The 144179-nt window shown below is 36.0% G+C and overlaps 5 protein-coding genes and 1 long non-coding RNA gene across 21 annotated transcripts in view; 4 read left to right on the top strand and 2 right to left on the bottom strand.

Moving 5' to 3' along the window:
* LOC110829370 (uncharacterized) overlaps nt 1–1535 on the top strand; it is a 10269-nt gene extending 8734 nt beyond the window's left edge. Inside the window, exon 3 of the long non-coding RNA XR_015535850.1 lies at nt 1–1535. This exon is cut by the window's left edge and continues 4477 nt beyond it. This is a non-coding gene — a long non-coding RNA (uncharacterized LOC110829370).
* A 5209-nt stretch (nt 1536–6744) lies between these two features.
* On the bottom strand, nt 6745–13831 carry LOC110829362 (uncharacterized). 2 transcript variants are annotated; one of them, XM_022063011.2, is made up of 2 exons: nt 13393–13831; nt 6745–13193 (listed from the first exon to the last, which is right to left on the bottom strand). In XM_022063011.2, exon 2 carries the CDS (start codon nt 13165–13167, stop codon nt 7156–7158), a length of 6012 nt encoding a protein of 2003 aa, XP_021918703.2. In that variant the 5' UTR covers nt 13168–13193; nt 13393–13831; the 3' UTR covers nt 6745–7155. The 2 variants fall into 2 exon arrangements, with proteins under 2 accessions (XP_021918703.2, XP_087207563.1); XM_087351437.1 differs by having other exon boundaries at nt 13585–13831.
* A 47-nt stretch (nt 13832–13878) lies between these two features.
* On the top strand, nt 13879–52932 carry LOC110829364 (uncharacterized). Of its 3 annotated transcripts, XM_022063014.2 has the most exons (19): nt 13879–13977; nt 14306–14429; nt 16564–16829; nt 16915–17125; nt 18365–18681; nt 19485–19694; nt 21140–21319; nt 24200–24314; nt 27701–27882; nt 29366–29678; nt 32302–32416; nt 37332–37422; nt 39098–39231; nt 39601–39831; nt 40836–40981; nt 41252–41358; nt 46226–46377; nt 46645–46738; nt 47298–52932. In XM_022063014.2, the coding sequence occupies exons 2-19, from the start codon at nt 14370–14372 to the stop codon at nt 47335–47337; spliced, it is 2964 nt and encodes a 987-aa protein (XP_021918706.1). In that variant the 5' UTR covers nt 13879–13977; nt 14306–14369; the 3' UTR covers nt 47338–52932. The 3 variants fall into 3 exon arrangements, 2 of the variants coding, with proteins under 2 accessions (XP_021918706.1, XP_021918707.1); XR_002542949.2 differs by lacking the exon at nt 13879–13977 and having other exon boundaries at nt 14062–14429; nt 46650–46738; XM_022063015.2 differs by lacking the exon at nt 13879–13977 and having other exon boundaries at nt 14067–14429; nt 39679–39831.
* Nucleotides 52933–55900: 2968 nt separating this feature from the next.
* Nucleotides 55901–79856, top strand: LOC110829382 (F-box only protein 21). Its single transcript, XM_022063042.2, has 9 exons — nt 55901–56105; nt 58874–59119; nt 60869–61304; nt 62947–63080; nt 67260–67413; nt 69426–69635; nt 72107–72208; nt 74201–74423; nt 76578–79856. Exons 1-9 carry the CDS (start codon nt 55936–55938, stop codon nt 76745–76747), a joined length of 1845 nt encoding a protein of 614 aa, XP_021918734.1. The 5' UTR covers nt 55901–55935; the 3' UTR covers nt 76748–79856.
* Nucleotides 79857–81973: 2117 nt separating this feature from the next.
* Nucleotides 81974–99709, bottom strand: Tektin-C (Tektin C). 6 transcript variants are annotated; one of them, XM_022063000.2, is made up of 8 exons: nt 93776–93882; nt 92239–92499; nt 90531–90921; nt 88550–88822; nt 86167–86389; nt 85881–86017; nt 84822–84903; nt 81974–82276 (listed from the first exon to the last, which is right to left on the bottom strand). In XM_022063000.2, the coding sequence occupies exons 3-8, from the start codon at nt 90914–90916 to the stop codon at nt 82139–82141; spliced, it is 1239 nt and encodes a 412-aa protein (XP_021918692.1). In that variant the 5' UTR covers nt 90917–90921; nt 92239–92499; nt 93776–93882; the 3' UTR covers nt 81974–82138. The 6 variants fall into 6 exon arrangements, with proteins under 6 accessions (XP_021918692.1, XP_021918696.1, XP_021918695.1 ...); XM_022063004.2 differs by having other exon boundaries at nt 92239–92456; XM_022063003.2 differs by lacking the exon at nt 92239–92499 and adding an exon at nt 91153–91366.
* On the top strand, nt 93976–142720 carry Bre1 (E3 ubiquitin-protein ligase Bre1). Of its 8 annotated transcripts, XM_022062993.2 has the most exons (18): nt 93978–94197; nt 96975–97152; nt 101019–101205; nt 101765–101986; nt 103618–103739; nt 104011–104238; nt 107602–107727; nt 109964–110137; nt 112120–112377; nt 113108–113293; nt 114085–114281; nt 115493–115676; nt 120481–120645; nt 131985–132176; nt 134601–134793; nt 138761–138855; nt 141475–141779; nt 142041–142720. In XM_022062993.2, exons 2-17 carry the CDS (start codon nt 97000–97002, stop codon nt 141754–141756), a joined length of 2964 nt encoding a protein of 987 aa, XP_021918685.1. In that variant the 5' UTR covers nt 93978–94197; nt 96975–96999; the 3' UTR covers nt 141757–141779; nt 142041–142720. The 8 variants fall into 8 exon arrangements, with proteins under 8 accessions (XP_087207559.1, XP_021918688.1, XP_021918690.1 ...); XM_087351433.1 differs by having other exon boundaries at nt 93976–94197; nt 101765–101953; nt 141475–142720; XM_022062996.2 differs by having other exon boundaries at nt 93976–94197; nt 120481–120594; nt 141475–142720.
* Nucleotides 142721–144179: the final 1459 nt, after the last annotated feature.

The raw sequence follows: 144179 nt of genomic DNA, 5'->3' as shown, positions 1-144179 counted from the left end.
ATTTTGAGGTCCTTACACTATCACATTAAAATTTGTTAATGAAATGTAATTTGTGCCAACTTATTAAGTAGGGTGACATAAATGGCCTCCACATGGTGTCCTCTGGGCAGAGACTAAATGATCTACTTGTCAACTCAACATGTGCCCAAAGAATTATTGGGATACAAAAAAGGCGAAAGGATTACATAAGAGCCTGGACATTAGCAATCAAACCACATATAATTAAAGTCTTGTTATTGTATTGTACACAAAATATTGTGTAAAGGCACATTTGTGCATGTGCTTAAACATCTCCATGCCATGAGGACTAACAGGCAGTGGTGATGTAGGTTCATGAATTCTTATCCTTAGATGGAGGTGAGTGCTCAGCTCCTTGCCCTGGTGGAATCTGGTACCCACTGGACAAGAGGCCATGTGTGTCACAGAGGGGTGTGGATGCACTAACAAGGAGAAAAATTCCTGCTCCTGCCAAGATTCAAACCCCACTCATATGGTGTAGTTTGCTTATTTTCTACCAAATGCTTTCATGGCCTGTTGGTTACGTAGAGATACTGCACCTTTTTGCCTTGTCTTTATTTCATTATAATGGCATTCCTTCTTCATATTACATAATAAATACAGATGCCTATGTTAAAGTCTTATATACAAAATTGCACTGTGTCAGCTGTTAAAACATAAGAGACCAGCATTGCACAGTAAGACATGGCTTCTCCATCACAATAATACTAGGCTATGCAATTCTCAAACTGTACAACTGAGTACAGTAACGTGTTACCCCATGTTTGATCTGGTACCATGCAAATTCAGCTCTCATAGCTGAAAGTTTGCCATGTTCATGTGTCACAGTGACGGTACTTCAGAAGCACCGGAAGAAATGTGTATATATGTGAGGAGAGTATTTCAAGGAAGAAAAAGTTCCACTTCGCAGAAGTGATGCCATAGACAGTGATGGCAGATACAGTACATGAATTAAATGAGTAACCCCTGTATTTCAATGACATGTTAAAGTTATCTACATTTGAACATGCATACATATAATACAACAGTAACACATTACACAAGATCACACTTTGATGTGATTCTCTCTTTCAGTAGTTTCACATCACAAATTATAGAACAAAGTTTCATGTTCTGAAATCTTGTAAAGTTGTTAATGTATGTTAGTGGTGTTACTGTTGTTAATATTGCGGACATTTTACACTGAACATGTGACTGTGGCACATGATACCTTCCTCAAGGCCAGTGTGCAGTGAGATGAAACAAGGGTGGAAAGATGTATTCCTCTGGAGTATATATTTCAAATGCATTCTTTTTAGTTGTGCATACCTCATCAGTCTTCTTGTTCACTGCAGATATTTATTATTGCAAAGATAATAAACAGCAGACATGATACAGCATAGAGATAAATAAAAGTTTCAAGTATTCATGAACCATATTCATGTACAAGTTTGTTGTATAAGCCACGTTTTGAGAACTTGATGAAATAGATTTGAGCTTGTAAATATGTTTCTATTAAAATGGATTGTCTTTTGGTATGTTACTCTGTTCTGTTCTGACTGATGTTTCTATGAAACTATAACAGTGAATTGTGACTGAGGGTAGTTTCAGATTGCACTGTTGTTAATTCACAGAAGGAACATAACTCTCTTCTGACAATGCACAGATTTAAACAATGTGCTCAGGCCAGTGGCTAAACCAATTCCACTTACTACCTTTACTACTGACTTAAATTCAGCCTTCTAACTTGCATCATTTCAAAGACTTTTGAATACAGCTACCATAATTCTGGTAACCAATTATTTGCTGGAAACACTGTCACCTACCATAACCAGCAGATTGATGAACAATGAAATGGAAGGCATTCTGTCGTACACTCAGTTTTCTCACCTCCTCCACACTTTTGAACATTTAAATTTATTGAGAACATTGACATAATTTTTAATTTCTTATAAACATTTATCACTACTTGAAAAAAATTATAATAGTAGTAAGAGGTGTAATTCTTAAACTGAAACACAACATAAATAGCTAGGTAGATAAAACAGAAATGAAACATGACCATCAGCAAGTTTCTTGCCCCATTAAAAACTGTGGCTTTACTAAACCAGCATTTACCTGATCAAGTGAAATGCTTGTTGCTGATTATTTAAGTGAAAAATTATCCCAAGAATAAGTGAAAGCACACAAAAAAAGCCCAAAGATAGTGGAGGAAGAAGATTAAAACAGTCTTTAAAATTGGAGTTCCTTCAAGAAATCCATTGCTAAAATACAAGATGTTTTATATCTTTGTGGTTCACCCATACCTCAGCAATGAAAAAGTGGTGGAAAAATTAAAAAAGCACTGTAGTGCAGGAAAAATATGCCCTGGAATCAGTTCCTTAAGCCACCGCTTGGTTCATTCAGAATTATGAAAATTGTTAGACTGGTCATCATGGCCCATCACCTTGGACACTGAGATCATAACACCTAAAGCCACTTGATTTTCATGGGGACAAATGAAAGAGATAACCTACAGAACCAAAGTACACACAAGAGAGGAACTGCATCAGATTATGAATGCTACTGCTTTCATATCAGAACACCGCAAAATGATTCAACAGACAGCAAAGTATGTCTCATAAAAATCTAACAGCACATGTATTCTATATGTAAAAAAAATGCCTTAAAATCAGAAGTTAATACAAACCTTTAAATAATATGACTGGATATACAAATAAATAAATTAGTAAATTCACTATCCCATACAAATAAATATTTCTGCCTTGAAAAATAATGTAGCCTTCCAGTCTCACTCTTTATTCACTACTGTAGGCCCATATTGGTAGCCTAATGGTACCAGCTGTCACTACTTAAAACAATCATAACTCCCAAGGAACATTCACTGAAACCACAGTTACTCACTGGACTGCTCATCTCTAGTCATCTAGGTGGAACATCTGCATATGCTTGAGTGTTAAAGTGTCGTACATTATGAGCTCATACAATAAAGGAGTTTAGCAGTACATTTAAAGTGACTAAGAAAGGAAGTTCAATGGGAATGAGAATTAGGATTGATGGCGTTACATCATAACAATGCATGATCACACATACAGTTACTTTGGCCAGTCTCAGCAATACATTGGTACCCTCCAACCACATTTATCACATTTAATAATTTAAATTGTGTTCCTAGATTGGAATGTGTCATGAAAGAATAAAGCATTTATGATGTGCCTCTCAGTTGAAAATGTAACCTGGGAACTCAATAAGAAATGAGTTTCAACAAGTAGCAAATCCACTGGAATCAATGTGTGAATTTGTTTTCCTTCCCACTGTGTTGTCCTTCAGTTCTGTTTGTTCTGTCTGTAAAGTGTATATAGTGAATGCATAATAGAAGTCATGTCTGTCCATCCACCTGTATGACTCATTTAAGAAATAACATAGCTTGATTAAATCTGGTACTCAGGTATACTAAAGTTAACAGACTAATTTGTCCTATGAACCCATGCTTTACCTGGCACTCAAGCTGATCATTATGGATTTCCTAAAAAGTTAATACATGAAATAATATGGCATGTCTCATTAAGACCCACACCTTTCATTTGCATCATACTCAGGTAATGCATATATTTAATGAAGTAGAAGGAAAAAATGTCTCCATGCAGTGTAATGTCTGCACTCTTCTTTATCTCTGCAGCAGTAGACCTGTAAAATGAATTCTTCTTGGGCTACCAGCTGTGCAAGGTGGTTTATTGAAGAAAACACCAATGTTTCGAGAACCATCTTTGTCCTTGTCCTTGACCCTGATGACAAAGACAGTTTTCAAAATGTTGATGTTTTCTTCAATAAACCACTTTACACAGTTGGTAGCCCAAGAAGAATTCAGTATACTTAGTTGCCATGAAAGCTTTAGATCATACAGACCTGTAGAATATTTAACTTAAATGGACATGACCAGTACTGTATACATAACTGTGAAGAACAAATGTGGACATTAGAAAGGTATACTCCACAACAAAATAGTTGGAGAAGCACAATTTTAAATTCTATTTGCATCAATCTAGAAAATTCTCAATGTTAATTTCAGTGTTGCAAAGACTTAAGAGTGACAATAAACCCCCTAGATGTTATTTAATGCATTTTTCAGAGCACTATACAGCAACATACCTGGGCGAGGTACTACCACTTCAGCTCGCATTAATATTTTGAAAGTAAACCATCAACAACAAATCATAAATATTCATACTGCAACCAAAGGGTACGTCCCGTAATACAGAGTTGATGCAAGCCTTATAATTTTATTCACTAATTGGGCCGAATGTGAACCACATGGGATATTAAGAACATATTAATATAACAATGATATCCATGCCATAGATAAAATTCCAGCCATGAGCAGAAGTAATGCGCCTCAGCCATTTCAGATTCTTGTATGTTCAACAACTTCCTGTGCAGTATGATAAGCTGATAAGATTTTATTATAAAAAATATCCCCCTAACCATATAAGGTCACACAGTGTAAACCTCACATTCACTTTCATTTATTGTGTTATGCAGTCATGTCCATAACTGTATGGGACAGCATTACTACTGCTTTCCACACTGGATTGCAAATGGTGAATCTACTTTAACAGAGCTTTTTAAATATAATTATTTAATATGACATGGCAATTAGTTAACCTATAATAATAAAGAGATGGCTTCAATTTTGAAATATGTTATACAAGTACAAATCCTTTTGCTTTTCTCCAAGTACAGTGAAATGTTACCGCAACGAACTCCGGAAAACCTTTAAAACAAACTGAGTGTAAATGTATCATGCAAGTTAACACAAGTCATCTTCAGGCAATGCATTTGCACAAATGTAATATTTATACTCAGTGAGAAGACTAACTCAGACACAATGCATCTGACTTGTATCCTGGCAGTTATTGGTTGAAATCTCAATAAGGAAACTCAGTCTTCATTCATTTCCTCTGCTTTTCTGTCAGTCCCAGTGAATGAATGCAGAATATAACGAAACCATGACTACTTTCTTTGAACTCCTTATATAATAACAATCAAGGCAATTTCACAAAAACTTCTTGGTTGAACTCTAAGAGAAAAGAATCAGTCACTTTAACCCATTTTTGTCTTTCTAAATACAGGAAATTATCTTACAGTCTAAACTTATCCTGTACCCACTGTGAAATTGTACTCGAAATTTAATAACTGTGTACGCTACAGTTTTGTCCAAATGTTAGTAACTGAACGTCTCACAAGGGCTTAAAATATGAACTAAAAAAAAAGATACTCAGTGCAAAGCAGAAGAAACTGATTACCAGTAGTATTTTAAAAATGTCTGCTCTGAACACAGCTTTTTACTTCCACAGGATGTGAATATGAACATTTTTTGGCATGGCCTTACTTTGCAAATTCACATTTTCTCACACTGTGTCAAAATTATTTACTGTAATGTTTGAATCTTTTTATACATTTGCAATTTTCTATAAACATCTGGTTGTGTCATAGGATGACCTAACTTTGGTCTATTTCATAACAACGGAAGTTACGCTTGACCCAGATTTGTTATGTAGGCTGAAGACCAATATGAATTGCATATCTATTTCATTCCATGACATTCAGAATTTTGTGATTAAATGTTCATAATTGTGAACAAATTAACTTATTTCTTACAGTTACTTCAACTTTTTGACAATTTAAAAACAGGAGAATATTTTTGTGTTTATTACAGGATTGCTAGCTTACACATAATGAGGTTTACTTCAATGGCTTACACAAAATTTTATTTTACTTCAGTTTGTTGTATTGACTATTCGCTGTAGAAAATGGAAAATGCTAATTTTATGAGCTGATAAGGTATCCATTTTGTCACAGCAGAATTTGCTCATTATCTCCCTATTCACATTCATATACTGAAACTACTGTGAATAAGATAAAAACTTCCATAATGCTCATCCACTGAGGCTGTTACTTAAATAGTAGCATAAATAAACCTAGCATTAATTCTTGACTTCCTTGTAACAATAACCACTGTTTTTACCCTCTGTGCTATTTATTTTCTTTCCAGGAATTCATGTACACTGACTTCATAGATAAATTTTTAAGAATAACCTTAAGTCACTCTACAGAAGAAAACTGTGAGTTTCCTAATGTCTATGAGAATTAGCCACAAATGTATTTACATCCCACATTAAATATAAGATCAGTTTCTGCGGAATTAAGATATACAATCCATGCAACTAATAAACATTAATAACTCTCAAAAATGGAAGATTAAGAAATTGTTCAGGACATGATGAGAAACAGATACTGAATTTTATAATGCACATGTATAAATGGCATCACATACTTTCAGCATTCATCAGCCCAATCAAGATTTCTGACTGTTGCATAAGTATGTCAAATCACTTGAAACAACAGAAATACTAGCAATTATTATTATTCGGTTGCACTATTTCCCACGTAGGCAACTTCATATAAAAAATAAATAGTCTAAAATGTTGGTATACTAAAAAACACATGGCATTTCATCAAATACAGGTAAAAGTGAAAGAACACATTATATACATAGTATTTGGTAAATACATATTTAATATCTCATTGCTGTGCTGTATCTGTTTCTTAGACACGAGGCCACTGTGAGACAACACTCAACATCAGATCCTGTTTCTAAACCTGTGATATTACTACATTCTCAAACTACTGTCTCCAATTTCAGTAGTAATGTGATATAATTCCACTGCACAGATAAATGCGAAACACTTCTGACATTGCATATGACAAATGTATAATAATTTTATTGTAATAATAATATAATGTACAAACAATGACTTGGAACTCGCTATCATCCACACAATTGCTTTGTGAAGAAATGTTTTGTTTACATTTACAAATTTCCAATTACCATCTGCTAGATTGATTTCAGTGTTCAACATTAGCTGCTGACAATTACTTTTAGACTCCACCAGGGATTCTTTTAAAAGTTGCGTGAATTCAAGTACAGTAAATTATTATCCTACCTATTTACACTATTTACACAGAATTCTTTTGAAGAGGAGAAAAGCAACAAAGAAACAACACACACATGAAGCAAAGCTTCCAGAACTTCACACATTAATACACACCAATGGTTAAATAGGGTGTTCAATACTGTGTACATAAACCCACCCCATGTCACACATGTAACAGGTACTCGCTTCTTGTTGCAGCCCTTTTTCTGCAGTCAGGACAAAACCACTTGCCCTTAGGTGGCACCATTATTCCTACACATTCAAAATGAAACCATTCAATTGTACAGTCTTTACCATCACATGCAATCATTTCTGAAACTTCATCATATGGACACTGGCAGTAACAATACAAATTTTCATTCTTTTGCTGCACAGCATCACCTTCTCTTGCAGCTGACACTGAATTTGTTTGTACTGCTGATGACGACTTAACTTCACTATCTGCATCAGACAGATCGTCATCATCATCGTCATCATCATCATCATCATCGTCTTCCTCATCTTCATCATCCTCCTGTTCTTTTTCAGCCTCACTTTCACTGTTTGACGACTCACTGTTGCTTTTCTTTGTGTCCTCTCGGTCACTGTCACTATCTTCCACAGCCTCTTCCTCCGACTTATCCTCATTAATGGTTGGAAACTGAATACGTTCAGGCGCGGAGACAGCGCTGCTACATCCTGCTGATGGCTGCACTACTGGTACCGGGCTGTTGCTTACAGCAGGCATCACCTTACGCCACTTAACCGGTGGGTGATCGGGTTCATCATCACTAGAATCCCCATAAAATTTCTTGGGAACTCGCTTTCTTTTGGAGAGGCGTTTGCTATCTGTTTCTGAGCCACTGCCTGTGCTATGATATGCTGTAGTGGGTGTCAATGGTTCAGGATGACTAACAAGGAAGGGATTTTGAATGGGTCGGGCATGTGTGGCCAGGGTTGTAGTATTCATAGAATTGCTTGCAGATGTTGGCAGGGTTGATTTGGAAAAGATGGGTGATTGAGTGCTGTAATAGTCTGTGGGAATGTTGAGTTTCAATTTGCTTTCAATTTTATTCTCTGAACTATGCTGATGCTGTGATTTTTTATGTTTCTTTATTTTTACTTTCTTCTTTGGTACAGGTTCTTCAATGGAACTAGCTGGTGGTGACTGACCAGACTGTGACATTGTGCCATTGTTAACAGGAGCCACTGCTGCCAATAAAAGAAGCTGGTTTCGTTTTTCTGCGAGTAATTTGTTAGCAAGTCTCTGAGGATGTTTATCATAAAAATCCTCATCTGTCTCTGTTTCATCTGTGTCTAAATCTGATTCTCTTACAGGCAATTCCATGTCCTCAGGTTCAACTAAAGTGGTCAGAGATGGAACCTCATCCTGTTCAGGGGGACCATTAGCTGCTATCTCTGTTGCACCTGCTTTAGCAGGCGTTGCATTCTCAACTTCCTCCAATTTTCTCTTCTTGGCCCTCTCGCTCCTGCATTCTCGTCTGGCTGCCTGGCGCTGTCTGCCTTCTGAACCTGAACTATCTGAATCTGAGCTCTGACTAGAGGAAGAGCCTGAACTGCTTGAACTAGAACTGCTACAACTGCAGTTTGTACCACAACTACATGTGCTTGAGTCACTATTACTGCTGGAATCACTAGATGATGAACTAGCACTACGTTTTCGTTTCTTCTTGGGCGACTTTTGTTTCTTCTTGGTTGGAGAAGTGGTAGCTTGAACAGGTACAGCTGCAGCATCTTTCTCTCTCCCATTTTCAATATTAAATGATGTTGCATTAGTATAACAGTAATTATGATCAGCATCACAAGCTTTCTTTTCTTCTCCTGATTTTTCATTTGGTTCTTCTGTTTTCCCAGCATCTTGTTGCAGACTCACATGCTGTACACCTGCTTCTGACACCAACATATCTTGTAACTGCTCTTCTATGTCTACTGAATGACTTGTCCCAGCAGGGGGACCACAGTAGTCATGATCCATATATATCACTGAAATTATTTCTGCAGCTGACCTCTCATGTAACTGAAACTGTAATTCTTTTTCAGTGTTTTGCATTGAACTTTCACCAATTTCAGTGTGCTGATTTTCTCGTCGTTCCAAGTTTGCTTTATAAGTCTTGAAGTTATCCCAAATTCCATCTACAACTTCAACTGGTTGCTGAACATCTTCATCTGTCTGAGACAAAGTTTCAGAAATTCTTTCTGCACCATTTAAGTTTGTGCTTTCATTAATAGCTACAGATTTTGTATCAATTTCAGATGTATTTGTTTTAACATTTAATTGTGTCTCTTTCCTTTCTCCATCGTCATCAGAATCATCACTTTCTGATGATAAATTCAAGGGGGGAAGGTCATAGACATCTACAACTTTAGATTTCTTCTCACCCACATCTTTTTCTTCATATTTGGCTCCTTCACCCAAGTTTTCTGCAACAGGTACTTCTATAGCAGCATTCGCTACATCTGCTTCTGACATTGTCGTCATTGTTTTAGTATCACACACCTGTGATTCTTCTCCTTTTATTGAATTACCCCTGTTGACTGCATCTTCATGGGCAAGTATCTCTCCTTGATGAGATTCACTCTCTGTCTTAGTTTTATCTTCTTGGTTTTCAGTTTCTCCTGTAGAGCCATTTTCTTGTAATTTTGTTTCGACTGTATTTTTTGGTGAGGAAGGCTCACGATGTTTCTCCTGGTGTTTGGTTAAAAGTTTCCTTGATATGAAACGTTCTTCACATTCACTGCATGGATAAGGCAAATCACCAGCATGGAGCCTCTTATGAACTTTCAACGCCACTGCTCGTGAAAAGCTGCTGTTGCATTCTTCACATACAAAAGAATTGGGTGGTATACAGAAATGGTAGACATGAGGCCATTTCTTCTGTAAACATTTCTTGCAAAGAACACTCTCAGTACCGTGCTTCCAGAACAGGTGTTTTGTAATGTCGGGTTTGTTTCGATATGCAATTCCACAGCGATAACAGAGATGATGTAGTTTGTGTTTCCATACATGGTTTGACAGCTTCTGTTGATCTTCAGTAGTTTCCAGACACACATCACACGCATGATGTCTCTTCCGCAAATGTACCATAAGTCTAAAAGCAGAAGGTAAACCATCAACTGTACACAGACAGCAGCGAAAGCTTATATTACTTTCTGGTACATAGATACCAGGGCATAAATGACACAGCAGCTCACTGTAGCTGTAGAAATTGGATTTACACATAATGCATAAAAGAATTGTCTTCTGGTGCATCTTTCTATTATGCACATACAATTCTTTATGTAGGTTTGTCAAGAAATGACAGTGGAAACATTCATATGTCCTATCATGGGGGCGCACACAAGTTTGGTCCATATTATCGTAGGAGTCTGTGTTAAAGAACATTTGCTGCAATTCAGATAATGAAGTTTTTAATCTATCTACAAAACCATCAGCTTCTGTAAGTTCCCCGCTATCAGAGCAAACCACCGGAGCAAAACGATGTTCCGCTAACAAATGCAATGCTAACTGTTTACCATTAACAGCTATTTTCTTAGCATGATTACAGTATACACAATTAAGGCAGGAAACTTTTACAGATTCCTTCAGTAACATTTGGATATTCATGGTATCCAGACTTTCCTCAAGTGTCAGTTCCAAAAGAGGTACTTCATCACCTGCTAACTGCACACTTTCTGCTGGTTCATCAGTTTTTTCATGTTCCAAAACTACACATTCTTGAGTTTCCTCTGCTGTATTTTGTACCTCTTCAGTGTCACTCTTTGGCTCATCTTGCTTACTATCTTCTACTTCACTCATTTTATCTTCTATAGCATGTTTCTCCACATCATTAATAACTTCTTTCTGTAATTCTGTTTTTTCTTCTTCTTCACTCCTGTTTTCATCAACAACAAGAGACATTTTATCACTATCTGCATTATCAGCATCTGACTCACTTTTCTCCTTATCCTTTGTCCCCTCATAATGATCACTTTCCTCAGACGATGCTTCTGAACTAGTAGAACTGTCCTCAGTATCATCGTCTGACTCAGATGATTCAGACTCTGAATCAACTTCTGTGGCACAAGGTGTCAGACTAATTTTTGTTTCTGTTTGTGATAATTTTTTTGGGTTGACATCATATTTTGGTGAAAATTTTGAATTTGTTTCCCTCTGCAGTTGAAGCTGTGACTTTGTATCACTTTCTACACTTGGCTGCAATTTTTCCATGGCAGGACTTTCAAGCTTATGACTGTTTTGAAAATCTGTCATGCTCTCAAAAGCTGACTTATCTGCTTCTATCTCTCCTTTGTGCACGCTTTCTTCAGATTCAGAAGAAATTTTGCTACTTTGGTTATCATAGCACTCATCACTTTCTTGAATTTCCTTTTCTTTGATATTTATACTGTTATCTTGAACATCTTCGTATCTCTTATCGTCACTAGTTTCTGTACAGTTCTGGTTTATGTTTGTAGTAGGTGATAAACTTGTAGGCTCCTGGTCAGATATTTTCTTTGTAACCACTTCCTGACTTTTACTTTTACAGGTTTTGACTTTTGATGCAGCTACTGGTTTCTGCTTTTCTGAGGGCTCGTGAATGTTTACATGACAGAAAGCAGCTGCATTACTGATATCATAGTCATCATCAATATCTGAGAGATCTCTAGATTTTTCCTGACTTTCTCCTGTATTATCAAGCATCGTGTTTGGTTTCTGGTTACTTTTCTTCCCCGGAACTTTTCCCAATGGAATTAAATATTTTGTGACTGAACGAGAATTTTCTTGAATTGTAGGTTGGGAATTCTGTGTTGATTCTGGAGGTCTTTCAAGTGTAGAAGGAACTGAAGAACTGGATGATGGTGGTGGTGGGGGCGGTGGAGATGAGCTACTGTTTGTAAAGGCTCGACGACATGTTGGAAAATGTGCACCTCGCAACCCGCATAAGAAACATGCCTTGTCAGTGTTAATCACCAATCCTTCACTACAAGAGTGATCAAAGAAGTTTTCTTGCTCTGTAAATATTCGTTCACAGGTGCAACACATAAGAAAACAGGAGCCTTTAAACTCACTTATGAAGTGCTCTGATGAAGCATAGAGTCCTTCAATTACGCCATGTTTTCCAGATAAATGTGTAGCAAGCTTATCAGCCTGGGAGAACATCCCCAAGCAGAATAAGCATGTATGCCTCTTATGAACTTCCCTCATGTGAAGAAACAGATTCCAATTTTCATAGTAAGTCCCACAAGCTGAACAGAGGTACACTTTGCGGGTTATTCTGAAATTTGTAGATGGAGTAGATTCTGATGTTGTGGGTGGTGGGGCAGATTTTATAAGAGTCTGGATCTTATTACAGTTCTTCAGGCAGGTGTTCTGATGTTCTTGTAACTTTAACATGGAGGGAAAACCACTCTCACCACATTTGTAACATTTGAATTTCACTGTTGGCTGCAAGCCCAAATACTGGGCATATTCTGTGAGCTGTGCACTGGATTGTGTCCCATCTGGTAATGTCTGATGAGAAACCAATACATGCTGAGATTCTGACACAGGCTTTGTGACAGATGATTTCTTGCACTTAAAAACTGATTTTGTAGAATTCATTGGTGAATCACTTGATGTGGCCATGTTATTGATTTCTACAGATGTTTGAGCTAGAATCCTCTTTTTAAACCCTTTATATTCAATGTTACCCTCAGAATTTTGGTTATCATCCTTCGTTGTGTCTTTTGTTTCTTCAGGCAATGAGATCACTTGCTTTTTATGTTTCTGGTGGATTCTCAGATTATCAGATTCTGAGTATATATCATCATCTTCAGCTGATCTGCTGTCCTTCACTACAGTATTATCACCACTGTTACCTACATCAGAACTCTGTTCCACTCTGTCACATTCTGATAAATCCATCTCACCATTTACTTTCTTTGGGCTTTTAGGAACATCACTATCACTTACTAATGTGCTACTGTTCTGACCATCCCTGTCACTTGTTACTAGAGTAGTCTCTAAACAGCTAGATGACTTCATATTTTCCTCACAATCAAGCTTTAATCTGTAATTTTCCTCTACGAATGGACTACTGGAGTTACTGTTATCAGTATCACTATGTAAAAATGTAGCACTGTCTTCATGGTTTGCTGTCATTTCATTGAATATAGATTCCTCCACTGCCATTGATGTGTCACCTTCATCATCCTCCATTGCTGCTGCCAATCCACCACAAAAGCCTGAAACCAAGAAATGGAAGTCAATGAAGAATCTCGTAATAACTGAAACAGTCTTCTCATCGCATGCATATGATTAATAAATTTCTTAAAATAACAAATTTTATCAAATGTAGGTCCACCCCATAACATGTTATGAATTCAAGGTATGACTAAGGGATTACGATCATCAAAGGCAGCTAAAAGATAGTGTTATTATTACCTGCCGTATAATGTTTCCAATGCAATCTTATGGTTCCAGTTGCCACTGAACAAAGTTCTTGTAGGCAAGTGGTTGAAATGATACAATTTCAAGACGTTCCAAGCCTTACCGAAAAGGTTAGATAACTAGCTGCACTTCTCGAATGGCGTTCAGTATTTGTTGTAACACAGCGATTTATAGTATTTCACTTACAGATTACTAAAATCTTCGCTTCCCCGCCTTAAAGGTTAGTAAAATGGCGTCACAATTAATAGCAACACATCGTCCAACCTTTACCGACCGTAGTGACATCTTTTATTTACGCACAATAGGAGGGTTGGCATGGGCCACACTGAAAACTTCGTGCATTTCATATTTCCTCAGTATATTTATATACAGATTTCAATAAACTGCATATAAACTAGTTTGAACATTTGTCACATTCATCAATTGCCTACAAATACTGATAGAGCTTAATTTGCACTCTTCAACTATTACGTTGTCGTCATTACAATACCATGATTCTGTTCGGCAAACGCGAACAATTTTGTAAAGTGTGCTGGTGAAAGATTGCAGAATGTTTTGCTACAAAAGCAAATAACTGCAGTGTGTATATTTATTTTTACATATGTAGAAATTCCAAGTAAAAGTATTCTTTCCATAATGTTGTAAAGAAGCAACATAATTTCCAAGCCTGTTACATATCCTATTTTAACATATAAAAATGAAGACAGTTTCATTTGTTTTGTATATATGAGTATAGTTTAAGCGATTTTCTGTTCCGAACATTTGCCGACAGGCATGTGTTGAGTTGTCAGGCGATTATTCTAATAGTTCCTATAGATACCACTGTAAAAAAGAGCAGGGATAAATTCCATTGCGAATACATTTAAGGTCAGAGGAAATTGTGTTAAAAATGTAAACGCTTTTACAGGGAGAAAACGACATGCTTTATTTGATGTGTGTTAAGTAATGTTGTGTTGATATTAACCGTGGTTATGAACATGGCTGGAAGATCTGATAAAGGAAGTAAAAATGTTGATGAACACAGCGTGGAGGTTAGTAAGCCGATTGTTTTGTGTAAGATACGAAATGTCTGTTTGTGTAGCAATGGTAGATTAAATGTGTATATGTTTATGTAGTAGTGGCTGATGATTCAGCTAAGTGGCATGCACACAGTATATTTTAATAGTGAATTACTCATGATGAGGATGAAATTTTATACTTATCTTGCCAAAAGGCACCGTTACAAACATTATCCTTTATCAATTAAATAGAAGCTCTCAACAATTAAAGGCTTACAGACAGGAGTTTCTGACTTTGATAGTATTCTCCACTGCAGTATGTATCTAAACAGACTTCACACTGTTGTTGTTTTTCCCATGCAGTATCCAATCCAAGTATTGATTGTGTATTAATATATGTTTAAAGCATAAATACAACGCAAAAGTTGTGTTTACGCTTCCCAGTATCACAGCCATTATGAATAGAATAAACGTTAGGGCCGGGGTAACTCTGTATAGTGACTCGGCTATGGACTTGATGACCGGGGTTTGATCTCCAACGGGGGCAGAGGATTTTTCCTCTAGCTTCTGCATCTTTGTTGCATCTTCTGTTGTTGCAGTTGTAGTGTCATTGTTCATTATTTCTGTAATTGTTAAGAAATAAGTATTGAAATAATATACTAAGAATTTAGGATTCTTATTGCATGATCATTTATCTTTCTTAATGGTGTCACTTCTTGTGTAGAATATTTCCCTATTTTCTTTTTCACTGTTTTCCAGACTGCTTTTATTTTATTATTTGTTTATTGTGATGTACATGTTTAGCCTCTTTAATGACTAGAGTAAGTATCTTGCAGTGTCTCCTGTAGTAAATTTTTATTACTTATTTGTTACTAGATTGACAGTTTGCACAATGTTTTGATTCCATAAGTAATGCACTCATTATTTTCAGATATCCTTTTCACTGTTTTGGTGGGGAAACTTGCTTAAAAATGTTAAGAAGATGTTTAAGAATGTGCTGAATTTTGAATCTACATCATGGCTATTTAATAATGAGCTCCAGATTTCATTACTTTGATGTTTTATAAATTCTTTAATAGTGTCTTCATTTATTCATCATTTGTGATAACTTTAAGTAAGATAATTAATATTAATGTTGCCACAAATAACATAGGTTTATAAAGTTAATTTATAATGATTTTTATAAAGAAAGGGTTCCAGTATTCTTTTATACTGCTGAACACTCCATAGTAGAATTAATTATTTTTCTCCAATATTTTCATGCACAATTGCCACTCATGAACATTTTTAAAGCAGAAGAATCCTCTGTATGAACAAAAATGTGGAAGGAGAAGAATGTGTTGGCTATATATTTTATGGCGACCATTTGCTTATAGTGCTTTAGCATTCAAATTTTTTTTATATAGTTTACATACATTATTTATTATATTCAGTATAGATGCTTATAGCAGAATTAGCAGATTTAAAGGAATATTCTCTTTTTTGAATATATATTTTTTATTTCTCCATCAAACCTGAATCCATTGAAAGGTTAGGTTATTTCAGTTTTATTTAATTTAGTTTGCATTATACTGTATTGTGTTGAAGAAATAAATTTGATTTGAAATAAAGCGGCCCATGTACATGTCACTGTTGTAAAGTTGTTCCAAATATTAAGATTGTGTGAAAGAGTGTACTGTTTAATTGCAAAATATTTATTTTAAAAAACTTTATATTAGCAGTGTATTTAATTTCAGATCCAGTTCCATGTTATAGTTTAAAATAATTTGGTATTATGATGTTCCACAGTTTTCTGAGTGAATTTATTATTTACATTTTTGGAAAATTAAGATCTTAAAGTTTCTACTACTTTTTAAAAATGTGATTAGTCTGAACCATTGACTTCTGTGGTAATTTATTGTAAAATAAAATTATGCAATAATACCTACTTTCTGGTTAAATTTCAGTATACTCTGTATATGAAACAGAAGAAACCTGACATGCAATTTTTGCTATCAAAATTTTATGCAAGCTCTGTTCAGGGCATGCTGAATCCACAATACTAGATTAACAATTTTGAGGTTGATATTATTGACTGACTTCGTTTCTGCAATCAAATTCTTCAATGAAAATGAAAATAAGCAATAATTTTTGTGTTATTTTTTTTAAAATATTCTTTCTACTTCAGACATTGGCAGAGGTTTTTCGTTGCTTCATTTGTATGGAGAAGCTGAGGGATGCCCATCTCTGCCCTCATTGTTCCAAATTGTGTTGTTATGTGTGCATTCGCCGATGGCTTACAGAACAACGTTCACAGTGCCCTCACTGTCGAGCATCACTTCATCTTCATGAATTGGTCAATTGTCGTTGGGTTGAAGAGGTGACACAGCAGTTGGATACTCTGCAAGCAGTTGGGCTAACAAGCATTCGTGTTGATGACTGTGATAGAGACAGGTAGGACATACATTGTAAAGTGCATTAGAATATTATTAGTATGCCATGTCATGTTTGTAATGAGTTTGGGTCTTTTTATCTGTAGATGTGAAAGCCATCAAGAAAAACTGTCTGTCTACTGCTGGACTTGTAGACGGTGCATCTGTCATCAGTGTGCTCTCTGGGGTGGTACGCATTCAGGGCATACCTTCAAACCTTTGGAAGAAGTTTATGAACAACATACTACTCAGATCAAAGATGAAGTGGCACAGTTGAGACGCAGGCTGATGGAATTAATCAGTTTAGTACAGGAAGTGGTCAGTATCAATGTGTTAACTGATTTTGCCTAAATCAGAGATATAAGAAGTGTTGTAAATGTCGTAAATTTTAGGGGAAGGCTAGACTCTGAATTGAGCACTGGTTTACAACTTAGGAGGGTGGGGCTGACCATCTTTTGTGACTTTGTACATTTGATATCCCTAACCTATGTGATATTGTTGAATATACAGGTAAGCAACAGCTGTTTATGTTGAAATATTGATCAGTTGTACATAATTCTACAAAACGAGATGGGAAATGATAACTTCTGCTGTTCGGAGTGGATAAGACGTTTTACATTTACAGTGCTGTGAAGGAAGTGATGGGTCTCAAACCTAAAATCCATTACCTTTTTTTGCATACAAAGGAATAGAATATGTAATCATGTGACCACATCCACATGTTATTAGCAGTGGATTTTTGCTTTAATTAATCTTTTGAGAAGATTAAAAAATACAGATTTATCTATTCTTTCTTCCACACTTCAAGAGTTACTCTCTTCCTAGGGACCAGCTATCCTGACTAAGGTTTTCATCCCTCCAAGAAAATGCCAGGATAGAACTTCCAATTCGGTGACAGTTGTTTCTTTCCATGTAGTTGCCAGTCTGTTATACATTAATCATCATTTATGTTGTGTAGTCTTAATGGTGGTTGTTGAAAAAAAAATACTTTTTAGAATTTAAAAAGGCAATCTCTTATTCTAAACTGAGTAGTTGTAGGTAATGAATGTTATCCTTCTCTTCTCTAGTCCCTCAGTTTGAGGGCTCTGTTATTGTCCAATCCTCTAAGAAAGTAGAGAGATAAACTGTTACAGCCATAAGAGGTAATTTTTAGGATAATCTAAGAAAGAACCTTGTTAAAAGGGGGAGGGTTGCTGTCATGCTTTCAAACCTTAGGTGTCTGTGTGTTCAGCCAAGTCTGTGTTTAAAATCAGTTTTCAGTACCTTGTAAGTTTGGCAACTTCTCTGACATGAGTAATGCATCTAGTCTAAAGTTTCTGCAAGATGGCAGTCATTTATAGGATTGCTTATTGGAAATCTATGAAGTTGCTGAAAAAATAAAAACTATTTTGATGTCTATTTTATTGGCAGATGTCATTAAGTACGTTATCATCCATGATTTTATGCAATAGAGCAATATCTGTATCTACTTATGTGTTACAGGTTAGCTTCTGGTTTGTAACTATTTTCTGTCTACTCTAGTGGATTCTTGTCTAATCATACTTTATGTATTATCAGGAACGTAATGTGGAATCTGTACGTGCTGCCAAAGATGAGCGTGTACGTGAAATACGTAATGCAGTGGAGCTGATGATTGCTCGCCTGGATTCTCAACTTAAGGCTAAGCTACTCACACTAATGGGTCAGAAAAATTCACTAACACAGGAAACAGAACAGTTAGAAGCTTTGCTCCAAGAAATTGAACACCAGCTGAATTCTTGTACACGCTCTGAACTTATCACAAAGAGTGGTGACCTTTTACGTATGATCTATCAAGTACGGAAGAAGCCTATGGCAAGCTTTGTAACTGCAGCTGTACCTGCGGATTTCCAGAGGTCAGTTCACTTGCCCTTACACGATGAACAAGGCATTCAAAAATGTGGCATTATGGTTCTCCGGTGTAGAGGGAAAAGAATTTTGAACTTCATCGTAACATACATATTGACCTTCTATTTTGCCTACTGTTGTTGTCACTTACAAAATATTTATTTTGTCTTTTGTAAATTTCAGCCTTATGTAGGCACCTAAAGTTGGGTAATTATAATTTGTATTGCACACCACTGATTGTCATTAAAACAGTTATGGAGTATTTTGTGATTGTCATTAAACCAATTATGGAGTGTTTCCACAACAGCTATAGGAGGATGGGGAGTGATGCATCTCATAGGTCTTATACTTCAACTTATAACATATGGCATTTACATTTGAGAGATGGGAAAACTATATTCTTTATATTAATTAACCTTTGTTGTATGAGAATGGGAGGGGGGTTATAAATACCATACTATGAGGCTACCATCTGTACTTTAACTTCAGGGTTTAATGGTATACCAGCATGCTACTGCATTGCACAGCCAGGTAGATTATGTCATGATGCATGGCAGATAAAGGTTGAAAGTTGACAGCATAACCATTGTCTAGTTTACAGGAAATGGCACTGCCTAATTTATCATGAACTGAATCATAGTGATATATTAATATGTATAATGTTTTGTGGAAAGTGCTACTGCTAGCTTATAGGTTGAAGTTTTTAAGTTTAGTTTACTATGTTGATACATAGGAAAAACCAGTGCAGTTGATATGACTTTAAAACCATTGACTGTCCAACAGCTGTAGGCAGTTGTGATTCATGTTCCAGTGAGATTGTCCCTGGCTACGACAGTAGTACTTTCATAATGCAGCAGTTTACGCAATTGCAACATAAGGCTGATCCTGTATATTCAACACCTCTACATGTGAATGGATTATGTTGGAGACTTAAAGTGTATCCTGATGGTAATGGGGTTGTTCGAGGGAATTATTTATCTGTTTTCTTGGAGCTCAGTGCTGGGCTACCTGAAACATCAAAGTGAGTATATGATGTGTTGATTTGTTACACAGCAGTTACTTATACTTCTCCTTCCAACTACATATGAAGAGTTTCTTTTAACCAATGTGAAACTTGGAGCAGTGTCAAACTAAGTAACTGACTTTAGTGGAAACCATTCTTTACACTTTTTTGGTGAGAGGATTAGGCAGTTGACATTCCAGTTTTCTTGTCATATTTTGAATATCGCTTGCATATATGTAAATGTATGTCAAAGTATTTTACTTTTTGTTAAAAGGATTTTATCAGAACTACCGTCGCCCTAGGTGGACTAGTGGTTAGTGTGCTCACCACTGGACCCAAGGTTCGCGGGTTCAAACCCGACCAAGGTCGATGGATCTTTAAGGGTGATAAAATCCATAGCAAAAATTCCTTCGGAGGGGAAGTAAAGCTGGCAGTCCCATGTCGTAGATTTACGGTATATAAAAGAACCTTAACGAGCATGATACAAGATGTTTCATCAGCAAAATTTCAATGGCCATTTCTCACCCAGGTCTCCTGATTCACTGCTAGATGGCAGTTGAATCTGGTTTGAGTATAAATTGTGTAGTGTTACTGCTCTCACTAATACTGGAATGTCCATTGGCATTGCCAGACACGGAAATAAATAAATAAATCAGAACTACCATATGATTTTTGTTAACTGGGTATTTAAAAAAGAATTTGATTTGGTGCACGAACAAGACATTTAATTTATAATTATTTTAAAATAAAATAGCTATAGAGTTTCACAAAAAGCTTGTTATGTTAGCTTTATGACTATCCTTATGAGACTAGAATTTAATACATCTTTCATAGAATACCAAGAAGGTAAACCTAGCATTTACACCAAAATCCAGGAAGTGCCAATTTTGAATTTTAGCCAGAGAAGTGACTTACTACATATTGTCATTGTTTTTATTTGCCCTTCCAAATGAATGTTGGAATAGTACAGTCATATTTGTATTGGTTCCCATGTTGTAAATTCGTATCCATCTTACTTGGTGCTGCATAGTCACTGTAGTTGAAATGTGATTATTCATTCAGAAGTACAGAATTTTATCTTGAAACTAATATTTCTTATGGAAACAGGGTAGCTCAGTCAGTATACTGACAAACTATGGACTGGACGACTGGGTTTTGATCTCCAACAAGGGCAGAGGATTTTTACTATAGTCTCTGTGTCCAGACTGGCTGTGGGGCCAACCCAGCCTCCTTTCCATTGGGTACCATGGTTCTTTCCCAGGGCTAAAGCGTGGCCAAGGTGTGACGCTGACCATTCATCCCTCTTTAATACTAAGGTTGAGAACAAATAGGAGCTATACCTCTATTCCCAAGTGCCTACATGATACATAGAGGGATAGCTTTACATTATTTTTGTAATATTTATTATATTTTGATGTTTTTACCAAATACATTCACTAACAGTTGATTGTTTTATTGACCAGATACGAATATCGTGTGGAAATGATTCATCAAGGCTCTCGAGATGCTAGTAAAAACATTGTCAGGGAATTTGCTTCTGATTTTGAAATTGGAGAGTGTTGGGGTTATAATCGTTTCTTTCGTTTGGATTTACTGGCTAGTGAAGGCTATCTCAACACTGAAATTGACACACTCATATTAAGGTAAGCATACATTCCTTAAGGAAAGAATAGAATATAAAATGTAGGGATGATATTGTTGCAGCAAATAAAGTGTGGCATGATAAAGAGAGTGAAAACAAGGATATAGTAATTCAATTCAGTGTTTCCAATAGTGATTTGAATTATTTTGTTTACATCATGACATATCAAACCAGGTTCTTCATCATTTTGCTGTTTCTGACATTGTTTAGAGGCAAACTTAAAACATATTATACCCAGGGTTGTGATAGCACTCGTGCTTCTTATTTGGGAGGTCTCGGGTTAAAATCTAGCTGGATATCTTGACTGAGAATTTTTGTTGTATTTCTTAAGCATTCCAGGGAAACACTTAGATAGTATCTTAAACTATTTCTGCAGGTGTCAGATAGAGCAAAGATCACTTAAAAAATGTTAAAGCATTGAACACAGGTTGTTCAAACACAATTATTTTTCAACACCTCAGCTGTTTTTGAATTTGTATATAATCAAAACAAATCATTGTAGTACACTTCTTCACAATAAAAACATATTTGAGTTAGAGGATACAAAAATGAAGAATAGGGGCTTTACATGTAGAGCATGGCAGCACAGGTGCTATTTGTTAGAAAGACAAGGTGAAACTGTGTGTTTATTAGGTGAATGTATCTGCTCAGTCCCGTGCATCGGATAACTATTATTATGAAGAAGGAATCACAACTTGTTGGGGGGGGGGGGGGGGGAAACTCACCATACATTTTTTAAATTGATTTGTTAGGATGTATTCATCCTATAAGGTAATGTAAAGACTTTTGATGTATCACTTTGTGTTTATCTGTCTTTTCTGAAACATTCTTAGGAAGTGTAGTAGTCTTCTATGAATGGTGAAAACACTCAACACATGTCAGAGCTGATATTCTGAAGACCAATTCATATACATGTTGTGTGACTCATAGATTATGTTGCACCATTAATTGGCTAGAGAAGGTCAAAACACATGACTGATTACAGCAATCTACTGTGTTATGCTTTTGTTAAATAAATTACAGTATTGCCAGCTTGAAGTGTCTAGATCTGAAACACATATCCTCTTGCTAAATACATTCATATTTAGCCATTTCTTTACTCATATTTTCTTTGAATGTTAAAAGTGTAGAATATCCATACCTAATAATGCACTTATGCAAATGATTATTATGTTCATACATCTTGAAAATACTTTTTGTTGCAATGTGATATCTCAGTAGATTATCAAAATATGGGCAGTTTAGAAAGCAGGCACTAGACATATATAAATATGTATATATAAAAATGTACTTTTAAATGCTTCAGAAACCTAATGTGATTACAACTATACCCAGAGTGTCTTGAATGGGTTAAATTCTTTAAGGATTCCATCCATGTACTAAGATATGTATTTTTTTTCTAGGCCAACTTTACATTTTTATCTATTATACCATTTAATTCAGTTTTTGATTTAATCTTACATTACTGCATATAATTCTTTATTTCCTTTGTGATTTTACTTTAAATCAATCAAATTTTTCCCATGTCTTTTTCCCTCTCTCTGAAATGTAATCATACATTTAGTTCTGTCATTGACTCACTCCCTCCAAACATTATTTTTCCTCATTATGGCTTCTTATGTTCTGTCTGTTCTAGTGTCTTTTGCTCCAATTTTTTTTCCACATGCCCAACTTTCCCATTCTTATTTTATTAATTGTACTTCATCTTTGGTAATTTGGTCTTTAGTAACTCCATGAATTTTCTTTATTGTCCTAATCTTTTAGCTTCCATATTTTGATTTTTTCCTCATGATATAGAATTGGCTTTGTATTCATTATCCTTCTATAAGTCTGCAGTTAGGATTCTGTGAGCTCAATAAAATTATGCTTGATATTACTTTGGTATTGTTTAGAATATTACAGCGATTTCTTATCATTACAAAATGTTCAGTTGTGGTCCCGTATTTTTCATCCTAATTGTAGCATGTTGTCTTGTGACTTCTCCTTTTTGGAACCAGCCATTATCCTGTCATTTCTGTTACACAGTTCTAATAAGGTATTATCTTCAGTATTTCTTCACCTTCGTATGTCTACTTTATGTCCTCATGTCCATTTCTATCTGAACATTAAAGTCACCCCTTATACAGATGAGCTCCCCATTTTCTTTGGTTTCTATAATTTATTTTTCTTTCTCCTCCATACTACATCGTGTTTGAAGTGTATATATCTGCAGGAAGTTCATTTTCTTTCATTTTGTATAAAGTTTTATGTGTGTGTGTGTGTGTGTGTGTGCATGCACGTTCAACTTAAAATGATTGCTATCCCATTTATTTTCTCAATGTTCATTATGGACCATAATCTTATGCTCTTCCCTCAGTTACTTTCTTGTTCTATACATTCTGTGTACTCAGCCCAAAAATTTTGCTGTATTTAATGTCCCTAATCTCAGTCCTGTAATATGTCTTGTCTCTTTTCTTTGGATCCAGGCATCTCACATAGTTATCCATTGTTGGTGTGTTGGGCCTAATGCAGCTTTACCATACCCCCTTTTTCCTTTCTTTCAGAGTTTCTATCAGGTAATCTCAGCTACCTATGAGGTGCCAGGGACAAGTCTATACTATATATCAACCTGACAATGCAGTCCTTGACATGTATATTGCCCCCTTCCCAAAGTGAGGACACAAGGTCTGACTTTGGGACAGTGTCTTCAACCCTGATGATGTAAATTTCTTTTAACATCCACAGGTTCAGCTGTATTTACAATCCTTTCAAATAGTGATATTAATGAATCATTATTGGTATATAACATGGAAGCTTTATGTTCCTTCAGTCCATGTAGGAACTTCAGGTAAATAAAGCAGAATACTCTATACTCAGTAACATACAATAACTTTTTATTTAGGTTTCAAGTGCGTCCTCCAACATTTTTCCAGCGCTGTCGAGACCAGCATTGGTACATTAGTCAGCTGTTAACAGTACAGAATCAGTATGTTACACAAATCAATGAATTAAAAGAGGTATGTATGTTCACTATCATATACAAGACTTGACCAAAAAGTTTGGTGAATTATTGAATACCTATTTAATTTTTCAACCCTCTTCACAGTAGTACTTCCCTTTAGCACATAAACACTTGATCCGTTGTTCCTACCACTGTTCAAAACATCTCTGAAAGTCTTCTTTTGGAATCACCTGCATACAGTGTGTCATGTTGGAAATAATGTGATGTCTTCAGTCATGGTATTATAACTTCCTGTTTTGTCATTTCTTTGAATCAGGTGAACAGCCAGAAATCACATGATGGCAGATCGGGAGTAGACTGGTTGTGGTAACATTGGAATATTTTTACCCATCAAAAACTGGCAGATGGAGAACAGTGTGTAGCAAGGCACATTGTTGTGATGCATCCAACTGTTCTGCCCCCCCCCCCTCCCCCGTCAGGCAGCCTCTCTCAGACTTTGCAAGACATTTTTGTAAAATGCTGAATTCATTGTTTGACCTTTGGAGAAAAAATTCAGAATGCATTTCTGTAAATGTTATGCCAGGTTCAGAACTATTGCATGCTTGCACATTGCAGAAATTTCACTATTTTGTACCAAATGAAACAAATGTGTTCATACAGCTTTACAGTGCATCTGAGGGTGTTTTCCAATAGGAACTTTGTGTGCTCATGCATAAGGGTTTCTGTCACATGTGCCACCTGCCACAGTTTCCCCATTCCGATGCATCCTGTCCTGGTGACTTCATTTACCAAACTTTTTGATCAAGCCTTTACCATATTACCAATGAAATACTGTTTTGTGTTGTGAAAAACAAAAAACAAAATAAGTTAAACACAAAAAAAATGAATTAACCAACAAATTAGGTTGCAGTTACATTGAATTCTGAAGATGATCTTGAGGATTACGAAAAAACAGGAAAACACATTTATGGGAAGACATAAAGTTGTTTGCGTATTACATTTGTGATCTAAAGTACTTTCTATAAAACATTAAGAATTTCATCATATTTCCATGATTCATGCAGAGATAAGGACAATTATACACTCAAGATATTTTACTTTAGTACTACGTATACATTTCAGTTGTGTACACAGTTTCATAACTGTCGTGGAAATATCATCTGCTGACATTTCAAGCAGGATGTATTATCTTATGACAAAAGCTTTTTCCTACTTCTGTGTATTTCCTAGATTTAAAAGCAGATACACTGCAAGAGAAAATAGTAAAATTAAGGATACAGTGTTACAGTTGTATGTTATTTGTTGACATTGGATTGTTTTTAAGAGTATCAGAAATGAAGGTGTCAAATGATCAACCATTCAGACAACGGCTGAGAAATCGAGTTATGGACAAATTAATGTGCCAATAAAGTGGACACAGATACAAGAGGACATGCTTACCCCATAAAATATATGGAAATATTTTCTCAAATATTTAAGATATTGAAGTATGTAGGTATATATGTTTTCAGAAAGGAATGAAGAGTTTCCAAAATTTGATATACATAAAATAAAGTGTATGTAATTCACTTTTGAAATATTTATCAAAGTTATTGTCACATTAATGGAAATAAGGTTCAAAATACAGGTAGCCCTCGATTTACGCCGGGGATGCGTTCCTGGACGAACCGGCGTAAATTGAAGCTCTTTTGTAATGTAAATCAATTGGAAGTCTATGACATGCGTTCCCAGCACCCAAATATTGACGAGTAATATAATGGCTTTACATTTAAAGCTCTGAAATAACGTAAATAAAATAAAGTGAATTTAAAAAATATATTTTATACACTTACAATTGGCAATTTGTTGGTCCCTGCGATTGACTGCGATTCTTTCATGTGATTGATGTGCTACAGTCACCTCTGCTGTTATGCAATAGTTGCATTCATGTAAGACGCCGACCTATAGAAAATCGCGTAGTAAAAATAACCCCGGTACCTCCGCAGAGATTAAATTGATCCTTTCAAAGTTTAAAGCGCCAGGAATGAAATTGCATAAGAGCAAACTTGCATATGCGAAAGTTTGCATTTCACAAACATATTTTACCTATTCATCGATCTCATTGGAGTAAATTCGCGTTAACGAAACATAGGTAATTGCAGAGATGACTGTATTTATAGTTTTTATTCAAAATCAGCAAAATTACAACAACTATACATGTCGGATAATTCATGAGGGGAAAGTCTCTGATCCGTTTGAAGTGAAATCTGGAGTGAGGCAAGGGTGCATTTTATCGCCGACAATCTTTCTCCTAGTACTGGACGAGGTGATGAAGAACGCCACAGAAAGGAAAAGAAGAGGCATACAGTGGGGTCTTACTGACAGACTCGAAGACTTAGATTTTGCTGACGATATCTGTCTCCTGTAGGAAAACCAGACATGGAGAGGAAGTTGCAAGACCTAGAAGAGAGTGCCAAAACAGTGGGACTCAAAGTAAATGCAGGGAAAGCCAAGTACATGAAGCTCAATGTCAGGGATGTAAACCGACTTCGAGTGAATGGTACAGGCATAGAAAAGGTAGAACAATTCACTTACCTCGGCAGCGTAATTACCAGAGACAGAGGAGCTGGATAAGATGTCAAGGCGAGAATCCGCAAAGCAAATACAGCCTTTATCCAACTGTATCCCGTTTGGAAAGCGCGAGAGGTCTCATTATCGACGAAGCTACGGATATTCAGGACAAATGTAAAAGCTGTGCTCCTTTACGGATGTAAAACTTGGAAAGTCACTGCTGAGATCACCAAGTGTCTCCAAGTATTCATCAACCGCTGCCTCCGAAGGATCCTTCGCGTGTTTTGGCCCAACATCATAACAAATGAAGACCTTTTGAAACAAACAAATGAGGAACCAATAGCCACACAAATTAAGAGCAGAAAATGGAGGTGGATTGGACATACCCTGCGGAAGGACCAAAACGCTGTCGTAAAGCAAGCACTCTCCTGGAATCCCCAGGGACGGAGGAAGAGGGGAAGGCTAAAAACAACCTGGAGGAGAACCATTGAAGAGGAGGCAAAGAAGGAAGGAAAGATCTGGAGGGAGCTGAAAGTTCTGGCTCGTAATAGAACTCGTTGGCACTGCTTTGTCGAGGCCCTATGCTCTGGCTAAGAGCGACAGGACATCAATCAATCAAATTCAAAAATCAGCGATGTAAGAATTATGATTTAGAATAAGAAGCAGTACGAGTAACATTGTAAAACGTTATAAATAACAGTAAAAAAAAATTCTCACTTTTTGACTTGCTGGTTTCAAAATCGGCGTTATTCTGAATTGGCTCAAATCGAGAGCTACCTGTACCCATTTTAATTAAATTTGATTTTAATTTTGGAATTAAAAGTGTTATTCTGATGGAATGTTACCTAAGTGAGTATGTCTATATATGTATATTTTCATTTCTCTTTTCAGAGACTTGCTATTGAAATCTCTCGGAGTAATGTGACTGCCACTCGTGCTAATGGCAGTAATGTTCCTGACAATGCTATCAACTCAGGAACTTCTGGAAGTGTCATTTCACCTGTTAGTGGTAACTCTGTATTGAACATACATCTGCTGGAGCCTTCTGCATTGTCTGGATCCTTGCCATTAAGGTTAGAGTATATTGGGTAACCCTTTTTGATTAAAGTTCACCCCATATCAGTTATGCTGTGGCTGTGACATCTTTCAGAAGGCTCGTATATTGTAAACTGGATAGTCTGAAGAATGAGAATAAGAAGAATATTCAGTTTTGGTATGTTTCTTATATTACAAAAAATTGCCTTGTTACTTAATCCAAGTTTTCTTGCCATTCTACTATCATTAAGTGTGGTAAGAATCATATAGTTGGATGACGGTGAATAAGAAGGAAAGTGATATTGCATTATGAAAAGTATAATATGACAAATTTATTGGAGTTTTTTAGTTTATCATAAATGTGCACCAAGTGTAATCGGTTTCTATTTATTACTCTTAAATTTTTAAAGAACAGAAATTTATAATAGTTTAATTAATTTCCATGTAATAATACATAACAGGGTGGAAAATGATAAGTATTTTGTACAGCTGAGATTTGTGGTGATTGTATATAGCGCATGAACAATTTATGGTGTTTTTCATTTTGGAAGCTTGTGTTGTTGACAACATGGAATGTACTTGCCAGCTTTAAGTACTTTAAAATATGATCTGCTCATGAGTATTTAGATTAATGGTGAATGGAATTGTGGTTGGTAGGATAAACATAATAGAACTCTTTCATGGACATTTGAAAGAATTTTTTTTCTCGTTGTTTCTGAAGATAGTTTGCTTTAAAAACTGAGTCAGCACCTTGAAATAAAAGCAGACCCCTTCTTTGCACTTTATGCTAACAATTTTGCTTATTTGTTTGCCTTGGAACTTGTGTTTAATTTTTGTTTATCAGCAGCTGCTTCAATAGTGATAATGAGATAAAACTCAAAACTTTTCAAGAGACAAAACTTACACCTTTAATTTTATCAAATTAACAGCATTTGGTAGTTTAATGAAGGTAGTTAAAATTGACTATAGATGATTTTGTGTAATACCTTTTGTACTGAATGTTTCACTGTATATGCTAATGCTCTGTATGTGTGTTTCATGGTACCACTTTTAATTTACAATGTAAGTAACTGGAGCCTTAGCACTGCAATTTAAAACTTTTTATAAGTTCTGCATTTACATTTACATAAATTTTTGCATACAAGTTGTTTGTTGAAAATACCCATAGGTCAGCATTGTACGTGTGTAGAGTCATTTAAATACATTTACTCTGCAAACTAATTTGATGGATTCATTGATTTTTTTGTGTGAAGAATTTACTAAACTACAGGATTTTCTGCAGCAGGTTGATGGTTTGGATAGTTTTCAGAGTGTAAAATTTGAGTCAGAGTAGATGTTAAAATTGTTAAAGCATTATATTCTTTTTGTCTTAATATGATGGTTTCTTATGTCTTTTGATCAGTCTCTTATGATGAGTCTGTGTGTATTTGTTCATTTTATTTAAGCATAAAATTGATTGTAGTTTGTGTAATTTTCAAATTTATTCATGTGTTTTATATCAATACTTTTCTTCTAATGCAGGACACCAGATGCTGTGAATGCAGCTGCTGTACCTAACACATCAACTAATCCCTCTTGCCACTTAATAAACATCCCAGTGCAACCAAATGATTCATCTGCTCATGCTCTGTCAAGCTCTTCTTGCCCTCGAGGTGGCAAGAATGTAAATTCTAATGTAGTAGCACCAAGAAGACAGCAGCACCATGGTAACGGTAGTAGTTCACCTGATAGCAAGGATAGTCATCACATGGTACCTCTCACCACATCTGTTTCATCTCTGAATCTGCTTAACACTGCTGTAGTTTTGTCCAGTTGCAGCAGTAGTGAAAGTGAGGTAAGGTTTTCTGCTTGTGCTCATAAGAGTCTCATGGTATGTTAACATAATAGAATAGGCGTTTGTAAATAGAACACTCATAATTTAGTGCCATGTAATTATTTTTAATTAGCAATTTATGATTCTTAGATCTGTAACATGAGTGTGTGTGAGACTGAGTATGGAAACTGAAATTCATGGATATACTGATACGAGATACGTTTTTTCTTCTTCTTTTTTTACTCTGCACTTCTGTAACTGAAATAAAGTCAAGTTATTACAAAGTATATTCTCATTCATTTAAAAAGTACTCTCTTTGTATATTGTGCATGTTCTCATAAGCATTTCTTTCATTTAATAATCATGACTGTATTAGTAGTCTGTTTTTGCACAAATTTGCAACATATTTATGCTGAAAAATTGGTTCATACAACATTGTTATTGCAGTGAAATCTTCTTGGGCTGTTAGTCATATCAGTATGGAACAAAAATTCAACATTTCTGAAACTGTTTTCAGCAAAATCTTCACAGATTAGCCAATGTTTGAAGGATGTTTATGTGAAACCCATTCATAGCTGTGCTAGCGAATATGGCCAGTCGTCGATGACATGGCTGTGTTCATTACACACCAACTGTCAACCACAAGCTGTGTGACAAATTAGATGTATTATAGAAAATGGGAATAGTGTGACACATAATTGCTGGCATTCCAGGTGCAAAATCCATCCAGACAGAACCAAGGTTGTTTGGTTTCTTGGTGCCAAGGATTGAAAACCAACTGAAATTCATGGGAGAAGGCATAGTGTGTATTGAACACTTTTAAGATCTTCATACCATCATCAAGAGAAAGAGGCCCATCATGCTCACAAGGGTTGTTGTCTCATTGCATGACACACCTGTCCCCATTGAATCACACTGTCCAGGACATGCTGCATGTGTTGGGGCATCCCTCATACAGCTGGTTCTGTTATGATGTGTTTAGCCAATTCAGGATGATGCTAAAGGACCATAAGATTTGACTCAGATGAAGATACTGTGTCTGCGGTGGTGCAGTTGCTGCAGCAGCAGCAGCCTATGAAATTATTTACAGAGGGGATCCATTACCTGGTCTGTTAATGGTATTCCAGTCCCTGCACTATTTTTAACCACATCTTTGTTTTCTGGAACAGTCCCCAAACAGATTTTATTTGAACAAGCCTTGTACATATGTCCATTGATTTAGTGGTGTCCAGTTGCTATTGACCAACAACTTGGCCAAGGGAGAGAGCAGTGGGCAAAGTTCAGACGTCAGTCTTACATCTTACCATTGTAGCTCAGTGTTTCTTAAATAGGATGTGACTAGTTTAAGAGTGTCTAAGGTGTTGAAGCATGGAAGTAACTAGATTCCATGATTGATTGATGCAATCACAGTGCCTGATGAATCACTAACTTAACATGTGAAATTTGTGTTATGAGATGTAAATGCCTGGTGTTAGTATGGTATTTAATCCTTTGTAATACATCATGGCAATAATAAATGTCATTAACACTAATCTTGTTTATATCAATGAAGTATGTTAACTTCTTTGATGTGCATTACTTTTTCACTGCTTTCCTAAAAGAGTCATTATAGGGTAAAAATCTAAACTATTATAAGGGCTAGGGTATTATGTACATATATAAATAGAACTCACAAAGTTACTAAAACACAAATTATAATTACAACTTTTTACATACTTATTACTACTTGAAAGTGGTAAATGTCATCGCAAGTCTCAAAATCACACTTAAAACATGAAATTTTCAAGAGTGTTGCATCTATAGTTGCATGCAACTTCAAATTCTACAAACTAGATGACAGGACTATGCAGACCAACAAGAATGTGAGATTTCAGGTTCTGAGGATGGTGCCCTGATGATGGTGGCATTAAGCACCTCTGAAATGTCGGTTTCTGCAGGACTACATGGTTCAAGATCCCAGAGGACAGTCTTCTTCAACAAAAATGTGTTTTTGTAACTCAGGGAATAAAATCTAGTGTTGCAGCAATTGAATAACATATTCTTTGATGTGGACTATGTCAGATTTGGAGTTCATGGTAGTGCACAGACATTCAGTTACAATCACATGCTGTAACACTAGAATTAAGATAATTCTGCATAGTGGTTTGGTGACAGATATTTTTGGCTCAACTTTACAAGATGGTTAAATAGAGAACTAGTTTTGCACTGCCTGAACTTAAAGTTCTGTGTTTCATTGAAGAAAATAAGACAATGTAGCAGTGTAAGATTTGTTCTGGTTAATGACTGATACATGGTTGGAGAAAACAGAACAATTAAAGAACATGGCTTACACATCACCTTGATGATGGAGGCAGCAAGTGCCTCTGAAATGTTGGTAAACTTCTACATGACTAAATGGTGTAACAACTCAAAAGATAAATTTTTCATACTATGAGAATCTCAAATCTCGCAGATTCTCCATAATGGCAAATTTGAATCTCTCCTTTCCCCCTTTCTGCCATATTGTCTTAATTCTTCAAAATTGTAGGCATCTGATGTCACATTTATCTTGGATGAAGACAACAGCAATATGCATACAAATGTACTCTTCCAGGGTTTTTTTTATGTGTTATTGTTTGCAGTAAGTTTTGATTTTGCTTCACAGTATATGAGTGAACCCGAAGGATATAATGATGATTCTGAGAACCATAATACAACTATTGGTACTGCGGAAGAAAATTCCAATGATGAGAATGATGTTGATGATGAAACTATGTCAGGTAAGTACACATACTTTAAAAGTTTTGAACTAACATTACTTTGCCAGTAATAAGATAGTATGCAGTAGAATAGGAAAGGAAAAGTGTTATTGTCACTGGCTTAATGTGGTTAAAGATGTGGATGAGTACAGAACACAAGGTTCAGTGCTTTATATGATTCATATAACTAATGAATCTTCATAGTAAATCTATAAATGTAATTAACAACATACCTTCAACAATTTTTGCAAACTGCTGTAAGACTTTGAAAATTGCATTGTAAGCCATTTCAGGTGTAAAATTATGTTATGTTTTGGACATTTTTAACAAGATTGGTATTAAGATTGCTGTCTTCTGGGTTGTAGCACCATGTAGTCTGGTAGAAGTTTACTAACTTATCAGAGATTCATGCTGCTTCCGTCATCAGGGTGATGAGTGTATTGATGTTGGAGGCAGCAAGGAGCTCTGAAATGTTGATGAACGTCTGCCAGGCTAAACAGCAGGTAAACATCTACCAGACTACATGGAAGTACAACCCCAAAGACAGCCATCTTTGTACTCACTGCCATGAAAACCTCAAATCCCACCAAGATTGGTATTATTAATGCATACACATCACCTCAATAAATATAGCTCTGAAGAAAAGGATGTTGATCTTGGAAAAAATTGCCACTGATTCTGAGCCAGAAAGATTGGGAAAGCATCTGTAGCAGTTGTTATGGGTATTTGGATATAAGAAAATGTTGTTCCATAAAATGATGTATTGTGTACATGACACTATACTTTGTTGAATACCCTGACACATTTTTTTAAACAAAATTTGATCAAAAATTGGGGTGTGCATCCTATTTGTGATGAGATTGGCTACACTAGTCATTCCATGTATCATCTCAACCTTTATAACTTCCTCTCTCTTTCATATATCTATGAGCAGCAGCAAGGTATGAGTGGATGTTAATCTGCAAGGTACTGTGCACATATTTTGCTAAACATAAATACTAGAAGCATTTATTTACATTCTTTACAGTTAGTGAAAACAAACTAATTCAAGGGGCAAGAGAAATTAGAAATTTCACTGCTAGTAGAAAATGCCAGTGAAAGGTATATAAGATACTGGATAAAGAAGAAGTTGATACAGCAAAGTAGTTTTAAGTGCTTAGTGCTTTATGTTTATTTTTATCTTCATCTCAAATGATTTTATATATGTGAAAAAGGACACATTTATGTAGACCGATGTTTATGTTAACTATTTTTATGTTACACGATGTCAGATCCTTTTATATTTAAATCTGTAATGGAAATAAGTGAAGGACATTACTTTAAGTTAACAATATACTTTGTTTTATATTTGATTTGATACTTCAACAAACATACCGTGAAACATTTTATTTTTTAATTAACAGAATGTGCTGGATAGTTTATTTGAGGATGTAGGGTATTCAAGAAATTACAGTATATGTTAAATATAATACAAATACTGAATCAGCATTGAAGGATGTTCTTTCACCTGAAAGTATTAAAGATTTAAAATATTTCATTGTTGAATCTTAGGATTAAAACAATCTTTTGTTAAACATAAAATCAGATTGAATGTTTGCAGGGAGGTGTGTACTTTTGTTTTGCATATCCCATTATGGAGATAGTTGTTTGTAAGGTTATATTTTTCTAGCAGCTGAGAGAGTGAATAATGTGGCCTGGATTATTGAGGCTGTGATTTAGAACTTGCACTACATTTTAAAAATGATTTGTTTTTTTTTAAAATGAACCTGGACAGCTTGTGTTTTGCTCTGGTGAGGAGTTCCAAATTTTTTCCAGTTTACTCTGTGTATGTAAAGTAATTGTTTATTTTGATATTTTATCAGTTTAATTTGTTGATAACGTGTAAATTATTTGTTGGTTATAAGTAGAAAATCTTTTGAATTTATCTGTAATATAACAAATTAACAGGAGAAGTTGATATTTTACCTTCAAATCTGCACACTGTTTTTCAAGGTAAATCTAACAAAAGTGAGGACAGTCATGTGGAAAACTCTTATTGGTCATGAACCAGAAACTGAAGTTCAGAGAGTGTACAAAGGAGAAACAAGGAATGCATGAGGGAAAAGATTAAATTTATCAGAAGCATTAGAATGGGATGAAAGTCCTTGATACATTAGTAAATGGCCTGTTTAAATTATTTACAGTTTTATTTTTTAATATGAATGGCTTTATTATAGTCATATATTCACAGCCCTCTCGATGTTCCTGTAATTACGCGCGTGCTGACTATTTATTACTTTATAGGTATTTATTCTCTTATGATTGGTCCTGCATTTATAATCTGTCCTCTGTGGACTCCGCCGTAGATCAGCTCAAGTCGGTGGTTACTGATGCAATAAATTTAGCTATTCCAAATAAGCATTCTAGTAAGTCTAAATTTCCTATCTGGTTTTCCGGTACCTTAAAACATTACATTAATAAAAAGAATCATTATTTACGTCGGTTCAAAAAGTCCAACTCATATGAACATTATACCTATTTTGCGCACTTTCGCAAATTAGTTAAGGCAACCATTAAGTTTGATAGGTGTTGATGACAGTCTTAAAACACACCCTAAGCATTTTTGGAAATACGTTTCAGATTTCAAAAGGAAAGATAATTCCTTTATTCAGCTAAAAATTGGTGATCAGTTTGTTACTGACCCCAAACACATTGCTGATGAATTTGCTACTCATTTTGAATCAATTTTTAACACTTCTTTCTGGTCTGTTAGTCTTACGGATATTGTTACTTCAGATTTTTTGCCCATCGCTCCTATTTCTCCTACTGAATTTAGCAAGGCGATCAAGCGCCTCAGACCTTCAAAGTGTGTGGGGTTAGATGGAATTCCTTCGTTAGTAATTAAGGGTTGTTCTGATATTTTTACTCCCTTATTAACCTATATTTTTAATTTAAGTCTAAATAGTGCCATCTTTCCGTCCCTGTGGAAACAAACAGCTGTTGTTCCTGTGTTTAAAAAAGGAAACAGTTCCACTGTTAGTAATTATAGACCCATCTCTATTCTTAATAACTTTTCTAAAATATTTGAATTTATTGTTTATGATCATTTGCAAAAAAAAATTAAGTACAGATTAAGTCCCACACAGCATGGTTTTTGTAAATTTAATTCCACAGCAACCAATTTGGTTACTTACCTTAATTCCGTTTTACCTACAGTGTCTACTCAAGGACAAACTGATTCTGTTTACTTTGATCTTACTAAAGCTTTTGACTTAGTTCCTCATTATATTCTTCTTGGTAAACTTAGAAACTTTGGACTATCACCCAGTTATGTTGATTGGTTCCATAGTTATCTTTCTGACAGACAATCCTTTGTTCGTGTATGTGGAACTCTTTCGTATCCTTATCGTGTTAAGTGTGGAGTGCCGCAGGGTTCCACCCTAGGCCCCTTACTTTTTAATATATTTATTAATGGTATTTGCGACTCCATACATAACTCACAGTGCCTTTTATTTGCTGATGACTTAAAGATATATCGGAGTATTAGCGATGTTGATGACTGTAAACTGTTACAGGACGATATTTGTTCAATGCAAAATTGGTGTCTCGTCAATGGGATGCAACTTAATTTAAGTAAAACGACTGTTATATCGTTCACCCGAAAGACAAACAGTATTTACTTTAATTACAAATTGTGTAACAATCTGGTGGCATGTTCTTATTGTGTTAAAGATCTCGGTGTTCTATTGGACTGTAAGCTTTATTTTCATCAGCACATTAGCTATATATATTCACATAGCTTAAAAATGCTTGGCTTGATTCGGTATATTACTTTTTCCTTCTCCACTGTTGATAGCCTATTGGTTTTGTACAGTACTTTCGTTCGTTCCAAAATTGAGTATGCATCCGTTTGGAACTCTATTACTAATACTGATTCCTTTAAATTGGAAAGGATTCAAAGGAAATTTGTAGCTCTATGTTACACTAGATTCTTTAATGGCGTTTGTGCATATAATTATGATGATATATTAGTTAGATTAAATTTCTTATCGTTACATTTAAGGAGGAGGTTTTTGGATGCGCTTTTCCTCATTAATGTTTTTAAAGGCAAAATTATTTGCTCATCTGTTTTTGATACAGTTAGTTTCTGTATACCCATTAGGTCTATCAGAGACTACTCTACCTTTACTGTACAATGTAATTTCAAGGCCAGTCCCTTTGCCAGATGTGTTTCTGCTGCCAATGCAGTCTGTAGGGGCATCAACATCTTTAACAAAGATCGTATTTTGCTTACGGATGTCAGTCAGCTTTTTAAATAATAATCATCGATTTTTTTTGTTTATTCATTTCCTGTGTTGACTGTATTTTATTTTGTGATATTAATTTTATAAGTTTTTTCTGTTTTGTTTTATTTGGTATTATTAATTGAATTATATTACTTGGGTATATTTAGTTCATTTACTTATTAATTATTTTGTAATAAATTAACACTGTACATTTATATATTTGTTTATTGTTTGTTTGTTTTTGTATTGTAATGTTTGTATTGTTAGTGCTTGGCTGTTATTGGCCTTTTTGGCTGTTGTTAGGCACTTTAATAAATGAATTAAATTGAATTGAATTTATATGTATGAATATTTTTTTCTGCCCTAACAATAAAATGTTTTATATAAGACAAATGGATATATTAAATTATTAGGTGAATGTTATAGAGTTATTAATTTATTATATAAATTACATCAGGATGTTAACTACTTGAAAGCAAAATGGAAGTTGTATTCATACAGTATTCTGAAACTTTAGTGTATCTTAAACTCACATGTTAGTAAAAAGGAAAGTGACGAAAATTATCGCTGTGCTTGTGATATAAAAACAGATCAACTTGTACTGTATTTCAAAATAATGTTTATATTTTTTATTCTAACACTTGGCATTATGTTTGTTTCTGTCATCATAGGAGAAAATGATGTGGAATATTCATTGGCTGCTCAGTCAGTTCTGTTCAGAGAACGAGAAGCAGTGACAGATCAAAGTACTGGGCATGCAGGGTAAGTGTCAGAATATCCATTCTAGGAAACTACTGGTAATATACTGCTGCAAGCAGTTGGGAAGTGGCAGCTTGCAACTAGTGGAGGCTGTGCATACAGAACAGAAAACCTGAGAACTGGGTAAATGATAACTAACTTTCCCTAGCCAAATTTTGTAAAAGAATAACTGTTTTAACCAATTGATTTTTCTTTATTTTCTTTCAACAGAGATGATCTCCAGTTACAGAAAGCTTAGACAGTGCAATGCATGCTCTATAAAAAACATTGTAAGATGTGAAAACACTCATTCTGTGAATTAATAACAATAGTTAAGCTGTGAAAGCTGGTCATTTATTATTACAAAAATCTAACACTCATTAGGTACTCAGCACAAGTGTTATGACATAAATAAATGTTCAGTAACTTTAAACGTTGAAGAAACGGTGGAGTTTAATCCCTTACAGGCACAGAGGATTTTCTTGTAGCCTGTGTGTCCAGACTGGCTCTGGGTCCTACCCAGCCTCATTTCCAGTGGGTACTAGGATTATTTCCTGGGGGTAAAGTGCTGCTGACCTCTCACACCCTTCTAATGCCAAGGTTAAGAATGAGTAGGAGCTATTCCTCCTCTCCCCTAAGTACCAACATTGACGCATGAAGTGGCTTACTTTAGTACATATGTGTGAATGACCTGTGCATAAAATGAACTCATGTAGGGCTTATCATGTCCTCATATATCAACTGAAGAACCACTAGACATATTTTGATGGGTTACCCCAAACTCTTACAGTCAGCAATTACATCATGGCAGACATGTGAACTTGTGATTTTAAAGATACTAGTGTCACTCAGACTCTGTCTAGGGTTGTCATATGGTATATGGCAATAGATAATTAAAAAATGTGCAACTTTTGTTAAGGTAATTTTTGTGTAGAATGTGATCATGTGAACATTTTCTTTGACTTTTATTTTGAATTTGATAACTCATTTACCATTGGTTTAGGTATATGAAATTTTGTATGGAGTTATATCATAAGCATACTTGACAAATTATGCATTAAATATTGTTTGTAAGTTAACAGTTACAAACAGTGTAGAACTTTGAGGTTGTATCTGACCAATTTAACATAGGTAATCTGAATACACATTTTCCAGACGACATAATGACTGTAACAGTTGTCATTCTGTGACAGGCAATGATAAAAAAATGTGACCTCAGTGTGATTTAATCATATGACCGTCTGTGTTATGAGCCCAAAAACCAACACATTAGCTACATTGTAGTGTAAGAGATAGTGCACATGGATATTGGTTGCAGCCATGTATAACTGATACTTGAAATGTTGTTGTATTGGATTTATTGTTCACTCTTCTTTGTGCAGTATGTTGAACACATAATAATTAACCATTTAAGGTTGCTGTCAGTGCATTCACTATAAGATTAAAGTGTTAACTCAGTCCAAATGTTCTCTTGACGTACATTTAGACACACACACAGCTAGGAGCATTCAGAATATCAAGGTGCAAGGGATGCATGTGGAAACTGTGTACTCCATAGCAAATTTTGCCTTTCCAGTCTTGTTTTTACTGGAACCAGAAGAGCTAGGTCTGGTAATTATACATACAAATATAAGTCTATTTGTGATATGCTTTCCAGAATTTTGTATTTTGTAAACATGTTTCTGTACTTTGTTACTAGAATGTCAAGAAACACACTGTCAGAGAGTCTTGAGGATGAAATAATGCTTCTTCACCTGTTTGAAATGCAAGATCGAAATAATTCTACCATTTCTGAATCGTCACCTTGGACAGCATCACCCTACAATAAAGCTAGTAAGAAAATTAAAAGTATGACTAATGTACATAGAATTCTTAGAGTAAAGATTTTTAACAAAATATTATTTAAAAATGAAAACATTAAAATGCTTTCTAGTATGATGCATGCTTAATCAAACTCCAATTCAGTCCCCATCTGTACATTGTCACTCTCGCATTATGTCCATGAAAGCATCAGAACATAAATTCCCTATGTAGTTCCAAAGGGAATTCCTGGTAAAATGCCATCACATCTGCCAAAATCTGTAGCATTAAAATGTTCTATTAGCCCTTATAATGAAGTCCAGTACAGTGCCCTAATATTTTATTTCCACTGGCTCTACAGACATTGTAGTGTAATTTTTGTTATTCATTTTTTATGCATAGGGTCTGGGTTTAAAAGTTCACAAGGCAGTCGCACTGTAAAACATACATTTGTGACTGATAGAGGTGTTCTGGATACAGTGGAGTTGGACGTGGCACAGTTGGTATCTGGTCGATCGAATTCAAATCATGAAGGAGCCCAGAGTTCAAGTGGACCAGAGGGTCTGGCCAGCAACTCCTCTAGTTCATCTCATACAAAATCAGGCTGTGGTGTCCATCTCACAGCACCAAAAGGTAATCATCATATTCATTAGTGTCCTCTCCTTATTAGTCTGTAATTTTTGCCATTAAGTGTGTTTTACATTTGGATACGTCACAGTTTTCTTATTCTTATTTCTCAGTTGTTCATGTTTTGTTGCTGGGAAGATTAATTTTTGAGGATGTCGAAGGCCTGTTTTAAGATTCTGTCCCAGAATTTGCCTCTAGTGACTGGATAACCACAAAAATCTGTTACTACAAGATCATGCCTTCAGGCTAGAGCTTAAACTTTGGACCTCCTGAATACAGGCAGGAATGTTGGCTGCTGAGCAATAACATTGAATACATATGCTTTTAAGTGTAATTTTAAAACAATCAGAAACAAGTAACCTTTCCTGAAGTGTTATTACTCTATTGTATCTGTGATGTGTGGCTGGTAAGATTGTTGTTTTTGCTTGTTGAGAAACTTGTGAAAAGTTTAATCTCTTTCTAGACTACTAAATCACAGTTTACTGAAGTAAGCAGAAACTCAGAGCTTGGTAGGTAATTTGATTCCATGTAAAAGTAATGCAGAGATGCTGAATTAAGCCTTGAACAGCTCTAATTTTATAACTTTTAAACTATAGATATTGCAGATGACTGTCTTCTGGGTTGTTGCACCACGTTGTCTGTTAGGAATTTGCCAGCATTTCAGGGGCGTTTGCTACCTCCATCATCAGGATGATGGAACGATAGTAAACTTTTACCAGACTATATGGTGCTATAACCTAGAAGAGAGCTGTCATTTTTTAAAATACAGATTGAATATTATGTCAGTTTAAAAATTTTACTGCAAAAATTAAATGGACTCGTAAAAATACTAATACACAACACAGAACACTGAGGGATTTAAATTTGCTTGCTGAAGGATTAATGTTCTTATTCCCATGTCATTTGACACTATACAACATCTTCACTTGAAACAGTGTCACAAAATAATCAATCTGAACTGATCAGTCTCTGTCTCTTTATTGGTAATATTGTTCTTTTATGCTGTCTAGTTTCATTAGGAGCTTCTCGGAATGTACTTGCTCCAAGGCAAGCAGTGGCCCTTAGTAGACAGGGTCAGGCCCCTGCTGCCACTTCAACACCAAGCCATTTAAAACATGCACAGTCTGAGTGGATTGAACTAAATTCGGGCCGAGAGGTGTGTAAACCTAATTTAACTTTTATTTATTGTTTCAGACTTCTTTAAAACATACAGTTTAGTTTTGGCAGAGTTGTAATTTCAAAGTTGCATAGTTGGGGTTGAATTCTTGGCTTATGTTTGAAAAAATACATACATTTTTATTCTGTATCTGAATACATTAAAAATTCTGTTTTGACCGAACAAAGTTTTATGAGACTTAATTCTAATGTAATTTTTGTTAATTATGTTTTAAATTGTAGAATGCAGTATTGAAAAATTTTATTTCAGGAACGTTTGTGGGCATTCAATAACTTGCTGCAGCAGTTACATTTGTCACCATTAAGCGATGATAGTGACAGTTCACCCAACACAGCCATTCTTGTCACCAGACTTGGGTATGTCTTTCCTGTGCAATTCACTCAAAAGCAGTAGAAATAAAAACAGTATTTATAAATGCATTTTAAACATAAATTACAAGTTTACAGTGAAACCTCGATGCATCGTTTTCGGCGGGGGTGGGAAATAAAAACGATAGATGCGGGAAAACGATAGATGCGGGAAAGCATTAAAAATTTAAAAAAAAACAATGTTTCTCTTTCAAAGTTACTTCTTTTTACCAAAAAAGTCTTTAATGGACAACTGGTTTGTCGAAACTTTACGTTTTAGACCAAACAGAGCACTTTCCACGTTCAAAATGTTTTCCTCGTCACGTTCGCTAATATTATGGGCATAAAAGAACGACTTCACTTTTGCCAATGCAGCGTGTGCTTCGGCAAAACTCGGCACAGCTTCGGGCTCGCATTCGTCGTCTTCCTCACCGCTCCCACCCCCTTCGCGATCGTCACACAACTCATCAATCGTGTCGACTCCGCATGTAGCAAGCTCGCTGTCTACTGCCGCGTAGTCACCAAATTTAACCACGTCTTTCACGGCGCCAAATCTATTCCAGTCTTCGTGAAAGCCATCATGCCCATCCACACTGACGTTAGAGTCTGCTTCTGCGCGAAGTTCACACCCGTAGCCACCTTTGTGAAAACAATTCAGAACAGTTGGTTGGGAGACATGCCGCCAAGCTGCCACTGTGAAATGAATTGCTTGTAGCACGTCAATTTTCATGTTGACATCCTTCCCAGCATCCATTGCACATACAGCTGTTTGCACAAGGCGCTTTCTATACAACTGCTTGAAAGATTTTATGATGCCCAAATCAAGGGGTTGCAAGACGCTCGTGCAATTTGCTGGATACTGCACGACTTTCACATTTCGTAGAAATGTCGTGTCCTTCGGATGAGCGGCACAATTATCAACAAACAGCAAAATCTTTCTGCCTTGTGCGCCCATGGAGGCATCCAGAGAACTTAAAAACGCCGTAAAGATGTCTGTTGTCATCCAAGCCTTTTTGTTGGCGTGATATTTCACCGGAAGTTTTTTCATGTTTTTGAAACAACGCGGTTTTCGTGATTTTCCAACTACAATCGGAACCCGTTTGTCACTACCGTCACTGTTAACACACAGAAGAACAGTAATTCGGTGTTTTGCACGTATTCCCCCGTGGCAAGATTCACCTTTCAATGCCAGAGTCCTATCCGGGAGGGCGTTGTAGAAAAGTCCGGTCTCATCCGCATTATAAATGTCCCGCGGCTCATATCCCTCCAGCATTGTTGGCAGTCTCTCGAGCCACAGCTCCGTTACTTCCACATCCACAGCAGCACTTTCGCCGGCTAACTTCTTGTAGACCATACCATGTCCTTCTTTAAACCTACTAATCCAGCCATTCGACGCTGCAAAATTTTCAATATTCAGTCTTGCGGCTATCGTCTTGGCTTTTTCCCGCAAGATGTTGCCATCAACAGGAATTCCTGAGGCCCGCGATTGCTGGTACCAAGTGAAGAGGACACTTTCTAGCTCACTGAAAGTTGATTTTCTTCCGGATTTCCTTTTTTTGCATGAATTACCGCACTTGTCAGTTTGTTTTCGGATTTCTTTCTTCTTTGCAACTATTGAATTTAAAGTAGATGGTGCTAATCCAAAGCGTTTAGCAATGTCGATTCTTTTTTCAAATGGATTCTTCTCCACTTCTTCTATGATTTTTAATCTTTCTTGAACAGTTCTGACTTGCTTTAGTGGGCGAGACATGGTACAGGAATAATAACAAAATAATTAACAGGAGTAAGAGGAATAACAAAATATTTACGGGAACAACAACAAAAGTATAGACTGGAACAATAACTGGAAGAATGGAAGTACTGTTACTGCCGAACTCAACGAAACGTAGCTGTAGAAGACACTGAACCACTGGAAACGAGATGAACCAGAAGAATGAAAAGTGCCGCCAGCCTTTCCTTTGTACTTGTAATAAAAGCATTTGTGAAGAAATTCACAGTGCACATGCCATCTGGCATCGCTGGAACGAAATATGAGTGCACCGTAATTAAAATCGTAAAATTTCTGACAATGAGCACCCCCATTCACTCCAACTATCACCCCTGCACCGCTGACCCCTCATTTCAAAAGGATCTGTGCTGGTTGGGCGACATAACAGGTTACCGCTACTGTGTATTCCAAAAACATTGTGCGTCTTTCGGTATTAATTTATCTCAAAACCCAGCATTTTAATTTCTCAGAAACGATCATTGCGGGAAAATTGTGGGCCGGGACTAAGATTTTTGAACGATCGATGCGATAAAACGATAGTTCGAGGAACGATAGAAGCGGGAAAATGTAACATTATTTTATATGGGATGTATTCGGGACCGAACAAAACGGACGATGCATCCGGGAAAACGATAGTTTGGGGAACGATGGATAGAGGTTTCACTGTAGTTAGTGTATGCAGCAAAGTATTGCTAAACCAAGAAACAGCATCTGTATCAGAAACTCTTTAGATGTTGCTTTGCATTGAACAGCAGTATCTCATTTTTATTTTATATAAAAGTAAGTTTGTGTACATTTAAAAAATCCATGAATATTCAGAACCTCAGGCACTTATGCTGCATTGTGTTATGCATGTTGATATCACAGTTTGAGTAATTGACATTTTAATTTTTTTGGTAACAGAGGTTTTAAAATCGTAGTATCAGCATGATCTCTAGTAGAATGATGTAAGCCAGCCGCAGTGGCCACGCAGTCTGAGGCATGGACCTCTTGCGCCTGGCCACTGGGACCATGGGTTCAGGTCCCGCTCAAGGCATGGATGTTTGTCCGCGTCCTTTCTCTTCCAGTCTGATGGATAAAGACTGGCCACGGAAGGCAAGGCGAAACCACCGTAGTATCTTTGCAAGAAACAACCCTGAAATGGGGTTGCAAACCAACCCTAGGATTGATGACTACAAAAAGAAAAAGAATGATGTACATACAGTAATCTCTTGACAACCATGGATTTCAAGTATTTGCTTTTCTCCAGTGCCAGTCACAGTATTTGGTTCTGTGTATCTGTGATTTTTAATTTATGTATGCATGGAAAGAGTTAGTGGCTACCACATCAAGTTCACCTTTACTGGGAACATGGCTGTAATGGCATCTGAAATCAAGTTTCTAACTTACAGATTACCATTGTGGAGCTTTGTGTGACACATTTTTCATTCATTAATTTATCGAGTAGGTCAATGTTTGTTTCATAATGGATAGGCCTTAAATTTTACAGTAAATTAAAATGAGTGCAATAAATTAAGGTGAGTCAGTTAAAAAAACATGGGTACATGGGTCCCCTCCCTTACTCCAGCCCCTGGCCTTCATTCTTTTATACAATTGTGGGTTTCCTTTGATTCTGTTGTGCAATATCACAGCCAAGTCTTTCAGTATAAAAACCTAAGGTTTGTTGATTCAGTATAGGGTGATGTCTTCAATGAAGAGAACACTAAACCTATTATTCAATTCAATTCATTTATTTAAGTGTTTGCCAACAGCAAGAAACCAATAACAGGCAAACACTGATAATTCAATTCAATTCTCATTTATTTAAGTATTTGCCAACAGCAAGAAGCCAATAACAGGCAAACACTGATAATACATACAATAATAATTAAATAATAATGAAAAATATCACACAAACAGATTAACTAAACTTGTACATGTACAGTATTAAATATAACAGCCAAATACAGGCAAGCCCAAAATAGAAACAATATTATACACAAGGAAAAATAAATGAAATAAAAGCAAATAATCGACCTGGGAAAACACTGATATAAATGTAAAACTCTAAAGAAATACAAAAAACAAATAACCAAGCTAGATCATCCATCAAGACAACCTATCTAGATCATTTCCCTTATTGAGAACATGCCCTCAAGGGAGACAATGTTTATGCTAAATATGTCCAAAGATTTACATACGTCATTTGCAGCGATGACACCTGGCTGAAGGACTATGTCTTAGTGCACTGCTCACACTAAAAGTAGAAATATTATGTATTTGCAAATAATGTATTTTGGCTTCAGATGTAATGTGACATCAACCTCTGCCTTTCTTCTTCAGTGCATTGCATCAACTACCATTTTTAACCAGAACATTTTATTAGATTTTAGCTTTATGCTCATATTTTCTCATAATGCAGTTTTTTTTTCTTTACCCCAGCAACTCCTGATTGCCTATTTTGCTTGCATCTAGCAGTGCCATTTTATCACTCACATTTCCATCATGAAATTTGAATCAAAACACCCATTTATTATCTGGAATATAATCCTTACTTATCACACTGTATTCATTGAAATAAAACTATTTACCGTAAAAAGCACGTAATATACCATTTGTTACGACTTCAGTACATTTTCCACCCTTATTAGCCACAAAAATTTTGTTTGTTACTCCTCATCACATGGTTACAACTGTGAACTGCTATACTTGATTGGTATATTTATGTCTGATATTATTAGACTTACATATTTTTTTATGTTTAGTGAAGGAACAGGTATCTTAGGCTTTGACGAGTGTTAACAACAGCTACAGTTCCTCTAACCCCCAGTTTGCCTTAAGGCCCCTTGGTCTTGCCAATTGAAATGTTTGTCAGAAATGTAACCTCTGCAGTTGGTGAAGAGTTGCTGTGTTGCATTCCTGGTTTCCTGTATAATCTATGAGCTAACTGGTTTCCTGTATATGTCAATATCCAGGAATGGGAGGTGGTCTTCTGGGCTGAAGATGGAGATCTTCAGCCCAGAAGGCTGTGAAACATTGGTACTCACCTTCAAGTCAACAGCCCATGGGACCACCATGGACATCTTCACTGCTGTGGGAACCTCAGATCTTGTGTTTTATGACTTGTAGGAAAATCTCTGAAACATCTACAAATGTGAACAGGGACCACTCCCCATCACCTCCTAAGCAACCACATTCCCAGGGTTCATACCCACAAATAAGCAGAGATACATCATCATTGTTTAGTTGGACTCCACCACTTTTATCTACTGTACAACATGGTGAGTTTTTATATTTACAATGCAGGTTTTCATATTAATGAAAGAGGTTTATATGTGATTTTCATATCACAGAATATGTTGGAATTTATAGCAGAGAAAGTTTGACTAGCTGGAGAAAACAGTATATTTTTTACATAATCTTGCCAATTTTTAAAATCTTCTTGTGATGAATTTGTAGTAGATTAATTTATAATTATTGTGACTTCTCATGTACACTTATTCAACAAAAATCAAGTGTTTAAAATTTGAGTGATTTTAATTGTTTAGCACAGAGAGAGATGGGTACACCCAGGAAAGAGAATGACAATGGAGGAAGGAACCAACCTGAAAAAGAGGAGGAGAAACAGAGAAAAGATAACAGGTAAATTTGCATGTATCACATTACTACAGATAGATAGTAACTGTTATTACCTAGCAATCCTATGGTCATTTATGAGAAGCTAGGCATTTTAGTTTCTAGTGATGTCCATAGTGTGCATTATTTTACCCTGTTTGGGAGTGCTTGTGGCCCACAGGCCAACATTTGTCTTTGGAGTAGATTTGTTTTCCTCACAATCTGATTTACTTAATCATTTGTTAGAAATATCTAATAGCCATTGCAGTCCTTGATTCTGAGATATAATTGACACTTAATGATGTCCTAAGTATTAATATCTAAGGTGTTCAGTAATATTGCAAACTGCAGATAACTAAAGAAAAAAATTGTCATGATGTTTTAAAAAATTGTATATTTTTAGGGTCACCATTCCATTTATTTTAACTGTTAAAACTTAAGTGTATTATTTTACATTGTATATATTAATATATTAAATTTCAAGCATTAAAATTAATGCCACTGGTTAAACAGTTTTATTTTACCTGTTTTAGATCCCATGGCATTGTATGAGGTTAAAATCTGTTTTTCCTTTTTTTCTTTGTAGCTCAGCAGATGACAGAAATAAGCCTTCAGGATCATCTTGATTTAACATTGCATGTTAAATTTCTGTATTATTAAGTTTCACATGTATTTAAAATCATAACAGAATCTCAAATATTTGTTGACATCGCATATTACAGGTAAACAGTATTGTATCAAAAGGCCTGTGTCATGTATTAATTTGGTGTATTGGAATTTGCTGGTTATCTTCTATATTGTAAGTTTTCCAGCACAAAGGTGAAGCTAATTTTTATTACTTCATTAAGTAATTTCAGTCTGAATTTACAGTGTTTTTGTATTAAAGAACAGATTATTTTTGAGTGTCCCACTGATCACTGAACCTCTCAGGTGGAAGAGCTGGATGCTCCTCCTGTAACACTGGCCCGCAGACATTCAGATTGCTAGCGAAACTAACAAACCCACAGACTAAACATAAAAAATGAAACTTACCCCAATTACAGAAGGTATTGGAAGTTCTCTCCATTCTGAACACATCCCTGACACCCCAGTAAAAGGTTAACATTTGCTCTATTAGCAAGCACAATTACAGTTCATGTACTGCTGTCAAAAGTGATTTCAGTTTTAGGAGTTTTGTGGTAGTTTGTGCTGATGATTTTGAAGCCTTGTTCTCTTATTTGAACATGTGAGGGATTTGCCTTTCAAGCTTAGCACTGTTTTTCCCGTTTCTCTTCAGTATTGATCATGTCTAAATTTATTTACAGTTCTGTAAATAATGGTACAACACAGAATTATAACCTCCTGATGTTTTTGCCACAACCTCTTCTCTAACTTTTTTTGGTAGTTACTTTTCACATAGGTATCATACATGAACATTCTTTGTTCCCATGTGTATCACACAGGCAAAGTACAATAGTGTGATTCAAAGCAACATGGGGCTTGGCTTCTAGGATTTTACTAGCCCATAGTACACAAACTCACTTCATGGTAGCTGTTCTGCGATTTGCTGGGAAACAGGTTAAACCTCACTGTACAAAGTGTGTACTTCATGTCTGTAAAGCAGCAGAAAAATCATGTATTTAACCATTGCTCAGGTCCAGAAATTATTGCATGTTAGTTAAATAACCACAAGACCATTAGTAACTAATTTGATTTGATACGATGACTGTAATATGCATAGCAAGTGAAACACTGCCACTTTATCTTGTCAAATAAATTTCAGTGTTTGTGCTGTAATAGCTAAATTTAAACAGCTATAAATTTATTTTGTGTGATGATACATTATTAGCTACAGCATGAGTAATCTAATTCTGTATGCCCTATGTTAAAAAAGACAATGCGTTGTTCATATTGCAATATATTTTCAACATAACTTTTACTTTTAGTTATTGAATGTAAGACTGATATCAGAAATGGTTAAATAAAATTGCCAACTATTCTAAAATGTTAACATTCATCTGAACAATAATTGATGGTACGTGCCCATTATAGGATATTATTTCTTTGTTGGAATGGACAAAATTGTGAAGGTTTCAGTGTATAAGGAAATATAAGCTGTGTAGGATTTGAGAAATATAAGCTTTAATGTTAGGAAGGCTGTTGTGTAATATGTTCTGTTCCATACAAAGCAGGTGAAACAGTCACAATTTATTAAAAGCACATAATATTTTAAAGTGACACTATTTATTAAACAAGTGTGTATAGTTTCTGTTACTGGTATTGTTGTTAGGTGGTGATAGAAGAACAAACTGGCTGTGTGTTTCAACTGAATAATCTTTCTTACATTAACAGAATCAGAATCCACCTTTGTGAGTGACTAGTGAAGTGGTCTCAGTCAAGGCCCACAAGATATAAAAGGCTTTTTTTTGCAAGGACTTTAATTTGGCATGAATAATTGTATTTTTATATTTTTTAACATTTTGGTCAGCATGCATGGAGCATTATGATCAGAAATAATCATTATTTGATACCAGAACTGACTTCTGTTATAGGTAGGACTAGTCCACATTACTGAACTTTGCATAGAATAAAATATATTAAGTTCGCTGATTGGCATGTTCTGATGTAGTGAATGGTTTCAAAGCTGCATTTAATCACCACACCAGCAAGGCTTAGGGGTCACCAGCCATCTTTAACTTTTAGAAGAAAACTGTTCTTCCATGTACCCATTGAGTGGACTACTGTTACAATTGTTTTACACCATGTAGTGTGATGTATGTGATTTTCAGTTACATATTCTAAAGTAGTAACTCTTGTGATCCTTAACTTAGTATCTGATGTATCAGATGCCATCTCTGTTTCCATCATAAGGGACTGATTTAAGTGCTTCCTAGAAGAATATAACTAGGTTGTGCACCCAGCAATATGCAGAATTTTCAGTTTATATGTGTTTTCCATGCTACATAGATGGGAGGATAATATCAGGATGGATCTGTGGGAGATAGGAGTTGAAGGTGACTGGATTTTGTTGGCCCAGGACAGGGCCTGGTGAAGGGCTTTGGTTAAGACATTGCTGAACCTTCGAGTTCTGTAAGCCATCTAGTTAGTTGTGTTTTCCATGTAAACAAGGTAGCTTATAGATTTGTATGCTTGCAAGAAGTTGGCAAGCAGCACATAACCTTGGATTAGGTTCCCCTACTGTGATCATAGACTTGTTGTCAGACCTTGGGAAACTCCTTCGAAATAGTCAGTCTTCTAAATTAACACTACTTGGTAAAACAGAAAAGATGGAATTGTGATGGTGGCAGTAATGAAACAAATTCTTTGTTTTAAAATTATTTTGCACTGATTTTAATTTTACCAGAATTATCAAAAGGATCTTTTGCATCTTTTCTGTATCAAAAGTAAACAGTAGGCAGCAGCCATATCATTAACATAAGTGCAGTGCAAACAATACTGTGCGAGTGTGTGATTGCATGTTTGACATGTATTCTAAAGTCCACCCCACCAGCCTTACTGGTCTGACACTTGATTTAGGTATGGTGATTAAAGATAATGTAACGTTCTTAGCAATTGGTTGCTCAGTTACATGAGAACTATTTCTCTCAAGGAATATGCATAGTGAGAAGGAATCAGACAGGATTCCCCACTGCAGGCTGCTGTCAGTGATGAGCTACAAAATGATAAGTGGAATGTGGTTAATTATGCACACAGTGAATACTTGGCACTGTCACATATGGAATATTCTTTTTATTCTGCCATTTGTGCATGTGAATGAGCATATAGGTGTATGAAACCAAGTAAATGTGACATTATGATTCCTCTTTGACTATATTATCCTGTAGGAATATTCTGATTTATGCAAAAATTTGTTTTGTTTATTTTCCTTGTATCTGGGATTTTAAAATTTTCCTACATCAATAAACTGTATATACGAGGTGCGATCGGAAAGTTTCAAGACTGTGTCAATAGAGGGCGAACCGGATGTAGTACGAGCTTCTGCCGCTAGGGGGTGCGGCCTACATTCATAGTGAATCAGTGTGCCAGCCGGCATCATCGAATTAGCATTTGTTTCTTAGTTACGGGCGTTTTGGTAGTGCATTACACCGACCCTCCTGCGATTTCGGAATGGCGTGTGCATCAAATTTTGCCAAAGACTCGCCAAAACGGCTACGGAAACCTATGAAATGCTAAAGCAAGCATTTGGGGAGTCCGCAATGGGTCGTGCACAAACTTTTGTGTGGCATTCACGTTTTAAAAATGGCCGAACCTCTGTCGATGATGACGAGCGTTCTGGATGACCATCTTCGAGCACAACGCCCGAAAATGTTACGAAGATTCGGCAGGCCATTCACGAAGATCGACGTCGTACCATCAACGACTTGTGCGACATTGTTGGGATAGGCTATGGGACCTGTCAGCTGATTCTAAAGGAAGAACTCCACATGCGACGCATCATGACAACGCGCCAGCGCACACCGCCCTCAAAGTTCGGCAGTTTTTGGCCTCAAACACCATGGCCGTCATCCCGCACCCTCCTTATTCGCCGGATTTAGCTCCGTGTGACTTCTTCCTCTTCCCAAAGATGAAAATTCAGCTAAAGGGAAGGAGATTTGAGACGATAGAAGAGATTCAGGCAGAATCGCAGATGGTGCTTGACAGGCTGACAAAGAAAGATTTCCAGGGATGCTTCCAGGCTTGGCAGCGGCGCTGGGGTCGTTGTGTTCACTCCCAGGGGAACTACTTCGAGGGTGATGGATGAATTTAATACCTGAGATAAGTGTACGGGTTTTTATAGGCGCAGTCTAGAAACTTTCCGATCGCACCTCGTATGCATGTATGGTGTGTGTATGTATGTGCGTGCGTGCATGCATGTTTCTTTTATTCCCCTTTCTTTCTTTCTTTCTTTCTAGAATTCAAGTAAATGGAGTAATCCATGTCAGATGTATAAAGAATTTGTTCAAGATCCATTGTTGTAGGTTAAATACTTTCTAACTTATTTACTTTATTCTTTACTTCTAATCAGGCTTCAGTTCATTGCTAATTAATCAGGTGCATAGAGAAATCTAATTGACTTGGCATATGGTAATTTGGGACACCCTTAATTAAAATTACATTTGGATGAGTGGTACCTGTTTACAGAAAATATTTGTAGTTGCTTTACATGGAAGATGCATATAAAATTAAAGTAAATCAGGTTAATGCTCCTTGTGGCTTTCTGTAGATTATGCAACATTAGAACATAATTACTGAATCACTGCTTATGAATAATTTTCAAATTTATAGTACTTCTACCAATATTATTGTTTATTCATTAGCCTCTATGAGCTGGGATAGCTCAGTCAGTATAGTGACTAGCTAGAGGCTGGGCGATTGGGGTTCAATCCCCGACGGGCAGAGGATTTTTCCTCTATCCTCTGCATCCAGACCGGCTCTGGGGCCCACCCAGCCTCCTGTCCAATGGGTACCGGGGTCCTTTCCCGGGGGTAAAGCACGGTCGGGGCGTTTTGCTGACCACTCGCCCCCATCTAGTGCCGAGGTCAAGAAAGAGTAAGAGCTATAACTCCGCCCCCCCCCCCCCCCCCCAAGTGCCTGCATAGGCATGTAGTGGGACGCTTTACTTTTTACTTTGCATTAGCCCCAATGAATTGAATGTCAAAATACATTGATCAAATAGCATTTTTTAATCTCATTCTGCTATTGTCGAGTGAAAATTTTGAATGTGGTAAAGTGAATTACTATGCAGTTGCACAGACTGTCATTAGCAGTAAGTAGTATGGTTGATATCAGTAACTTTAGAAGACACATATTGCTGCTCAGTAAGCTAATTATCAAAAGACTTGATTTTTCACTAGGAAACTTGTTATTTCAAAACCTGAATTACAAAATTAGGCATACACCTTATTTGTTCATAGAATGTGCTTTGTAATATGACTTGTCCAATCTGTGAAATTATTTCTCATGGTATTATAATGTGAATAATATGCAGTAGATGGCTTCTTAAATACTTTTAGTATAATTTTCATATGTTGCTGTCTTATTTTTTCTCCCCATTTCATTTCTGGAACAATTTTTTTATTTCAGAATGATTCTGATAAAATAAGAAAGAGAAAATAAGATTTGTAATTCAAGGTTTCTGCTCCAGTTCAGTTCACTGTAAGTAACTACCTAACAAATAGACATAAAGTAGGAATATCAGTAGCCTTTTCACATGTTTGTTGATTAAAGAAATGAATAGACTTGTTGACTGTCTCATTTCTTCTCCATATGCAGAGCTCCAGTAATAATATTAAACATAGTAGCCACTTCATAATATTCACTCATGCTTAATCTCACAGCATACTTTATAATAATATTTCTGTACTTGACATTGATATCGTAAGTCACTTATTTTAGTAGGCAAGTTTATTTCTGGAATCCTTTCCATATGAAACTTAATTTTTACTCCATATGTTTTATTTCATTCCAGAAAACATTTAGATGATATGGACACAACTTTGAAAGTTCACTTTTGAACCCTATATTTTATTTTTATTCTAAAACATTTACTAAATACAAACCTAACTTTTGACTGTCAGGTTAAAAAAGTTTGGGTTAAAGTTGTGTTTCTTACATTCGTACAAATTTGTTTCCATTAGTATGTATAATGCTGTATTTACTTGTGTGATGTTCCTCCTCTTCCCCACTGTTCTCAACAGTAAATCGGGGAGCGGCAATGTGCAGATCATTTTTCTAATAGGTTCTTGGTGCTTTACAACAAAAAGTATCATCTTTACAGAACTGCATTTGCTATATATTTCTCCCTTTTATATACTACCTGCAGCTTACCTTTACGTTCTATCTCAGAGGTTATCATTCTTTTCCCTATTATAAAGCACTCACATTCATACTGAAAATCATAACCAGCAATTCTAAACTAAAGTATTTTGTGATTGATATACCAAGAAAAACTGCATGGCAGACGTACATGCTGCCAAGGACTGTGTTGTCATCCAGAAAAGGGGAAAGCTATTTTCAGATTAGATTAGTGTGACTTTCGAACCTTTTATTCACAAGAATGAATGAATCAGACCTCAGTTGACCTCTTGTGTGACATCAGTGATGAAAACTGCTAAGTGGAGGGCATTATAGAACAAAAAAAAACATCTTTATTTCCTTCCCAAAAAAACAGAAAGAGGACATTATACAAATAAATATGTATTAGTAAGAGTATATTATGTAGATTATCTTTACTTCTAAAATATATTTACCCAGTCTTGTTATGCTTTATGTCTCTCCTAGTAAGTCTGTGATATTACAGTTTGAAATATTGTTCTTATAATTTATTGTGTTTCTGCTGTAAATTTTGAAGGAATAAAACATTTCATCAGTATTCAAGAAATGAGAAATGCATTAACATATGGAGACGGACACAATTCGTAGTAGAAGTATCATTGACTGTAATGGCTGCTGCTTCTCGGTCAAACAGGAAGTGGTCCTGCCTGTACTTCTAATATCTACAGCCCTTTGTTTAGATAAATTCCCTAACAAGATGTGCTAGGTGTGGAAAAATTTGCTGGACGTGGACACTTGTTCTTGAGTCTCCAAATTTAATTGTCTTCCTTTTTAATTTCTGTTCAGTGATTGTATTTTTATATTGGATTTTTACTTTTTGGGTGCCTAAATATTTTACACATCATAATACTGATGTCTGGATCAGGTGCCTGGCCAGTTTATATTTGCTGGTTATAAACATCACCTTATCTCAAAAAGATACATATCATGAATGTGTTCAATGTTCATGAGTTTGTTCACCATAAAAGCATAAATGTATTTACACTCTTTTGTCATTTCACCAAAATCATAAAGTTCTGAATTGGAAATTTCTTCTATCTTGCATGCTGTCTCAGCTATCAGCTGTTAGAATGCAGCTGAGTCTGGTACAGACATTGCCAAGAGTAAGGCCTATGATGATCGAAGACATCATGCAAATCTGGCATGTTTGAAACAGATAGCTAACTATGCCTTATAACAGAAATACATTCAGCAATTAATACAGAGTAAATTTTTTATACTTAAAATTTAAGAAATGGCTGTATGAAAGGAGCTTTATTAACACTGAAGAGTGGTATGATGCTATGAAAGTATGCACATTACATACAGTAAACAACCACAAAGTATTTTAAAGGAGTATTTCTAACTGTTCATGAAATTAAGTGCTGATGTGTGTTGATAAACTTGAAAATGCCTGAAACTGCTTTATATCTCACAACTAAGGTGTAATTAAATGTTCCATCTGACAAGCTTGATTCTTTGTCCTCCAACATGCAATTTTCATAAACCACCCTTAGATGCTATCATGGCAATCCCACCAAGTACATCTCTTCAATTTTATAATTCACAGAAACTATTGCATTTTTGAGACTCTGCATATAATTAAACATTCTGGGAAAATGTTTTATAACTTTATTATTCTTTTAACCCACTTTTAAGTTTCATATCTGTAACGAAGTTAAATCATTAGATAATATTTCTTTCAACACAAAATTTGACTTGCACAGGGGGAAGAAGAATGAGATGGGCGGGGCATGTGACGCAGATGGATGGGGCAAGATGTGTGCACCGGGTATTGATCGGGAAGCCGATGGGGAAGAGACCCCTGGGAAGACCTAGATGTAGATGGGAAGATAATGTCAGGCGGGATCTGTGGGAGATTAGAGTTGAAGGAGACTGGATTTTGTTGGCCCAGGACAGGGTTTCGGTGGAGGGCTTTGATTAAGTGATGTAGCAGATGATTCATTTGTGGCGAGTGTGAAGATGACTGTCATATGGGATATTGCACCCTGTAATCCGGTAGAAATAGACATTTCTGATGCGCTTACTGCCAACAGCTTCAGGTCACGAAGCACCTCTGAAACGTCAGTTAGTTTCTTCCAAACTGCATGGTGCAATATCCCAGGAGACAGGTATCGTCAAATTTTTAAAAATAACTGTACTTGTGTTTAGGGCGAAGAGGATCGAGTATGTTGGACGGTAACATTCTTACCGACTAAGCTCTTGGAAGTGGCAGCAACCTTGGTATAATACGAACTGTTTCCGCCAGATTACTATCATAGCAATTGAATTGCCAACATGATAGCAGCACAATAAGTACGCCATGGGCAGGATGTATTGCCAACTTTTAACTTTGGTATTTTCTGTGGTATGTGTCATTTACGGTGTAATCAACAATTCAAATCTTATATTCTGTGGAGAAGCTTGTTGAAATGGCGTCTGACGTGTTGATTCTGTATTTCTCAAATGAGGTTTTAGAATATATTCTTGAAAGTGAAGTATTATCAGCCGAAGATGTTTGTAATTTTGGCTCAACGTGTACAAAATTTAGTAAGTTAGTAAGAAACAGTAACAAAATCTGGAAAACGAAGTTTATTCAGCGGTAAGTTTCAGCAAGAGTTTTAAAGTATAGTTTTGTTCTAGACCTAAGTTTTATATTTGTCTAATAAAACTGCTCCTTTGTGTGAAAAGGGAAGATTTCTTCACAAGTGTTTGAATACCCAATGAATCCTTATCGGGTCAGGTGGTCGCAAAAAAACTGACGTTTCGAGAACCGTTATGATCCTCGTTATCAGGGATCTGATAAACTATCAGAACCATCAACGCTAGCCGCAAGGATCATGAGGCACATATGCCTTGAGCAGCTAGAGAATTCGGCGGTTTTGGAACACTGGATTGATACAGCACCCCGTATCGATTTTTTAATTACCTCTGCTCTTTCGCCCAAAACATTTCCCAAACATGTTTTTTTAAACTCTCTTACCTTTGTGTAGAAGAAAATAATCATAATTTTGCATACTAACACTGCTGAATATATGTTTATGTTTGTGATACTTATAGTCAATAACTATTAAATTGTTCAAATTCAGAGGTTTATGAACAACTATTTTCACCTCCATGGAAACCTGAGATTTCAGAAAGAGGCAATTTATTATCACTCACATAGTCTGTAATAAAAACAAAACATTAGGCACTTGGGGGAGAGCAGGAATAGCTCCTACTCATTCTTGCAGTAGCCTTTAACACTTCAAACTTGCAGCATTCCTTGCAAGTCTCAAGATTACAGTAGCAAACAGTACACACAGACTTGATTGTTATCTTACTGTGTACTTTGAAAGATTCAAGAATTAAGGTCTATAACAAGTTCCCAGTAAAAATAAAAAAATTGTCCACTACCAGTTTAGTTAGCATAAAGAAATTTATTTTGTTACACACCTACTCTGTTGATGAAATAATAAATCCTACATAATTAATAGCAACTTGTTAATTATATATGGAATTCTAATCCATATTGTGGAATAGTTATATGGAATTTATAATTTTTATACTAGTTAAGTATTTTTCTAGTATGACTTACACTGACTTGTTCCACACATTAATCAGCCAAGATCCATGGAATGGATATAATGTCTGTCTGCCTGTCTTGTATGGCTGGCAAATGGACCGGTGCTGCAACTTCCCCCTGCAGGGTCAAGTATTGTGTAGAACAAAATATTATCTAATGATTTAAATTTGTTTCAGGTATGAAACTGAAAAGTGGGTTAAAAGAATAATAAAGTTATAAAATGTTTGCCCAGAATGTTTCATTGTATGCACTAGGTCAATTGAGAGGGAACAACAGTTTTTGACCTGCTACTTTGCATTCTTAATGTCTAATTATAGTAGCACTCCTGGAAACATCTTGTTGCTTTGTTCTCAAAAGCTAATTAATTTCTGCCTGTTTTGCAGTTGTTTACATACAACTCTAATATTTTAAGAAACTTGTAAATCAGAAATTTTCATAGTTTTCTCAGTCTGCAGTAATTATATGTCTTGGAACAGAGATATCATATACATCAGCCTGCTTCCCTTCTCTGTTGATACTTTCAATTCACAAACAGTCTTCATTTGCAAGGCTTGGACACAAATGCTAGAGAAGAAAGTCTCATAGAAAGAATAGTGGAAAAGAATCTCGTTGATTCAGTGACTATTTGCGATTTGAAGACGGGAAAGGAGATGTTATTTAAATGTTATGCTGATAGTGGTCTATTGCACATAAAGGTTAATATGAGAACACAGATCAGTTAGGTGTTTTGTTGCGGATTTTTAAAATATATGAAGTGTATCAGGAAACAATGAATTGAAGGTCTTTCACCCTGTGTCATGCTCACTGTGTTCATTAAAGATTTGGGCCTTAAAACTACACATGCAAGGTGTTGAGACAAATTTTTAACAAATGTGTCTAAAAAATGTGATGTGATAGGATTTCTGTGAATCATGAAGTTGAAGAGACATACTTAGATGGGATTGCCATGATCTTATCTGAGGAATGTTTATGAAAACTGCATGTTTGAGGTCCTAGAATCAAGCTTGTCAGATGGAACTCTTCTTATGCACAGTTTGGCGCACATGTTTTGTGATTTATTTCTTATAATTAATGCTAACACTTACCTTAATGTTATAAGTAGCCATTCATCAACACTAATAGCTTTCCTATAGTTTGTATCCTGCTTCCTCAATAGTGGCAAAACTCTCTGAAGAAGTTCCTTATAGGATTCTGGGGACATTCGATGATAAGACTGGAATTTCACCGGATCGTTTAACAAGTCGCGCTGAAACGTATGCACCATGTTGAGCACACGACTCATTAAAGTCATGAATCCACTTCATTTTCCTTCTTTTACGTAATTTAAGCCACATGTACATTAAAATATCTTCCTCACTGGACGACGTCATGTCATCAACTAGAGAAGATGTGATAAGACGCAGACACATGCTACTTCGGTGTGCGGACTCGAGTCTGAATCACGAATGAAGCAAGACTGTGTCTTTTGTCTCATGTCTAGATGCTTGTCTTGACGCAGTTGGTGTGCGGCCGCCCTTAAATGCACCTTTGTTGTGAGATATATAGCAGTTTCCGGTATTTTCAATTTAAAAGTGGTAAATGATATTTACAAACCAGCATTTACCTACAGGTACAGTTAGAAATATTTCTTTAAAATATTTTCTGTTATTGTTTACTCTGTAATGTGCATTACTGCCATAGCATCATACTGCTTTTCAGTGTTAATATAACTCCTTTTATATGACCATATCTTGAATTGTAAGTATAAGAAATTTACTCTGTTCATTGCTTTATGTCTTTTATAAAGCATGGTTTTTGTTTCAAAGGTGGCCAGATTTACAAGATATTTTTGATCATCAGAGGCCTTACTCTTGGCAATGTCTGTACCAGACTCGGCTGCAGTTTGGTAAGGATTTTCGGCATTTGATGGCAGGGATGTCACACAGGTTCCATAAGCAAGAAGAAATGTCCAGTTCAGAACTTTCTGATTTTGGCAAAATGATACGGGATTGTGAATACGGTTATGCTTTTATGGTGAATGAACTCATGAGTATTGAACACAGTGATGACAAGTAAGTGTGTAGTTCATTGTATTTTATTTGTAGCCCCTAAGATAAATTTTAATAATTTCAGGGGTTGAACTGCACCACCTGGTAAGAATAGCGATCGCAGTGGATTGGCATGGAGCCTTAGATTTATAAGGTTTTTGTTCCAAAAGTAACATTTTATAATTTTATGCATATAATTTTAACACTAATATTTTGTGTTTATTAATTATTAATTTTATTAAGTATTTTGTTTGTGTCTTTGGTTTGCCTAACCCCATAAGGTCTTAAGTTCGCGCATCATGGTTTTACTGTTTGCGGCAGTTTTCAATATTGTAGCCCTTTTGAATGGTGAGGATGTGCTGTTTCAGACTTTATCTTAACATTGTCTCTTTTTCATATGTTGTCAGGACACTAAAGTACTTCTCAGACAGTGTAAACTAGAATGAATGCTGTGCCTTAATTTGGCATATACACATTTTACATTTGATTTCTTGGCAGTTTAATACTTTAATGGCTTTTGTATGTATTTGTTGCACATACAAATATTTTAGTGGAGCAGTCAATCCCAAACATTGCAGTTGTGATGTGCAGTGAGTTCTGCTTCATTTTTGCAAGGTTCCTGCACACTGCCTCTCCAGACAGAGATTTTTTTTTGGTTTCCCCATATATTTTTTATTTCATTGTCTGCCAGTCATCCTAATTGACCCTGAGCTATTGACAGAGTTATTAAATAAACCATAAGTAAATCAACATGTAGCATCTATTTCTTTTCATAACATTGAATGTGTAATCTCACTGATCAGATCTTGCATAGAATACCTGTCTGAAGTGTTGGACTACTTTGCTTCAGCGGTTGTACTTATTTAGCATTTGGTCAGTTTAAATTGTGAATGATTATACTTAAGTATTGATTAACATTCTTATTTGGTCATTTCAATAGAACATATCTCTATTATCAGTATCATTTATTAATAGTTTGTAGTGGGTAAATCTGTATTTTATTCAATAATGGAAGGGAAGAACAAAGAAGAAATATGTAAGATTTGAGGTTTTCACAGCGGTGAGTATGAAGATTTCTGTCTTCTGGGTTGTTGCGCTGTGTAGTCTGGTCGATGTTAATCAACGTTTCTGAGGACATACTACCTCCATCATCAGGGCGATTCATGACCTCAGAAATGTTGGTAAACATCGACCAGACTACACAGCGCAACAACTCAGAAGACAGAAATCTTCAAAGTAGAAATAGTCCTGTTGTATTTACATATGTGTCTGCAGTCAGAAATTATTTCCTCCTGTACACTGTTAAGTATTCATTGTATCAAAAGTAGTTTCATATGTAAGTTTACATCAAAATGAGATCTATATTAGATAATACATATAGTTGTTCGTACAAGGAGCCATTTTTTTAGAAAACATAAGCTTGAGTTTCACGTGAAGTAAGATTTATATTTGGCTATTATTAACAAAAATTAAATGTCCTGTATTAACCTATAAAATGTTAGGATGTGATTTATACCTTACCTCAGTAATTAAAGTTGGTGTAGTAGTCCTTAAAGCATCCAATACGTGATGCAGTATGCTGATAGGATACAACCACTCCAAATATGACATAAATTCCATCCACTGTGACTTGTTTTCAAGGCTGCAGTGAACATCTTGGCTTAAACAGCTAACTTTATGAGTTGTTGTGCAGTTGAATTCAGCTTCTGTATGAAATGTTCAGCTTTACAGGTAGTGAAGTGTTTCTTATTGAGAAATTACTTTTATTTGTAGGTACTCAAATTTAACACAGAAGTACTACGCAGAGAAAGTAATGCGTTACATCCGACAAGAGCATTTGAAGGAAGAATGGCAAGGTTTTCTAGCTCTGGATCATGAAGATCACTTATTGGAAAAGGGAGCAGTTTTGGTAGCACAGTGGTGTCAGCCAATGATAGAAGTGACATACAGTTTTATTGCAGCTGAGCTAGATAATATTGCCATGGAAGTCAAAAGAAAGTTACGTGTGGAGCATGGGAACCACCCGATATTTAGTACATCTGACGATAAATTGAAATCATGGAGGAACAAGAATATCAGTGACAATCAGTGGAAGCCATCTGAATCTCAGCAGATTATTTCAGCTATGTGCAGTGTGCTTTTCCAAGACATGGGTTTTCATAGCAATGATGAAATGTACTATTCAGCAGTAAACTCCTACATCAATAAAGTATGTACATAAAACATTATATTATCACATTTATTATGCTACAACTGGTAGTTCTCTCTGCAGCAAAGTTTTCAATATAATGCAGCATATCATGAGTAGGGTTTGTTGGTTTTTAAAAACCAGTTTTTTGGATAAATTTGTAAAATTCTAAAACCGGCTTTAGATAATAGAATTAATATGTAATAATTTCTGCTAAATGAACTAAAAATTTTAAAGACTGAAATTAGTTCCAAATTATTAAATGCTTTAGGAGTACGAATTCGAGAAAGAAGACAAGTTGGATTGGTAACCCTTTTGCTATATTTGCAAAATCCACAAAACATTTCAACAAAGAAATCTAGTGTATTTCCACTAGCTTCAAAACTCGATATAATTTAGTTTAGATTAAGTAATCGTTCAGTGGACATTTTATGTTTTTTGAAATCATATTTCCTGAAGAAAAATACTAAAAGAAATAAAAATTTATAATTTATATTTTGTACGGATTTTAGTTATTTTAGTTTTTTATTTGGTTTTGTATGGAGTATATTTTATTTTGTTATATTTTTGTAGTTCCATAAATATTAAATAAACTGAATTTTTTTAAAATAAGTATAAATATTTTTTACTGTTTTAATTATATTGTTTTTTGTAAAAATTCGAAAATCGGTTTAACCGGTTTTTGGAAACACTGAAATTCGAAAACTGGTTTTTTCAAAAGTCGGTTTTTGTATAAACCCTAATCATGAGTACAGTACAGGTCATATGCAAATACGAGGGTTACTTCAAAAGTCGTGGCAACTAATTTTTGGGGGGCAAACATGTTTATTGAAGAAAGTTCAAAATATACATATACTGGCTGATATACTCCTCCGATTGGAGTAGTAAGATCGGGTAGGTGTGATGGGTGTAGGTATAGTAGGCAAGAAAAAAGGCACATTACGGAATGGCCTCTTTTTCATTCTTTAATCCTCGAAAAATTCAATTTTGATTAAAAAAATTCAAAAATTTGATGTGAGTTAAATCAGAATTCTTACATTAATACTAGCAACCTTTGAAGTAGTCTCCGAGCTTCCACAAGCTCTGAGTGGCATTCAATCGCATTTCTGCCGTGAAGCACTGCTAGCAGTGCTATTCTTAATTTAAGAATTCTGATTTAAATCACATTGAATTTTTTTAATCACAATTGAATTTTTCTAGGATTAAAGAATGGAAAAAACGGTCATTCCGTAATGTGCCTTTTTTCTTGCCTACCATACTTACACCCATTCACACCTACCTGATCTGACTACGCCAATCGGAGGAGAATATTGTGCCCTTTCATATGTATATTTTGAACTTTCTTCAATATAACGTATTTGCCCCCAAAAAATTAGTTGCCATGACTTTTGAAATAACCCTCGTATATGAGCTGCGCATTCTATGTAAACAACAAAGATAAATTTATGTATACACAGATGTTACGGTGTGCTGTTCAAGCTTCAGCTTTGCAACATTTTTACCTTACTCTGTTATAAAGTTACATTTCAAATGAGGCTTTCATTTTGGGAAATGCAACTGTGCAAGTTCCAATAATGTAACTTGTTTGAACTTGTGATCACAGTTTTCTTGTGTCAGAAATGAAATGAAATATGTTTATCACTCATATAATTTTTGTGAACAGGTGCTGGAGTATCGAAGGGGAATTCCAATCACATTAAGCATTGTGTTTGAAAGTGTGGCAAGAAGGCTTGGAGTAAAGTGTGAGCCTGTTAGTTTTGTAGCCCACTTCCTGCTCCGGTGGAGGGAGAAATACAAGTAAGATGAAGATAATTTGTATTCAGTTAAAGTTAATGATGGTGTGCCATCACAGTGGCTGCGCGGTCTAAGGCATGGGCCTTGTGCCGCTCGGACACTGGGACCGTGGGTTTGAATCCCACTCAAGGCATGGATGTTTGCGTCTTTCTGTGTTGTGTTGTCCTGTGTGCAGATAGAGGCCTTGTGACGAGCTGATCTCTCAACCAAGGAGTCCTACCAAATGTCCAAAAAATCAAGCACACTTCCAAAGAGAGGATAAAAGCAGACCCTGTCAAAGCGGGACAAATGCTAAAGAGGAAAATAAAAGTTAAAGTTATTGTTGCTCTAATGAAAACTTCCTGTTATGATGACATGTGGTCTCAGAGTCTTCTCAAAATGTTTACCATATAGAATTTTTATCGAAATTGGACAAGATGGATTATTATTTTGTACAAAGACCAAACTGCATTATTAGGTGTATTTATAAAAAATGTATTAGAAAACAATTTTTCTGATAGGCTAATAATCTGCATGAGAATACAGCACATTTTTCAAATGCACCTTTTTTGAATTTTTGTACATTTTGTCAATGTTTATATTTTCTTCCCTGAATATACTGAAAATAGTGTCTTATAAGTACAAACATAATATCTGTGTTAAGTGAAAAAGTGCCTAATGTCATAAGAAGAATTTGTAATATACCCAATACAAGTCTTGGGTTTGCTTTTTGCATTGAACATTCATTGTTAAACAGTCCCAGGCATATTTGATGACTTGTGTGGTTTAAGTCCCATATTTATTTATTATAGACATTAAGGCACTGAAAATATTTCCATTACAATTATGTAACTTCTTGTATTAACTACTGTTTATACTTGCATATGGGCAGTGGGACAAAAGGAAAATTAACATGTATGTGGTCTAGTGGTAGCGTGCTTGCTACTGGACCCAAGGTTTGCTGGTTCAAACCTGGCTGATATTGATGGATTTTTGTAAGCAAAATGCAGTGGCCATTTCTCACCCATATCTCTTCTGATTCACTTAGCAGACAAATTAGGAATGAGTAAAAATTGTACAGGGGCAGCTGGTTTGTCACCTGCTACTCTGAGGCACTAAAAGACTAATATGGCAAGTTACCTTGAGCAACTGTCCGGAACTGCACCAAGGACCTAATTCTTGGCAGGATGATGATATTTCTTGCTTATTTATGTTCCCAGTGAAATAGTTTGATGTGAAGGCTGGTATTATGTTATTTTAATCTGCTCACCTCATTTACATGGAAAGTAAAAATGTGATTGTGAAAAATCTATTCCCAGATTTTAATAGGAAGTATCATGCTTATCAAAATACTACACACATACACACATTATTCTAACATTTTTGCTGATAATGAAGATGTACATCATATTAGAGGATTGAATTTGGATAGCACAAAACGCACCAGTGATTGTACAAGACGTAACTGTGGACATGGTTACATGTTTTCATGAGCTGTATCTGTATTAGCTGTTCAGCAGGAGGAGTGGAGATGTATTATCAATTACTGCAAGACAGTTCTTGCTATATATGGCATTCTCAGCTGCTACACCATTCTTTGTTTATTTGTGATGGGTTTTCAGTGTTTGGATTAACCATAATTTTTGCATCAGTTCATTTGACATCTGCACTGCACAAAAATGATTTTGGTTTGGGTCATTACAGCTTAGTTTATGCAGGAAGATGGCAAAGCAGGTATTTACGGTCAAAAAACATTCTATCTGGTAGTGTTCATATGATTGTTACATGTGAACACTGCTCATACTGTGTGTACAAAAGAGAGAACATACCATATACGAGGTGCGATCGGAAAGTTTCTAGACTGTGCCTATAAAAACCCGTACACTTATCTCAGGTATTAAATTCATCCATCACCCTCGAAGTAGTTCCCCTGGGAGTGAACACAACGATCCCAGCGCCGCTGCCAAGCCTGGAAGCATCCCTGGAAATCTTTCTTTGTCAGCCTGTCAAGCACCATCTGCGATTCTGCCTGAATCTCTTCTATCGTCTCAAATCTCCTTCCCTTTAGCTGAATTTTCATCTTTGGGAAGAGGAAGAAGTCACACGGAGCTAAATCCGGTGAATAAGGAGGGTGCTGGATGACGGCCATGGTGTTTGAGGCCAAAAACTGCCGAACTTTGAGGGCGGTGTGCGCTGGTGCGTTGTCATGATGCGTCGCATGTGGAGTTCTTCCTTTAGAATCAGCTGACAGGTCCCATAGCCTATCCCAACAATGTCGCACAAGTCGTTGATGGTACGACGTCGATCTTCGTGAATGGCCTGCCGAATCTTCGTAACATTTTCGGGCGTTGTGCTCGAAGATGGTCATCCAGAACGCTCGTCATCATCGACAGAGGTTCGGCCACTTTTAAAACGTGAATGCCACACAAAAGTTTATGCACGACCCATTGCAGACTCCCCAAATGCTTGCTTTAGCATTTCATAGGTTTCCGTAGCCGTTTTGGCAAGTCTTTGGCAAAATTTGATGCACACGCCATTCCAAAATCGCAGGAGGGTCGGTGTAATGCACTACCAAAACGCCCGTAACTAAGAAACAAATGCTAATTCGATGATGCCGGCTGGCACACTGATTCACTATGAATGTAGGCCGCACCCCCTAGCGGCAGAAGCTCGTACTACATCCGGTTCGCCCGCTATCGACACAGTCTGGAAACTTTCCGATCGCACCTCGTATACTAACCTTCCTCGTCACTGGTAAATTATATTAACAAATACAACTGTTGGAAATTAATGAAACAAAGAAGTGCAAACATTTACTGTCTGTGAGAAACAAGATTTTAAGAGAAGTTTGAACAGATACAGAATTTTACCATGGCCAGAAAATTTTAAAAGAAAGTTGCTTCCACGACTGGAGAAGTGAAATATTTCTTCTCCAGCAGGCTTTTTGATGGGTGAAAAGCAAAATTCAGGAGGCAGAAGAATTTACCACATTGAATCTTGATTCAAATTGGACAAGATGGATTGTTATTTTATGTGGTGTCAAGTGAAATGTACTAGTTGAAGGCACTAGAAATCTTGACACATGTCAGAATTTGAGGTTTTCATAGTGGTGAGTCTGAAGATTGCTGTTTTCTGGGTTATAGCATAATGTTTAATAGAAGTTTACCAGCGTTTAATGGCCTTGATAATGGAGGCAGCAATGAACGATGGTAAACTTTCACCAGACTACACAGTACTACAATCCAGAAGACATTCACTCATCACTGTGATGATGGAGACAGCAAGGACCTGTGAAACATTTGTGAACTTCTACCAGATCAAAGTACTGGTACCATACTTTAGGAAATTGATGATCAGAAATTCAGTTCAGATGGCAATGGTATCAGCTGCAAATTATTTTATTAGACCACTACAAAAATTGTATTCAGGGTCATCTTATTTGGGGTGTGTGTGATATTTAGATAAATAAGGTACTTTGTATATACCAGTGAGGCTATAAATAATAGTTTTTTGATACACTGTGTGCATGTGTATTTAATATGTATCTGGCATTCAGTGTACATTGCTCTTTTTTTACACATTTTTCTGTCTTGTTGGGGTGTGTCATGAACTTTGTAATTAAATTATGGTTATGTTTAAAGTGAAGCTTTTGCAGCGACCGAAGTTGATGAAAGACTCTCGGGCAACAAGTCGTGTCAGGTGGGTGAATGGTGAATGAACCGTTTCGAGAGCCATCTCTGCTCTCATCCTCAGGGCTGCTGCAAAACAAAACTGGTCCTGTGTAGCGAGCTCACTGATGGGAACTTGCGGCGCTACATAGGACCAGTTTCATTTTGCAGCTGCCCTGAGGATGAGAGCAGAGATGGCTCTCAAAATGTTGGCGGAAGAAATGGTTTATTCACCATTCAGCCGCCTGACACAGCATGTTGCCCGAGAGTCTTTCATCAACTAAATTACGGTTACTTCACATGATAGTTGAAATCAGTCAAAATTATAAAATTTCATATATCAGTGAGTAATATAGTTACAAAAATTCACATTTTTCTTGACCATGAAATATTTGTGAGGCACTTGTTGATGTATTTCACACTTATCATTTTAAGAAGGTGAGGTAAAAGCTTTTCTTTGTGTGGAGAATTTATTAGGATTACTGTTCTATTGTGCGCTCAGTCACACATTGTCAAAACACTTTTTCTTTTGTAGCACTAAAGAATGTGGTGGTGAACTGAGTCCTTACTATTACATAGATGTGTTCAATGGTGGACAGTTTCTCACAAAACGCAGCTGTCCTCGTTATTCGCCTGACAGGCAGTGTCCTATGCGAGGGATAAGTGTCAGTCCTGCCACACCTCTTCAGGTAAAGTATGTCAGCTGATCAGTGTGGAAGCATTTAATCCCTGCCCAGAGCTTAATGTGGGATTATTTTCTGCTGGACATTTAATGCTGGTAAATAATAGTTAGAAAATACTAAGGTTTTTAATGGCCACAAATTCTGTATTTCATGTAAGATTCTAATGGTATTTTGACCATTTTCAGATGAATATCTACACAGTGTTTATACTTCATAAGGGGAAAAAATATATTTTTACTGTTTATGTTAACAAAAAATTAAATGCAAGCAAAATAAATAATAAATAAATTTTATATTACCTAAAAAACATACAGTTGTATTTAATTCAACTGTATGTTTAAAAAATTTCTGTCTGGATCTCATACCGATAACATTTGGAAATGGTTACTAAAATATGAAATATAAGTAATATAACGGGAATGTGTGATTTTTATTTGTTAAGCCTACATATCAAATATCTTTTTATAAACAAGCAGAAGGTAATTGTCAGTATTATAATTCATATTATTACTGTGTTATTTGTGTGGCAGTCGTGAGGCTGTGAGGGTGAGGGAAACAGGTATTCCATTCCTTCTATTTTTCCATGATTTGTTGTTCATTGGCTCTCTCATTTAAAGTGTCTGTATTCAAATCTGACAAGACAAACAGTTTTATTTGCAAGAAAACATCATCACACAGCATAGGACATGGCTAATTGGAGAATACTTGACCACCCTATTTTTATCACTGGTCCAGTTTTTTGAGTGATTTCAAAGAGGCTTTAATAGGAAATATGCCTCCTTTTGTTTGTATGTTTTCATTATACAGGTAGCCCTCGATTTACGACGGGGATGTGTTTCTGGACTAACCGGCGTAATCGGAATTGGCGTAAATTGGAACAATTTTATAATGTAAAATCAATGGGAAGTCAATGACATGCGTTCCCAGCACCCAAACATTAACGAGTAATATAATGGCATTACATTTAAAGCTCTGAAATAACATAGATAAAATAAAGGGAATTTAAAAAATATATTTTATAAACTTACAATCGGCAATGGCATGATAAAGCGGCGTTAGTTCTCTGACGAAGTCCCTGGTGGAGGATCATGTTTTTTAAAGAAGGCATGTACTGTGGACTGTTGTGATTTCTTCTTTCTTTCAAAATTTCACGATAAAGCCTCATGGATGCCATAACGCTCCTATAGAAAATCACGTAGTAAAAATAACCCCGGGACCTCCGCAAAGATTAAATTAGTCCTTTGAAAGTTTAAAGTGTCAGGAATGAAATTGCATAAGAACAAACTCGCATATGCAAAAGTTTGCATTTCACAAACAGCTTTTACTGATTCATCAGTCTCATTGGAGAAAATTCGCATTAACGAAACATACATAATTGTAGAGATGACTGTATTTACAATTTTTATTCAAAATCAGTGATGTAAGAATTACGATTTAGTATAAGAAGCAGTACAAGAAACATTGTAAAACGTTCTGGTTTCAAAGTCGGCATTATTCTGAATCGGCACAAATCGAGGGCTAACTGTAGCTTGTATTTTATATTGGTATAAAGCTTTGCTTTACAGCATTGATTGTCAAATAATATATTGTGTGTTTAGAAATGGTAAAGATGGATGGTGTAGAGATATAGCAAATTTTTCTCTGAGTACTTCATTGTCCCACACAAATGGCCAGTGATCCTGAAGTGTGCTGTGGGCCTCACTAGGCAGCATATAATTGTAACTTAATTTCTCAAATTATGCATAGCTTTGCACATGATTAGACTGATTTGAGAAAGGAGGTTTTGTTTGAGTCTATAAAAAAATTATCTTTTAAATTCTGGATATTCAAATCAGAATTTTACTGTAACTTGTCTTTGATTTTTATTGGAATTTGCATTGATTGAATTATCACTGTTCTGGAACATATCTTATGCATTCACAATGACACTATTATGTTCACCTCTTTTAGAACTACACATAAAATTACCTAATCTTATTGTCTTCATAATATTCAGTTTGTTTTATTTGCTTTATCAGGTTATTGAACGTTTGGCAAACAACTTAGGGGTTGCTGGTCGTCAACGGTCTCACGTGATTGGACGAAGTTCCCGAATGCGCAGTTTCTTGGAGTTACATTATCTTGTGAATCCTTCAGACCTGAACTGCATTATGCATCTGGCAAGATTCTACATGTTATACAGCATGGATCTGTCTGATCTGATGCCCACCATTGTAAAAATTCAAGATGTAAGCAAGTAAAATACTGTATTGCCAGCAATAAGCATTGAAGTTCGGTGGTAATCCAAAATTTTGTTATGTTGCATTATTAAAAAATTTAGTTGCTTGAAAATCTTCATAACATAGGAAATTACATGTAACATTGTTTTCTGCAATGGGTCAAGTCTTTTGGGCACCCGTATTATAGTTTTCAAAACAGGGAAACAATACTATTCCCAAGTTGGTCCTGAGAGGAATATATATTTAGGATTTGGTTTTCGTGATAGTGAGTCTGAAGATTGCTGTCTTCTGGGTTGTTGCCCCGTGTAGTCTGATGGATGTCTACTGACTTTCCATTGCTCTGATGATGGAGGCAGGGAGGACCTCTGAAACTTCGGTAAACATCTACCAGACTACACAGTGCAACAACCCAGAAGACAGCCATCTTCAAATACGTATTTTTTGTATTTACAGTCAAACTCTTCTACAGGACCTTTTTGTATATTGCCATGCTCACATTGCACCATCACTGTGGTAATTTCAAAGGGAATTCCCTGGTGAAATACCACCTCTACTACTTGTGATCTACCAACATATGTGGCAATTCAAATATATTATTAAGTATTATAATCAAGTCTGATACATTGCCATGCCATTTTGTTTTCACTGGCTGCACATAGAACTCCCTTGAATATTCATTTGTAAAAATGCTCTGCACCAGCACCTGAGTGCTAGCAAATAGAACCTACTGATTTGAGAAGCCATCTGTATCAAGTCAGGGTGGTTGGTTAGTTAATTAAAACTTTGCCCAGATTAAGCTGCACACTGTGACAAGTAATATTATTACGAATTATTTTTGTTAGGGTAATGGACTGTTCTGTAGAAAGTGTTTTCCATGCACTTTGAGTACGCAAATACGCTTTAGTGTGAAGACAGTTGCCAGGGAGGTCACAATAAGGAAGTTAAGTACTGCATGGATACATATGCATACTGTATAGTCACAATCAGTTGTGTTTGTTTGGCATGGGGAAAAGGGCAGTGTTAGTGGAAAATAAAAAGGTGTATATGCCGACAAAGAACAATATTCCATTGCAAGCCAGCAAAGTATTGCCAATAATTTCTCCCTTTTATGGGGTAAATCTATCAGTTGGCTCTGTGTTGGAGATATTCCGAGTAAAAAGAATTTTCAATTTACCATCATCCCTGCTTTAACGTTGTCACTGGCAATGGATGAAGTGTGACACTCTAATGGTGTTTGACTGTATAAGTTTTTCTCTGAAAAGCTGTTACATATGTATTTTGGACACCTTATGTCTTCTTGTTCACATACAAAAAACCCTATAAAAAGACACTATTGCCATATGCATTTCAACCTCAAGAGGTCATCATCAGTGGCATCTGGGAAATCAGTTCATTTAACCAAATAGTTCAAACTGGATTTAGAAATAAATAAGGTGTTTTACAAAAAGATATTTCAAACGATACTGCACTAGATGTTGTTATTCACAGAGTAGAACTATGCACTTGGCTATTGATCCGATGGTTCAGTAGCCGTAGATGGTCTGCGGCGAGCTGTCGCTGCGTTGTCCGTACCTGTGAACTCCAGAATCGTGGGCGAGAGGCTGTCGGTTGGAATGTGTGGGGTATATATAAGCTCGAAATCAGGGTGGCCAACTATTGAAAATTTTTTACTTTCTCCTGTTTAATGATAGGTCAAAGAATACGTAAGTACGTAGTTCTACTCTGTGAATAACAACATCTAGTGCAGTATCGTTTGAAATATCTTTTTGTAAAACGCCTTATTTATTTATAAATCCAGTTTGAACCATTTGGTTAAATGAATTGATTTCCCAGATACCACTGATGATCTCTTGCAGTTGAAACGTGTATGGCAATAGTGTCTTTTTTATAGTGTTAATAGTTGTTTGTTACTTATTTGATATTCTTATACAAAAAACCGCTAATTTTTCCCAGATTTGATGCTCCAAGAGAATCATTTTGTGTTTATACTTTTTTCTATAGCATGCAGTTATATAACTTGGATGCATTGTGCCTAATTTTATAAATAGAAATCTATATCAATTTCCTAAGGTTAATTTTCCAAGAGGATTTTTGTATTTGCCTTTTTTGTGACATACAATTGTATACATTTCTTAGATAACCCTGTGCCTAATCTCTACAACAGACTGAAATCAGTAATTTTCCCAGATTTATTTCTGCAAGAGGAATGTTTTTTTAATATAAAATTTATATCCAAGACTTGCCATTTGATAAAAACTAGCTGTTGCATGTTTTACAGATACCCATGTACGTAATTTTTGAAATAAAAAGGGACAACTTCTCTGGGGCTCCTCTCCAACAGGAATATTTTTTTCTTTATAATTTTATATTACCCTTCATTATCTTATTGGACACCCCTGTCCTTAATTTTTAAAACAAAAAGCAATGATTTTCCTGTGGTTATCACAGGCTGTAAACTAACATTATTATTTTGTTTCAAGGATTTGGAACCACGTGCCAGAGACCAGGCAAAGCTTATAGTACAGATGATGCAAGTGTATGAAACTCGTCATTCCAAGGATACTGCATGTAACATTCCAGAGGTTTGTGTGCATACATTTAGCTAGCCATAATAGTCTGCTCTTGTAATTTTTTATCCATTAAGACTTGCAAGATCTGTGTCTTTGTTAATACTGAGCCACTTTATATCGACATATTGCTCTCTCCACTTCCTCATTTCCGAACACTTTAATATTTTTGTGTAACATTCTCCTCCTTCCAACATGGTGGGCTTACTTCTATTTCAAAGCCTCTCCTCATCCCTCTCAACTTCCAAATACCCACCCTGAACCATGCCCACCCCTTTCCTTGCACAGCAGATAGTGTATTCTTCCTTACCCTGTGCCAATTTCATTTCCCAGTAAGATACTAATGACCTCTTTTCTTTAATTTTTGTAAAAGAATTCTGTCATTCTGTATCATTGCATCTTTCCTTAATAATTCTACATATTTTACCCACACTTCTTCCCTGTGGATCCTGCCAAATACATCCCAGCCCCACTTTATATACAGTGAAACCTCAATGCATCATTTTTGGCGGGGGTGGGAAATAAAAACGATGAATACGGGAAAACGATAGTTGCGGGAAAGCATTAAAAATTTTAAAAAAACTGAATGTTTCTCTTTCAAAGTTACTTCTTTTTACCAAAAAAGTCTTTAATTGACAACTGGTTTGTCAAAACTTTATAGTTTAGGCCAAACAGAGCCCTTTCCACGTTCAAAATGTTTTCCTCGTCACGTTCACTAATATTATGCGCATAAAAGAACGACTTCACTTTTGCCAATGCAGCATGTGCTTCGGCAAAACTCGGCACAGCTTCGGGCTCGCATTCGTCGTCTTCCTCTTTTTATTATTATTATTTATTATTGACTGCAAATGGGTTTATACCCGGTGGCAGTGACCACTCCCACCCCCTTCGCGAACAATAACAAGAATGGAAATACTGTTACTACCGAACTCAACAAAATGTAGCTGTAGAAGACACTGAACCACTGGAAACGAGATGAACCAGAAGTACTTATAATAAAAGCATTTGTGAAGAAATTCACATTGCATATGCCATCTGGCATCGCTGGAACGAAATATGAGTGCACCCTAATTAAACTCATAAAATTTCTTACAATGAGCACCACCATTCATTCCATCTATCACCCCTGCACCGCTGACTCCTCATTCCAAAAGAATCTGTGCTGGTTGGGCAACATAACAGGTTACCACTACTGTGTATTCCAAAAACATTGTGCGTCTTTCGGTATTAATTTATCTCAAAACCCAGCATTTTAAATTCTAAGAACATCGCGTAAATTTCGTTATAATTTCTCAGAAACGATCATTGCGGGAAAATTGTAGGCCAGGACTAAGATTTTTGAACACTTGATGCGATAAAACGATAGTTTGAGGAACGATAGAAGCGGGAAAATGTAACATTATTTTATATGGGATGTATCCGGGACCGAATAAAACGGACAATGCATCCGGGACCGAACAAAACGGACGATGCATCCGGGAAAACGATAGTTGAGGGAACGATGGATAGAGGTTCCACTGTAATTCTTCCTTTAACTTCTTTGCCCAACTTTCAAGTTTCAAATTTCTTGTCAGCCATTCATAAGAATCTCTTGCTAATTTATCCTTATCCATCTATAAAGTCCTGTGCCAAAATTTTGTATCCGGTAACAAAAATGCTCAAGCAATCCTTTCAAAACACCAATAGAAAGCAGGGCCACACAGCACCAGCTCTTGACTCCACCCACCAGCGGTGATTGGCTAGGGTCCAGCAACAAGGACTGGCCAGGCAGGTATATATGGGAGATGACCGCAACATCCAGTCACATCAGAACCCCTGATGATGGGGACAGAGATGGTACCTGAAACGTCAATTTCGTCTTTTAACCATTTGATGTGGCTGATCGCCCGAGAAGATTTTATTGAGATACATTGCTGCGAAAGGCCCAAATCGTTTTGTTTTTTATTCCATAAGAAGAATTTTCTGTTGGGTGCCCATAATTTAACAAAAGTTTATTTGCCTTTGTAGATTGAGCCAAAACTGAGAAATGAAAATATAACATATGCAGTGGGAATGATTATGCAGCATCGTCTGTTCAACTATAGATGTGTGATTTATGGGTGGGATCCACTGTGTGCAGCTTCTGAAAATTGGATTCGACAGATGGGTGTGCCAAATTTAACAAAGAAAAACCATCAGCCTTTCTACAATGTCCTGGGAGAAGATGGATCCACGCGTTATGCTGCCCAAGGTAAAATTAATTCCCTACAGGAGATTTCTTAAAGTAGAAGATATTTATTGCATGTAGGATGTCTGTGAGTTAATCTTGAGGTTGGCTATCCAAGCAGGCTTTGTCTGTATTCAATATATCATTCAAGGCTGTATTTATACTGTTCACACAAATCAGTATTACGTGTCTAAAAGTATTATTTGATGGAGAAAGGGACTTAATAGTTCTTCACAGTGAATTACTGTTAACATTGAAAACCTGGTGCAGTGAAAATGTATTACTTGGCTAGTACAGAAAGAAGGATATGATTTTCACCTTCAAAACATTTGTATTTTTTGATTTCAATACCAGAACACATTACACTCCCATCAATTCTATTGTCTTGACTATTGATACTTATGTTGTTATGCAACAGAAGCACTATTAATGATTCAGGTTCAAATGCATGGGTTCTCAACCTTTTCCAGGCCTGGGGCCACATTTAGTTATTATTATTGACACATGGGTAGCAGGGTTATAAATGATGTAAATTTATTGAAATAGAAATGCAATTTATTAAAAATGCTACTACATTAAGTCTCTTGAGTAATTTTTTAATATCAGGTTTAATTTATCTTGTGGTGTCCATGCATTCCTCTACATGTTTATCAATATGATGTATCTTATTTCTTGGTATCTTATTTCTTGATTTGATGTTTGTAATTAAGCTGAACAGTTGCTTACTTTGATAGGCATTGCCAAATACTGAAGATACATTTTCCAGCAATGTATATGGTTTACAGAAAACACATGATTGGGCCATGTGCACACTAAAGTTTGAGACCCCCTATTCTTATGCCAGTCAGTCCTTCATTATTTATTAAAATTATATGAAAAATACAGAATGAGTTTTGTTGCATATACAGTGAAACCTCGATGCATCGTTTTCGGCGGGGGTGGGAAATGAAAACGATGATTGCGGGAAAACGATAGATGCAGGAAAGCATTAAAAATTTAAAAAAAACAATGTTTCTCTTTCAAAGTTACTTCTTTTTACCAAAAAAGTCTTTAATGGACAACTGGTTTGTCGAAACTTTACGTTTTAGACCAAACAGAGCACTTTCCACGTTCAAAATGTTTTCCTCGTCACGTTCACTAATATTAAGCGCATAAAAGAACGACTTCACTTTCGCCAATGCAGCGTGCGCTTCGGCAAAACTCGGCACAGCTTCGGGCTCGCATTCGTCGTCTTCGTCTTCCTCACCGCTCCCACCCCCTTTGCGGACAATAACAGGAAGAATGGAAATACTATTACTGCCGAACTCAACGAAACGTAGCTGTAGAAGACCCTGAACCGCTGGAAACGAGATGAACCAGAAGAATGAAAAGTGCCGCCAGCCTTTCCTTTGTACTTATAATAAAAGCATTTGTGAAGAAATTCACACTGCACATGCCATCTGGCATCGCTGGAACGAAATATGAGTGCACCCAAATTAAAATCGTAAAATTTCTGACAATGGGCACCGCCATTCACTCCAACTATCACCCCTGCACCGCTGACCCCTCATTCCAAAAGAATCTGTGCTGGTTGGGCGACATAACAGGTTACCGCTACTGCGTATTCCAAAAACATTGTGCGTCTTTCGGTAATAATTTATCTCAAAACCCAGCATTTTAAATTCTCAGAAACGATCATTGCGGGAAAATTGTGGGCCGGGACTAAGATTTTTGAACGATCGATGCGATAAAACGATAGTTCGAGGAACGATAGAAGCGGGAAAATGTAACATTATTTTATATGGGATGTATTCGGGACCGAACAAAACGGACGATGCATCCGGGAAAACGATAGTTCCGGGAACGATGGATAGAGGTTTCACTGTAGAAGCAGTTGATTTTCAGTGTCAGCATTGGAAACAGGCAAAACACTTTGTCTTTTCAACCACCATGTATTTGAATGTAAGTAAAAAGTAGCAGGAATGCTTATAAGGACTAGAACCAGCAGTCCATTCGAAAAAAATACAGGTACTTATCTTGGTCAGGGACACATTTATTTTGCACCAATAATTGATTATGACTTCAAAAATTGTACTTTTCCAGGAGATATTGCTCAGGTATTTTGTGGCATGCTTGAGGAGTTGTTTTTGTCTGAAGAATTAAGTGAACATTACAGCTTAAATGTTTTATTTTTAATAGAAAACTTGGAAGTGGCCGTTGAACCTGTGTACCTGAATCACATGGACGTGGGTCGTTACTTTGATAAGTTCTGCAAGACACATTATGTTCCAAATGCAGAGAAGCAAATGGAATATCCTCAAGATGGTGAAGTGAGACTTCGGTTTGCTGCTTGTGCGAAGTCAATGTGAAATGTCTGAAATAAGGGGAGTTTTCAATGCAGATGTTTTTGAACATATGAGAGTGGTTTACATGTACTTTATAACAAAATGAAATGGTCTTCTCCGTCCTGTCTCTCAGTCATTGTCAGTACAGAAGCTGTGACATGTAACTATATTCAGCAAGATCTTTAATTTAATAGTTTGAAATGAGTGATATGAAAATTTAAGATAGCTCTGTTCGGGGTTATTGTGCCTTGTGATGTGGTAGTTCACCTCTGAAAATTTGGTGAACTTTGCCAGGCTACATGGTGCAACAACCCAGAAGACAATGCTTGCCACTGCGGGAACCTGATGTCTCACTTGGTATGAAACTTCATCTTAAATTAATTTTAAATTCAGAAATTTGGTTTTCAATGTATATAAATGTGTTCAGTCTTGACCTTTGTTCACATTCAAGTAAAATTTCTTATTTTGAATTAAAATTGTCCAGTCTTGAATTAAGGATGAGAGGTTGGTCAGATTTTTTTTTTAAGTTGAAAGTTAGGCTGCATTGAACCAAAGAATATAAATGTAAACAATGAGTTTCACCCAATCTTGAAGGTGTGGTTTCAAATTGGAGAGAAGGTTGCATTGAAGAATATTAGAATTTTTCTGTTTTCATTATGTTTCATTACTGAGGATCACATTATGGCTGTTCTATGAATGGGTTCCTTAATTGCATTATGCGGTTGATCTTGAATGGGGATGTTACTCTAAGCAATAACATTTGTGTTAGAATTTTTCTCCATTAATACTTGGAAGTTAAATCATGAGTTGTAATGTATATAATACAGTTTGGACCTTAATATTATCTGTAAACTATACATACATATAAACTAATATCCTTGTATTGAAGTCTTTTGCAGAATCATTGTACTGAAGTCTCTTGCAGAATGTAATGGAATAAATTATGTTAGTAAGTTGCCAGTGAAATATTATTACTGTTATAGACTGTCTGCATACTATAAATAGAATAATTGTGAACAGACCACTAGGAATACCTAGACATAGTGGCTTCTCAGGAAGGACTCAGCTCCATGGAGTGAGTAAGTAAATATATCGCATCCCTCGAATAACAGATGTAATTTGTTTGATGAAAACTATTCATAACGTTAAAATTCATAAATTGAAAATGAAATTCTCATTAATTTCAGTATAAAAAAATTCAGACTGGTTCCCAGCACCCAGGGAGGAAAAATATTTTTGCCACATGTTAGAATAGAATTTAACTCTGTAAAGCACTATTAAAATGTTAAATCGAATGTTTACATTGTATAGCAGTTGCTGTATTTACAGTATGGATATGTTTAAGTGAATCCTATAGTAAAATTTGTGTATGAAGATATCCGTCTTCTGGGTTGTTGCGCTGTGTAGTCTGGTCGATGTTAACAAACGTTTCAGAGGTCATACTGCCTCCGTCATCAGGGCGATGACCTCAAGTCTTACAAAATTTGTGTAGTTTAACATTTGTCCAATACATTTCCCATTCAGAATGGCCTGAAACAGGGAGATGGTCTATCATCACTACTTTTCAATTTTGCCTTGGAATATGTCAACAGGAAACTCCAAGTAAATTGTGGCAGTTTGGAATTGAATGGGACACATCAGCTTTTGGTCTTTGCTGGTGATATTAATCTGTTGGGTGATAATATAAATACTGTAAAAGCAAACACAGAAACACTCTTAGAGGCTAGTAGGGATATGGTCTAGAAATAAATGCAAAAAAGATGTATATGATAATGTCTTGGCATCAGAATTCAGGACAACCAGATTATAAGGATAGCTAATGAATTGTTTGAAAATGTGACAAAAAGTACTTGGGGATGACACAAGTCAGGATGACATTCATGACAAAATCAAGAGCAGATTAAATTTGGCAAATGCTTGCTATCATTGAGTCCAAAATCTTTGGTCCTCCCATCTTATATAAATAATACTAAAGGTTAAAATGTACAAAAGTGTAATTTTGTCAGTTGTGCTGTATGGGTGCAAAACTAGGTCTCTCACTTTGAGGGAGGAATGTAGATTGAGGGTTTTTGAGGTGTTGAAGATATTTGGACCTGAAAGGGAGGAAGATGGATCAGGAGAAAATTCGTTGCAATGTTAATGTGTCGGGGTGAGTAAATTGAGGAGGATGAGGTGGGCAGGACATGCGGCACTCTTGAGGAGGGGAGGGTTGTTTACAAGGTATTGGTAGATAGGCCTGAAGGGAGGAGACTACTGGGAAGACCTAGGCGTAGGTGGGAGGATAACATTAAGATGGATCTTAGGGAGATAGGAATTGGTGGAGCAAACTGGATGCAACTAGCTCAGGATAGAATCCAGTGGTGGGCTTTTGTGAACATGGAGATAAATCTTTGAGTTCTGTACAGAAAGTGGTCTATTCTTTGACAAGCTGAATAACAATTGACTTTTAGAAGCATATCATGCATGAGAGAGAGAGAGACAGTATGAAGATCAGAACTTTAGTAAACAAAGAATAAACAGCTGTATACCTCCACATTTATTACTTATGAAGTGGACACTCATCCCTCAGATGGAGGCTGGTTCTTCTTTGTAGTAAAAATAATGTTCATAAATTGAAATGAGGTTATTATAGTGAAAATTTGTAAATTGAAAGTTTGTAAATCAAAGGATAGGTGTATATCAAATTTATGTGCAATGATAACCTTGTTTTAAAATGCTGAAAGGTATTATAATTTAAAACCACTGTTTTGGTTATGTGTGACACTAAATAGAACAGTGTGCTAACATTAAAAATACTGAGAAAGCTAAATTCCACCACACAACACTAAAGATCTATTAGACATACAGTATACATACTGTAGCTGGGTACATTGGGCTGATAAAGGATCACTACATATATTTAATTTTAACATTTTGCCTTTATCAGCAACAACATATCATAGTAAAGTATGTAAATATTCAAACACATCTTTGTAACAGTAACTTTTTTAGCAGTTTTTGTTGGTTTTCCTTTCAAAAAGCTTAACTTTCAGTTGTATGTCTTTTTATGTATCTAGTGTAATCTTGTATATAAAATTTAAATGTGTGTATGCATGCATATAGCTAATGATTGTATAAACTAATTTGCACCAAACTTGGCATGTGTATTCCTTGAGACCAAGAAGAGATTCTAGAAAGGTCAAAATACCAGAAAAAGTGTCCTCTTTGTTCAAGTCCTGGTGAGGGCAGTTCCTGTAGCTCATTTACTAAGTATAGTAGAAAAAAGTGCCAAGATCATAGTAGTTTGTTTTGAAAGGGAGGTTACAGAAACAAAGGCCACAACCCTGAAAAAATGTCCTGTGTTCAAGTACTGGTGAAGATATAGTTACTGTATCTCATCATAAACTAAGCATGATAAAAGAACAGTGCCAAGACCAACATTGTTTCAGCAAGGAGATTATAAGAACAAAGGTTACAGACCAAAAAACCTATTCTGGTTTGAAGTCCTAATGAAGCTGTTTTCTTTCGCTTGGAAACTATGCCACAACCATGAAAATCTGGCCTGGGTTTGAGTCCTGGTGAAAATAGTTTTTGTAGCTCTGAAACCCAGCATCGTAAAAGAATCCCCAAGGACACAATTGTTTGTTTTGGCCAGGAGATTACAGAAACAAGACCAAAACCCTGAAAAACTGTCCTGGATTTGAGTCCCAGTGAAGGCGTTTTCTGTACTTTAGAAAATAATGATGGTAAAAGATGATAGACAAGAATTGCGTAATTTGTTTCAGCAAGAAGACCTCCGGAACAAACCCCCACAACCCTAAAAAAAGGTGTCCTGGATTTGAGTTACTATAAAGACATATGTTCTTGGGTACAGGAATTGTATTTTTTCTGATATTCGATGATAGGCCTACGAGGTGCGATCGGAAAGATTCAAGACTGCGCGTATAAAAACCCGTACACTTATCTCAGGTATTAAATTCATCCATCACCCTCGAAGTAGTTCCCCTGGGAGTGAACACAACGATCCAAGCGCCGCTGCCAAGCCTGGAAGCATCCCTGGAAATCTTTCTTTGTCAGCCTGTCAAGCACCATCTGCGATTCTGCCTGAATCTCTTCTATCGTCTCAAATCTCCTTCCCTTTAGCTGAATTTTCATCTTTGGGAAGAGGAAGAAGTCACACGGAGCTTAGAAAGGAAGTTGGGGTCGGTTCTTGCAAGATCTTTGAGCTCCTGACAAACGAGAAGTCGATTCTGCTTCTGGTCCTCAGACAGGATGCGTCGCATGTGGAGTTCTTCCTTTACAATCAGCTGACAGGTCCCATAGCCTATCCCAACAATGTCGCACAAGTCCTTGATGGTACGACGTCGATCTTCGTGAATGGCCTGCCGAATATTCGTAACATTTTTGGGCGTTGTGCTCGAAGATGGTCGTCCAGAACGCTCGTCATCATTGACAGAGGTTCGGCCATTTTTAAAACGTGAATGCCACACAAAAGTTTGTGCACGACCCATTGCGGACTCCCCAAATGCTTGCTTTAGCATTTCATAGGTTTCCGTAGCCATTTTGGCGAGTCTTTGGCAAAATTTGATGCACACGCCATTCTGAAATCGCAGGAGGGTTGGTGTAATGCACTACCAAAACGCCCGTAACTAAGAAACAAATGCTAATTCGATGATGCCGGCTGGCACACTGATTCACTATGAATGTAGGCCGCACCCCCTAGCGGCAGAAGCTCGTAATACATCCGGTTCGCCCTCTATTGACACAGTCTTGAAACTTTCCGATCGCACCTCGTATATGTTGATTGATAAGGCCTATGATAACATTTGGAGCAAGAAGAATGGTTAAGAAATATAGTTATTTGTCAGAATTTTCTGTTGTAACACTGTGGGCATGCTGCAAGTCGGTGTATATTTCCGAGAAATGATGGCTTCCTCTCTAAGTAGATCATGTTTAATTGGATATAGCAATCTTTTGAAATGTAATGACTTTCAAGGTTTTAAGATTTCTAAGACAAATTGTGTATACAAAGTCCATAAGATAGAACATAGTAATATGGTACCATTGCCAGAGACATTCAGAGAAAAACTTGTGACCAAGTCTTATGTTAAGCATACATGCTATATTATTATTCCATATGCATGAAGGTCACCTTGTAGGTTTTCTGCCCAAAACTGTATTCGCAGTTTTGTCTGCCATGCATATTACTTGCCTCTTGATCTTATCCTGAATTAATCACCCTAACAATATAAAATGAAGAGGAGAAATTGTAGAGCTTCTCACAATGCATGATATAATTGTAACACAATTTATAAAAGAGTACAGATTTTCAAAATATTTTATACAAAACACAGACATATGCCAGATTGTATCTTTATCTACTTAATTGTTTAGTCATTCCTTCCTTTGAGCTTTATTTCATTCCTTGAAGTCCACTCAGTAGAAATGATAATCCATGCTTTCTCGTAGAGGCATACAGTCGACTTCATCAATTTTTAGTGTGTTGGCTTTGACGTTAATATCTTCTTCCAGTTGAATTTGTGTCTTTAGCAAGTAGCGTAAAGATGCTTGTGCCTGTTGACAAACAACATTGCGTATATCATTACATTTCTAGAATATTAGCTAAGAGGTTAGATTTTTGTTGTAATTTTAAGTTAGGTTAGTTCATCGCACTCAGTGGACTAGTGGTTAGCGTGCTCGCCACTGGACCCAAGGTTCACGGGTTCAACCCGGCCAAGGTCAATGGATTTTTAAGGGTGATAAAAATCTGCAGCACAACTTCCTTCGGAGGGGAGGTAAAGCTGGTGGTCCCTTGTCGTAGACTTATTGCATGTAAAAGAACCTTATGAGCATAAACAAGATGTTTCATAAGTAAAATTCAGTGGCCATTTCTCACCCAAGTCTCTACTAGATGGCTCTAGCAGACAAATCAAGATTGAGTAGAAATTGTGCAGAGGCAGTGGACTTGTCACTCACTACTAATAAGTGCACACTTCAAAGACAAAGAAACCTCCCATATGGGAGGAGGCCAAGGCTCAACTTTGAGCTGTTGTGCCATAGAAGAAGAAGAAGAAGTTAGTTCAGTATATAGCATGTCTCACATTTAGAAAATTCTTTAGTGGCTCAAGTAGAATGCCATGCATTCTAATCTTATTGCAAATCTTAATCATTCTACATATTGCTACAGCTTTACTATTTATTAAGGTGTATATAGGTGACTTTGTGTCATTACTTCACGATATTATTCCTGAAGTCATTCCTAGTGAGAAACTTGTGAACATAGATCTGATTCTCAGTAGTTATAGGACTATGGATATTTGAAATTCAAGAAGATTTTAACCTTATGTCATTCCTGCATTTTGCATTTTGAAAATACAATTATGTACATCTTGTTTTGTTTGCTTTGCATTCATATAGTAACTTGTTTTTCATGTAACTCCATATGTGAAAATCTAGTGAGTAAGGTTTGGTCACAATGGTTGGCAATTCTGCAGACCACCACAGCCGATCCATCGGCTAGGGAACTGTTCATTCAGGTACTCTGTTACATGTCTATTGAAATGTGAGGGTGTTCTTTCATGCTGGAAGTACAACTTTCAACATGTTTTATGTCCATACCGTTTTGTATTTCTACCCATAGCAGGTGTTTGAGAACAGGGTGTTGAGGAGGATATTTGGGCCTAAGAGGGAAGACGATGGGGTGTGGAGAAAACTGCATAATGATGAGCTTAAAAATCTGTACTGCTCCCCCAATATTGTCAGGGTGATTAAGTCGAGAAGAATGAGATGGGCTGGGCATGTAGTGCACATGGATGGAACAAGAGGTGTGCACTGGGTACTTGTCGGGAAACCTGAAGGGAAGAGACCGCTGGGGAGACCTAGACGTAGATGGGAGGATAATCTCAGGCGGGATCTATGGGAGATAGGAGTTGAAGGAAACTGGATTTTGTTGGCCCAGGACAGGGTCCGGTGGAGGGCTTTGGTTAATTCGGTGATGAACCTTCGGGTTCGGTAAGCCATCTAGTTAGTTAGTCAGTTATTTAGCTGTTTAACCATCAAGTATCAGACATATGTTCATATGACGTTTCTGACTGGGAATTACCTCAGGAATAATAATATCATGAAGTATGGACGTTAAGTCACCAGACAAGTCAATATAGATCACAGTAGTCTGCAATTTTCTTAGTAACAGCCCTTTACTGTTGGTGTTTAAATATCAGATTATTGTGTTATGTGTTCTTGTATGTGGAGAGTACCTAATGAATTGCTAGTATTAGTGACATAAATGCAAGCAAAAGGATGTGGTTATGCAAATGTGCAAGGAGGCAAGCAGCAACAACAGTGAATAGGAATTACATTTTACATTTGCTTGTGATTTTTCTCTGTTATGTTGAGAATGACACCCATGTCAAACATTGTGGTGTAGTGATTACCACTCTATATTTAGGAGCTCTCCAGTTCAAATTTTGGCTATTCTGTTTGTGTAGTTCATCCTCTTCTTCCAAGCAGATGTTGGGATAATACCATTGTGCTTCAGGCATAATGGATTTTAAAAACTCTGTACTTTGGGGCTGCTGGCCAGATTTTAACTCTGAGGTAGTGTGATGGTAACAGTATGCTACTGTGACAGCCAACTGGACTGTGTGTAAGCCATGATTGACAGCTGAGAAAGGCTTCCTGCCAGTCATCCCACATCATTCATGATCTTGTCATTTCTTATGATATGCCATACAATCTATGCAATTAATACAACATAATTTTTTGAACGAAGGAATACATAAACACAATTTTACAAATGAGAATTTTGTGCTTGTTAAGTGTTTCTTATGAAATGCCAGTATATAAATAATTTGAATTTACCTTAGCTCTGAATTAACTTGTTGGGCAATACTGAAAGGAAGTTAAGGTGGTTTTCATTTTCAAAGTGTAGAAAGAATTAACTCTCTATAAGATGTGAGACAGAAGTATTTGTCAAGAGTTGTTAAAAGCAGTAATCTGTTATGCAAAATCTACAGCAACAGAATCAGTCACTGGTTTCAATTCTAGGACAGTTATCATATTTGCACGTGTGCGACAAATCTGTCACATTCTTATTACTAACATTTCAAGTACTACATACTTCTGATAACATGTCTTGCAATGCTGTGACATTATCTCTTAATTCCCGCACTTCAGACAGTAATCTTGTTTGAACTTCATCTCTGCAAAAAGAAAAGCCTGAAGTTAGTGGCATCAGTACATTATTTTAATAACAAACATGTTGGAGACAAAATTTAATTCCTCTTGAAACTTTAATAATTGGAGATAAGTACCTTAAACCTTCATATTACTATGCATACTATTGTGCTTACCAGGCACACTCTCAGATTTCAGCACATTGAGTTGCCAACTTGAAAACTAAGGATGTGCTGAACCTTGTTTATATGAACCTACACCAATGTTTTTGGATGTACAACTCACTAGTAAATTTTGCACATCTAAAAAAGAATCACTCTGTATTTTCACATTCACACCAATTTGTAATTCACCAGTGCTGTTTATATTACCAGTATGCACATTTATCATATAATAAGGAATATCAGTTTAAAAATTAAACATATGTTAAATGCTGAAAAATTTCAAATTCAGTTGTTTTAAGACATCGTAACATCAGTTAGTACACATTAAAATATAAAAGTCTAGTTCTAAATTAAAAATATATGCTATTAATGTTTTGACAAAAATAATCTGTATTAACAAGCATACGATATTGAATTTGGTGTTTGTAAAAGATTGTGAATCTGATCTGCATGCCACTTTCAAAAATAGTAAGTAAATAGGTACATATCCACGTCACTTAATGCAGCAACTTAACTATCACACAACTTTACTGGACAAAGTCTTCATTGAGAGCCAGGAAATCATATTCAGGAATTTGAAAGGGACCTCCTAGACACAGTTTCTGAATTTTGTACTTTTGGAGGTCATAACATCATTAGCTGCAACCCTTCAAGTAGGAGTCCCTAATTTAATGAATCATATTCATCCAAGAAGTCTTGTCTTCACTTGGCTCAGTTTTTTGAGCAACTGTCTTGGGTAACAGGAGATCTGAGTCCTATGTGGACAGGAATTATTAACTGCATTATGACTGTATACATGTGTAGGTATCAGGAAATTGCATAATGTTGCTCGTTTTTACCTAGTACGTTCACTTGCAGATCTCTGTGCCCTGTGGCCAAGACGAGAGTGAGCCAATGCTATGAAGCCTTCCTTTTCTGCTATTGCCTTCTCCAGGCGAGTAATGTTGCGCATCATTTTATTTATTTGCCGTAGTGTCTGGAAAATACACGTACAAAACAAAACCATTCTCATTACTGTACATTAGATAACTGCCATCTGACTCCATACTGATATTTAGGAATTAACTGTGTGTTGTTATGATCCACACATTTATCTGATTTCAAACAGTAACTTTTGTATATTACCTCATGATGTTCATTTTCAAGTTTAAGTTTGACTTCTCTGGTTTCTGAAATTCTACGTCTGAATGCCTCATTTGTAACATTGAACTGATTCCACAGATCTTCTGTAACTTGTTTCAAAAGTATGTCAATGTAAGAATGCAGAGGTCGTGCATTGTTGACCTCCTTGGTTGCACGTTCATTTAACTTGTTGGAGAAAAGTGCCCATTCTTCTTTCGTTACATTGCTATTAAAACATATTAATTACAAAAATTATATTTGTGTTTAACTAAAATGTACAGTGAAGGACAACTGTTGTGAAAAGGTTTTCTTCCCATACACCAAAGTTATATAAACTATGACAAATACAAATCAAATTCCTAGGCTGATAATAACAGCTCTCCACTTACAAAAAGTAATTAGATATAATTCTTTACAAATTGAATTATATTAAAGCATTAGATAATAATATTTTAATATATTAAATTATTTTATTTAAATCCATTGAGTATTTAATAAAATAGAAAGAAAAATAATTGTTGACTTTGCAGTGTCTGGGGATTAGTGGCATGCATTTGGTTCTATTTTTGTTGTTGCAGAAACTATGTAGTCACAATGTGGGCAGGATATAGACATGATAAATTTGTGGATGAAAGTAGATAGTAATAGATAACAGCAGTATGTTTTATGGAAAGTATATTGAATTGCAGTGTGAATCAGTGCAAATATAATATTCACTGGAGATGTAAATGCTCTATATCAGAGGTTCCCAAAGTGTGGGGCATGCCCCCTGGGGGTGGGGCATGAGTGGTTTTCTGGGGGGTCATGTTGTTTGTATGAAAAACTTTTTCACTTGGTTAATCTGCAGTCCAGGTTTTATAAGTATTTTCCAGAAGCAGTAAGTGATAAATACAAATGGATCACGGATGCATTCCATGCTGATTCGCCTCAAAATTACGACATTTCTCTTGAAGAATTGGAAAACTATATTGACATTATATCTGATACTTCTTTAAAAGTTCAGTTTCCTAGGAAGTCGTACATAGAATTTTGGGTGGGCACTGGAGGGGAGTTCCCTTACCACAGCAGGAGAGCTCTGAATATCCTCCTTCCTTTCGTAACATCCTACCTGTACGAGACTGGATTTTCATCAGTGGCTGCCATCAAAACAAAGTATCGTTCTATGATGAACCTGGAAAATGACCTTAGAGTGGCCATTTCAAAACTCCAACCTCGTTATGACAAGTTATGTTCACAGAAGCAACCACATTCATCCCACTAATCCAGGTATGAAGCGTATATTTTATTAGTTTTTTAAATTAAATGCATTGAATAATATATACTAAATTATAAAAAAATATATACTCATAGCTAAATTTTATATCAAATCTGCTTGCTTGTACTTGTTCTGGAAGGGTGGCGTGAAATTTATCAAATGTTTTAACCCCCTTAAAACATTTGATAAATTTATGAAATGTTTTAAGGGGGGCACAAGGGAACCTCTGCTCTATATCATATGTTTGCAATATAGCAATCAAAAGGCAAATAACAAAGATTGTTAAAAGTAAAGGAGTTTAATTAATTTATAAAGATATTGTGTGCATTATTAAGAATAGTGAGATTGGACATTTACTGATATAAAGAAAAAATAAATTAGTATCAAGATCAGTAAGATGTATAAAATCACAAAGAATGTTTTGGGTATACTTCATTTGTTTTTAGGCAACCCTGTGGTGTCTGTCTGTGGGCATTAAACAACTTAAGAATGGATTAACTAATTTTCACTACATTTTATATTGGAGAATTTAACAAAAAGTGAAAAAGAATTGTCAAGCATTTTTTTTATTTAGATATGACAGTTTTAACAAATTATCAGGATCAAATTAAGGACGGTGAGATGATGGGGCAGTTAATATGCATGACAGTGATGAAAAATGCATGCAAAATTTTGATTGAGAAACCTGAAGGGAAGAAACTATTGATAGATCTAGGCTCAATTGAAAGGATGATTATATTAAAAATTAATTAGGGAAACAGGATGAGAGGGTGTGAGCTGGAGTCATCCAGCTCAGGACTCGGACCAGTGGCAGGATCTTGTTAACATAGTAATGATCTTTTGTGTTTCATAAAAGGTGGAGAATTTCTTGACAAGCTGAGTAACTACCAGTTTCTCGAGAAGGACCCTAATGGAGTGACTTTTGAGGCAATGACAAATGAGTGTGGAGTACTAAAAGAATGATAATTGAGAGAGGAGTCCTTGAGAGAAACCTACCCTAGTGCTATCTTGTTCATTACAAACCCCAAATGGGCTGTCCTGAGAACATGCCATTCCTCTGCTGTGAGAAGCCATTCATCTTACCTCTCTTAACTCTCTAATAATAGCATTAAAAACAGCATTGTGACCTACACAGGATCAAGGGATTCAGTTCCATGATACATGCTGAGATTCAAGCTTGTCTCTTGTAGACTAATACAGTGTTTGTCAATCTTGAGGGCATTGGCTTTGTCTTCATTATCTCGATCGAGGAAGTATTTTGCTGAACGAAGCAAACGGATTTGCTCTTTAGCCTGTTCCAGTGTTTGATGTAACAGTGACTGGACTCCTTCGATTGTCTGTACCTCTTTGAGCAACTCACGCGCCACATCATCATGTACTAGATCAATTCCTAAGCGGCCTTTCCTGGTGAAATTCAAACACATTATTAATTAAAACCATTCATGAAATGCTTCTGAAATCATATGTTGTTAGAGTTACTATAACAGTTTTATTCCAAACAAATACAATACATTGTTAGAGTGGGTTCCAGAATTATCTGCCATAATGCACAAACCAATTTTCATTTTCTACAACCCATCTACATTATTTCTCTTGGGTGGTTCACAATTGGTTGTACCACTCTTTGGCATGCTGTTGATAATTTAAGTAAAAACAGTGTAATGAGTGATATTTCTGTGGACTCTGTTGCTTTCTGTATTGGAAACTGACAACAGCAAACTGTGACTGGGTAGCCCCAGTTTATGATGTCACATCAGGGATGTATTTTTGATAATGTACGAGGTGCGATCGGAAAGTTTCCAGACTGTGTCAATAGAGGGCGAACCGGATGTAGTACGAGCTTCTGCCTTTAGGGGGTGTGGCCTACATTCATAGTGAATCACTGTGCCAGCCGGCATCATCGAATTAGCATTTGTTTCTTAGTTACTGGCGTTTTGGTAGTGCATTACACCGACACTCCTGCGATTTCGGAATGGCGGATTTTCATGAACAAAGAGTGTGCATCAAATTTTGCCAAAGACTCGCCAAAACGGCTACGGAAACCGATGAAATACTAAAGCAAGCATTTGGGGAGTCCGCAATGGGTCGTGCACAAACTTTTGTGTGGCATTCACGTTTTAAAAATGGCCGAACCTCTGTCGATGATGACGAGCGTTCTGGACGACCATCTCGAGCACAACGCCCGAAAATGTTACGAAGATTCGGCAGGCCATTCACGAAGATCGACGTCGTATCATCAACGACTTGTGCGACATTGTTGGGATAGGCTATGGGAGGTTGCGTGAAGATGTGAGACGGAAGCGGCCGGCAAAGTGGCGCAACCACAACTGGCTGCTGCATCATGACAACGCGCCAGCGCACACCGCCCTCAAAGTTCGGCAGTTTTTGGCCTCAAACACCATGGCCGTCATCTCGCACCCTCCTTATTAGCCGGATTTAGCTCCGTGTGACTTCTTCCTCTTCCCAAAGATGAAAATTCAGCTAAAGGGAAGGAGATTTGAGACGATAGAAGAGATTCAGGCAGAATCGCAGATGGTGCTTGACAGGCTGACAAAGAAAGATTTCCAGGGATGCTTCCAGGCTTGGCAGCGGCGCTGGGATCGTTGTGTTCACTCCCAGGGGAACTACTTCGAGGGTGATGGATGAATTTAATACCTGAGATAAGTGTACGGGTTTTTATAGGCGCAGTCTTGAAACTTTCCGATCTCACCTCGTATGTGATTAAATTATCTACTCAGGCAGGTGGCTGACCCCGAGATGACTAGTCACAACAATGTAGGTGTTGGTAACAAAGTAATAGTAGTAGTAGAAGTAGTATTTTGACTCACTGAGTGTTAGGATATTTAATAATGCTATTTCAACTGCTTTATAGCATCAAGAAATGGGAAGAATGGTGACTATGGAAGAATTTGGAAGAAGGCAATCATGACCTGTTTTAAGGTAATGTCTCCACATATTTATGGAGGCAAAGGAAAAACCACACAAAATCCATCCATCAGGATAGAACTAAATGCTTGCCCAGTGCAATGACAACATAACATGGAAAAGGCAATGATATAATTCCCCATTGATGCAGCCTACATCTGATGATAAACTGTATATTCTTACTTACCTAAGGATGATACATTTCTTACAAATCTTCATAGCTTGCTCTTTCAGTGATTCTAGAGCATCCATAATCCTTCTTCTGTATGTAAGTAAAACTTCTTCTTCTTTACAGCATTCTTTCTTTTTAATTTCATTTTCTTTCTTATGATACTCAGTGTCTTTAATTCTTTCTTCAAGTTTTTTGTCTACTTCGGCTTTATTGTATTTAGTGGCATCAGAAATCAAATCACATAGAAGGTCAGATTTTGCTATTACTCTCTCTGCAACTTGTTGCTGGTCTTCTGCTGTTCTGTACTGGCGACGATTGTTTAGATACCACTCACTCAATGTAAACGGGGCTGAAGTAGATGGAACAGTCACTAGTTCCTGTCTCACACGTCTAAAATCCATATTACCTAAGTAACACAATGTTCATCTTTATTAGAATAGGTGGCATTTAATTACTGGTGATGCATATTTTTGGTAGCATTATGCCCTTTCATAAAATATATCTTTGATAATGTAATTGTGATTCTCCCCCCAAAATATTAGAAATATGTTTGGATTTCAAATAACTTCAGGTATCAGTAAATTAATATGTAATTAGGTAGGATCAGCTATCTCCATTTCCTGTACAGCAGACCCACCTCATTTGCAGGTTGTTGTAATATTTCTGCATCATGGTGTATGTACCTTGCTGTTGTGCAGTTGCATGGAATAATATGCAACAGCCTGCATCTGCCTTCCTATCTTAGTAGCTTTGTAGATATAATAATACTTCAACTGTACTTATTGTAATTTTTAGAACTGATTTTTGTCCTTGTGTTTGATCACCCTGACAACTTTCACCAGGAAATTATACTACATTGAACAAAGCCTCTTCATTAGTTTTTGTTAATATTCTGGACATTATCCATTATCTTATGCTTGTCATAACACAACGTTTCAGGGACTGGCTCTGTCTCCGTCATCAAGTAAAACATAAGAGGGACAAGGGGTTCCTATTCTGTGGGGTCTCTAAGAAGGAGGTAATCTCAATCACTGGACCACTGTCAAATGGATTTTAAAGTTACAAGGTGGAAAGACAGATCCACAAATGGACTTCTTAACCCTCCCATTCCCTTCAAAATAACAGACAATTCTGTGTATGCTGCTAAGGTATCAAGACTTAAAGGTATGCGTAACTTGTAAACAAGCATCCTTTGTGGTTGATGGACCAAACTTTGGTTGTTTATAAACGTATGTAGTTAATAAAGTGATACTAGCTATCATAGAAATGGAAGGGGGAAAATGAAATGAAGGGTTCTACTTCGGAGCATGATGCTAACCACTCACCGCCACCTAGTGTCGAGGTTAAGAATGAGTAGTAGCTATACCTTCTCTCCCCGCAAGTGCCTATATGGAGTATAGTGGGACAGATTTTACAGCTGTGCTCAATATCACAGCACAAAAGTAACTCTAATGATGGGATGATTAGTATGTAATTAACTGGAAAGGATGTGGAAGGAAGTGGTCATGGCACTATCCTATTATTATTTATTATTGACTGCAAATGGGTTTATACCCGGTGGCAGTGTAATCCTGTTATTGACTGCAGAAATTGGGGACAACCATGAAAAACCTGCCAGAATAACTGGTATAATTATTGTTGTTGTTGTTGTTATTATTATTATTGATGATTATGATGCCATTTATTTTGATCTTAGCAGTGCATTTGATATTGTCTGTCATACCTTGCTACTCAAAAAACTTAGTGCTTTTGGACTTTCTGGTGGTTATGTAAAGTGGTTTCATAGTTACTTAACCAACAGATAATGTCAGGTTCATGTTTCTGGTACTCTTTCATCTTCTTTTATAGTGCTCTCTGGCTTTCCACAGGGATCTGTTTTGGGTCCTCTGCATTTCAACTTATTCATTGATGATATATGCACTCTAGGGTGTCTTCTTCTAGCTGATGATATCAAAATATTTTGTGCCATTGAATCTCCTAATGACTGCAATCAAATTAAATCTGACATTGGCTCTGTACAAGGCTGGTGCACTGCTGACTTCATGAAACTCTGTTATCAGTAAAATCAGAATAATTTCCTCCTCAAGAAAACCCACTACATTGAACTATGATAATGATCTGTTTCAGTCCTCTGTAACACACACCTACACTATTGAAAAGATGGAAATAATTGATTCTAAACTTTGATTTCACAGCCATGTTGACAGTGTGTTTTCACAGTGTAGTAAGTTGTTTGGTCACGTTTGCACATTTTCCTTTTTGTTCTCTAATCTTGACTCCCTGTATAAGTTATATGTTACCTTTGATAAGAGCTCGAGTATACCTCAGTCATTTGGAATTCTGTTATGACTACTGATGCCAACAAACTGGAACGTATCCAGCAAAAGTTTGCAGCCCTTTGTTATAATTGTTTCCTCTGCCATGTGCATTACAGCTATGTTAATGCTTTACTGTATTTAAAACTCCAAACCCTATATAAGAGAAGGTACTGCAGTGATGCACTGATCCTTATGCAAGTTTACCATGGTTTTGAATACTGCCCTTCCCTTCTGGAAGCTATCAGTCTCCACATTCCTACTCATAATTTGAGAGATTTTTCTATGTTCAGTTACACCCTTTCAATTAAAAATATTCCTGCTTGTTGCACAACAGCTGCTAATGTTATCTGTGGTGACTGCGATACATTTGAAAGAAAAACTGTTTCCTTAATCACGTATTGCAAAACTGTGCTGCTATCAATATATTAGATATTAATTACAGTTAATAAATTTATATACATTTTGCTCTTTCTCTCCTCCACTATTCACCTTTGACCAACTGTGTGTTATCACTCTAATTATGTAAATTCTCTGATCTAATACCTTGTATATTTTGCATATTTTTTCTCATTTTAATCTATTATTGTTATTATATAGCTTAGTACTGTGGTACAATTTCTGGAGGGTGAAACAATATATCATTTCTGCATGACCTGACTTCAAGACCAGGATATGCCCCTAACTTCATCATCCTGAATATAAGAAATACCCTATGTCATTAAGTTTGTGTCAATAAATACTGAATAGATCATGAACATGTTTGAAACGAAAACATATACTACTGCTTTGCCAGTGCTATTCATAGTTTCTCTTAGGCCAATACAATTCTATCAATAAAAATTTGCATTCCTAGCAATTTTGCTTTCAAAATTAGCTTTTTAACAAATTGTGATGTAGTGAATGTACTTTTACTTCGTTAACATACGCAATATTATATTTCACCTGTAAGTAAATTCACAAATAAATATAGTTTTGAGGTTAAAACACTGTAAGAGTCTTAAAAAGCCAGTGTGTTGCCATGGGAACAGTTCAGCTTTTCATTGGTCAATCAATAAATCATCGTTCGCTGGTTAGTAATAATTGTTCAGGTCTGCCAACGAGATTATCTATACTGCCAACATTGTCTTAATTTGTTGTTCTCGCGTTGGAATGTTGTGTTCTCTAACATTTTGCAAGATGGCTGGCGAAGTAGAAGATGTGTGTACTTGAGAATTATTTATTGTTTTTCCTGATTTGGTAAAGGGTGACTGAATTGTTAACGTCATGTTTTTACGTAAGCTTGTTACTTAGACTGAGGAGCATAATAAAACCACGTACTATATCGTGCTGGCATTGCTTGAACGATTGTTCTTTTAACGTTACAGGTAGGTATAGAAATAAGATTAATGATGTTTATGTTCGTAATTTTACATGTTTTGCTTTAACGCATTGGAAATGTGTGCAGTAAACTGCAATGGAGGGATGAATTTCTCTGTTAGTCTCACAATTTTTGTTATCTAAAGAAGTACATTTAATCGGCATTTGCGTCCAGATTTTTTAATTTTAAATTTGACATTGCCGCGTTAGCGTTCTGTTATCTTAATGCTCTCCAATTACTTAGAATAATACGTTGTTTCTAGATTTGTTGTTTCGAAACTTGTAAGTTACAGAACCATAGAACATCGCTGCTGTATAGCATCCTGCTTTGTATTTGTGAGGCCCAGGTTTAAATCTTGATCCGGAGACGGACTATCCTGACGGAGGTTTTTCGTGGTTTCCCCACATTCCAGACAAATACAAGGACAGTAGCTTACACTAGGCCGTGATTCTGCCCATATTCTACACAATTCATTATTACTATCATTCGATGCTGTATAGTCCAATCTACTGACATTGTCATTAAATAAATATGTAAAATACATAACCTGAAAATTTACATGGTTGCCATATTGATATTTTAACATATATAAGAAAATAACTGCAGGGTGGTTACCATGTATACCTCCATCTGAATTTGGGTTTTTATTTACAGTTACTAAACATAAACCAGTTCAACCAAAGTTGAATTTGACATGCTATTAACAACTATTCTAACTTATCTAACACTACTTGACACCTTGTGAAAGTATTTTTATAAGAACTTGTTTTGTGTAACATTTACAAACATTCATTATGCTGACATATACATTCATAAAATATTGTTTTACATATATTGATGAAATGAGCTGTGGTCCACTCACATTTTCACATTGTTTCTTCAAATGTGAAATTGCAGGGAAAGAGTTCAGTGACCCTTGTAATGCATGTCCTGTCTGCATATGTGTGAATAGTACCAGTTAATATGCAGTATTAGGTTCTTGTAGGGCAAATGAGACTTGAGGTTCATATGGTGTTGAAGATATTGATGTTGTTCTTGTGGGTCATAACACTGGACTTGCAGATGCGAGAATTTTGGAGGAACTTCCTGCCCCCATCTTATGGGTTTCAACAGGAGATATGTGATGTTAGGCAGTGTGAACACTAACTGAATATTATGTTTAATAATTCTTGTTATATCTGTTCACTTACATTGTGACAAGGTGTATGGGGCACAATGAATTAAATGTGTGGCACGATTGAAATGCTGTAGGAAGTGGAGGAGAGAGAAAGTGTGGTTAAATTGTGCTCTGAAGGGAAGGTTTTTGTAATTATAATTCAAACACTGAAAACTATCAGTGTTTGAATGTCAGCCATCTAATTATTGTCAGCTGGCTCTGGAATTTTAAATTGTTATATTTATTTGAAGATATTACTCTTCAGTTTTGGTGTTGTACAAATGCATGAATTAAAATGTTAAGAGTATGTAACAGTCAAAACAAAAGCACAGACCATTGCATAGTGAAAATATTGAATTGGCTAGGTATGCAACATTGCTGGTGATATATTTTTCTTCCTTTACTATTCTTCTGCTGCGTGAATAAAATATGTGGTGCTTGTAATCTGTTCATGCTTTCAATGATTGGTATTTGTGATGTCTTTGTTGGCTTTTGGATCTGTATGTACATTTTGTATCATACCTTTTAACAGTGTGTTTATAGTAATGATAATTAATTTAGAACTCACTGTATAGAAGGAAAATCATTATTTTACTTTTATTTATCCTCTGCAATTTATATTGGTTTTTGAAGTCCTAGGAACATTAATTTTGAAATTTATTCTAAGAAAATGAGTTACAATGGTGATTTGGATGGGGGGAGAGTTCTACACAATGGAGATATTAAAAGTGTTTATATCTTAATAACTCTATGTGTTTGAATCCAGTTGCTGTAAAACTGAAAGGATTATGTCACAGAATTTTTTGTTTATCTTAATTAAACTATTTATTTAGTATGAATTTTTGTTTCACATATGGGAGTACATGAATGAAACTGTCCTTGACCAATGGGTTGGTTGGTAGTGGTGGTCTGTTAAATTGGCCATTGCAGTCAACGGATCTCATGCCTCTACATTTTCATGAAACATGTGGTGTATGAACACAAAGTAAACAGGATGAACAACCTACACCATAAAAATTCTGATGCTGCAAGAAGCACACATATTCAATTTTAAATATGCATAACTCTGTAACCACTGAGATTCATTTGGAATGTATAGTCTGAGTTGTTGGAAAGTCAGACACTCTGCTACCTACTTAGAACTATGTATGTGCATTAGACATACTCATCTAACATGATTAAGTGATTATTGGTCTAGAAGATAATTAAATTTTGTATATATTATGCATGTCATATATCAAGTTTTATGGCAGACTGAAATGTTGGGTGCTTGGTCACATTGGGAGTACATCTGTAGTCATGTTTTGTGTTGTTTAGGACACATAAATGACCCTGGTGTTCTATGTAAAGTTCATATCGTGAATTTTAAGCATCTGTAGCCATGTAACTGTTGAGAATTTGACCTATGTTTATATGACATTTCTGATTGGAATGACTTCAGGAATAAGATACTGAAGTACTGACATGAAGTTACTAGATCACTATATATTAGGTTTGTTTTTCCTGTCATGTGTAAACCAGTGTTGGGTTTAGGTTTAAGTTCCGAGTCCTTACAAAAATATGATTAAAGTTTTGTGTGTCTCTACTTTGGGACTTGTTATGGTAACACTTCATATATTGCATTGCAGATTAAAATATTTTAACATAATCACCATGGCAAAACGACCAGCGGAAGGAGATGCCAACACAAGTGGACAACCACCCATCAAGAAAGTACAATTTGAACCCATACGAATTGGACCAATATCAACTTTAGAAGAGATGGACATGAAAGTTCTTCAGTTTCAAAATAAAAAATTAGCTCAAGTAAGTAGAAAACTAACCTGGTTCATAATGTCTTGCATGTTTGGAATTACTGTACTAGGTGGAAACATTTGTACACAAGCTCATCATAGTGTCATTCCTTGTACAAAAATATGCAGTAAATGTTGAACAACAAATATCTGATGTTTAGTTTTTGACATACTATTACCGTCAAATGGCACAAGATTGCAAAGGATTTCACGCAGACAAGGTAATGAGAAACAACATAGAGAATGAAGTAACTAAATTTATGCATTCAGTCTTTCTGACAGTGTGCCTATTACTTGTGCAGTACATGTTTCAAATGAAAGCCATGTATTTTGATGCAAACAGTAGTGTGTCGCATGGTGTTTTCCTATACATGCCACATGCTGACATTCACAGTTGTACTAGGGTCACTCCAAAAGTAATGCACCATATATTTTTAAAAGAATTCAATTTTTATGTTGCAACTTTGCTATTCACACAGTGGATAGGTATAGCCTTTAGGAACAAAATGCTACTTTTCAGCGTGGCCTCCATCTCTCCACTGCCTTACGCTACCTTTGAGCAAGGGCATGTATGCCCGCATTATAAAACTCAGGATCAGCGCTTTTGAGCCACTTTTTCACAGATGTCGCAAGGGAGTCATCATCCCCAAACTTTGTCCCACACATGCTGTCTTTCAGTTTACCGAACAGGTGATAATCTCATGGTGCCAGATAAGGACTGTATGGTGGGTGTGGCAACACTTTCCTCAAGTTTGTGATTGCCTCTGTGGTTCTCAGACTGACATGAGTCTGTCAGTTGCCACGGGACCACCTTGCACAGACCTTCTAAAATCCCAACTGTTCCAATATTCTGCACACATTGGCTTCTGCAATGTCCAGTCGGAGTAACATGATCATGTTGTTCACCCTGTCAACATTGGCTTCTGTCCGCACTGACTGTGGTCTGCCGTTGTGCAGCTAATTGCGAATGTTTGCATGTCCACCTTTGCCTGATGTTCTTTGTACCCAGCAGCTAACTGTGCTGTAATCGACAGTATCCTCACTGTACACCTGCAATCCCACTGTTTCCCACGTCTCGTTCTCACACACCAGGAACTCGATAACAGCTTGTTGTTCCTGACGAACGTCAAGGACAGCAGCCGTGTTTAACGAATGATACACATGTGCCACTTGCAGGAGAAGGATGGACTAAGTTTTAATAGAAGCGGGATGAATGTATCTATGTTCTTTGTGAATAGCAACATGGTAGAATAAAAGGGGACTTTTTTAAATATGGTGCATTACTTTTGGAGTAACCCTCATAATAGTTTTGCAAAGTCCTGCTACAAGATCTTAAAGTTAATTAAACTTGCGCATGGGTAGAACTGCATATCCATGTTCCTTTAAGAGCCCCTAATAGGAAGAAATCTTTTAGAGTGAGGTTATGCAGTTTACCCTGCACACCCAGTCTACCTCTGTGGAGTACATTGTATCTAACCACTCCCAGATATTTTTCCCATAGTGTGGTGAGGGTCTTGTGCTGGAACCATAACATCTGTCATACCCGTTGGGTCACATCTCTAAGCAACCCTGGCAGAACAGTGTGAAGAAAAAAAAAACAATATTGTTGAGCATCGAGAGAGAATTTTTTTTAAATTCCGTTAATCATTGTAGACACATGATACTGGTGAGGCTGTAATAGTTTGCATAATTCCTTAATAGGAAATAAAATTGAGTGGCAAATGTGTTGATGTTGCTACAGATGGTGCTACAGCAGTGTCAGGAAAATACAGTGGTTTATTGCACATATTAAAGCTATTGTATAAAAATGTAGATGGACTCATTGGTGCATACATAGAGAATCATTGGCAGCAAGAAAGATGTCATAATTATTGAAGACTTCACTGGCTTATGGAATGAAAATTGTTATGATGTATTTTTAATGTCCTTTGTGAGGAGATGGGCAGTGCACATGAACAAGCTACTGTTAATTCTCAAGTATGTTAGCTGTCTTACAGAAAAGTGCCTACCTGATAATTTGTGTGATAAATACAAATGTTTCTTACTGGTGAAACATTTCAAGGAATTAAGTGTTCTGAAGATTTTCTATAGCTGGGTGTAGTGGCATATTTGTCTGATATTTTTACATATTTTAATGGTCTAAACTTGAATGCATGTGGAAGTGCTCTGATCCTTTTCAGAATTGAAGGCAAAGGGGATGCTGTAATAATGATATTAGACTTCGGGTCAGAATGTCTACGAAATGGTGCATTTGAATCATTTCCAATACATGTGATTTTCTTACAGCATCTATGGCAGCCTCTCTTAATGAATAACAAACATTGTCATTCAACCAATGTAGACTTTGAAGAATAGTTTCAAGTATTATTTTTATCTTTCTGATGCCAATATTAAGTTGCTTAGTGATATATTTAATGTACTGGAAAGAATTAACTGCAGGCAATGAAAATGGTCTTAAGATGGCTGTCTTTTGGGTTATAGTGCAGTGTAGTCAGAAGTTTACCAACGTTTCGGAGTTCCTTGCTGCTTCCGTCATCAGGGTGATGGTCTTGTTGAACTGTTATGTGACTCCTCATTCAGGTCATGTTTTTTGACATAAATACGTCTATAAGGAAGGGTCATTCAGCAAAAAAGTGTAACGAAAAAGGGAAACGAAAAAGTGTAAGATCCGATAACAATGGTTACCTAGGGAACGTCGTGTTTACTCGGCATTGTTGTTACCTAGGAAACGTCATCTGTTTACTCAGCATTATTTTTACCTAGGAAAAGTCATCTGTTTACTCAGCATTGTTGTTACCTAGGAAACGTTACATTACATTACAGTACATTACTTTACATTACATTCATCTATCACAGACCCATCTTAAGCGTAACTAATTCAAGTTAAATAAGCAATGTCTTAATCAAATTTTACGCAATTGTAAAGCATGTATGAAGGAAATATTTAGAATAAAACCAATATATAAACTTCCTTTCCGTATAGACGTATTTACGTCAAATTCTCCGGAACCGTGGTTCCACTGTCACTTTTTTTCAGTGCAACTTAGACTTTTCGTTGCATGTGGGGAAAGAGTAACTAATGCCAGAAAGTTAAAAACATTGCAACCTAGTGTTTTAAACAGGGCTGTGAAGTCGATACTAAAACCTCCTACTCCTTCATAAAAGCTCATTGTGTTAATAATGGTAAACCTACTGAAATGGTAAATGGTACCATAAGAGATTTCATTGCCACCACATGAATCATCAGGCTACTTTTCAGACTTATAACATATATTTAAATATAAATCTAATTGTTATTGCAGAAATTGGTTGATTTGTAGACAGTTTGTATTCTTAAGGTACCAGAGGAAGAGGTACAAAGCATTATTTCCACACCATGTGGTTCAACACATCATTGAATCTCCCTAAGCGTGAGGCCGCTGGCGGCTCACACGGTAGTGAAAGTGTTAAAATAGTATTTTCTTAAGATTTTATAATGGGGTTGGAGTCGGTACATTTTTACCGACTCTGACTCCACCTAAAATTGCTTCTGACTCCACAGCCCTGGTTTTAAATCATAGTGCTTTAACCTTTATTGTCTATGTGATGTAGTTTATGTGTGGTCCATCTTGCCATGCATCACACTAACATACTACTAAACCTGAAGCTAAAGTCCTGCTGGCTGCCCCATAATATGGGGATTAAATCTCATGTCTACATATGATAAAAAGTGTTTACAATGCACCATTATTATGAAACAATCGTAAGGCTGAAAAATAATTACCCATGCTTTCTAGTATCATGTAATGGGAATAATTTACTTTATTTGTTAAGAGGTACAACATACAAGAAAGTAATACATCATTGGCTTTTCTTATATTATATTCTCATATTCTTTAGCGCCTGGAGCAGCGACACCGTCTGGAAGCTGAACTTCGTCAACGTATTGAACAATTGGAGAAACGACAGACCCAAGATGACGCTGTTCTTAATGTTGTAAATCGTTATTGGAATCAGCTAAATGAAGACATACGAGTCCTCTTACAACGATTTGATGCTGAAACAGCAGATGAATCTGAGAACCGAAGTATGTTTCAAAAGTTTCATTTGTAGATTTTCATAAACCTTTGGTTGCTGTTACTGCATAGCACCTTAAAAAAACTGTAACAGGAGCTATATCTTAAATCTAGCATCACTGTCAAGTCCTTAAATGCAGTTGCCTTCAAATACTCCTACAAAATTTTGCCAGTGTTTGTACAGTTATATAAAACATTTCTGGAAGTCACAGTTTATGTTCTTCTAAAATTCATTCTTTGAATCACTTGAACCTCTAGCTTTTTCCTTGGTGTGACAGGCTCTTTAGCTAATCCATCATGTGCACAAAGAGGTAAAAATCATATGTTATGGGTGGAGGACCATTATTTAAAGTGCTATATGAATTTGTTAACCGGGTGATTTTCTATATATTAAAATATATGCCATTTGTTTTTGAGGGTAAAATAATTTTACTATTACCTTCAACTCCATCTTATTTCTTATGTATGTCTTTCGTTACAGTTAATGTAACATTTTATAAGAAGTGCGGTTGTAATTTTGACAAATGTTTATGAATCTTGTGCTGATGTTAGTGCGATCTCTGTTTGCAGATGAAAATGAAGCAACAACATCATTCTTGATGCAGCTGTCCACATGGGACAAGGAAGAATTAGATGAAAAGTTGGCAAATCGTGTTCAAGTATCAAAAAGAGCTGTAGCAAAAGTCATTCAAGCATTTGATCGTCTTATGCAAAGAAATGAGAAGATTACACTTGCTCTCAAAGGCGAACTTGATGGAGGTTATTGGAATCTTCTCCCATCTTGTGATCCGTGTATGCTTGTTTTGCTTTTTATTTTTTAGTTTAAAATGTAGTGTAATATTTTGCAATATTTGATGTCTGTCACTGTATAATATGCTTTTTATCTTCTGAGGGGTGAGTGAGTATTTTCTTTGTAATTATGCTTAAAATTATTATAGCACTTGGCCATTACTGTTGAGCAGGTTTCTGATGCAAGAGCTCTTTGAAAACAAAGTAGAGCCTTGTTGCTATTCTTGTGTTTGTTGCATGGGCAGTTTTAGTTATTATTTTTGTTTGATGTGATTTTATATTGTACCATATTTTTCCTATTCTTTGTGCAGAATTGAACATATTGAGTCTGGTCTGGAGACCCTGCTCTAGAAAAATCACCCAAGCAAATGCAAATCATGTAATAGTCTGCTTGATCTATTAAACCAGTAAAAGTGAAAGAGTGTCCAAATGATGTGACAGCTCACTTATCAGACTTATGCTGACTGCATGAACATGATCAGTATTTTAAATGTACATAAATTTATTGTTTTATAGACCCCAAAAAATTAATAATGTTAGTCAGGGCCATGACTTCAGTTAAATTTTAGGTATATCTTCTGAATATTCATCTTTCTTAAATGTTGCAAGTACAGTTGGTTTTGCGTATTATCTAACTTAATTTTTTTGTATGCAGTTCTTTTGGAATGTGTTGCTGTCGTATAAAATTTATAGTATTGCCCATATTTTAATGATTGTGTTTTACTATATCAACATTATTTATGGTGGAAATGATTGACATTTTTATGAAGTTACTGCTAATTATTGCAGCATTAAACTTTTCGCTTTGTCCATATTGCCTGTTCAGGCAGAAACTTCAGTCATGCAGTCATCTTGGAAAGATGGGATTTTTCTCAAATATTAGAATGGTTATTGTCTTCAATTTTCTGATTCATGTGATTTGGTTTAAAATGTGGCAAGTTTAGTGAATTTTGTCTCTGAATGAATTGTAATGATTTTTATATGTTGTGATCCACAACTAGTTGTAAGGAAAAATTCAATGTGTTTAAAAACAGAACAGATTATCAGTGAAGAGGGGGAAATATTAGTGACTTGAAGGAAGTTTATGGAGAGGGAACAATGAGTAGAATACCAGTTTGGAGAGGGGGGTGGGGTTGAATAACTTAGTCATAAAAGGCATTACAAATAATTGAATATCAAGGTTTCTGACTACTTCAATAACTAATCCAAATGTGGACAAAATGACTGAATGATGAGAAATGATCATCATATGACTATTTGGAATATTACAGAACTGGCATTAATAGAACATATGTGGAATTTATGTTGGTGAAAGATCAATAAGAGAAAAGTCAGTGGCAAGCAGAATATTAGAGGACAGTGAGTTATTTGCTGAGCTTCTTCACCATGGTTATGTCCTTTTGAACAACTTTTATTGCAAATCAGGTGGGAACTCATGAGTGGACCGCATTAGTTAGAGAATGAATAACCAGTTATCAAATCAAAGAAGTATGAAATTAAATTAATGTAAATTGCATTTATTTGACAGGGCTGAGTAGTACTGTTATGCCACCAGGGTGCACTGTATATAATCTGCAATTTTAATTATATTTGTGTACATTTTATTAATGAAATTTGTTGGATCTCTGTTGTAGATGAAGCTCCAAATATGGATGAGACAATCCGACAAGCCAACATTGAAATTCAAGGTGAAAATAGGAATTTGCAAGCACTAAACACATCATTACATGAAAAATATCATACTATTTCACTTAAGGTACATATTGTGGATGAATTTTGACAAAACATTATACATGTGTAGTGTGAATTGAACTCAAATTCACCTTCACAAAAATAGCATCTAAACTAGTTGTACAGGAATAAAAAATTGTCATACACTCAGTATGTTTGTGTATGGCCATGTTTTTTGTCAAATCTTCTAGGTATTTTATTCATTTAAAAGAATATTTATTTGGGTATTATGAACTAGTTTTAATTGTGGTAATATTAGTTGAAACTTTTGTCTAATTGATGCATTGTTGTACTAGATGGCAGAATTTCAAGATAGTTTAACAGGGAAGGAGACTGAAGCAGCTGAACTCCGAAACCAGATTGACGATTTGCAGTATGAATTGCTGAAAGTACAGTCTCGAAATGACAAGCTGGAGAACCACTTGGCAGAAGCCATTGAGAAACTTAAAACTTATCAGCAGATACATGGTGAAGATAAGGGTATAGTGAAACCTGTAGTCACTACCAGTGTCTCGCAAAAGAAGGTAATTCTCACTTCCCTGGCTTCTAAAATCTTCACTGTTCTAAGAACTTGTGATATCAACTCTGACTTGTATCAGATCTGAAAGACAAAAAACTTTAGAATTTGAAGTAAGAAACTGTGGCTAACAATTTTTATTGCTAAGATCTTAATTGTATTTTCAGTCCACTTTATCCCGCATAATTTCATTTTAATTAAATTTAATGATTTGACTTCCTAATGAAATTGAAATTGGTACTTTTGTACCATATTGGACAGCATGGACTTAACTCCAAGTTTTATCTGTACAAAAATGTTTGTCGTATATACATATTTTGATTAAATTTGATGTTGGAGATCCTGAATGAATGACTTTAAGAATATTTTTCTTATTTAGATTAAAAATGGTTACAAGTCTAAATTTCTTCGGCTTAATGAAAGAATTCATGTGCTATGGTTTTTCTGTGTGATGAGATTTTTTCTTCTATTTTTTGAGATTATAATTACTGAAGTCTAAAAGGAAATTTGTAATGTTTTCAATGTTTTTGGCAATAATGATATAAAACATCTAATATGTGATGTGCACTGCTGTCACAATATATTCTCAGGTGTGCTGCTTAACCCCTTAACTCCCGAGTTTTAACCCACTTTGTACATGTCCCAATGCAGGTTTCTAATCACTCAATGGGATCGGTCAAAATCATGCTTCTGTAGCACAAAATTTGTGTCATTCACCCATATTGTACATGGAATTACATTTTGTTGCTGTAACCTTCATTTTGTTTTGTTTTTTAAAGAAAGTTGGAGCAGCCTCGTTGTTGTCTTTGTCCTTTTCCTCTCATTCTGTATCATCACTTTCGTCATTGCCTTCGACAATATCGTCGATAGCAAAGTCATAATTTCTGTCTTTAAAAAAGGCACATTATCATTACCTAAAACATCTAAAATCTCATCTTCAGTCATGCTATGTTTACTACTTGAAACCTTTTTGACAGACAGCTGTCAAGAAAAATCATGATCACACAAAAACTTCGGTATCTCAAGTGCAGCGATGTAGAACGATTGTCAGATATTCCATTGAGTGGTAAACTATCAAACTACGTCGCCAGATTATACTCGGGAGTGGGAGACGGCGTGAAATTTCAATTCCGAGTTAACTCGGGGTTGGGACAGCGGAAGCCATGTTGGCCTTCCGAGTTAACTCGGGCATGGGATATAAAGGGTTAAAGTAAGTGTGAATATTCTTTCATGTGATTGATGTTTACAGTCATCTCTTGCTGTTATGCTATAGTTGCATTCATGTAAGACGCCGACCTATAGAGAATCGCGTAGAAAAAATAACCCCGGTATCTCCGCAGAGATTAAATTAGACCTTTGAAAGTTTAAAGCGCCAGGAATGAAATCGCATATGCAAAAGTTTGCATTTCACAAACAGCTTTTACCGATTCATCGATCTCATTGGAGCAAATTCGCGTTAACGAAACATACGTAATTGCAGAGATGACTGTATTTATAATTTTTATTTAAAATCAGTGATGTAAGAATTATGATATACATTATAAAATGTTATAAATAATAGTGAAATTGTGCCAATCGCGGCATCGGGCGTGGACTCGAGGATAGTCGTATGGATAAGAGAATTTCTTTTAGGCCGAACGCAGAGAGTTAGAGTAGGAGGGCAATTATCAGAGGAAGTCAGAGTAACATCAGGAGTACCGCAAGGGAGTGTATTGGGTCCACTTCTATTCCTCGCGTACGTAAATGATATTTGGAGGAACATTGAATCGACTATTAGACTTTTTGCAGATGACTGTATAATATATAGGAAAATTATAAATAGTAAAGATATAGAAAAGATGCAGATGGATCTAAACAGTCTGGGGGAGTGGGCGGTTGAAAATGCTATGAAAATTAACCCAAGTAAAAGTAAGGCAGTTAGTTTCACGAGAAGTCGGGTGAAGGAACCACTAAACTATTCGTTACGGGACCAAATAATTCCGGAAGTGAGCAGTTGTAAATACTTGGGAATTATCTTAAGCAGCGATTTAAGCTGGGCTGATCAAGTAAATTATACGGTGAAAAAAGCCTGGAAGGCACTTCATTTTACAATGCGTGTTCTCAAAAAGGGGAATAGTAACACTAAAAGTCTAGCCTACACATCACTAGTGCGTCCGATTCTGGAATATGGGGCGGCGTGCTGGGATCCTTACAGGGAGGGGCAGATAAATGCGTTAGAACGGGTGCAAAGGAAAGCATGTAAAATTGCATATCACAGGAGCGATTCGAACTGGGAAACCCTGGCACAGCGTAGAAAGATAGCACGAATATGTGCTCTCTTCAAGGCGTACACGGGAGATCGGGCATGGAAAGCTATAGGTGACAGATTGCAAAGGCCATACTACCTGAGCAGAGTCGATCATATTCGGAAAATTAGGAGCAGAAAACAAAGAACAGATATCGGAAAATATTCCTTTGTAAATAGGACCATCCAACTCTGGAACCAGCTACCTGCTGAGGTTTTAGGGACTCTCTCCTGTAAACCAAGTACGTTTAGGAAGAAGGTTAGGAAAGTGATAAATGAGGTGAAGTAAAGGGAATAGATGGGTGGGTGCAGTGAAGGGGGGTAAATTGGGGTGAGGATGGGAAGGCTTCATAAGTGTAGTGAAGTGAAGAGAAGGTCCTGATGAAACGTGTGATTCATTACTGTTACTGACTTATGTCTAGTTGGTATTAATTTTTAAGTTATGTACTTTAGGTTATACGGTTTTGTAATATTATGAGTTGTTTTATTTTGAGTGTGGTGTGTTGTTTTGTTGTGTCTTATTGTTCTTGTTGTGCCTTATGTTTTTTGTGTCTCATTCTTTTTGTTGTGTCATGTCTTTTTGTCTTACTGTATTGTTGTGTCTCATTGCTATGTTGTGTCTTATTGTTCTTGTTGTGCCTTATGTTTTTTGTGTCTCATTGTTTTCTTGTCTTATTGTTTTTGTTGTGTCTTATGTCTTTTTGTCTTACTGTTTTGTTATGTCTCATTGTTCTGTTGTTTCTTATTGTTATTGTTTGTGTTGTCTTATGTTTTTTGTGTTATTGTTTTGTTCTGTTTCATTGTTCTGTTGTTATTATTTTTGTTGTCTTATGTTTTTTTGTGTCTTATTGTTTTGTTCTGTCTCATTGTTCTGTTGTTTCTTATTGTTTTTGTTGTCTTATGTTTTGTTGTGTCTTATTGTAGGACCACTGCCACCGGGTAAAAACCCATTTGCAGTCAAATAAATAAATAATAAAAATGTATTCCCCCCCACTTTTTGACTTTCTGGTTTCAAAATCGGTGTTATTCTGAACCGGCGCAAATCGACAGCTACCTGTACATGTTTATTCTTCTTTATTGTTTCAGCTAGACGATCTCCAGAAAGAAGTAGAAGAACTTCGGGAGTTAGCTAACAACCGCCTTCAAGAGCTGGATAAACTGCATCAGCAACACAGAGATTCACTCAAAGAAGTTGAGAAACTTAAGATGGATGTGAGTGATGATTGTACATAATTTATAGCTTTTTGTTATTTTATTTTATTAGTAATATAATTGAAGATGAATTTATGTTAAATTTCCAACACAAACATGTTGATTATAGTTTCTTGATGCTAGTCAGTAGTATGAAGTGATTGCTTTTTAGGCGTTTCTTTACACTTTGACATAAGTGAAGAACACCTCATGGACCTGTTCATATGTCTGTATCTGTCAGCTTTCACATGAGATTCTGCTGCCATCAATTGGTGGTCCTACAAACTACATGTTTTGCCATATAATTACTTTAGAGCAGGTAATCTGATTTTTATGAAATTTAGCCAGTCCAAACTTGATCTTTATTTCCTAAGGTAGTAAGTAATACCATTGTGATGAATAGTCAAAGTTGCAAGTTGGAATGATGATAATGATGATGCCATTGCCCATGATTCTCTGTGCATGTGCATCATGCCCCTGATGATTAAATGGAATGATAGATGCAGTTCATATAGCTTTGTATAAATGTTGGCTAGGTTTGCGAACCTCTGGATCCGCATTGTCATACAGATGTGATGAAAGCTGGAAGGGATGGTTAGCACTGAGTAACGAGATTTCTATGTGCACCGTGAATACATGAAACTGTGTCTTGTGGTAACCATTGAATCTTCATGTACAGCAGTAATGTGTGTAACTGCTACCCATTTATTTACTGAAAATTTATTAATTAAGTTGTTTTGATTTCATGAAACTATCATCAGAACCTCATTACACATTGTTTTCAGTGCATTTGTAATCTTTTCCAGAGCAAGAACTTGTCACTGATTGATACAGTGACTGCTTGTACATTCTGATGCAGTAAAACCATGTTTTCCCAATCATTGATTATTTGTGGGATGTATGTGCTTTATCTGTGGAAATACGAACATGCTATTTCCAACTAACAGCGCCCCCCCCCCCCCCCCCCCCCCAGCAGTGTACATATCAGTTAGATTGAAAATATCTTCTCCTTTAGTATGGTTTGCATATAACCTTTCCAACTTGTTCAATGTGTCTTACAAATGCAAGCAGGACACGAAGAGTAGTGACATTAGTGGGTTTATGAACTTACACAGCACAATCCTGACTTCTTTTAATTCATTTAATTATCAGTAACTCACATTTGGTATTAAAACTCATGTTCTCATTTTTTCTCAGAAGTGGAGCTTTTCTGCTGACATGATAAAACTTCTTGGGTGGCCACCTGTGTTGCCCAGAAAGATTTTATAGCATTTAGTCGCAGTGAAAGCTTCAAGACATATTTTTTGTTAAACTTTACCTTTAATGACCGATGTCAGATTTGTTTCAGTATGCTTTAGTTCCTCACATTTGTTTTAGAAAGCTGCAATAGGTTTGTCTTTGCAATCTGTATGCTTTGTATTTAAATGCCTTTGTTGTTTTGTGGGAACGATGGAACTGTTTGGTAACAAAATACACATTGGGCATGAGGTGCACTAGACTTACCAATATGTGAAATATGAATTGTACATATTTTTTGTTATATTTACATTTTATTTGGAATTTGTCTTTGATACCTGAAGTACTTGTACTTCTGTTTCCTTGTTATTGTGTAATTGATATAGTATGGTCTTTTTCTTTTTCTTTAAACTTCATGCTTTGAGTTAGTGATCCATTACAAAGGTTCAAGAAAACAGAACCATTAAACATTCATTGATACTGACTGACTCTATGGCGTAACAGCCCAAAGACAAGCCTTGGCATCCTCCCATGTGGGAGGTTTCTTTGTCTTTAGAAGTGTGCATTTGTGAGTAGTGAGTGTTAAGCCCACTGCCTCTGCACAATTTTACTACAGATTTTTATCACTCTTAAAAATTCCATCAACCTTAGCCAGGTTTGAACCCGTGAGCATGCTAACCACTAGTCCATCGAGGGCGACATGTAAATACAATACTCAGTATTAAATCTTGCATTCATATAATTTGACTGTTCTGTTCTCACTTAGAGATGAAATGTTGGATTATTTCGGGTGATTCCTCCCACTGTTCAAGGTATTAGTATCTAAAAAGTTGTGCATTTTTATTCTATATGTATGTGTAAAGTATTGAATCCCATATAAATATATGAACTTACATGTGATGTTTGCAATATTTAAATGCGGTTAATTATTAATATGTTGGATCAATAAATTTGTAACATTATTGTTTGAATTTTTTTACTCAGCAGATTTGTTAATGTTTCTGTTTTGTGTTCCCAACAGATTCGTCAGCTTCCTGAATCTGTCATAGTTGAGACTACAGAATACAAGTGTCTACAGTCCCAGTTCTCTGTCCTGTACAATGAATCCATGCAGCTTAAAACACAACTTGATGAGGCTCGCCAGCAACTTCAGACTAGCAAAAATGCTCACTTACGTCACATTGAAATGATGGAGGTATAAAATGTTGAGTTATTGATAATACATGGAGCAAACATTGTATTTCATGACTTGTTTCTGTTATGTACATTTTATTTATATGTATATATATATACACACACACATACAGTCATATCCCTGAAGTTGGACACCCCTTTTGTTGTAAGTTGGACAGGTTCATGCACTTGACTTCGATGCTTTTCAGGGAAACTTTTTCAGGTACAAATTTTGTTATTTTGAATTTCTGACTGATGAATGCCTCCTCCCTGGAAGATTATCTTAAGGACATTGAACCCATCATTGGAATGCATTGCACGTGTTTAACTATTCTTTTGCTGAACCCTTAACTGGACTACAGTATTGCAGAAGACACAGACTGTGCTTGCATTTGAGTTCAGACTGTGTTAACAGAAATGGAATTTTTCTTTTTGCGACGGGGAAGCGAAAATTGGTGAAATTAACTTTAGAAAATGTTATTGAGGCTGGGGTGTAATGTGCAATGTGTGAGAGTGGGCTTCAAAAGATTATTATTAATACTATTGTCATTAATTCTTAATTCAAGTAAGCCTACAGCAGTTAGTGTATGTAAGTAAATAGATTATATTGTCATTAGACCACAATCTGATTTTTTTCTTTCCCTCTATCTTGGACACCTCTGTAAGTTGGACACATTTTCATGGAACCCCAAGTGTCCAACTTAGAGAGGTTTTACTGTGTGTGTGTATGTGTATATATATATATATATATATATATATATATATATATATTATTTTTGCAAATGTCTTCGCATTTCCGATTCTCTGCGCTTGACACTTTCACACGTTTGTTCCATCATCTTACAAGCTTTGCAATCCTCACTTTATGAAAGTTTTCAAAGCCATCTGCAGGAAACAGATGTGCTGCTTGACCTGTTTAGTTTGTTGAGACTTGTGGATGCCCATCAACTTCTTCAATAGGAAATAAGTATGAAAATATCAGGGAGCTTAATCTGAACTGTTAGTGGTTGCTGAAGCACCAGTCCCTCATGAAGTTATGTGGCTGGATATTGTCTTACTGCAGATTTACTGTGTTTCACAGTAAATATATCCACTTCTTGCAAATGGATTCTCACGTACATTACTTTAATAGAAAAGAGTTTTAGTTTTTGCGGCAACTATAGTTCTAGTTGACGGGAAATAAACATGGATGACCTTGTCAGAGTCACTGTTGTGAGTTTTAAATGGTAGTGATCCCAATAGTCACTGTTGTAAAGTTTACATAAGAATGACTCTTGAATTTCTGTAAAAGTAAAGCTGTCCTGCTACATGCCGTGTAGGTTGTTTGGGGGGAATGGAGGTACAGCTCCTACTCATTCTTGACCTTGGCACTAGATGGGGGGTGAGTGGTCAGCATCATGCCCCAGCCACGCTTTACCCCTGGGAAAGGACCCTGGTACCCATTGGATAGGAGGCTGGGTGAGCCCCAGAGCCGGTTTGGACGCAGAGGCCAGAGGAAATATCCTCTGCCTCCGTCAAGGATCGAATCCCAGTCATCCACCCCGTGGTTAGTCATTATACTGACTGAGCTATCCTGGCCCTAGTGCAGGCAATATTGTTATTCCATTATCTTATGGCACACTCTTTGTGTAGAGGTATACCTGTGTTTGTCGCAATCACCATCCTTTTGATAAGTTAATTTAATACTTACATACATCTTTAAATTTTTTGTAGCATTGCATTCCTTGCCTTATAGCAGTACAATTTACTTTTTCCACAGATATGACAGTTGGGTATGCCAAGGATATGGTTTGGTTTATGAAGTTGTTTCTCATTTCAATAGAAAAAGGAATGTTTGGTGTATTATCCGGTTTGCCACAACAAATGAACAGTTTAGGAAAAACAGCTGACTTTCCATAGTATAATTCATGGTGTTCTTTTAATATTAATGTATGAGCAAGTAAATAGACATAATTTAAGATACATGGTATATTTGTTATAATTAATTTGAAACATTTCTTTCAGAGCGAAGAACTGATGGCTCAGAAGAAACTACGAACAGAAGTAATACAGCTGGAAGACATTCTAGCACAACTTCGCAAAGAATATGAGATGCTGCGCATAGAATTTGAACAGAATTTGGCAGCTAATGAGCAGACAGGTCCAATTAACAGAGAGATGCGCCACCTTATTACATCCCTTCAAAATCACAATCAGCAACTTAAAGGGGAGGTACACAGATATAAGAGGAAATACAAGGATGCTAATGCTGAGATACCAAAGGTAATGAAACAGTAATAGTTTAACTATGCAGTTCTAGGTTTGGTTTTCTGACTGAGAATTATGCCTTATTAACATGCGTATAAGTCAGTTTTATTTTCATATTTGTACTTCTTTTATATAAAAGATGTGTATTGTGCATTTTGTCAGGACATTTGATTCCGTAGTTTATTAATTTATATAAAAAGCTCAGTGGTTTATGCAAGGTGGAGCCAGGCCACACACAGCTAATGTGATCCTTGATTTTCTGTATGAAAGCTTTGGTCCCAGAGTGATTTCTCATCATTTTCCTGGATGCCGTGATTGTGGACAGGTCTGGCCATCCCACAGCCCAGACATTATTTCATGTGATTTGAAACATGGTTCATTAGTGGAACTCAGAGCTATGATCATCCAGCTGTGCTACACACTTTCAGGAGACTTGTGCTGTAACGTGATCACAAGTGTACAAGTTCGTTTAGAAGAGGTGATGAGGCAGAATATCGAACATGTTCTGCACTAAAAACAACTTTCCATGCTTGTGTCCTTTAGTGTGTATGTTATATGCAACAACAAATATAGATTTGTGCAGGATTTAAAAGGGTAAACATTTTGTACACCACTCTGTATGTAAAAGTGAAAGATTATTGAAGTTAGTATATAGTATTTCAGTGGTGATTAATGTCTTCATCAAATTTAATTTGTATTTTGTGGCTCAGCAATTTATCTTATTGTTCTCCTTGATTCTTTTTAGCTTAAGAAGGAATTAGAGGAACTAACTGCTCGCATGGGTCAACAGACAGCCCAAGAAATTAAGGAAGGCTCTTTATCAGAGTCCTCATGTAAGGAAGAGGAAGTGTCAACTGACAAAAGTACAGTTCAGGTGAAAGAGGAAGCTGGGACATGTGCTAATAAAGAAGGGATGGAGGAAGAGGCAGAGGTTAGCTGAACCAGTTGTAGCAGTTCTGTCAGTGTAGTGTTTATATTATTTTGCTCAGACCTGTATCTAAAATAAGTAATTTTTTCAAAGTGTTTATTTAAAAGTTGACAATGTGCAGGCCAACTCTGCCCTTGATATGAAATTGTCTACTCCATGATATTTATGGTAACACTGCATAGTCTCAGCTTATTGGCGGTGTCATTAAATAAACCACGAGATTACTTACTGCATAAGTTGAATGCTGTATGTGAGTGTTAATAACTTCATAAAAGATATTTTATGTATTTTATGATGTAATTGTTTTGTAGTGGAACCATGATATAATGCAAGTGTTGGGGTCAGCTTCAGTACCTGCTTTATTAGCTACCCATATTACAAGTGTACAACATAAAACATGTGTAATCATGTTGGGGCACATGATCAAAGCTATGGTATGTCCATATTTGAGGTATAATTAGGCATGTTATATTGAGGTTCCACTGCATTTTATACTCCAAGCAGTTTTTTAAAGACCCAGTGAGTATGTAAACAGAAACATAAGTTCAGCATTTTTATGAAGAGAAGATTTTGTATTTTCATTCAGGCACAGTCATGTTATTTGCAGCGTTATTGGGAATTAAAACTTTCTAAACTTAATTGGGAATTTCAGTGCCTGGAAATCTGTCATCTGGATTTTTTTAATATTACAGGTGTATAAAGAATTTGTCAACAGCATGTAATATCTTATTTTTCTTTTTCTAATCATGCAGTTCTTGTGTGTTGAAAACAGTTTCATTTTGCACTATTATTAGGGCGAAGAGGGGGATCGTGAAGCAGATAAAGACCGTCAACTCACATCCCCACCAATTAAGAAAGAAAAGGATATAAAAAGAGAAAAAGATGTAAAGAAGGAAATTAAGACAGAGAAGGATCACAGGGAGCAACACAGAGCCAAAGATGCAAAGGTGGCTGAATCAGAGTTGGTACGAGATCTTAAGGCTCAGCTGAAGTAAGTTATGTTTGTGTGACTTCTTGCATTTGGAAAATGGTGATTGTATATCCTATCCTTTTTATGTTACTGGATTCAAATTAAATATTATGGTTGTATAAATGGTGTAAAAAATTATAGAAAACTCGAATGGTTTGCAGTCCAAAAACATTAGGACCCAAGAATTAGTAATTCAGATTAGTACAAGTTGATCAGACTTCAATTGGAAATTAAAAGAATTTAAACTAACAATTTTTTCTCTGGCTTTTTTTGAAATGTGTGTATGCAGACGGTTGGAAAGATGTACTCTACAGAGTACACGAAAGTTCCAAAGGTGCTCTTTATGTGACATAATGTGTGTGGTAGAAACACAGTACATCATCATTTACACTGGTGTGATGTGAGAACCATATAATCAGTCCCTATTGCAAAGAAAATGCAACATGCCAACTTTTCAAAGATGTTCAGCGGAATAGGCATTGTCATGGCAACTAGTCCTGATCACAAAGAAAATGCAGTATGTCACCATTCAGTGAACAAGTTTATTAATTCATCTTCTGCTTGGCCAAAAGATGGAACAGATACTATCACATCATCATAATCATAATTGTAAACATGCAGTAGGTATGATATCAGACAGTTCTTATTATCACTGGTAGATGACCAACTAGCACCATTGGTTTAAAAGTTCTTCTTCTTTGTCTCCCCCCATTCAGTAGCTATTATTTGGTCATTAAAGATTTTATGAATGAGTACTCTTCTAGAGTTTTGTGTGACACAAAATGTGGATTTACCTAACTTTTACTTGGATATTGGTTTCTGCATGTGCTGTATTATTCAAGAATTGCATTCTGGTTATGACTATTTTTTCTCCATTTCTCATTCTTTTATATAAACAATTTTAACTAGTACATGAATTAAACATTGTTAAATGCGTATTTTGAATTGGGTTATGGTAAATGGATAACAGTATTTTGGAGGACTCTTATCACTTCTGGCCCAGGGCTTTGGTTAATTCTGTGAAGAACCTTTGGGTTCCATAAGCCATCTAGTTAGTCTATCTTCTCCACTTTGAAGGTGAAGACAGATTCCTCCAAAATGTTGGTGACCACATACAAGTCTGCATTGCTTCCAAACCCAGAAGATCACATTCCAGATTTTCACTGTGATGAGATATCAAATCTCAGTGTTGATATTGATCTGCTTAAATAGTAAATTTAATGCACATACAGGAAAGCTGTAAATGATCAGAAAGAGATGAAGCTTCTGCTAGACATGTACAAAGGTGTTAGTAAGGAGCAGCGAGACAAAGTTCAGTTGATGGCTGCTGAAAAGAAGACACGGGCTGAGCTGGAAGATGTTCGTCAGCAACTCAAGAAGATGCAGGTGCAACATTCGCCTGTTACTCAAATGGCAGTAGGCAACATGTAGCACTAGATAAAATAGTAATAGGAAGGCATGAACCACTAATATTAGAATAATAAAGCTATTAGAACTCAACTCTTTATAATACTATGGTCTAGAGAAGGGGTTCTTGACATTTTCTGAATCTGAGACCATGTTCACCCTTTCATATCAACTCATTGTTCGCAATGTTATCCATGAGGACAGTTTATTGAAATGTTATGGCAATTTATTAAAAATGATGCCAAATTAGGAATATTATTGCAGTGGGTTAGGTTTACATATTACTAAGTAATTTTCTGTAACATCTATCATTCATGAAATATTTGACAATGCTTTTACTTGAGTAGTCTTTCAATATCAGGTGTAATTTCTGTTTTTGCATTTCATGTGCATCCCTCCTAGTGGTTGTTTGTAAGAAGTTTTTGTGGTTCTTGATTTGATGTTCTTCATCAAGCTGTGGCCTACAGTTGCTCACTATGATAGTTACTGCTAAATGTTGGCATCATTAACAAAACATGAAGATGGTTGTCTTCTGGGTTGCACCATGTCTGGTAGAAATTTACTGACTTTTATTGTGGTTGCTACCTTCATCATTAGGGCAGTCATCGCCCTGAAATATCAGTAAACTTCTACCAGACTACACAACCCAGTATATTTTCATCATACAGAGTGGCACAGAATTACAAAAAATGTGCCTGGCTGCAGGTTGAGAACCCCTCATCTAGAGTGGTTGGAACTATATAATTATGCCTGTGGGGTGATGGAAAGGTGCTGATCACGGAGGCAAATTTACTGTTGTCTCTGTCTTTGACAGTGCTGTGAGAATTACACAAGCTTAAAGTATACCCTCAATGTTCATATACACTGCCTGATGAAAAGTATCCGGACACCCCTCTGTAAATGTAAACTCGAGCCTAGATATCACTACGACCGCCGCTGCAGCTATAAAAAGAGGCAGAGGGCTCGATGTTGTTCAGTGCTACGTGATACCGACAGAATGGGTGGAGCAAGGGAGCTCAGTGACTTCGAACGTGGTACGGTTATTGGTTGCCACATCAGTAAGCAATTTGTCAGGGCCATTTCCGCCCTTCTCAAGTTGCCCAAGTCGACCGTCGGGGACGTGATTGTGAAGTGAAAACGGGAAGACACAACCACAACAAAACCACGGCCGGGTAGACCACGTGTGTTGACCGACAGGGACCGTCGAGCATTGAAGAAGGTGGTACGGGAAAATCGCATGTCATCGTGTGATACCATCACCCGTGAATTCCGCAGTGCCACTAATTGTGTACCTAGCACCATGACTGTGTGCCGGGAGTTACGAGGACTGGGGTTCAAAGCCCAGGCACCTGCCCATAAAACGCACATTTCTCCTGTGAACGCTAAGCGCCGCTTTCAGTGGTGTAAAGAGCGCCGCCACTGGGCTGTGGACGACTGGAGACGTGTGATTTGGAGTGATGAATCACGCAATACCATGTGGCAGTCCGATGGGAGGGTTTGGGTGTGGCGAATGCTAGTAAACGCTACATGTCGGCCTGTATAGTGCCCACAGTGAAATTCGGCGGAGGTGGGGTGACAGTGTGGGGGTGTTTTTCATGGAAGGGACTTGGTCCTCTCGTAATACTACGGAGCATATTAAAGGCGGAAGGATATAAGGACATTTTGACCAGCTGCGTGTTGTCTACGGTAGAAGACCAGTTTGGAGATGATAACTGTGTGTTTCAGCATGACAATGCGCCCTGCCATAAAGCAGGGTCTGTTCGTGAGTGATTTGTGGACAATAAGGTTCCGGAAATGGACTGGCCAGCCCAGAGCCCCGATCTCAATCCTATTGAACACCTCTGGGATGAACTAGAAAGGTGACTGCACACCAGACCCCAACGACCCACATCACTAACTACGCTTGCTACAGCGTTGCAGGAAGAATGGTCGGCCATTCCCCCGGCGACGTTCCAACACCTGGTAGACAGTCTCCCCCGCAGAGTTATAGCTGTAATAAATGCCAAGGGTGGGCCCACCCCGTATTAATGTCCACTACTGAGGAGACAACTGGATTCAGGAGACACCAACAGCGTTGAGATTGGTAGAGGTGTAAGACAGGGATGCTGCTTATCACCAATTCTTTTTAACCTGTACGGGGAATGGCTTGCCAAGGAAGCTCTGGAGGGAACAGGAGACTTCAAAATTGGAGGAAGAGTGATAAAGACTGTAAAGTATGCAGACGACTTAGTAATATTGGCGAAGGAAGAGGAGGAATTACAGAACATGATGGACAAGTTAGTGGAAACAGGTAGAGAGTATGGAATGGAAATCAACATTGAAAAATCAAAGGTAATGAGGATAGCACCGAGAGCAGAACCATTGAACGTTGTAATTGGAAACCAACAGATGGAGAATGTGGAGCATTTCAAGTACTTGGGAAGCATAGTCACGACGGACGCACTGTGCACCAAGGAAGTAAAAGCAAGGATAGCCATGGCCAAGGCAGCTTTCGTCAAGAAGAGGATACTTCTCACTAGCAAGTTGGGCTTGGAGATGAAGAAGAAACTAGTGAAGTGTTACGTATGGAGTGTCGCGCTGTATGGAGCAGAGACTTGGACACTCAGGAAGAAGGAACAGAAATACCTGGAGAGTTTCGAAATGTGGTGTTGGAGAAGAATAGAGAAGATCAGGTGGACGGATCGAGTGACCAACGAAGAAGTATTGAGGAGAGTCAACGAGCAAAGAAGCATTCTGCAGGCGATTACACGAAGCAAAGCTAACTGGCTGGGACATATTATGAGAAGGAATGGATTAATGAGTGATATCATCGAAGGCCAGGTTGAAGGAAAGAGAGGACTAGGAAGAAGATTGATACAGCTAACCGACGACCTTAAACAAGGAAAGAAGATGACGTTCCAGGAATTAAAGCGAGAAGCCGAGAATAGGGACAACTGGAGAGCTCTTTTTGGGCAGAGCAATGGACCTGTCGTAAGACAGAACACTTAATAATAATATAATAATAACTGGGCAGTAAATCCGAGGGACGCTTAGAGGACAGTTTCGCGTAGGTGTCCGGATACTTTTGATCAGGCAGTGTACATTAAGTTAGTGGCAGATAACACAGTTCTTCTGATAAGTATTACTTCTGCTTCTTTTTTCTCAAATGCATGTCTGGAAGGGGGAGAAGCTGTCTAGCACAATTCCTGTTTTTATCAGACAGGCCACTTACATTCGTCATGTGGCTGTAAACAAATTTCTTCAAAACATTATGTGTGGATCTTAAACTATAGGCACGTAAGAAAATGTCAAGTTTTCTTGGGGCTTAGCTTTGGTCACCATTTTAAAAACCTATTATAAATTATCATTTTTTTCTGAATATGAAAACCCTTCATCTTGAGAGTTCTGTAATTTTATAACTGTTAATGGTAACATCTTAATTTTGTATGTTTGAAAGAGCTGAAAAGATGCATTCATTTTTTATTAAAACTGTATAAGTAAATTATCACAGCAAATAATATGAATTTTGGAAAAACATTTCTAAATTTTTTTCTGAATTATAGAAAGCAGTAGATTTCTTTAATAAATATAAGCATATATAGTTATTATAGGAAGGTATTTAAACTGCTGTAATATTTTTAAGCTGACACAAAAATAACATTTTTAATTTTGTAATTCTACTGTTAAAAGTTTGATACAGAGAAAAGTTCCATCTGTATTAAATATTTCTTTTTGTTACTACACACATCTTTTACTGCTGCCCATTTAAAACCACATGAAGAAACATCAGGAAAATATGGTTTTTAAAAAATATTATTCTATTTTGTTTGGTTCATTAGAATGTTTCAGGTCCAAGTAACAGTTCTTTATCTTCTTCAGCTTCATTTGTGAATTTTAGTGTGGGTGTACTGAATTGAAATTTGTAATTCTTGTGTTAGGTTCATTATACATGTCTGAAATATCACATTACACTTTGTGGAATTCCACTTTCACACCTTCAGTTGCTCATATATGCCCCAGTTCATCTCAGATTATTTTACAATGCTGTACAGCATTCTGACATGCGCATTTTGTCTCTCTAGTAATACAATGTCTTTATATTCAGTGTACATCATATCTAAAATATTGTACACTGTGTAAATATTTTTTATGGACATCAGTAATTTTTATCTTTGTCTTTATTTTAGCAGATGTGTAACATTTATGTAAAAATTGGATTCATATTGCCAATCCCTGTAACATTGCATAAAAGCATAAAAATAACTTCTTATATGTAGACCTGAAGGTGGCAATTTGAACTTTCCTAAACATTTGGCCTCAAGTTTTGTTATTTTATATTTTGTGTGTGACGTATTAATAAAATAATTGGCAAGTAAACAAACCTATATCTCCCGAGCAGTCTTTTCTCTTTAGGGAATTTTGGAGAAATATGGGAATTCTGCAGTAGTTACTATCTTTAATTACAATAAACCTGGACAAATCTTGTGGTCATGGCCTTCTGTGCAGAATTTTTTTCCTCACCACTAACAAAGTCAGAACTTTTATATCAGGAACATCATGCTACCAATGTGATTCAGATCCATTTTTAAAACTGATAATTATAATTTACACTATCATCCTGTCATATCCTCTCACTGGATGACTCAAACATTGTGGTTATCTGCCTTCACTTTTGCCAGACGGCCATACTGAGAGACACAAAAGCAAGAAATATGTTCCTGCTTCTTTGTTGCTGCATACATCAGTGAGCTTTTTATGTTGTGTGAGGTCTCTCATTCTCACTTGGTATCTTATAAGTGTCAATATTTTAATTTGATTGTGTTTCTTTCATCAGGAAAACAAACGAGAGGAGCGCAAAAAGCTTTGCGATGAAGATGCAATGCGCAAGATTAAACAGTTGGAAGAGCAAGCATACCAGTTACAAAAACAAGTGGCATCCCAGAAACAGGTAGATGGCAGTTGGACTTCACACAGCAACTTTAACCTTATGAGACCATTTGTAAGTTGCTATTACCTTGACTGGGTCTTAGTGTCTAGATATTGACTTCGTTATTTTGCGGGGAGGGGGGTTAAAAAATACATCATCAACCATGCCACTACTACTCTTTTTATAGACAAGGAAACTCACTACTTCATTTGAGGCATTACAGTGTTAGCATCTGAGTTAAGAGAGTTTTGAATGAGTAAAAATTGTACCTGTCCTCTGCACACAGTCTCTGTCTTTTCAGGCATTTAATGTTGGTAAGTCCCCTTCATTTTCTAATCAAGAAATGACAAACTGCATCTTCTGTTTAGTTTTTGTTAGCTGCTCAAAACATGGCCGTATTTTATGTGCATATGAAACTCTTAAAAGTATTGAACTTTTCACATGATTTTGATGTTAAATTAATTTTGTTCATAATATTGGTTGGTTTTCAGTTTGGTTTGGTTTTTAACATGTAACTTATATGAAGTATAAACTGCCATTAAGCTTCTTGATGGGAATATTGCTTGCACTGGAGGAAACCATACTTCCTACATCACTTTATTCCATGAAAATTTTATGTTACATACAATTTAGTGTTGGGTCACAGTTTTTTCCATAAAAATCAAAGTTCAACAAAGATTCACAAATGTTTGATGTATAAGAATTCAAACTTTGGAGCATTTAAAGAAAATTTGAAGATTGATGATTTTGAAGTATTTAAGGGTGTGGTCTTGATTGATTCACACTCTTAAATATATTACAACTTTATCTCAGCTTAGAGGAAATAACTTGCTTTGCTGGTGAGAATTATTGCATCTAATTATAAATGCAGATTAGTACGATTTAGTTTGACTTTCATAAAACAGACTGCATATTTAGTTTTTAAGTCTCCTTTTCGGAAACAAATTGAAAGGTAGTTATGATGTCCAAGGCCTTGTCAGTGGTTGTTTCTCTTAATAGCATTGAAAGGAATGTAGTGTGTGTTTGGAATGTGGAATTTCAAATTATGTTGTTTTATAGAATGAGTGAATGATTAAACAGCAGACCATGCCTTTTTTCTTTATGAGTGCAGGTTGTATGGGAATTAACATGATGCATTAACACACTGAGAGTGAATGGTTGTGTGAGTGTGTAGTGGTTTTGGACAGTGATAGGAGGTTTGTTTGTCATGTAGTCATTGAAGTTAGCGTGAACTGAAATTTGAGATTGATCTGTTGGATTTTAGTGATGTAGTATTCTGATATAATGGAGAGCAAATTAAACCTAAGAGATTCAGAGTAGTTACTAAAGTAGAAATCAGAAGATATGACACAGTGTTGACAAATTTATTTCTTTACAAACTATCACGTAATTTGAAACATCTGAACTTCATATCTTTGATGTCAAGAGGAAGGATCTAATTTATTCTACTGCTATAGTGTGTGGATGGTTCGTGCAGTTTTCCTATTGATCGTTACATTGTTATGTGCCCAAATTCCCTTCCCCTCTGCTTCCCTCCCCGTTCTCTTGCCGTTTACCAATGTTACATTCAGTAAAAGGTATATGTAAAGCCTCGGTATGTAATTTAAGTTTATCTTGCAAAGGTGATTAATTGGAGCACAAAGACATTCTCATGTCATTACTGAGGCAGGTTTGTATATATCTGATTTGTGTATTTGGTAGTCTGAATGCTGTCATGTGATGTGTAGGCTTTCAAGACCAGTTTTTTATTGCCTCAGCATTAAGAGATGCTGTCTTGGGTATTTTTTGCTTATCTGTGCTTTTGTAGTTAAAATTTTTAAAATAATATCTAGTTTCTTTACCATAATTTAAAATTTGTTCAGTACTGTGTGTTAACAAAATATTCTGAGAATTTGCCTTAAGAATAATAACAGTTACAGGCAAAAGCACAGTTTGCACAATGTAGTGAAACCTAAATAATACAAAAGCGCATGTGCTCATTTGATATGTACTGTTGAAATAGTCATGATTTTCATTGTTTTAAATTTGCTTCAGATGAAAAATTTCTGAGCATTTAGGATTAAAACAATTTGTGGTTTTTTAAAAAAAATTGTAAGTCATACTTGGAACAGTGCAAGAAAATACCATATATTGTTATGATCTGACTTTTTTAGAAGCAACAGAATTTCATATGAGGCCATAATTAAAATTTATGTTTTTTTATATGCCCAAATTGTTCAGTTATAATTTGCAAGTTTTTAGATAACGTTAAATTGTGTCCGAAGAAGTTATTTGTTTACAAATTCAAATCAAAATTACTAATATACATTGATTTTTAATCTAAGCAAATAATCCTTTTGATAAGTTTTATGTTTTAACTAAAATGTTAAACCAGTACACTAATTCATTATTACTAAACTGTTCTTTGAAATCCATTCATCTGTGATAACTAGTTTAAAAATGAATGCCACTTACAAAGCTGAGTTCTGTTCATTGCAATTGAAGGAAGAATTTTACATTATTTTGGTTTGTAGTTTATGTTTTTAATAAAAACAAAATGTGAGCTTGAAGACACTACATTACACTGCCTCACATTTTAGTGATTGGTGTTTTATATTTTGGAATAATTGCTCCAGTAAGAAGATAACATATCCCTTTGATGCAGTATTTCTTCGTATTTTAACTGAAGCATGGATTCTTTTAACCCTCATTGAATGGTTTCTGGGGTAATCTGATGAAAGAGTACACAGAAAAACAATGTACTATGATGTGCCTTTATGAAATTGTAATAAAAAACAAGAAGATCCATCAGCCTGTCAACAGTACTATATTAAGAGAATTTGCTTTAACAAAATCATAAACATTCCTTGTACAAATTCAAGAGCATTGTGGGGAAATGTTTTTGATTTTTTTTTTTTACCATTCTATTTTGTGTCCGCAAGGAAAGTCTTCTATTCACAGCTGATACAAAGCAAGCGACTTCCCTGCAGCCACATTCAAATCAGAAACAGTCATGGTTTGTCCCTGTAGCATGTGTTATTAGCATACACTAAAATTGGTCTCAGTATTTTGTGCTGTCATATTGATTATTTTAGTTTTATTTTACTGTATCAAGCACATTTTAAGTTTAATGTGAGCTGTGCATCATGTTTCGTATATTTTATGTCATACGTTGTAAGTGATAAACCAGTTTGACTGTCTTTATGGGGTTGCTTGTGTTGCATGTTGTATATTATCTATCATTCTAATTACTTATTTCTTAAAGTTACTTGTGCCATATTATTGTCCATTATCTGATCTAGTTTTGTGTTACTCTGCTAAAGTGGGAGTTGTACAGAGGTATTCTCTAAATTTACTCTTTATTAATTTGTTAATTTTCTCCTTTTTTATAATTGAGATCTGTAAGAGTCATAGAAGTTTAACTTTAGGGAAGTTTAAAGTATTTTGCTAAATATATGAGAGTAATTGTGAAAAATCCTCATATTTTATTGTGAAGAAATATAATTCCAGTTGAAATTAATTTGTAAGTAAAATTCTAACATGCAGTGAGATAAGGCTATTTTTACATGAAGTCCGGGCCCTGGCAAATGTAATTCTCTTTGCCATTGTTCAACCAGGCAACATGTACCAGTGATGTAAGCCTTCTTGTTACAGCATTGGAGGTAATTACAAACATTCTTCATTACATCAGCTTTTCAGAACTGTTGCCCACATGATCATCTTTCGGTAAACTAAAGTGGTGATAATCTGAGGATGAAAGATCCAGCCTATGTGGAAATGGGTGAATGGTCCATTAACAGCTTTATTTGCCTGAAGTGTTCACACGTTCTTATGCGGTTGGATATTATCATGAATGAACCCCATTCATGTCTTAGTTAGGACAAGATCATAAGCAGCATTTCAGTTTTGTTGTGCCTTAATATATTGTTCTGAGTTAATTATAGCATCCTGTTTCATAAATTCCATAACCAAAGATTCCATGACTTTACCTGCAAAAGACTGTGTTCTGAACTACTGCTTTCATAGTCACATCACAGACTGTCACTTGGTTTTGGGGTCATTATAATATACTCACATTTCATCATGGTAATGCATGACTGAAAATCATCACTTTCAGCTTCATAGCACTTTAGAGCTCCATACAGATATACTTTTGGGCTGTTATGTGTTCTTCTGTCAGCATCCTTCGTATCCATTGCTCACTTATCTTGAAAATATCTGAATTCCTACATGATGCTTATGATAATTGGTTTTTACATACCCACTGGCTAATACAACTCCTGTGTTGTGATGCAGTGATCATATTTAATAAGCATATAAACTAAGATAGATCCTGATATATAAAGTGAACCTTTTGTGGCGACTGAAGTTGATGAAAGACTCTTGGGTTACAAGCCGTGTCAGGTGGCTGTATGGTGAATAAATCATTTCTTCTGCCAATGTTTTGAGAACAATCTCTGCTCTCATCCTCAGGGCTGTTCTACAAAGGATCGGATTTGTTAAGCAGCAACCCTGATGATGAGAGCAGAGATTGTTCTTGAAATGGCAGAAGATATGATTTATTCACCATTCAGCCACCTGACAAGGCTTATAACCCGAGAGTCTTTCATTAAGATGGATCCTGTTTTCTGGTGTCACTTTTGTTGTATGTCTGCCTGTTTGAGACCTGTTGGTGATGTCGGATATGTTGCTCTTGAAAATGTCTAACATTGCAGTGATACTATTTACCATATACATTTGTTATATGCCTGTGAGTTTCCACTAAACTTCTTATGCAGTAATAAATTAAATAATTGCTCTGCTTAGTATGCACAGTTAAATGACGTAGCCACTTTGAAAGGGTGGCATGATGCTGTCAAAGAATTTATTACAGTACCATTTACTTTCAGACAGGAGCGTTTAGTTGAGATATTACACAGTTTTTCTGTGTTTACATCACAGGGTAGAATTTAGGAAGGCATTAATCAGTACTCAGTAGTTTTGTGAAGGTCTTGACCATGTATTTCAACAGAAATCCTGTACATGAATTCATACTTACACAAAATAAATCATTCAGGTTACAAAAGGTGGAAATGAGTTCTCAAAATATCTTGTTAGAGGTATCAGAGGAGCCATTATCAATTTATTGAATTGTTGCTTGATAAGATGTAACTCTTTAGTATGATGTCATATCCTCAGACAAATACCATTTGTGTGCAGTAGTAGTAAAAGCAGCACAAGATGCATCACTGGCATTGAAAATCCCTCTTCCTTTGTTGTTCTTGTTACTGATACAACTGGAAAATGTATGGAGGGTAACCAGAATCAGTTACAAAATTATGTGGATCTCTTGTGGATTTATATCTGCTTTGTGGTTGATGTGACTACATATCATTACTTTCTATAAATATGTAATGCATTAATTAACTGATTAAGTTTTTGAGAAAATCACCCTCATTGAAATTATTTCCTGTTAAATTTTTGTTAAGTTCACCTCCACAGAACCTCGGTATAAGGTCCTAGTACACACAAGTTTAAAAATGTTGATCAGCAAGTTAAATGTCCAGATTCTAGAGCATTGTAAAGAAAATAAAGTAGCCTTTTTTCCAGTCAGAAACAACTGAATCATACATAGTGGTTTAAAATCATATCAATACCAGTACTGTATATCAGAAAATGTTGCTTGTGGGGCATACCACTGAACATAATAGCTGAATATTTAGTATAATTGTGTGGAAGAGGGGTAATTAATATGACAGAAAAGTATGTTGTTTAATACAACACTTTTCTTACTCTTATTGTTACTCCTTCTTAGTCTGTATTATGTTTTCTTTTGTTATTTAAGCTTAATGAGATATACTTTAATAAATGTGATAAATACAGTACTTGTATCTTTCTCATGGTCATTAAATTTTTAATATTGCTCACTATGCAAATTATCTTGTTTGTATCATTTAATGAAATGATACTTTTCTTATAAAATTCATAAATTTCATGTTTATGAAATCTTAATGTTTGTGTTACATTATATGTATCATATATATGAAAAGAAGGTGAAATATTGAGATGTTGCGAGATGGAGGTGAAATGTCCTGCAGAATGTTTTGTGCCACCACCAGCTTTATTTCTTATTGGAGACATGTTTGTCACAAGAAGGTTTATTCTTGCAAAAGTACTCTTCCTTCTACATATGTCAGCAGGGATGACCTGTAATAACCTTGTGTAGACTGCATATGGACATTGTAAAATATTAAGATAATTATACTTTTGTCATAGATTGAAGCACATATTCATTGCATAACATTTGTTTCACAAAAGCAGTATGTTAGTGTTCTGAATCATATCTTATTATCCTTGCTTATTGTAGTTGCATGCTGCCAGATGTATTTGCAGATTATTTCAATAAGATTAACTTTCCTGGGTTCATACATTTGTGTGTTATTCACTGTTCATGTTCTTTTAAGAGGAGGGCTATTGGAATGTACTTACTTTCTTAACTTCAGATTGAATATCTGGAGTAGCCTCAGCTAACAGTGGGATATTAAAATTTTGTCTGTAGCTATTAATAACTTTTAAGCTATACAGATAATACAGAATGTACATATGAAATGTATACCATTTTACTCTAACATTGGTCATGAACTAAGAGACTGGAAAATGCATTTGAGTAGGTTATATGACCTATATTTTACAGATCTTAAGTGAGGGCACTATGAGTGGCCCAGCAGATTAATCTATATTCAGTTTTAGTCCATACATTATCAAGTACATCAGGGGTGAATGTGACCACTGCATCTGTTATCCTCCCAGCAAGTTCCACTAAAGTGGTAACCATTGGTGGCACATACACAACATCCTTGATGTACCCCAAAAGGAAAAATCAAAGTCAGGTCAGGTAAATGACTTTGCCAAGTGATGGTTCAGCTCCTGGTAATCCATTTGTTTGGAAACGTATGATTTTGAGAAGTTCATCACTTCCTTGTGGAAATGTGGGGGTGCTACATCTTGTTGGAATAGCATGTAAATTTGACTCTTTTCTTCCAAAATAGGTATGAAACTCCATTTTAACAACTGTGGGTGGAGAACTTTAGGAGGAAATGTTTGGAGGCTCAATTGGCATGAATCATAAAGTTGATCATATAACAAACTCATTTGCATTTAGTTTTCATTCCTCTGCCTTTTGGTTCATGAGCAGTGTTGCAGTAAAATGGTATGTATTTAATATTTACATTCTGTATAATAACATAACAGTATTTTGGTGTCTCGTATTTAGTTGGAAATGTTTGGTTGAAATGAAAATCTGAAAAATCCTTTATTGTATGCAAGAAGTAGTTACTGATGTAGAAAATTCACTCTTACTGAAATTCGTTACTCATCCTGGTTTCTCTGAGGTATTGTGGAAATTTAGAACGTGAAACACATCTGCTGCACACTTCCACTTACAGTAGGGCAGAGTATGATGACCCAAGTGGTTCTAAATCAAAACTTTGTTTGTTGTAAATTTTCCACTCTTTCAGGAATGTACAGAAAGACAAGTGAGAGACTGATTTACAGATTGCCATTCTTTTTTCATATTTCAGATTCAAATCTATTAAGTTGAAAGAGTGTAAATGCATGTGTCTTTCTCTGGGATCATGCTACAAGAGAAATATAGAATTCTAAGATAACAGGTGATGGCTGTCTTCTGAGTTGTTGTGCCAAATAGTGTTGTAGGGCGATGATAATGGAGGCAGCAAGGACCTCTGAAATGTCAGTAAACTTCTACCAGACTATATGGCGCAAGAACCCAGAAGACAGCCATCTTCAGGATCATCACCATGATAACCTCAAATCCTACCTGGTGTAACAGATATTTGTATTAAGGTACTAACTTCTATAACAGTAGTTGCAATTTTGAACTACACAACTGTTGTAATTATTCTTCCTCGCTGGTCATTGAATCCAATGGAGAGGACTTGCCTTACAACTTCTGTGATGTCTGCTTGCCTATCTTGTATTGACATTTTTGTTTACAGTCTCTGAAGACTTTGCATTCAGATTGTCATACAGCTTGAGCATCAGAAGTACAGGAATTTAAAAAAGGATAAAAGGTTATTCACAGAATGTGCTCTTATTGTGTTAGCCCTTTATGTGATTTGATGCTGTATTTTGTCTTTGTTGTTACATGGTGTGTGTGTGTGTGTATAACATGTATTAGGTAAACACTACTTTTGTAGATTTTTTCAAAATTATAAAATTTCCAGGCTGTATTTCAGAGGCCTTGCATTTTTAGGATCAGTATGCTACAATGTAATGCCTCAGACCCTCTGGGCAAACTTTGAAAATAATTAGCAGTATTTAATTGCTTCTTTATTTTTGTCTGTATTTGTAAAGTGTATCAGATTATTGTGTAGATTCTTTAACTGATTTTTTCTTCTTTTTTGTGATACTAATCTTTTTCAATAATTCTTTTTGTTAACATTTTAATTTTTCAATTAATTCTGCCAAAAGTATTATTAGATTATAGTTTGTATTAAGCATAAGGTAATGTCTTGGTAAGGCCAGGAGAATGACAAGACTTAAAGGGTGGCTTAAAAGTGATGATAGTATCACAGGACTGTTTCCTATTTTAAAATAGTAATCCTTTTCTTCAGTTGTAGCTGTGCTTGCATATGAAAAGCCAGGCTTGAACATCCTGTCTGAAGTATAATAGTTCAGGTAAATGTGTACAGTACCTTTTGTAGTATTGGTCTCATGAGGTTAATTAGTGTGTGGTTTTTGTCCTCAGCCACATAATCCTGACAATATTATAACTCTTAAGCATTTCACCTGATCCATTGTGTAATATAATTAAAAACTGGTTAGTTTACCAGTTCCATATATATTTCTTCCTGTATTTCTTTTATATGTATTATTACTTAATTTTTACTTGATGTTCAGTTTTTTTGTATGCATTATATTTCTCCATTAAGTGGCTTTCTTGTAATTTGTAATCTGTTAAGTGCATTTTTAAAGTGTTCCATATTTACACAAGTGATCAAAAGAACAAGATGTGGACAGAGAATATTTAATGTTTCAGTAGGAAGTTTCTGGTTGAACCTGGTTTGGATTGTCTTACCTATTTCTGCTGTGATGTCTACATTCAGAAATACTCCCTTATACTGCCTAATGTATGCAAGTGACATGAGTATTGTTTGGCTTCAGTGACCTTTGCATGCATGGGTAGTGTCTGGCACCTGTCTGGGTGATGACATCATTATGGGATTTCCCCACATAGTTGTGTAGGTGGGGTGTATGGCTGGGGATTCCCCATGGTAACTTCTGGCAGAACTGTGTGGGTCTTCACATAAAGTGCCCATTATTGTTGCCTAATTTTAACCAACTTGGATTGTAGAACTCCTCAGTTTCAAGTCTCGCAAAAATCTCTTCCATAAGTTCTTGTGTTACAGAACAGACAGACAGACATATTGAAGCTAATAGGAATATGTGCCCAAAAATTACAACAATTTGAATTATTACATACAGACAGGAAAATTTGTTTGAGTCAGGATATCTGTAATACATACATTGTCACAATAAGAATCTAGTATTGATGATACTAATTAGTTTATTCTGTTGGCACATCTAGCAGTGAAGGGGCACTGCAAAAAACTGATCTTGGTGTATTTAAAAAAAGGCCTGAGTAGTCTTGAATATTGTAACTTTGAATGGTCATGTGGTATAAACAAGCATTATAAATACATTATTAATGTTGGAAAGAATGTGTATTTATTAACAGGATTATTGTCATTTCAGTGGATAGTATGAAATCATGAAAATTGTATATTTTCTTGATCACTCGTTGATTAGTAAATGTTCTGCTGGGATTAAAATTTGTAGCATTGACATGCATGACTTCACATTATTTGTATTTACTCTGTTAACTGTGGATAGCAGGAAGTTGAATTATATAGAGTGAACCACCAAAAACATTCCATCCATGCTTCTGTAAGTCATTGTATAAATGCTGTTTTTAAATTGCTTTTCCGTTTTAATCAGGGAATGTGTTATAGTTATAGAAAAATGTAATACTTGGATTCATACCTAAACATCTGTTTTCCAACAGTTTTAGTCTGTAAGAATTACATCCATGAACTGTGCTGCTGTTATATGCACATGGACCGTTGAGGCACTAATGAGATTGCATTGTAGTTCATTCCGCTGACTGAATGCTTTGTATATTTATAAGTATTTCTACAAGTAATATATTTATGGAACAGATTGTCTCTGAGTTAAGGTATGGCTACTATCCTGTCATTTGCCTGTAGGGACTGGGTAGAAACAAAAATTCCTCAGGACCTCTGGACTGATATTTGAACCTGGAACCTCCCATGTTCAGAACAGGAGTGCTTACCACTTGGACCCGAGATTTGTGGGTTCAAACCTGGCTGAGGTCGATTGATTTTTAAGGGTGATAAAAGTCCATAGCACAACTTCCTTCGGAGGGGAGTTAAAGCCGGCGGTCCCATGTCTTGGAATTACGGCATGTAAAAGAACCTTACGAGCATGAACGAGATGTTTCGTAAGCAAAATTCAGCTGCCATTCCTCACCCAAGTCTCCTGGTTCACTGCTAGATGGCTGTAGCAGACAAGTCAGGATTGAGTAGAAGTTGTGCGGAGGCAGTGGGCTTGTCACTCACTACTCATAAATGTACACTTCAAAAGACAAAGAAACCTCCCACATGGGAGGAGGCCAAGGCTCGGCTTCGGGCTGGTGCACCATGCAGTCAGTAATGAGCATTGTGTCAAGATGGTACAGTTTTATTGGTGTAGTGGAGGATTACATAAGTTAATTCTTTGTTTAAGAAAGTACATAATGGAAAGTTTCTGTTACCATATGAAACTCAGTGTTAGGTTTTTGCTTATTTATTGATCCTTGTATTTACAGACCATACTTTCCCTGAAACTTCTTTGGCATCGTAACTTTTACATGATCTCCTGTAGCAGAGACTTCACATTTAAAACTGAAAATGTGTCAGTTAAATTGAAAGTTTCTTGAATTATGAGCATAGCATTTTGAATTTAAATCCCGGAGTGGCTGACAGGTTTTATTTTGTATGTTTCTGTTTCTGTCACATTTGTTGGTTATTGTGGTATTGCATTTAAAAAAATTATGTGAAAATGTTTTGATTAGTTAATGACTCATTTTTATATCTAATTTTATAATCTACTTTGAAAGTTAAGAATTTTAATACAAATATAAAAATACCCCTCACTATTACAAACTGGCTAGAATTTTGTGAATCTTTGACAAATTAGGCTAGAACAGAGCAACAAAGTCATTCTTTGTCAGTTTCATGAGGATGATAAAAATACAAAGAAGGAAAAATATTTTTGTTAATTGTCATTATTGTGTTAACATAATTTGCAATCCTTTGTTGTTGGTTTATACATATAGAGAGTAATGTTAACATAAAATGTGGATGTGCTTTTAGGAAGAGGAAGCATTGCTGAATGAAATGGAAGTGACAGGACAGGCATTTGAAGATATGCAGGAGCAGAACTCAAGGCTGATTCAGCAGTTGCGTGAGAAAGATGATGCAAATTTCAAATTGATGACCGAACGTATCAAATCTAATCAGTTACATAAACTTGCACGTGAGGAGAAGGATGTTCTTAAAGAACAGGTATGTTATCTAATTGTGTGGAGGAACAATTGTTAAAGTAAAGATATAGTTAGGGAAGTGACTTCAACAGCACAGAATGGCACTTGGTGCGACAAATACGAGTTCTTTATGTTTAGAAGTTTATGTGCACAAGTTCGTGTTGTAGATGTTCAATAGCTGTATTTTAGATATCAGTGGGAAAAGGAGGTCAGATATAATTGTTTTATCAAGGAGTTAAGAAATAATTGGGTAGAGTACAAAAGTAAATAAATAAGTATTACAAATTTATTGACATATAGTAATTTGTTTGCATTCAGAATAAAAATGTTTCATTTTTCTTGTGCTTAAAGGATGCTGTGTTTTTAGTACAAGTAGCCCTCGATTCACCCCGGGGATGCGTTCCTGGACGAAATTAAAGCTCTTCTATAATGTAAATCAATGGGAAGTCAATGACATGCATTCCCAGCACCCAAACATTGACGAGTAATAAAATGGCATTACATTTAAAGCTCTGAAATAACGTAAATAAAATAAAGGGAATTTAAAAAATATATTTTATACACTTGCAATCGGCAGTTCATTGGTCCCCGCGATTGACTGTGATTCTTTCATGTGATTGATGTGTACAGTCATCTCTGCTGTTATGCGATAGTTGCATTCATGTAAGACGCCAACCTATAGAGAATTGCGTAGGAAAAATAACCCCGGTACCTCCGCGGAGATTAAATTAGTCCTTTGAAAGTTTGAAGCGCCAGGAATGAAATTGCATAAGAGCAAACTTGCATATGCAAAAGTTTGCATTTCACAAACAGCTTTTACCGATTCATCGATCTCATTGGAGCAAATTCGTGTTAACAAAACAGGTAATTGCAGAGATGACTGTATTTATAATTTTTATTCAAAATCAGTGATGTAAGAATTACGATTTAGTATAAGAATCAGTACGAGATACATTGTAAAACGTTATAAATATAGTAAAATCTATTTTTTTCACTTTTTGGCTTGCTGGTTTCAAAATCGGCGTTATTCTGAATCGGCGCAAATCGAGGGCTACCTGTATATCAGTCTGGTTCAAATGCTAACCTGGGGCACAGATATTCAAAAAACAATGTGTTGCAGTGAAGCAGTTTGTACTGAAAGTTACACTTCAGGTCAGTATGCTGTCCCAAGTGCATAGGCATGTTTAAACTCAAAGGATGCAGTTATTAGCCAACATTTGAAGCATTGTCAATTATTTATTCATAATGACAGTACTGGGGGTTTGGATTTTGTTGCATTTCTGTCTGTATGCCTTGTTATATTTTCTTGCAGTTATGCAAAACAAGCTGAGTCATAATGGCACAGCAGTTGGAATGAGTACAAGAGGGTTCACAGCATAATTTTACATGACCGCTTCATGAAGATATTTGAACCAGCAAAATTGTATGATTTAGGCTTCATAACACTTTCCAATGGAATGTTATTGCTGTATTTATCATTTGAATGGCTTTTGATGCTGAGTGGTTGCACTGCTCAGCTATTCAAGAAATTACCTGACCTTTGTAGAATGAAAAGGTTTACTGTTGTGTTCACAAGAGCCTTCTGCTGGACCCTGTCCAGATTGAGATGAATCCATTTGGCATCTTCACATCATGTTTCTTTAAGATCCATTTTAATAATCTCCCGTTGATATATGCCTACCAAGTGATCATTTCCCTTCAGCTTTTCTGATGTCTCATCCTCTTCCATTTGTTGGCTATGATATTTGGCGAAGAGTAAAAATTATAAAGCTTTTCATTATGCTGTTTTCTCCAACCTCCTGTTACTTCCTCTGTCCCAGGTCCAAATTTTGAACACCTTAATTGTGTTTGAAATTTAAAGTTCTCATTGTAGGTCACTGTTTCAGTGGAACATTAGTAACCACTTACTGGACTACCTTGTGTCACGACCCAGAAGACCACAGTGGATATACTCTGTTTATGTCCTCCCCTTAATATGAGAGAATAAGAGAGCAAGTTTTATACCCTTACCTTACAACAAAGATTCTGAACTGAAAGAAAGCAAAAATTTCCTATATTTAATCTGCTCTTAAAAACATTTGAAATCATATATTTATGGTTGGGGAATTGTAGTAACATTACAAATCACAATATTTTATATAGTTTTTTATCAAATTAATAAGGTTTTACTATAATTTATTTATTATCATTATCAAATGTAAGCTGCCATTAGAACTATATTTTGAGAAAAACAGCACTTAAAGAGGAACAAACAGAAGAATACCAGATACATAAGTTGTACATAGAGTTTGTACTGGATTTTTTCCATTCCTTAACCCTTCATTGGTAAAATTCTGTAGTTTTCTTTCAGTGTCTCTTTGGGTCCCTGTTACTAAACAAGTACTCTTTATTTTTTCCTTATGTAGTTTTACATGTTTGTTTTAATGTTGGTAATTTCACAAATCAGGTGGCTACCCTCACAACACAAGTAGAGGCAACTAATGTAGTGGTACGCAAGTTGGAGGAGAAAGAGCGCATTTTACAAAACTCTCTGGCAACTGTTGAAAAGGAATTGGCCTTAAGACAGCAGGCCATGGAAATGCACAAACGCAAAGCAATTGAAAGTGCCCAGTCTGCAGCAGATTTGAAGTTACATCTTGGTAAGATCATTTTTTTCAGAATAATCTGTGGATAGTTATCTGAATGAAATTTAGAGTAGCCCACTTAAAGACAATAATTTCATACAGCTTAAGAGAGAGAAACAGTGAACTATGCATTGATATTGTTAGTGTTGTCCTTGAGACAGCCATCACAGCATCCTCTAACTGACCTTTCCTGAAACTTGATACACATGGTCAGAGATCTTCTGTCCTCTGCTTCCCATTGCACCTCCTCACCAACCATGCCCTTATGCATGCACGAATGCATGAACAGATTCAACCATGAAACAACATTGGACTCAGAAGACAGTCTTCTGGTGTTCGTGATGTGAGTAGTAGAATAAAGGCATCTAACTTGTATTTGAAGAAATGAATACCCTGGAAAGATGATTTTGATGCAGTATGTCAGAAATGGACATTGTCTAGATTTTGGAATTTTACAGCATAAATACAAGTTTAAGTAAGACTTTTACTATGTAACAGCATTATTTGTCAAATTTTCAGTAAAAAATATTCCTGTGTAAGTTGAGGTACACTGCAGATAAAATCAGAAACCTTAATTTTCTTTTTTTATACCACACAGAAACTGACCTTTTGTGTTATTTTAATATGTGCAACTTTTGGTTTTGATTTGGAGTTGTCACTGTTTTAAAACTAAATATGTAATGTGGAGAAAATAATTTTGAAAATTATGTTTTGGTGCTTTTACATAAAAATCCAGAAATACATAACTTTTTGCATAAGAATTCAGCTAATAATTAATATATTCCAGTTGGGTGTGTCAGTGTTAGGGTAGATTCATCTGCAGGAAGGATCATAAGCCCAACATGGGGCTGAAAGAAAGCTTGACATAGTTTTGTTGTGTGTCTAACAGTTTTAAAAGTGTGATCTTAGATTTCTGGAGTTTATTAAAATTGTGGATGAAGATGGGTGGAGTGTGGTAAATATGTGTCAGAATCCTTATATGCTGCATTTATGAAAATAAACAATGCAAAGAATGGATATTTTTGTCAGTAGTTTCTAAAATGTGTACAGATGATTTACTATTCGTGCTGGCAAGGACCATCGGGTAGTCAATTCACGTGTAGGATTTGAGGTTTTCACAGTGGTGAGTCTGAAGATTGCAGTCTTCTGGGTTATTGCGCCATCTAATCTGGTAGATTTCCACCGTTTCAGAGGGCATACTGCCTCCGTCATCAGGGCAATTTATCATGATGGAGGCAATATGATCTCTGAAACAGTGGAAATCTACGATACTACACGGTGCAATAACCCAGAAGACTGAAATCATTAGTCACTTCACCTTCAAGGTGAAGACATGAAAGATCTAAAAAATATCAGCAATAGAGTCCACATCTGCTTGGTGCGATCACCAAAAACAGGGTCCACAAATTGCTCGTAGTATGGCAGATTAACCTTTCAATCCATATAATTTCTCGATGTATGATGTGCAGGCCATCATTTTGTCTTTGTTTCTCTGTAAAATGTGTACTAAGATCTGTAAGTGTGTTTCAGTCACTGTAAAATTTTCTCTGCCAGTTTGACTTATCACAAAAGTGCCTTGTCATAGTTAGGTCTGGATAATAATGGATAGAAAGTAAGTTCCAAATGATTTATGTACCTTTTTCCATTGAAATACTTATCCCATTACGAGCTTTGTTTTGTAGGAGTAGGTATTGGTTTCATCCATATGTTCAGGATGGGAATGATAAAAGTATCCCACAAAATTTAATTCTTGAATTCAGCTTTAACTGGGGTAAGTTTTAAAGTTCTATGCAAATGATGCTAGAACCTGTAGAAGGTTTACTGGGATTTGTGCAGGATTAATGACAGAAAACACTGCTAATTATTACACAGTAAAAGAAGCTTTTCTTTTGCAGTAAGTTTACAAAAGTCCACATTTCATAAAATAAAACATTAGGTTTTAATTCTTTAGTGCTTGATAAGAGGAGCTTAAGTCAAACAGTCTATGTTGATTCAAGCTCTTCTTGAAGAGCGCAAAAGAATTATTGATGTAAAAGAAATGCAGCAATACAGTATACTCCCGATTATCTGGGGGCGGATTAACCGGGAGTCTGACTGCTTTAAAAAAATTAATTTAGAAATTCTGTTGTAAAAGTTAGAATGTTAAAAAGAAAGGAATGACTACAATGATGACATACTATTTAATGTAGTATCATAAGTCAATTATTGCTAAAACTGGAAGTTTACAACAGTAGAACATTATTATTATTATTTGTTGAAATTCTTTTGAAACATAGATTTTATGTTTTGTATTACATTTTGTATGAAATCCTTTCTGTTATTATTAAATCTTTAAAGATTTTAATAGTTATGTCTGTAAATAAACTTACATTTGCATGTTTTATTTCATTTTTGCTTATGATTCAGGGTTTTTGATTGTCCAAGAAAATATGTTTCCCAACCAAACCAGATAATTGGGAGTTTACTTTTTATTTATTCAGTTTAAGTACATTTACAAGGTTTTTTCCAAAAAATATTTTCTGTGGAATGTCCTGTTGTAAACAGAGCATAAAATTTCAGTTTTAGTCTCATAAGTTACATCTCATTGCAGTCACCAACTCTTGCTCTAATTAGGATGAATGTAACTCAGAATGAAGTCATATAGTCCTGGGGTTTGCTGTCAGCTACCAGCAATGTGTTTTCTGTAGCGCACACACTTTTTGTATTGTATTTCTCTGAATGATGGACATGTAGTTACCATATAATATTTATGTAATTTTAAATTGATAGTTAATAAGAACGGAAACCGTATCTTCTCACCACTTTGAAGTTTCCACCAAGAATCCTTTCAGAGTTCTGTTCAAAAGATACATGGACACACCAGTTCTTCTCTCTGTTTGATTTGTGTTCCTTCTGCCAAACAAAATTCTTAAAAATAAAGTGCATGTTGTAAGTGACAACAGCCATTGCACAGAATCAAGTCACATTACAGGTATGTTAATGTTCATAAAAAAAGAAAAAGTTGTAAACAGGTTTAGATTCCATTCTAATGGCACTTCCTATAAATTGTCAGGGTTTTTATGGGCATTCATATCCCTGCAGAGCTCATTTAAACAAGTCTAGAGTGGATGAATAGATTTTCATGAAATTTGGTACTGGGAGATCTAAAATTTTTCAGTATATTTTAGTTTAGGTTAAAATCAGGCACTCTGAAGACCTACAGCATTTCTGAGCACTGAAGCATCTGGTTGGATAGTTTTGGTTACCATGGTTAATAGTCAAGATAAAATTCTGACAAGCACATCAGAATTGTTACTAAGTAAAGCTGTCCTACTCTATGCCATGTAGGCACTTGGGGGGAGAGGAGATATAGCTCCTACTCATTCTTAACCTTAGAACTAGATGGGGGTGAGTGGTCAGTGGGTACCCATGGAGCAGGAAGCTGGGTGGGCCCCAGAACCATTCTGGATGCAGAGGCTAAAGGCAAAATCCTCTGCCCCCATCGGGGATCGAATCCCGGTCGTCCAGTCCGTTGTCAGTTGTTATACTGACTGAGCTACATGCATTTCCTAAGTTGTTAACAAATGTACTGACGAATTCTGATGCACAATTTGCCATCATAATACAAAGGAAATGTAGTCCATGTCGGCATGTCTAAGACTGCTTATTGGAATTATGCAAGCAAACGAGCTAGAAAGACACCTGTAGACATGTCTCATCTATAGAGTTATAAAGTATGTGTTTTCTTGTGAATGGAATGAGACCTATCATGACTAAATGTGTCTAAGGCTTATAACCAATTGGTGTTCGTCCAGGTTAAAGCAGTTAAGCAGATAGAATTGGCAGGGTTCAGAAACTGACAGCCACAAAAGTGTCCCAGTATTGTTACTTCCCTTTGGAGAAGGGTTTGTCAGGATAAACCTCTTTTTGTCCCAAAAGGAGCTGCCTACAGAACCATGTCTATTGACGACCATTTAGGACTAATATAAAATTTGTATTGCAGAAAAGTACCATGCTCAAATGAAAGAGGCACAGCAAGTTGTAGCAGAGAAGACAAGTTCATTAGAAGCAGAAGCTTATAAAACAAAAAGACTTCAGGTAATGTTTTCAATGTAACATTTAAACAGTTTTCTTTTGTAGAGCATTTTTATCATTGGTTCTAGTACTGTAATATTGAAATGTGAATCTGATCTCCTGACTCAAACATGTGGGTGGAATCTTCAGCTTGCATGTGTGCTAAATACTTCTCTGCAACAGCAAAATGTAACTGAAACGTCTTTAAATTTGTGACCCATATAAGGCATCCTCATGACACATCTGGGGTGTCATCCCACAGTTTAAAAATAGCTACTTTCATAGACATTAATTGATTTCATTACTTTCAGTTCTTAAAAAAATGTATCCAGAAGTATTTAGTGCAGTCCACTTGCATATGTTATCAATTTGGCATTCTCAAAATATTTGGTATGGTGAAAACTGTTTGTTGCCATAAAATTTTACAGTTTAGAAGACATTTTTTTAGTTTGATTTTAATGTGCCAGGTAATGCAAAATAATATATTCTTTAAATTGTAAGAATGAGTAGATCTATGGATTTTAATTAAACTTGAAAGTTGTGGAGTGTACTTAGGTATGTGTAGAGATAAATTTATTCAGTTCAGTCAATTTGTTGTATATAAAAGTATATATTGTAATTTGGTTGCATTTTTTATTGGAATTAACGTTGAATAGGAACCCTGTTTTCTTGGATTGATTGCTCAGATCCATCTTTTCCATTGGCTGATTAGATGTTTTCTTCTGATATAATAGGCTACACATTTTCAGTCATTGCAGTAAGTCTGGGAGCTGAAACAGTTCTCTCTGATGTTTCTACTGTGCTTAAGCAATTTCTCTCATTACAAGAAAACACTGTGTCTGCCTGCCATCCAGGAAACCAAAGGTCTTCCTGTTCAACATTGATTTCAGTGCGAAAATGTACAACAAAAATATATGCAAAGGATCCGCAAACAAAGAACTAAAACCAAAAACAACTAAACACCAACAGTGACCAAAGTAGAAGAATGAACTAAAACAGAAACAGTTGATTGAATTATGAATTAGCATTAAAAATGGCAAATATTTTTCTGTATAATGATTCAGCCTAACTGAATGAATACTTTTGTACACATAATTATATATGATCTACACCACTTGCTCAAGTTTTGTTCATATCTGTAGTCATTCATTTTTAAGTCGGGGTGGAGGGGCACCTCCTGATACTTGTCAAGAAGTATGCTGGTAGTCCATTTATATAGGCCTTTTTTTGCCTTTGGCAACAAGTATTCTCTTACAGTGTGGAATTTTGATATAGTGAACGTTAGAATGGTATGGTTTTTTTGAATTGTGATACAATGTAGTTTGTATGCAGTTATGCTTCAGAAGACTATCACCTACATATTCAATTAATAAAATCTTATTTCACTAAATATTTTTATTTCCCTTTAGGTGTTCATAAATATTCAACAATTTCTTTTCATTTTGTGAAATTTTGTATTATTATTGTTTATTAACAAATTAAAGGCAGTTAATAAATCTTTGAAAATGTGGAAGAGTTCAGATATTTGGGGATGACAGTAACAAATCAAAATTGCATTTACAAACACGTTGAGTGCAGGGAATATTTGCTACCTTCAGTTCAGAAGATGCAGTATTCTTGTTTGTTTTTATATATAGAGAATCTGTGTTTGATTGCTGCCTCTTCTAAGATTTTTAAAAACTATTTCCATGATCCTGTTTTATTAATATGTTTATATACAATTCAGTCTTAAAACTACAATCTTTCATCAGTGCACCCAAATATATAGTGTAGATTGTGGTCCTTGTAGGTGGTTACCACTGTTTGCATTTCAGAGAATGTATCACCACCTTCAGAGTAGAAGTAAGTGAACTACTATGCTGAAGATTGAGGCAGTACATTCCTCCAAAACATTGGTAACTGCCTGCTGTTTTCTGTTCTCATCAGTAACACTAGATTTTAAGCTTCTGAAAGTGTTTCATTTCACCACTTTCAGCAACAGCTTGTCTGTTGTGTGACAGAATGATCTGGGCTGCTACCTGAAGGCTTTACATAATATCATAAAATATGAGTTCCTGCTACCCAGAGAGCCATGTTGGACTGATATTGTGTATTTGTTAGATATTTATAATAAACTTATTAAGTAGTGTATATATGGATGGGGATCTAAATATTGAAATGCACCATTCCCACTTGATTGCACAGTTCTAAATTTAATGTAATAATATCCCTTTCAATACAAGAAATGAAATCATTCACATTTATAACAACATTAAATTTTGGTAAAAAAAATTATAATTAAAAACAAAGAAACGAATGTCCCACATCAGCAAACAGTTAAAGGATTTTGCAGATTGGATATGTCAGTTTCAGCTAAAAATATGAACTGCTTTTTGTGAGCTGATATCCTTATTTCAATAATATGTGTTCTCACAGAGAAGAACTTCAGAAATGGTTATCATATTGCAATATCATGTTGGAGTGTTCCCATCTCACCTCCAGAAGCCTCTTGTCGGTTAGTATAAATTTCAAAACATCTGGAAGATATGTTGGGATCAGAGTACATCATTCTCATGTCTGTGTGCAAGGTAGACAGTCATTATACAAATAAATCTTTAAAATTGGTGGTTTTATGCATGTGAACAGTTTTTATTTTCTCTACAGGAAGAAATAGCACAGTTGCGTCGCAAGGCAGAGCGCATGAAGAAAATAGAAATGGCAGGAACCTTAGATGAAGTGATGATGGAAGAGATACGTGAATACAAAGAAACACTAACGTGTCCTTCTTGTAAAGTTAAACGTAAAGATGCTGTACTCAGCAAATGTTTTCACGTGTTTTGTTGGGACTGTCTGCGTACTCGGTATGAAACCAGACAAAGGAAGTGTCCAAAGTGCAACGCAGCCTTTGGTGCTAATGACTACCATCGCCTGTATCTTTCAACATAAGATTTGTATATGAGATTGAAATTGTAAGTATTAAGTTGTTATCCCTTCTCTGCATCACAGTTTGCTGTATGTAAATAAATAATTTTGGAATTCCTGTTCCAAACATAACCTCTCTGAAAGGAGATATAAGAACCAGTGAAAAGAAAATATGTACATTAAACCGTATAAGTCACTGAGTTAAGCTTCAACATGTCTTGAGTAGTTCATTTCTAAAGTCTGACTGTACCATGGTTACTATAATGTTCCCTTGTAACAAATATATACAGCTGATTTTCCATTTTCAGAAGCTGCATTTTAGAAGAACAAAAATCCAATTCTGCATGGTTTGAGGTTTGTATATTACAATTAGTATTACTTGATTTATGGACTTTGTTTGTTGTCTGTATTCCAAAATGAACATCCATTATGCAGGAAAAATGTGGGAAGTACCTATTCAGTTGGTTCTGTTAGAAAGAGCTAATCAAAATCACTGGACTTTTGGGTCACTTGTCTGGTCCAATCTTTCTAATGGACTCATCTGAGTAGGTATTCTCTGCCTTTTCACCTGAAGATGGAAACAAACCAGTGTCCAAAACATGTTCTTTTTGGAATATTGAACAGTGGACAAAAACCAGAAATCCAATAATACTAATTTAAAATAAAGATTAATTAAACACCTTCAGCCATTTTCATTTGAACATATTTAACATCATTTAACATGTTCATATTTATTGGGTTTGCAGAGATGAATAACTTCAAGCTTATTACTGAGAATGAGTGTTCGGACTTAGGTGCTGTTGAGTAAAGCAAATGTCAAAACATGTCATTAAGATTTTGAAGGTGTTGTTGCTTTGTGAAATGTCCTCTAGTTTTGCTGTTGAAATGATGTTTACAATATTTTTCCATAGCAGATCTAAAATATATTTCATACAGCTGTCATTATTTTAATTCCTTGCAAGAATAAAAGAAGATGCATTGTTTTTAATTTATTTTGTATTTATTTTCCTGTTTTTACTTCTTTATGTCATAATTGTTGTGAAGTGATGCTGAGGTTATAAGGAGGTGATAATGCTGTAATCTGAGATCACTGCTGATACAGCCAGTAGGCTATTAACAAGACAAAGTTTTACTTCTGAATATTTATGTTTTGTCTTATTAGGACCATCAAAATAAGAGGTTTACACAGCTTTTTTGCTGGACTTGCCATGTAAGATAGTATGTATCTTTATGTTGTTCAGAATAAGGGCTAACTCTCTCCTTTCTCTCTCCCCCCCCCCCCCCCCCCCCCCCCCAAAGTTGTCCAGGTATATAGTAGCATAGACTATATCAGTCAACTTGGACCATGTGTTATCTTCCCAGTGTTCAGTTTTCACAGTTCAAAAATAAATTACCTTCAGACAGTAATTGTTTTATGAAGCAAATTCTTTCTTTCAGATAATTTTTTTCATGGTAGTTGTGTGAACATCTATGTACAGAATGTTCTGTTTGAAACATGTCATTACTTCCACATGTGAACCCCTTAACACTCAAAGTGGTGAAACCAATGGCAATATTGTAATCTTGTAGCCTTACCCCATTGTTGCAGCTGAAGCACTGCACTTGATATTGTTGGTACAGTCGTAATTTAAACTTTCTTTCACTGAATGAGTACCAGTCACAGACAAACACATCTCTATCCCAAAATTCTATTACCTGTTGGTGTACTGTTGTTTTATTTGGTACTTCTATGTCAGGATACATATTGCTATATGAACACCAGCATATCATTTTCATGTGAGACAATGTTTAAAAATGAACACACATTCTGCTCATAAATATTCTCATATGGAAAAGCTACCACTATTATCTAGTAAAACTATTTGACTTCCATTGGCTCATCTTGAAGCATTTCTGCTTCATTTACTTCAAAATTTGTAGTACTACTGACATTTCACTCCTTTGGTGCCATAACTTTTCAGACATTATCTTTTATCTTATACATTGTAATGCATCCTTATACTACTTCCCTCCCTCCCCCACAAAATAGTGTCTAGTAATAGGTGGTTCTCTCATGATTTTACTCAGTCATAGAATAAGCCCTTCTTCCCAGTTATCTTCACACTGTTTGCTTAACTTTCTTTGCATCTATGTAGGATTTTAGGTTTTCACAGCAGTGTGTATGAAGATTGCTGTCTTCTTGGGTTGTTGCACTGTGTAGTATGATAGATGTCCACCAACGTTTCAGAGGTCATACTGCCTCCGTCATCGCCCTGATGATGGAGGCAGTTTGACCTCTGAAACGTTGGTGGACATCTACCATATTACATGGTGCAACAACCCAGAAGACAGCAATCGTCATTCTTTGCATCCTCCCAATGTCAAATTAAGTTAGTATATAATGATCTGGAGGAGCTGAGTGTTGTAATAATGCATCCATACTTCTAGCCCACTTTGCATCCAACAGA

Source organism: Zootermopsis nevadensis, unplaced genomic scaffold (assembly GCF_977971745.1).
Source record: "Zootermopsis nevadensis isolate Lab colony 2312 unplaced genomic scaffold, Znev_1.0 Znev_ptg000019l, whole genome shotgun sequence".
Taxonomy (NCBI): Eukaryota; Metazoa; Arthropoda; class Insecta; order Blattodea; family Termopsidae; genus Zootermopsis; species Zootermopsis nevadensis.
This window is presented reverse-complemented; position numbering and strand designations above follow the sequence as displayed.

Excerpts from the sequence above, each read along its gene's own strand:
- LOC110829362 (XM_022063011.2), bottom strand. The coding sequence starts at position 13,167 with ATGGAGGATGATGAAGGTGACACATCAATGGCAGTGGAGGAATCTATA.
- LOC110829364 (XM_022063014.2), top strand. The coding sequence starts at position 14,370 with ATGAACATGGCTGGAAGATCTGATAAAGGAAGTAAAAATGTTGATGAA. Across the intron at positions 32,417-37,331 it reads TGATGATGAAACTATGTCAG|GAGAAAATGATGTGGAATAT; the intron begins GTAAGTACACAT and ends CTGTCATCATAG. Across the intron at positions 39,232-39,600 it reads ATCACCCTACAATAAAGCTA|GGTCTGGGTTTAAAAGTTCA; the intron begins GTAAGAAAATTA and ends TTTTATGCATAG.
- LOC110829382 (XM_022063042.2), top strand. The coding sequence starts at position 55,936 with ATGGCGTCTGACGTGTTGATTCTGTATTTCTCAAATGAGGTTTTAGAA. Across the intron at positions 61,305-62,946 it reads TAAACTCCTACATCAATAAA|GTGCTGGAGTATCGAAGGGG; the intron begins GTATGTACATAA and ends TTTTGTGAACAG. Across the intron at positions 69,636-72,106 it reads CCATTGTAAAAATTCAAGAT|GATTTGGAACCACGTGCCAG; the intron begins GTAAGCAAGTAA and ends TTTTGTTTCAAG.
- Tektin-C (XM_022063005.2), bottom strand. The coding sequence starts at position 90,916 with ATGGATTTTAGACGTGTGAGACAGGAACTAGTGACTGTTCCATCTACT. Across the intron at positions 86,018-86,166 it reads TTGAAAATGAACATCATGAG|ACACTACGGCAAATAAATAA; the intron begins GTAATATACAAA and ends TGTATTTTCCAG. Across the intron at positions 84,904-85,880 it reads TCTGCAAGTGAACGTACTAG|AGATGAAGTTCAAACAAGAT; the intron begins GTAAAAACGAGC and ends TTCTTTTTGCAG.
- Bre1 (XM_022062993.2), top strand. The coding sequence starts at position 97,000 with ATGGCAAAACGACCAGCGGAAGGAGATGCCAACACAAGTGGACAACCA. Across the intron at positions 110,138-112,119 it reads GTCACATTGAAATGATGGAG|AGCGAAGAACTGATGGCTCA; the intron begins GTATAAAATGTT and ends CATTTCTTTCAG. Across the intron at positions 114,282-115,492 it reads GATCTTAAGGCTCAGCTGAA|GAAAGCTGTAAATGATCAGA; the intron begins GTAAGTTATGTT and ends ATGCACATACAG.